The sequence below is a fragment of the Globicephala melas genome, chromosome 8 (assembly GCF_963455315.2).
Source record: "Globicephala melas chromosome 8, mGloMel1.2, whole genome shotgun sequence".
NCBI lineage: Eukaryota > Metazoa > Chordata > Mammalia > Artiodactyla > Delphinidae > Globicephala > Globicephala melas.
In genome coordinates, this window is record NC_083321.1 from 3,116 (window position 1) to 138,063 (window position 134,948).

A 134,948-nucleotide genomic window follows, 5' to 3' on the forward strand; every position below is an offset into this window, starting at 1 on the left:
TAACCCTACCGTAATCCTAACCCTAAACCCTAATCCTTACCCCAAATTATTTTTTTTTTGTATTTTAAAAAATTTTTTTCTGGGGTTGAAACAAATTAGCACAAAACTAAATAAAACAGAAACTAACCTGAGTGCCCCTCAAATATCTACGTCTTAAATACTTGGTACTTCTCTTCTACTGACTGTTATGTAGCCGATAAAAATGTGAGAGCTGAGTCTGTTTTTCTACAGTGAAAAACATGATGTTCCACATGTAAGGAACACCTGGATGAAATGAGAAAGCTACACATTATGCTGGTCGTTTCAGGGAGTGGGAAAGGATGGCATGTGGTAAAATATTATCTTTCCCTTTAATCTTTTTAAATTTCACTTGTTACAAAGAACTTGAATTATAATTGTACTTTTAAAAATTAACAATGGAAATTTGAAAGAAAAAAATATATGTTGTGTGTTTAATTACATTTCATAGAATTATTATCCCTGAATCATAATTCTGTTTTTACACCAGTATAGAGATTATTTCTTAATATTTAGGTGAGAACTATTTCCTTCTCTTTTGAGAATAATTCTGTAAACTCATTTCCAGTAATGGCACTCTTCCCCAAATCAAAGGTTTAACAAGGCAGATGCAAGCAGAATAATCATGAAAACACAAAGCAATACAACAGCAACAAAAAATTTCTAACTTCCAATAACAGCTCAATTTAGAAGAGGGTTTATATCTTCAGAACAAAAGTATTCCTCCTTGACTTTCTAACCAGTCAAAATCTGTGTATTCTACAGAAAATCTGTGATGTTATTCCCATAAAAGTACCCTTTACTGCTTCTGCCTGCATTAGATTTCCTAAGCACTAGTGTTTTAATGTACAGGTTAAAAACAAAATCCTAATGTGGTTTATTTATAATGCGTGTGTTCTTTGTCTTATCCTAGTGTCTAAAGTCTTCTCCATGGCTGGACCCCAAATAATATTCCTTTACGTGCTAAGTGATATCTGGAGAATGGGACAGGTTTAATAAATACCCTAACCCTAAACCATACCCTAACCCTAACCCATATCCTAACCCTAAACCATACCCTAACCCTAACCCATATCCTAACCCGTACCCTAACCTGAACCCTAACCCGTACCCTAACCCACACCCTAACCCTAACCTGTAGCCATACCCTAACCCGTACCCTAAACCTAACCTGTACCCTGACCCTAACCCGTACCCTGACCCTACCCCTAACCCTATCCCCAGAGCTTCTGGTGCCTAAGAATTTATAATGTTAACCGCCTGTTACCTCACCATCAACCAGAGAATTGTGCACCAGCTGATCACATACCCTGTGACACCTCTCCTTAACTTGGCCTTTAAAATTGCTTTGCTGAAATCCTTCAGAGAGTTTGGGGTTTTAGAGCACAAGCCACATGGCCTCCTTGTATTGGCACTTGTACAATTAAGGCTGCACCTTCCTTCACCACACCTGGTGTCAGACTGGATTTACTGCACTCGGGCAAGCGGACCTACATTTTGTTCAGAAACACTGGGGTCTCCCACGCTCCCACTCTCCTTGTGCCCCACTGACTGTCGTCTGCTCCTCCAGAGTCGTGTTGCAGCAAAAATAGAAATGAAGTTTTCCCTGCCCTGGGAACAAGGAAAATAAAGGGAACAGCGAACTGGCTAGAGAAGAAACATAACCTGGCCTGAAAGAGTTCATCACTCCTTGTTTTACTTTGTCACTCATTTGTAGTAACTAGATTTGTACTTTACAAAGCTAATCTCACTCCATGACACTATGTAATTTACCTTTGGCACCCATCATCCCTAACTCTGTGAGAGTTACATCCCCTGCCTCTCACTCCCTAACCTTATCATGTCCAGCACTTACATTCTATACGCCCCTCATAACAAATCACCCCCTATAGTTTTTGCATTTCAGAAACGAGGTCACCGCCGATAAACCAGAGGCAAACGGACGCAATTACCAGACTGCTGGACCCCAATTACCACACGGCCTGATGCCAACTGTGACTGTTTTGAAATAATGCAAAGGAAAGGAGGAATGCAAGACCTTCACTACTTTGATCCTCATCCTATACCCCGGACTGCGAGAGCCCCACATATAAAATCTTCCCTGATTTTCAAGGAGGGGATGTCCAGTTCTTGAGGCTCTAGCCAGCTGTGTCTTCCCTTCTGCCTGGCAGAAGAATAAAGCCATCTCTTTTCCTCCAAAACCCGTCTCCGTATTTCTGTTCAGCCTCGGTGCACAGGGAAGCCGAGATTTCGACAACAGTCTGTGGCCAGTTCCCACACTAATTCCCCTCTACGTCCACAGCCCTGGCCCAAGCCTGAACTTGTGCCTGGTTCCTCCATCAGGCCTGACCAAGCTCCCTGCCCGCACGGTGCGTCTCACATCCCACCCCAACCTGGTCTTTCTGAAGCATAAACGAGACTGACTCTCTCCCGCCTGTAATCCCCCAAATGTTTCCCCACTTTCGCTAGGGTATCTGCCGGAAGAGACATCTGCCAAGGCCCTGAGAGTCCCCGGCATCCCCACTAGGCTGCTGGCTCCTGAGCTCCCTGACAATGAGCACCTCAGCAGGCCGGGAGACACGGCAGGAAACCCCAGAACTGCTCACCTCAGGACCGGGCCGGCACTGCCACGGCCTGATCAGAGACAGCAGAGAAGGGTTCCCCAGCTGGGACACAAACTCTGCACGAGTGGCCTCTCCTTCAGCCATTACATCACCTCGAGTGACTTGAGGGAAGGAAGGACTGAAACACACTTGTTTCTTAAGGAGGATGGTATACGCTCAGTCAGGTCCCTCCAAATTCACATGCTGAATCCCTAACCCCCAGGACCCCAGGACGTGGCTGTATTTGGAGATGGGATTTTTAAAGAGGTGATCAAGGTAAAAATGAGGTCACTAGGGTGGATCCTAATCCAATAGGATTGATGTCCTACAAGAAGAGATTAGGACACAGATAGGCACAGGGGGAGATCATGTGAGGACCTGGGGAGAAGACGGCTGTCTAACCACCAAGGAGAGAGGCCTCAGGAGAAGGCAGCGTGCACACACCTTGATCTCCAACAGCATCCAGGACTGGGAGATAGGTCTGTTATTCAAGCTGCCCTGTCTGTGCTATTTGTTACGGCGGTCCTGAGCAGACTCACACGCAGGGTTAACTCAGGCCTCAGACTGGACAGAGCCCAATCTCCATCCCCTGTACGTGAGTTACAGGAACCCCAGGAACTGAGGAGCGGGTCCCTGAGGGGCGGCACAAGATAGGAGATGCTAGGCATTAACATGGCTGCATTCATGTCAAACGTGCCTGAACTACATTCACACGAGATGCTTTTGTCCTCTATGTACATCGGCACCTTCAGTCTGAACTGCAGATCTTTGGCTTCACCAGCTCCACTGAGAGCATTAGCTGCACCTACTGTGGACCGTCTCCTATAGGATTTCCAGAACCACAAAGCACTGAAGCTTCACAGGACCCAGTGTCTGTGCGCTACCGTCCAGGTGACCGTCACAGCAGGGCCGTGCAGCTGCCCATCAGAACCCATTTCCCTTTTTCCTGTTCACAGCTACCCTACACCTCCCAGCCTTCCCACCCCTTCCAGCTGGGGCATAGTGCCTCCTGTTACCAAGGGGAAAGGGTGGAGGTGGTGAGGGCCTTGGCCAGCCTGCATCCTAGGACGGAGGACATGATGCCCTCCTGGTCACCCCACCCTGCTGGTTGGAGCCCTCACCTGGAAGCAGGGAGGAGAAGCAAGGGGGACAGAGCCTGGGACCCGACACCCACCTGCCCTGGACTCTCACAAGAAAAGGACAGAGACATCTCGAGCTCCAGTCCAGTTTTGGGAGACACTTCGTTCCAGCAAACAAACTTTGCCTTAAAAGTCAAGGTGCTTTACAAACCCCTTCCCAGCTGTCACAGAAAGTCAGCCTTCATCTCATCACACTTTTCTCAAACCCCAGCTCACGCTGAGACCTCCTCTTAGGTGATGGTGCTTCAGAGCATCCCCTTTAAAAGACCCCTGGAGTTCAGCTCTCCCAGCCCTGCCTTCAGTTTAAGGAAGAAGTTTCCTTGACAACCTTGTCAAACCTGCTCAGTTTCCTTGACAACCAAGCTTAGCAATCTCCAAAACTCTTCTCCTTCAAACATTCCTATTATAGGTTTGATGAGCCTAAAGTGACAGTGCTGTCATCATGTGCCAGAGAGTGACTCCTCCAAGCCCGTAGTTATTGGTTACATGATGCTATTGATGATGAAATCCCAGAAGAGCCAGCTTTGCAATATAACCATTTCTGGACTCGGCACTGGGTCCCTTTCCACGGACAGAGTGGAGTGGCTGTTTCCACGGACCCCGTGGTGGAAGAGCTCACCTAATGCAACCAGGACTTCATCCCTTCCAGGTTATTCCAGGGTCCTCACTCTGCCCAGACCACCACGGCCCCACGTGCACCACCTACATGGCTACTGTCTTTGCCAGTCCATACGGGACCTTGGTAATCTCCTAAAAGAGTGTTATTTTATACACAGGTAATGGGTTGAATGCTGGCCCCGAAAGATGTGCCCCCCAAGAACACGTGAACAGGACCATATCTGGGAAAAGCATCTTTCTATATGTAGTTAAGGATCTCGAGGTGAAGTCATCTTGGGTTAGGGTGGCCCTCAATCCAATTGAGAGAGTCCTTATGAGAGACAAAAGAGGAGAAACACAGACATAGAGGAGAAACCACGTGAAGACAGAGGCAGAGACGGGAGGAATGCAGCCGCAAGCCTGGGAATGCCTGGAGACCCCAAAAGCTGGAAAAGGCAGGAAGAACCCTATCCTGGAGCCTCTGGAGAGACTTCCGTCCTGCAACACCTTGATCTCAGATGTCTGGTCTCCAGGACTGGGGGAGGATGAATTCCCGTTATTTTAAACCACCCAGCTTGTGTCATTTTTTATAGAAGCCACAGAACAGTCACACAGACCCTGCTCTGTAGGATCCTGGAAGTGCGGGTCTCATTAAAGGCCGACAGAGGCTGGATTGCAGAACCCATAGAGTCAGCACTGGGCCCCAGAACTCCTAAAGCAGTGGCTGGACACCAGAATGTTCAGGGGTCAGTCGGAAGCCAATCCCTAAGGATGCCGGCTGCACACAGCCTCCCCAGGATTTTTCTTTTTTTTTTTTTTTTTTTTTTTTTGCGGTACGTGGGCCTCTCACTGTTGCAGCCTCTCCCATTGCAGAGCACAGGCTCTGGACACAGAGGTTCAGTGGCCATGGCTCACGGGCCCAGCTGCTTCGCAGCATGTGGGATCCTCCCGGACCGGGTCACGAACCCGTGTCCCCTGCATCGGCAGGCGGACTCTCAACCACTGAGCCACCAGGGAAGCCCCCTCCCCAGGTTTTTACGCCTGTACATATTGGGGATAAGTATTTCCATCCTGATTCAGGACCTCTGATGTCACCGTTCACGTTGCTAATTAAGAACCCACTAGCTACACAGATGAAAACCTTATCAGAACACTTGCTCCAGTGGTAAAGAATTATGACCAACAGAGGTGGGGAATCATCTCCCATGCAACCAGAAGCCCCCCGCTGCAAGGAGCGTCCTCATTGCAGGGCTGGGGGACGGTGCCGAGGCGTCTGTGAGTAAACGTGAGCTGAGCCCCAGGCCAGCTGCTGATGAACTGTTCCCACCTTTCCCAGGTAAAATACCTGAATGTGTGCAAGGACTTGAAAGCCTAGAGAAAGGACCGTGGAGCCACACCAGCCACAGCACGCAGGCTGAGTTGGTGCCTGCAGGCCAGCCGGGATGGTCCTGGCCCCGGGCGTTCTTCTGGAAGCTTTCCATTTCCCTGCCTGACATACCCCTCCTGTCCCGGCCCCCACTGCTTTTCTCCTTCCTCACCTCTTCCCGGGGAGAAATTCCAGCTGCAGGTATGGGTGACACATCCTCTTCTTTAGCAGGTGGCAGCCCAGCAACTCCTGCGGAAAGTCCAGCAGAGCCCCACTCACACTGGGCCACCCACAGAGCCGTGGGCCCTACTCCCTCCCAGCAGCCCAGCCCCGAGACTGCTGACGGGGCAGAGAATATGGCGTCAGTCACAGCTGCAGGGGCTCTTGCTGCCTGGAGCGGTGTTTATATAGACGTCAACCCAGGCACACCTGGGGAGGGCTGGTGGGCCGGGTCAGGCTGCCCAGGTCAGCCAATCCTCGCCCCTCAGGGGCTCATAGCTGCAGAAAACGGGCCTTGCTGCACTGGCCAGGTCCAAGGAACAGGTGTAGGGTCCTCAGGGTCAGGATAGACACGGGGCTGCATCCCTGCTTGTTTTCTAATCATTTTTTATGGTCCATGAGTGGGAGACAACTTCAAGACCCTCTCCTAATGAAAGGAACCCAGGAGTCAGGGAGAGGAGGGGTGGTGGGTGAAAACAGAGGCCTGGTGCCCCAGCTGCAGTGGAAGCCTCTGGAAGACCCGGTGGAGGGAGGCCGCACAGAGTGAAGCCCAGGGTCACAGATCTGTCAGAGGTGCTGTTTGTTAGTTCAGGTCCTGCTCTGAGGTGCTCAGGGTCAGCTCTGAGCAACAGGTGAGCTGGGGGTGCTCTGCAATGAGGGCTACATGCATGGTTCCTGGGTGCCCAGCCTTGCTGGGTGCCTGCCCAGGTGAGCTCCATACCTGGGGAGGGGCCTGACCACGAGGGCCCCGTGGGCTTCTGGGTACCTGCACAGGTGAGCTCCATATCCAGGGAGGGGCCTGACCATGAGAGCCCAGTGGGCTGCTGGGTACCTGCACAGGTGAGCTCCATATCCTGGGAGGGGCCTGACCACGAGAGCCCTGTGGGCTGCTGGGTTCCTGCCCAGGTGAGCTCCGTACCCTGGGAGGGGTCTGGCCACGAGAGCCCCGGGGGCTGCTGGGTACCTGCACAGGTGAGCTCCATATCCAGGGAGGGGCCTGACCATGAGAGCCCCGTGGGCTGCTGGGTTCCTGCCCAGGTGAGCTCCATACCCGGGGAGGGGCCTGGCCACGAGAGCCCTGTGTGCTGGGAGTAGGGCGTGTGTATGAGCGCCCTCTCTGTGCAGCCGGCACAGAGTTGCTTAGCAACTTCCCTGTGGGCAGTGCTGGGATGAAATGAGAACCAGGAGATGCCACAGGCCCCCTGAACCCGTCCATCTAGAGTGATGAGGTGAGTAGGCGGGTGCTGGCCACTGGGCTGCATGAGGGAGGCCCCACGGGTACCTCTTGTGTCTTCCACCTGACACCACAGAGGCCTCCCCAGGACAGAGAGCCTGCCTGGGGCAGGTGGGAGCTCCTGGTGACGCTGCAGGGGACATGAGAGGGACGGACCAGGCAGGAGGGGGTGGGAGCCCAGGCAGAGCCATGGGGCTCGGGGCCGAGGGGGCCTTTCTGGGTCTGAGCTGAGAGTGGACGTGCAGGTGGTGAGTGTGATCCAGGAAAGCTGCCCTGGTGACGTGAGGCTGATCCTGCTTCAGAGTGACAAGGCTTCCGGGTGATCCCAGAACAGGACAGTGAGACGGATCCTGTTAGAAGAAGGTAAGTGAGTCCCCCCAGGAGGAGGCTCTGTGAGCTGGTCCCGGGAGGGGGTGAAGGGAACAGGCGTGGAAGCTGCGGGGAGTGGGCAGTCCCCCTGGGCGGGCGGCGGGTGCAGGCCCCACATCTGTGCTTCCGGCTGCATTACTTGGGTTCTCGGAGCCTCAGCTTCCCGGTCTGCTCGTGGGGTGATGGTAGCATGGACTGACTAGTAATTTGCTCAGAACAGGGTAGGAAGGGGTCTAGTGGAAATTCCACAGAACACCATCAGTATGGGAATCGCAGGCCCTGTTTCCCGCAGGGCTGTCTTCAGGATCAGGAGAGCAAAGCCGAGCAGACTGGCAGCAGAGCCTGGGGACGGGCTCCATTTGGTGGGTCCCCCTGGTTCCCGAATCTCGGAAGGAGCAGCTCCAGCGGGCAGTGGCGGCTTCATCCCACACCTGGGAGCATCCAGACCTCAAGGCCCAGCAGCCCCGAGCCCTGTGTCTGGGCCCCCGGGAGGCAGGCGGGACAGGCCGGCATCCTCCTCGGCCCTCTTCCTGCCCAGAAAATTCGGGGTCCAGGCCGTCATTAGGGAGAAGCAGGGATGGGGGTGTCCCATGTGGGAACAGGACACAGAGCAGCTTGTGCACGTGGACGTGCACGCTGGGAATGGGGGTCGGTGGGACGCGGGCACAGGGAGGGGCAGGTGGTGGGCCTGAGGAAGCAGGGCAGGGCCAGGGGTCCTGGGAGGGGGTGCGAGCTTCGCCTGTGCCGGGGCTCAGACTCCACGGGGCTTCCCTCCCCTGGTCACTGGGCAGGAGGGGCCGAGCAGCGCTGGTGGAGGGACCCCTCGTGTCCCCAGGCCCTGCCAGCATCAGCCCTCCAGGCTCTGGGTCGGGGAGCCTGAGGGGCGCAGGCCCAGCTGTGCCCGCAGGGAGGCCTGGAGGGGTCGGGCAGGAAGCACGGGTGTGGTCTCGCCTGTGCAGAAGCTCCCGAGCCACTGTCCAGTGGGAGCCCTCACCTCGCACGTGGGTTTCAAGTCCACAGCTCAGATCATCTTCTAGCCGCTTGGTTTGTTTTCTAGACACAAAGTCCTAATATCTCCTATGTCCCCTGCCTGTGAAAAGGCACGTCTCACCTGGCACCAGGTGCTGCCTCTGGTCCCCCCTGGCTGGACGCCCAGCAGCCAGTGTCACCACGTCACGACTGTCAGGGGGTGTCAGGCGTGGGGGGACAAGAGCACACGGTCCAGGCCCAAGAGGGGCCGTACCATCCACGGAGCCGGTGCTGTGGCTGTAGGTGTTCCCTCCCCACCCCGCGGGCAGAGACCACCGTCCCCTTACAGACTGTTACCAGGTGAAGTCATGTGGACCCTGCTCGGGCCCCAGCCTGCGAGGCGCTCTGCCCCAGTGGGGAAGGTTTCCTTTTTCCACGTGGGTTCAAGTAGGCAAAGAACAGAACCAAAGCCGAGACCAACACAGCACAGGCTCTACTCAGTGGCCAAAGAATGGAGAAGCGGGAACTGAGTTCACAGATCACCTTCTCGCCCTCCTGGAGAGAGAGGTTTAATTTTAAAGAGTAAAGACAAAGGGAGGAGGAGGGAGGCTAGTGGTGGGATGAAGAGGCCTTCCGGGGAAGGGGCGGGGCTTCTTCCAAGGGGCTGGGGTGCCACCTCCTTTTACCCGTTTCTGGTCCTTCATGTCCAGCCATGGCCGCCGGTGGGTGTGTCACTTAATATGCTGATATAGTAAATTCAACACGTGATGAGACTCGGGGTCTGTTGGAGGTCACATTCGTTGCCAGCCTGGTCCCAGCTGGGTCCATCTGTTTGTTTCTGGCTTCCTTTCTTACCTCTGGACCCCTTCACTTAAATACTTAGGTGAACTGCTGCTGAAGGTGGGGGTGCAGGACAGCCCTGTGAAAGGTGGGTGCACGGGGCTTGAGCAGGGCCTGGAGCAGCTCTGACAACAAGAGGAGGCTGAGATGGGCGGTCAGTCTGACGCCCGCACTGGGACCTGTGGTCGGCATGTGGAGGCGGTCAGCCGGGGGCACGTGTCAGGGAAGGTTCTCGGTGTTCACACAGAAGATGTGAACGTGGGCCCAGATGCACAGCTGCCTGCAGACGCTGCTACAGAAACCGCTGATTCTTTCCTGAGAAAACTGGTGGGCGGTCATTCAGGCAACAGGGCAAACAGCTTGCTCTGGAGGCTCTTGTGGGGAAGTGGGGACTTAGCAACAGGGGCTCAGCCTGCATAACCCCAGAAGCCCTCCCAGGACAGCTCCAGAACCGCTTCTGGAATGGCAAGCAGAAGTGGGTCTTCCACCTACTAGACGTGCAGGAGAGGGCTGTGGTCTGCAGGGCCGCCCTCACCTTCAGGTATCGGCTGGGAGGCTCACAGGACCCGGCACATGCTTGTGACTTGTGTTCTCACAGCTGAGATGGGTCACAGCACGCAGTAGGGATGCCCGGGAGGGAGAGGCCCTGCTCCAGTCACCTCATGACGCTTCATGCCCCCTCCTTCCCTCGAGGGTCTCTAGGATGTCTCTTCCCCCAGCGATGAAGGGCAGAACCATGACAGTTACCACCCCCGTCCCCCCAGGGAAGCTCATTAGCGGCTTGGTACCCGGCTGGGGGCGGTCACGTGGTGTGCTCTGCCCTTACCCCCCAAAATGCCGGTGCCCAGAAGGGGAGCCGGGGTTCAGTATGAACCACATGGTTTGTGCACACAGCACAGGCGCAGGGGGCTGCCCCTAACGGGAGGCGGGAGGGTTTAGATCAGGCCAGGGAGCTGCTCACCAGCTGCATTAGCTTCCCGGGGCAGCTGTGACAAACGACCACAAACGGAGGCTCAGAGCAACAGAAACATGTCCTGAGACCAGACGTCTGAGGTCAAGGTGTCCCAGGGCTGCGCTCCCTCCGGAGACTCCAGGGGAGGGTCCTGCCTGCCTCTTCCAGCTTCTGGGGGCTCCAGGCGTCCCTGGGCTTGTGGCCGCATCCCTCCCATCTCTGCCTCCGTCTTCACATGGTGTCTCCTGTGTGTCTGTGTCTCTCTGCTTGTCTCTTAGAAGGACACTGTCACTGATTTAGGGCCACCCTGATCCAGGATGACCTCATCTTCAGATCCGTAACTAATTATACCTGCAAAGACCCTACTTCCAAATAAGGTTCCATTCTCAGATTCTAGGGGGCATGACGTGGACATAACTTCTGGGGACCCCCCCATTCAACCCACTATAGCACCCAGTTCCCAAATGCCAGCCGACCTTCCTCAGGACAGCATCAGGCTGGTGATGTTCTGTGTTTCCTCACGGAGTTGTCTCTTATTTCTTGTGGTAACAGTGAGGTTGGGTGGGGGCGCTTCTGGCTGACCTCCCGGTCATTCCAGTGACGATGCTGACGTGTCCTTCCCGGGAGGGTGCGAGCATGGCCAGGGCTCCCTGGGAATACTCCACACAGACCGCTCAGTGGTCAGACACCTGCATGGGCTGGACTGGTCCCTGGCACCTTCTACCACATCCATAGCCTGGTGGACTCTGTGCGGGCCTATGACCAGGAGGTGTGGACCGGCAGGATCGGTGGGAGCCCCCCTGCCTGCCATGTGGCCTCCAGCCCACCACAGACCCTCCAGTCCTGCCATGGACACCCCCATCCCATTAGCCCCCAAGAGGCCTTCTGGGAGGGGTGAGAACTTGGCCATGAAGAAGACAGGGCAGGCCCTAACTGCAGCAGGTGGAGGCAAGGACTGGGGGTGCTTGGCTATTTGTCCCCCAAAGACCCAGGATGTGGGCTCTGACTTGATGGGTCCACGTCCACCTGGGCTCACCTGGGGGGTCGTTGCAGGGATAGTGCGTCCTTGGGTGATTTCCAACTCTCCCCACATCCGCCTCTATCCCTGGGCCCCCCGGGCCCATTAATAGTCTTTAAATAGTGTCTCTCATCCATGACGCCTGCGTGGGAGATTTTAATACTGTGTGGGAGTCCAGTGACCAGCGCCCATGTGTCCTGTGTGTCCTGGGAGGGGAGGGAGCCTCGCTCTCACATTCCTGCCCTAGTGCACCTGGGGTCGGGGGCAGCAGACCCAGGCTTTGCTCTGGCAGAAGCTCCCTTTCTGTGAACAGGTCTTCCCCCACTCCCGTTATCCTCCCTGGAGACTCAGGAGGCCACAGCATCGGGGCACCTCCAGCACCAGGACCCCACCCTAGGGAATCTCTCAAGAGCAGGGACCAGGCCTGGAGGCGGAGGGGAGGAGGGAGCCGGCCGCTTCAGGATCCCCGGGGCTAGGATGCCGCCTACACAGGAGGGCCTTGGACTCAGCTTAACTACCACCCAGGGTCTCCCACCCCTCCCCTGGTAGGGGGGCCCTTCAGATTCCAGGGCCCCAAGATCCTCCCCACCGACTTCTGCCCCCAACTGCAAAGTCGGGGACCAAGAGACCCCCTCCCCGGCTTCTTTGTCCTTGGAGGCTCCCAGAATTCCCTGAAGCTGTTATACTCAGGGTTTATTATGGTGAAGGATGCAAGTTAAAATCAGAGAGGACAGGGGGACGAGCAGGGTCCAGCCTCCTCGGCTGTGGCAGCCCAGGGAAGCCCACCTGAGTCCTGAAGTGCAGGGTTTATTGGGGTCTGTCACGTCAATGTGGGGACCGCCATGTGCCTGACCTTGGCCTCCAGCCCCCGGGGGGAATCGGGAAGCCCCACCGTGTATCATGCTGTCAGCACAGACCAGCCTGGAGCGAGGCCCACGGAGCACGGACACTCCCGTCAGACTCAAGGTGACCTCTGGAGCCAGGACAGAGGCCCGGCCTCTCTGTGGGCAGGTGAACCCACACCGCACAGACCCTGGTGCAGTGCCCGTTCCGCGTGGTCAGCTGGGTGCACGCGGGTCAGCCAGTGTCTGTGTGTCTCAGCCTGTAACCACAGACCACGCTGCCCTGCTCTGCTCACAAGAGCGAGGCCAATGGAGGGACAATAGGGGTGGGAACAAAGCCGGGTTATGATCCAGCTGGGTGAGAAAGGGTCCAAGGAGCGAGAACCCGGCTGCCCTTGCCTGGTGAGCCGAGAGCTGACGTCCACCCTGTGGGCAGCCCCTCTCTCCACGTCCCGAGGTAAGGCTGCCTTTCCTGCACCCTGGGGCAGGGTCATGCCTGTGTATACAGCAGGACACACAGCAGTGCACGCAGCAGGCCTGACGCCTGCCCTTGCCATGTACTTGGGGGCTTGCTGAGGGTGGAACATCCCGACAGGACACGGGCCGGCCCCGGGGAGGATGTAGGGGTGAAGCGTTTGGGAGCCTCTGGAGGGGATCCTCACCTGTCTGCACAGGTGGACTGAGGACACAGACCAAGGGTGGGCAGGCAGGGAGCCCAGGAAGGGTCCTGGGTCATCCCTGAGGCTGGAGGAGGGGTGTGGAGCTGGGGGTGACGACGGTGGGGACGACGGGCTGATCGCCGGACAGTGTGGAGAGGGACCATCCAAGGCAGCGGGGAAGGTGAAGACTGTGCCGGATGGAAGGACGGAGAGACCAGCAGGCGGCGCTGTGGGGCGGGATCAGGGCTGCTCCCTGCAGGGCGGCGCCCAAGCCCCACAGGGCTGGAAACCACCCAGTGTCCAGCAGGCGGCGCTGTAGGCGCGGGATCAGGGCTGCTCCCTGCAGGGCGGCGCCTAGCCCCGCGCCGCTGGAAGCCACTGGTGTCCAGGCCAGACCCCCGCCAGGAAGAGAAAGGAAACCCTGTCTACACTGCTGAAAACACCAGTGCGGGACGTTTGCCCTCCTCTTCAGCTGGCGGGGAAACAGGCAAATTGAAGTGGAGGTGGGAAATGTGGGTGCTTGGAGCCTGGAGAGGAGGGTTCCTGAGGGGGTGAGGCCACAGGGTGCAGGAGAGGGACAGGGGGTGGGCAGGGGGACGGGCAGTGAGTGTCCAGCACTGGAGCACGTGCATCCTCGCTTGGGCCGGCCCCCCTCCCCCAAAGGCTGGGTCTATTAACACAGGGGACCCTGGAAGGGGGTTTGCTGTGTGGCTGGTTCACTGAAGCTGGGTGTCTGTGGGCACATGGGGCAGTCTTAAGCCCCTGTGAAGACATTGTTCTCTCCAGGGAAATGAGGTGGACACTCAATCCCTGATCTGTGGATGGTCTAGTCCTCTGGGTGTCTTGTCTCTTCTTGGGGGTCACTGGGGCTTTATCCTCACTCCGTGGGGTACAGGAGGGGAGGGATGCACACGCCCCGGGCTCACTGTGCCTGGGCTCCTGGGGAGGACCTCTCTGGCCCACATGTTCACAGCCCTCAGTCACCCCTGCTCGACACCCACCCTCCAGAGACTCGGTAAGAGGACCTGCCCCGTGAAACGCGGCGCCTGGGTCGGGGGGCTTGTGGGTCCCTTCTCAGATGGCCACACTCAGGTCTCGGGGTGGGGTGGGGTGGCCTGTGGCCACTCGCCGAGGTCACCACGCCACTGCAGCTCCTTTCTGCGGCCTGAGGTGCCCCATGGATGGCTGGGTGAGGGGGGAAGGTCGCCGTGACGGGGGTGTGTGGATCAGGAGTCCTGGGCCCTGAGTCCCTCCCCGAGGAGGAGTGGGGGTCATGCCCAGAGCGGGGGCAGCCGGTGACGGTCCTGGGTGTCAGCAGGCACAGCGCCACGCCCCGCAGGCCGGGTGTGGGATTCCTGTGGCCCCCGCACAGAACAGCAGACAGGGGGCGGGGTTGGGACAGGGGGCACTTCCTCTCAGGCCTGGAGCCCGAGGTCAAGGTGCTGGGGACCCGCTCCTCCACGGGTTCTGAGGTCAGTCAGTCCCAGGCCACTCCCAGCCCCGTCTCCATCTCTGCCGTCACATCGCCTTCTCCCCTGTGTGTCTGTGTCCAAATTCCCCCCATGAGGACCCCCCGCACACAGGTCAACCTGGGCAGCTCTGTGGTGGCCCATCTGCACACAAAGTCCCAATCTGAGGTCCCAGGGAGTCCATCTTCCCGGGGGAAGATGTGGGCGGCGGGGGGGCCTCCAAGGCCGGAATCCAGGAGCCTCACAGAGGAAGAGGTATCCTGACTCAGGGAGGACAGATGGACAGGCAGAGGCGGGAGGGAGGCCAAGTGGGCGGTCACCCCTGTCCTCTGGGGGATGAGGAGTCTCTAGAGGGCCGGGCTGGAGCTGGCGGGCAGGATGCAGAGGTCAGAGGCAGGCGGCCTGGTCTGGGATGTGTGGGGTCACATAGGGCAACCATAACCCAGTCCCAGCCCTAATGCTAACCCTTCAAACCACCAACACCAAGCCAAATCTAATCAAGTCACACAAATACGTCATAAAAAAGAAAAGTACAGCAGTACACCTCACAAATATAAACGCAAGGATCCTCCACAAAATCAGAGCAACACGAAACCAACAGAACATTAAACGGATGATGCCATAAGCAAGTATCTCCACACCGGAAATGCTAGGGTGGCCAACACATTAAACCTAAGCAGTGGGGCTTCCCTGGTGGCGCAGTGGTTGAGAGTCCGCCTGCCGATGCAGGGGACGCGGGTTCGTGCCCCGGTCCGGGAGGATCCCACGTGCCGCGGAGCGGCTGGGCCCGTGAGCCATGGCCGCTGAGCCTGCGCGTCCGGAGCCTGTGCTCCGCAACGGGAGAGGCCACAACAGTGAGAGGCCCGTATACTGCAAAAAAAAAAAAAAAAACTAAGCAATGTATTGAACAACTATAAAGATGTGAAGTAAAAACACATGATCGTATCAATTACTGCAGAAAAAGCTATAATCAAAATCCAGCGCTATTTCATGATACAAACACTCAAGAAAGTAGGAATAAAAGGAATTTTGTTCAATATGAAAAAGAGTAGCATACAAAGCCACAGCAAACACCATGCTCCATGTTAAAAACTGCAAGATTTACTCCTGAAATCAGCAACAAGGCCAGGAAGCTGGCCTCCACCACCGATAATAGTGTACTGGAAGTTCTACCCAGAGTTTTGAGGGAAGAAACCAAAGGCATCCATATGTGAATGGAAAAATTAAAACTGTGCCTATTCACAGAGCATAGGTCACATCATCTTACATATAAAACTACCTATAATCAGCAAAGAAATTATTTGAGCTAATTAAGCAAAGTTATAGAACAAAATATCAATTCATGAAAATCTGTCTTATATGTATACGCTAGCAAAAAATAATCTGAAAAAGAATTTATGAAAACAATTCCATTTTTAATAATGTCAACATCAATATTTAGGAGTATATTTAATCAAGGTACAAGACTTGTTTTATGTATGTAAATTTGTACGTTTGAAATTACTGGAAAGTAAATTACTTTTCAAAACATCATGTACGTCAATAGCACGCCAGAAAAGCAGAGAAAACATCAAACTTCCATATAGAAGCCAAGCTTTACCCAGATCCAGTTCACCCAAAGTCCACATGTCATTTAGAGGCACTGGGGGAAGGTTATATTAGGAGCCACTGTCCTCCGTGTTGTGGACGACCTGGATACGGTAGAAACAGTGGGATTTTGGAATTCCAATTTTCCACTTCATTCCACAAAAAAACTATTAGAACTAATAAATGAATTCAGTAAAGTTGCAAAATCAATACACAGAAATCAGTTGCATTTCTAAACACTAATAATGAACCATCAGAAAGAGAAAGAAGGCAACCCTATTTACACCTGCATCAAAAAGAACAAAATACCTGGGAATAAAGTTAACCAAGGATGTGAAAGACCTGCACACTGAAAACTTTAAGACATTGATGGAGAAATTGAAAAACACACCAATAAATGGAAAGACATTCTGTTCTCAGTGGACGGAAAAATTAATATTGTTAAAATACCCATTCTACCCAAAGCAATGGACACAGTGAATGCAATCCCTCCCAAAATTCCATGGTATTTTCCCCCAAAATAGAGCAACTCCTCCTAGTATCTGTGTGGAAGCACAAAGGACCCCAAATAGCCAAAGCAACCCTGAGAAAAGAGAACAGGCTGGAGGCATCTCCCTCCCTGACTTCACACTATGTTATGAAGCTACAGTCACCAAAACAGCGTGGAATTGGCACAAAAACAGGCACACGGACCAGAGCAACAGAATAGAGAGCCCAGAAATAAACTCACAGGTATGTGGTCAGTTAACTCACAAGAAAGGAGCCAAGAACATGCGCCAGGGAAAGGACAGTCCCCTCAATAAACGGTGCTGGGAAAACCGGACGCCACACGCCAAAGAACAACTCTGCGCCCTGTCTACACCACATACACAAACTGGCTAAAACCCACAATTTTCCACATCAGCTCCTTCCCCTCCTGGGTCCTCTGAAGATGGAGCCCCTCCGCGGTCAGCCACGCACAGGAACCTTCTCCCCACCTTCCCTCACCTCTTCTCCAGCTGCACTGCTTCCTGGCAGGTCCTGAGGGGACCCGGCTCCTGTCAGTGTCGATGTGACCCCACACTATCCCAGAGCTGAAGCCCTGGATGGCCCTGATGAGACCCAGATCCCATCAGCTGTGTACAAACCCAACTCTGAGTGTGGGACACGGGTCAGCAACGTGGGCTACACGCCCCCATGGGCCATCAGGGAAGTGCAGACCATGCACGCTCACAGTTCAGCGAGACCCCACTCCCAGTGGGCAGATCGGCTACACACACTAGCCTTTGGAATTTCAAACTGAAATGCAGTCAAATACCCTGCCGTTGAAAGGATGGAGTTACAATTTACAGCCACTGTTCTCCAGATCCCAAGGAGTACTGAGACCATGCAGGGTTGCAATGAAATGCTATTTTCTTTTATTCATGGGAGCATAGCTGAAGATTTCCCAGTTTTGCAAAATATACCTTAGGGGACTACAAGACGGAACAGAGCTCTGATCACCCATACTTAATTATTCACTGTCAGTTTGTGAAATATCAAGCAAACAGCAAACCAATGCAGAACAGTCTCTCATGGTCGCAGTTCCCTAGGCCCAGAAAAGGAGAGTCCCAATCAATGGCCCGTCAGTCAGAGACGAAACCAAAGGACCAAGCTTGAATCCAAAGGGGAGAAACCCAACCAATGCCCCATCAGACATGGGGCCAAACGACCAAGCCTTGGTCCCAACCAGTGCTCTGCAGTAAGCCGAGCCAAAGCAATAGGGAAGAACACCCTGGTGTCATCACACGTGAGCTCCATTCCCAGAGACGTCTCAACCGCCCAATGCAAGTCCTGATACACACATACACACAGACAACAAATACAACCACACAGACAAGAGATCCGATGAGGCGCGGTCCAAAAATTCCATTCCCACTCCCAGATGGAGGCCTCCAAACAGATTGGCCCGGCTCCTAAAAGACAAACGGGCCCAGAATGGTTCACAACAAGCCCAGGGAGGCTCACTGCTCGCAATGGAATGAACCCAGATGGAACGGGTAGAATTCCCAGGCTGTGCAGGGTGGAGTGAATCAGCCCCAAATGACACGGAGTGTGGACTGGAGAGCTCAGGACATTCCTCATCTCCAGACAGCCTTGGGCCGGGATGGTCAGTGTCTGTCAGGGAGAGTCCCTTCGAGTTCCCTGGAGCAAAATGAGCTCTGGCAGCCGCTGGGGACTCAGGGAAGGGGATGCCCCGGCTGGGGTCCACCCACCATGGATACAGACTCCTGGCTGGCTCGACAGAATTGTTGTCAAACCCAAGTTCATGTGCCCAACACACAGTGAGGACAAACAAACTGAAACGTCAGAGTTTGGAGCAGAGAAAGGTTTACTGCAAAAGCCAAGCAAGAGAACAGGTGGCTCGTGCTCAAAAAACTGGAACTCCCTGATGGTTTGGGGGGAAGAGTTTTTAAAGGCAAAATTTGGGGTGAGGGCTGCAGTGTGTGATTTTCTTCTGATTGGCTGGTGGTGAGGTAACAGGGTGGTGCTCCAGGATTCTTGTGCTCAGCCAGAATTTACCATCCTCCGCTGGTTGGGGGCCTTAGTTCCTGCAGAAGAACTCAGAGACATATTGTTATGTACATCTCTCGAGGAGGAACCAGGACCCTGCCTTATGCTGCTCTATTATTAGCTGACTGCTCCTCCTTTATTTCAGTATTCCCTCCCCTCCCTAGTTAGTAACTGTTTGAATCTGTCCTTTGGAACTCTGGGAATGTCCAGGAGGCTGAAGCCTTTTTCCTACAAACAAGAAACAGGGGACACGGAGAGGCTTTTGTAGCCAGGAGGGCCCCTCCTGCTTGGTTTCAATATTTTTCATCGTAACTTGATGAATACTTATTGATAAAGATATATGTAATTTGAATACAATGATGATGATGTAAAAAAAAAGACTTTTTTTTTAGCTTTATTACGAACAAAAATGTTAGCTCTAAACCATATAAGGTCTAGGCCATTTTCCGATATGATAGTTACCCAGGGGAGGAGTCCTGCTAAGAGAATTTGACTACCGAATGAACTCTCGGTGTTTCTACAAGAAAAGCAGCCGTGTTCAGTCCTGCCTCATTAACAAGTGAATCAGACAGTCTGACGTACTGACTTGTCTGATATCTTCAGTATTTAATAACCTTAGTATTTCTGTCCCAGAACGGAATGTCACATATTTTCATGAGGGCACCTAAGGTCATAGGGCACAAGTAAATGTTCAAGAACTAGAAGAACAGAGCCTTTGCAGGTTGCGGTGATGAGTTCCATAATTTAACAAATGTGATCTTGGTATTTGCACGTCTCTGAAAATTATGAACCAAACACGTTATGAATTGATAGAACCCGGTGGGTTTTTTTTTTTTTTAAGAACATTTTGACTGTAATTTTCCATCAGAACAAGATCCATGACTAGAACGTTAATGAATGCAGAATCTATTTGTCCCTCCCCGTTAGCCAAATGCAACCTGAAGACAGAAGGCTGGGAGCCTCCTGGGGCTCAGGGTGAGATAAAGCCGAGGGGAGCGTGGTCTGAGGACCACGGGGAAGCCTGCAGCACTAGTGCTAGGGGGTGGCTTTTGTTGTGCTGTGTTCTGCTTCCAGATGGGTGACGTTACAGCAGGAGTAGATGCTGGTGATGTTACCGAGTCCAAGCTCGCTCCGCTCACCGCACGACAAGCCAGTAAATCGGAGACGAGGCGCGGAGGCAAGGAGCACGACATCATTCGGAAAGCCTGCAGACGGAGAAGATGGCGGACTCGGTGCCCCCAACCATCTTATGAGGGATCTGGGTGCCACTTTCTTTTATAGGATCAGAGAGGGAGGGGCGGTGAGGAAGTAAAGTCAAAAGGACTATCAGTCTTGCAAAACGGGTGAGGGGATGTGTTACTTTCTTCTTTCTTGCGGCCATTCACAGGTAGGCAGGGTCAGATTGTCTCCCTGTGAGCTGAACAGAGGCACTTTAACATTCAGGCAGAGGGTTCCCTGAGGCAGGCCATTATGTATGATTATAGTAACAAAAGCAACGAAAAGCAAAGGTTAACGTCAAAGAAACAGATCCAACATGGAAACAGAATTGGCTCTTCCCTGTTACACTGAGAACGATGCAGTAGAGATAAAAACATGATACTGCAGAAAGAGATGACAAAGCCTTCATGTGGGGAGAAGTAACCATGCCATTGGTATGCCTGAAGACAGGTCCTCTCTTGCAACAGGAAGAAACACAAACCTGGAAATGAAGGCAGGTTGATAGATTTGGTGATAAGACTATGTGTAGTTTTTTTCTGACCTATTCAGTTTCTGAGGCCCAGAGGGTAAGACAGGAGGGGCAGTGTGACAATAGCCATCTCAAAGTATGAGAGGACACCCATCCTGGGAATCTAGAAGTCGTGGGCAGCACTAAGACCCCACCCAAGGCGAGGTCTTGACATGAGGTCAGCACACCCTGCTGAGTGGGCAAGTGGAGAGGAAGAGGTGGAGTTATCCAGTGTCGGGGGAGAGGTGGGACAGGAAGGGGGTTTGACCGTGAGCGAGGGAATGTTCTTAACCACGGTGCGGTAGATCCAGGCCAGGTGGACTGGATGTGGGTAGGACTGTGACGGTTGGCCAGAGCAGTTCCTGAGTAACTGCTGCGCACCAGAGGCAGCGAGCTGAGGGAAAGGACGTGGCCAGAGGCAGGGGCACCTGAAAAAGAAATTGAGCAGGGAGTGCAGTCATTGGTATTGCAAAGACCAGGGGATAACCTTGACAGTGACTGACTGAAGCGGGTGGAGGGCAACACCACAGGAGGGGAGGAGGCCAGGGGAACGAAGGTCAAGGTGTGGGGTGGGCTAGGTATGTGCATAGCAGAGTCACCAAGAATGGTACCTGGAGGAGTGAGCAGAGCAAGACAGAACTGAGGCTCAAATCCTCAGCAACCATGAGAGATTGTTGGGGATTCCGTAACTGACGGCGCCTGTGAAGGGCTGCAGGAGCAACGTTCAATAGCATGTGATTCCAGGGGCCCGGCGTTTGGGGAAAAAGAAAAAGCGCAATCCAAACATAGTAAAGGGGGGCACCCAGCCCACCTCCAGGTGGGGCAGCCGTTTTGTTGCGGGAGGGGGCGGCAGATCACTCTCAGAGACTGAGACTGTCTTTGCCAATAGTTTATTCAACACAGGTTCACGGCAGGAGTTACGATAACTGCTCAAGCCAGTAGCATACAGGATAATGTCTCTTTACAATAAGGCAATAAAGACATAACATAATCCAAACAAGCGACAGGTTAATTACACTGTTGTCCCACACAAGGGGAGATGACAGGAATAAAGTCCACATTTAGTCGAGGTGTACCTTTTCTGTGAGATTCTCGAGAGAGTCGGCTTAACCAGCCAGGAGCCGGCATCCAGTGCCCTGTTGCTAGGGAGTGACCCTGACACAGCTCACTTCATTCTTAAATCAAAACAACTTTTCTTCCAAAAAAAACTGTTTTTGGTCTTGGTCATAAAACAACTGGTGGATTAAAACAATTTCACTCAAGTCATAAAAAAGTGCATTTGAAATCGTATCAAACCAACACACAGCACTCTGGAGACTGGGAGAAAAGTGCAGAGGAAGGGGAATAAATGCTGAGCGGGCGGTCTCCACTGGGGCCGGAGGGATTCAGAAGGGCAGATATCCAGGCCCTGCCCCCGGAACCCTGCTTCCATGGGTCTGGACTATGTCACAGCCCAGGGACAGCGCCTTTACACATCTCTCCAGGTGGCCCAGCAAGCAGCCAGAGGACCACTAAGTTAAAGAAGATGATGTGGGTCCATCAAAGCATAATCAGAGCAAGGCCTGTCCCACTGACCAGAACCCCCTGGGCCTTTGGGGACGGGGAGGGGCTCAAATTTGCCGAAAGCAGTCTCACTCATGAAGCCACAGTGCTTTGTTACAGACGACCTCATTACGCGCTCTCTCTTACATTCTTGGAGTTGTGAGCAGAAGTAGGTTATATCGCCCGTGGATTTCCTCTCACGTTAGCAAAGGGGACTACAGACTACTTGTTATAAACAGACACTCAGTGGATGAGAGGCTCTGAGTACTCAGAGGACACAGGACAAGGGTCTGTGGTCTGTGACAGACTCAGGGACAGCTGGGGGCAAGTGAGGGGCAGGGTGACAAGCAGAGGCAGGGTAACCAATCCGGACAAGGTTGATCTGGAGGTGTCAGTACTGAATGAGGAGCCCCTGGGGGCCAGGTAGGGCCTGAAACCCTGGATCCTCACAGGGGCCCTGTGGAGAGTGGGCCTGTCCTGCAGGATGCCATTGGCCACCAGGTGGCAGCATGGGACAGGAGAAGAGGGCCCACGGCGTAAAGGCCAGACTGCAGCACTGCTCTAGGGGCCGTCTAGTCATGGGCCCAGGTGTTGCAGCCCCCTTTCTCCATCATAGCACTGGACTGTCTCCCCCAGATCCTAGACTTCCCCAGGCTGGATGACCACAGAAGGAAGCTGAGTCAGACTGCAGCCCCTCCTCACTTCCTGCAAGTGACTGTAATCCCACCAGGTCCCAGAGACGGCCCAGCTCCTCGCCCCTCAGTCACTCTCAGGCCCACCCTCCATCCCCTGGAGGCTGCTGCCCACTTCGGGCCTCCTGTGGCCCTGGGCCCATCTCCTACCGCCCAGATCTGCAGACCCCAGGAAGTCCCCCACCCCTGCCCCAGTGGAGACCTCCAGGCTGTCTCAGGTATCAGAGCCCAGCGCTGGCCCACAAAGCATGCTGAGTGGAGGGGGGATTCCTACCCCAAAAGAAAGGCCTGGGCCTAGCCCAAGAGCCTGCCACTCTCAGCCGCAAGCCAAGCGAGGCCAGAGGCCCTCAGCATCCCCAGCCACACCACCCTTCCTTGCTGACCAGGCTCCCGTCGCCCCCTTACCTCTGTGCACTCACCCCAAACGTTTGCCAAGCACCCCTCACACAGCACCCCAGGCCCCTTGCTGCTCGGCAACCACTGCTGGGCAGGGGGAGAGGACACACCCTCGGCTGCCCCACCGCTGCTCGCACTGGCTGCGTCCTGACGGGCAGGTCGGACCCGCCCCCGGGACAGGTGCCTGTGAGGCGTAAAGCAGGCCCAGGCGGCTCCTGAGGAGCCTGCGCGTCCGCCATGAAGGGGGGCGGCGCCCTCCTTGCTCGGTACCCGTGCTGAGTCTGTGCGCTGACAGGTGCTTCCAGCACATTCGGGGGGCTGGTGTCGGGGGAAATGGGCGGGAACGTGGGAAGCTAGAAATCCAGGCACTGGGCCCCGCAGTGATTGGTGCCCACCTTCCCAGGCACCCCAACCCACCTCCATCACAGAACACAGATGTGGACAATGACCCTGTTGCCCTTGGCGACCCCAGTCCCCAGGCAACCCTACCCCAACCCCAGCCCAGCTCAACCTCTCTCCCAGCCCCTGTGTCACCACCAAGCCCAATGTCACCAACCCAGCCCAGCCCAGGCTGACCCTGACCCCGATCCAAGCTCCAGGTCAGCCAACCTCACACGGAGGGGAAATTCCACTGAGTCAGAGGCTTGGCTTTCCTTCCTCAGTGACGCTAGGGAACCCAGAGCGGAAAGAGGCCGCTGAGGTTAGGGTGACGGGAGGGGTCTGCGGGCAGGTGGAGCTGAGGGATGTTTTGGAGGAAGATCTGGGGCAGGTGAGGGGGACATTGATGGGGAAGGTCTGGAGACCGCTGAGGTTAGAGGTGGGAGGTCTGGGGGTGGAGCTGGAAGGAGTCCTGACCTGGCCTCATCTCATCCCAACACAGGACTGGCCACGGGGGAGGACAACAACGAGTTTTTCATCGACTTCCTGCAAATGCTGCTGGTGGGATCTGCAGAGGAGCTCTGTGAGAGGCCCCTGGGCAAGTACGACGTCAGTACAGATGCCAAGGCAGCGGTAACCAAGCTCAAGTCCTGCACAGATGGCCTGCAGCCCATGCACAAGGCGGAGCTGGTCAAGCTGCTGGTACCGTGGCCAGGGGGGCACCCCACTCCCTAAAGGCCTGCAGCCCTAGCAGGACCCACAGTCCTACTCCTCAGGCCCTCCACCAAATGCCATAGCCCCTCATCACCCACCCAGTGCAGCAACCCCGTACCCCAGCACCCCACAGACAGCCTGACCTGCCTCAGCCAGCAGGGGTGGACATCCCAGACCTCATTGCCTGCAGAGCAGCCCTCAGCCTCCCCCTACATGCACATACATGCATACGCACACGCTCACACCTGACACACACACAAATGCAAACACACATGAGCACACCCCGCTTCCCCAGCTGCTGGAAGGGGACCGGCTGCCATGTCCAGAGCCCACCGTCCCCCCAGAGGCTGGCCTGGGCCTGTTTGCCTGATGGAGCCGTGGCTCTCTAGTTACTCATCACCGGGCACGGGAACCCCAGGCCTCTTGGCCCACACGTGTCTGCCTCCCGGGTGCAAGTGCTGGGCAGTCAGGACGATGCCTAGTGGACCCCAGATGTGGCTCCAAGCAGCCGTAGGACCAGCCGCACAGGCAACCGTGACGACGACACCCCTTCCACGTCCCTGTGCATGAATGTATCCTCAAGCCAGCCAATCAACAAAGCCTCCTGCAGCTCAGCCTCCGCCTCTCGTCTCTCCCCACCCTCAGGCACACAACTACAGGCTCACACATAGGATCATGTGAGCGGAGCACACACGTATAAGTAACCCCACACAGAGGGCAGACCCACCAACAGAAATCCAGGCAGACGCCCTTGTAGGCAGGTGGACAAAGCAAGACAGACAGATAGGCGAGACATGTAGACGCAGGGAGGCATCAGGACACAAGAAGGCCTGCGGAGGCAGAGGTCGGGGGCAGGGGCTCAGAGCGGGGAAGGGCAAAGAGCCCCCGAGAGAGGAAGTGGCCAGGGCTGAGGGAAGAGGCTGGGTGCTGGCGCTCTGCACCTGAAGTTATCATTTTGAGACAATAAATGCGCACATGACACGGGCCCAGGGGATGAGAAGCCGCCCAAGGGAAGGGGCGGAGCCCCAGCCGGAGCCCCAAGAAGGGCATGCTAACGAGGACACGCAGGGTCCGACGGGCGGGCACGGCCAGCGTGATGCAGCAGGGAGAGCGGGGTCAGGGAAAGGGCCCTCAGCAGAGCAGCAGCTTCCGATGCCAACTCCTGCCCCCACCCCAAACCAGGGCAGCCCTACTGCACCCTGGATCCCAGCATCCCCAACAGCCAGAGCCTTCTTGTGCCTCAGTTTCCCCAGCTCAGTCCTTCCCGGGCGCAGGACTGAGGAGGTTCAGCTCTGCCCGAGGACCTTACTCCTCGGCCACTCGGACTCTGGGTCCCATGGCCTCACCGTCCTAGTCCAGGACCTAGTTGTCCCCTTCCTGCCCTCTGCGCCTCTGGCCTGCACCCTGCAACAAGGAGCAAAGACCCGGGTCCCAAGCCAGGCATGGGCGGGGGGGCGGGTTCCACGGGCTGAGGCCATTGTCTCCATCACACGGACAGTGATCTAGAACCCACCACCCCACAGAGCCACATTCTAGAGCTCAGGGGCCGGGCCCCTTCCCCAGTTCTCGAAGCCCCCAGGGGGAGAGGAGAGAGAGGGAGAGGCCTTCCTCGCCATGCTCCTTTTCTGGGACTCCCTGGCACCGAGGCCAGTGCGACGGGATTGCCTCTGAGAAGGCTCGGTCCATAGGTTGCTCTGAGCATTTCTCCTGGACTAAGGAGGTGAGGGCCCCTCCAGAGCAGACCCCTGCTCAGCCCACGGCACAGTCTCACCCCAGAAGTTCCCCACCTTTGCCCACTGCTCCTTGCCCAGTCACGTCCAGGGTCCTCTGAGCCGGAAGCACCTGCGCAGACCCCCTCAGAGCCACTGTGGGGTGGCCCGTGAGCGCTGAAAGAGACATGGGCTTGTCCACGAGGCTCTGAGGCTCCTCCCCTTGCCGGGGGACGGGTTGGTGCGGCAGAATCTCCCACTGCTCTGAAGTCTGGGCCTCAACTCAAGACCCCACTGAGGAGGCTGTGGCCTGCAGTTCTGCCCCTCAGTGGGGGCAGAGGCAGTGATGGGGGTGGAGGGCCCAGGCCTCCTAGCACCTTGTCACCCTTCCATCCGTGGACAGAGCCAGGCATGGCGGAGGAGGTATGGGTGGGCACCTGGAGGCCCCATCGCCCCCGGGGACCCATCATGGCCCTCTACAGCAGCCCCGGACCCAAGTACCTGATTCCACCCACCACAGGTAAGCGCTTGGGAGCCTGGGAGGGGGCAGGAGCCAGGTCTGCAGGGAGCCCGGGGATGGCCAGGGCTCATCCCTGACTCCCAGCCCATCAACCCCTCTGGGGTCAATGGGGGGTCTGGGGGAGAAGGGCAGGGTCTGGCTCCAAGCTGCTCAGAGCCCCTGCCCCACAGGCTTTGTGAAGCACACGCCTGACAAGCTGCGTGCACCGGCCTACAGCTTCCATGGGGCCCCCATGCTCCTGGCAGAGAACTGCTCCCCGGGGCCCCGCTACAGCGTGAACCCCAAGATACTGAGGACTGGCAAGGACATCGGCCCCGCCTACTCCATCCTGGGGCGCTACTGCACTAAGACCACGCTGACCCCCGGCCCTGGTGACGGACTCTGGCCCAGCCCCAGCCCCGCCCCGCCCAACCCTGCTGGTGGCCACTGCAGGCCTGGCAGGGCCAGGGTGTGAGGGGTACAGCCATCCTCACCCTCCTGACCCACCTTTCTCCGCATGAAGGGATACCATCAGGCCTGGAGGTGGAGCTGTGACACCACTGCAGCCTCTGAGACCCTAGTGCCCTACTCTGACCTGGGCCTTCCTTGGCCAAAGTCACCGCACCAGGCCCAAGTCAGACTCGCCCTCCTTCTCAAAGCAGCCCCTGCCTCCCCCCAGCCCCTGCAGCCAGCATTTCCATCGTGGACACCCGTGCACAATCCCGGTCACCACTCACTGGGGCCCAGAGGCCCCAGGCCTGCGACGTCGCAGGTCTTCCTAGAACCGCCCGAGCAGGGCCGGGCACCTGTTTGCATCTGCTGGATGGTCCTCCCCGTCCCAGCACCCACACCATTCCTCCCCCCACCCTCAGGCCACTACTTTCCAGAGAAATCTACCAAGCATGTGTTCGACTCGGCGCCCAGCCACTCCATTTCTGCCCGAACCAAGACCTTCCGAGTGGACAGCACCCCAGGTCCGCCACAGCCCCGATGGCCCATGGCTGACCGGGTCGAGGATCCCGGGCAGGGCGGGTGAAGGGGTCTGGCCTGATGGGGGTGGAGACTCCGGGCACAGGATTCCGTCCAGCCTGAGACTCGGCACTTGTGCCCCCGACAGGCCCCGCTGCCTACATGCTGCCCGTGGTGATGGGGCCCCACACTGTCGGCAAGGCCTCCCAGCCCGCCTTCTCCATCAAGGGCCGCAGCAAGCTGGGCAGCTTCAGCGACGACCTGCACAAGGCAAGGGTCACCCGGCTCGGGCAGAGCACTGCTACCCCTAGAGAGACGGCCCTCGGGCCCCTTCCCCCAGAACCTAGGACCCACCAGCCTGAGCCCCATCCTCCCGAAGCCCCTCAGCTCCTTCATCCTCTTGGAGCCTGCCACACGTCTGTCCCTACCCCCACGGGTTTACATCCCAGAGGTGAGGAGGGGCAGACAGTGGAGGAGGACGAAGAGGCCGAGGCTCGGCACGGAGACCGATGGTGCTGGGGAGAGACGAACACCTCAACACCCAGTGTGTGGGTGCTGCCTGAGTGGGGTGCCGCCTGAGGGGCGAGGAGCAGTGTGAGACATGGTGGCATGCAGGAAGAAGCTGAGAAGAGGAGAAAAATAAGCTGTGACATATTTGGGGGAGGAGGGTTCTGGCTGCAGAAACAGCCAGTGCAAAGGCCCTGAGGTGCTTGTGTACCCGGGAGCTTGGGGAGCCTGGGGAGACTGGCAAGGTGGCATCACAGCACCGCTGACCTCACCAGCCCAAGGCCCTTGAGTCCGCAACTAGGAAGAGTCCTCTCTCACACACACTCATGGAAGGGACAAGTCTGGGGCTGGCACAGACTGGGGTGTCATTGCCACGGCCAGGCTGAAGGGAAGGTGACATCCCACACAGAGAAGGGCCCCACAGCACTAGGGTACTGTCACATGGTGTGGCCATCGTTTGGAGACAGAAGAGTCCCCTGACACACAGTGACTTGGGGCCTGAAACCCAGTGTCTGATGCCAGCCCCTGCCCTCTGGGGTCACACGCCCTGGCAGGCCGAGCCTGTGTGAGCCTCTTTCACCGCCCAGACCCCAGGTCCCGCAGCCTACCGCCAGACCGATGTCCAGGTGACCAAGTTCAAGGCTCCACAGTACACCATGGCTGCCCGAGTGGAGCCCCCGGGGGACAAGACCCACAAGCCAGGACCGGGAGCCCACAGCCCTGAGAAGGTCTGGCAAGAGTACTGCCCCGAGGGGTGGGGTGGGGACGGGTCTGTAAGCCGACAAGGGTCACGGGGGCCAGGCACCATCAGAACACTGCGTTCCAGCACCAGCCTTCCCCAGCCGGCAGGCTCTGGGTCCCCAGTGTCCCCAAACACTGGTGACGGTGAGCGCTGCCGAGTGTCACCACACACCAGGCTCTGAGAGGGGCTTCCTGCTGGTCACCTTGGCCGGCGGTTTAGGGGGTACAGCAGCCCCAGCCCCAGTGAGGGCAGAGCCTGCAGGGTGGGGGCAGGGGTGCCGGCCCCTCACAGCCTCTCCTCTCCCAGGTGACAGTGACCAAGCCCCGCGCCCCGATCGTCACCTTTGGCATCAAGCATTCTGACTACATGACACCCCTGGTCGTGGACGTGGACTAGCCCTGGCCCCGCCCCACCCGTCACGCTAACTAAGCCTCTGCACATCATGTCCCCCCAACAACAGATTCCCTGAGCTGAGGGCTTTGGGCGGCTCCTCTACCAGCTGGGCTGCAGCCGGCCTGGCCCTGCAGGGCAGAGCATGCTTGCTCAGACAGTTGTGACCAGCTGTTTTTTCTATGCTTTCCCATTTGCTAAACGTGTTTCCTGCTGTGCCCAGATATACAATAAATCACGGATTCCGTTAGCGATGGTTTGCCTTGAGGGAGGATTAACATTTTCCAGAAAGGGGCCCCCACGGGCGATCATGCCAGCCCATGTCAGGTCCCACCCTAGCTTCCAGGGCCTGGGGTCTGAGCAGAGAGGAGGGCTCAGGAGCATCAGACGCTGCTATGCCTGCCCTTCTGATTCTGCCTTGAGCGCTGCCCTCCGCACCTTGCTGTATCCTCCAAAGACGGTCACACCTGCATTCGTCCCTTCCCGTGTGGTCCTCTCCCTGTGTGACTGCCTCTCCCCTGCTGAGATGGGGTCTGTGTCCCTCCCCTGGAATCTAGAGCCTGTGACCGTCCTGAATAAAGTGATGCTACGTGACTTCTGAAGCCAGGCCATGCAACATACAAAGAAAACAGCTTCTGCCTGGACGTCCCTCTTCTCTTTGCTCACTGTCACACCAGCCACCGTGTTGTAAGGAAGCTCAACACATGGCAACACAGTGAACCCAGCTGGGCCCCCAGCTCACACCAGCAATGACCTATAGATGTGTGTGAGCCTTCAGCAAGTGGCAGTGCCAGTCTCTTGTCTCCAAACGGAGACCTTAACATCACAGAGACAACTATCTCCGCTCTGCCTGTCTCAAACTCCAGCAGTAACCATGAGACATAAAGTATTACTGCAACTTTAAGTGACTACATTTGAAGGTGATCTGTTAAACATCAAAGATAATTCGGGAAGCATAAGATCTGTGCAGGGAAGGGGGTGTCTGAGCTGTGATGAAGAGGGGCATTTCCAGAGGATGCCCTGGAGTCCAAGGCCAGCCTTGAGGAATGAAGTCTAACCTTCACCCTAGCCCTGGGCAGGCAGCCCTGTCACCCCCGTGGGACTGTGGGCTGCAGCTGCACTAAGCATAGTACAGCTGCTGACCCTCACTCAGCTGTATCCGTGTCAGGCGACTTGTTCTAAACACCTCACCTGCATCCCTTTAATCCTGAAGAGGTAATGCTATCATCTGAGTCACAGAAACTTGCGCAAAGGAAGGTCCAGCAACAGGAAGTGGCAAGCTCACGTCTGCCCGCCTGAGGTGATGAGTGAGGAGGGGAGAAGGGACCCAGGAGAAGGAAAGCAGCAGAGTCCAGACCATTGGTGCCCACGGCCAGTTTATGGAGCAGAGTCAGTTCCAGACCAAGCTATCTGAAGCCCCCAAGGAAATGAAAACACCAAAGGCTTGGGGTTTACTCCATCACGAAGCTTTTTATTCCAAATTTTGATTGCTAATGTGTTGTCCGTGAATTATGGGACAGAACCTGGCAGTTCATCCTCACCTGGCACAGAGGGAGGCTCCAAGTCCTTCTGTCTTATGGTCTCCTGGATCAACCTCGGCAAACCCCACTTACCCACAGGATTAGGTGCTCAGTGTACAGGGCTGAGCAGGGAAGGCCCCACAGGAAACCCTGCCGACACAGCGGCAGCAGGGGTGCCCTGCTCCCTTCAGGAATTCACCTAACACAATGAGAGTAGGAAGCAAGAAAGTAAACCAGAAAGAAACTAGAACCCAGACCCCCAAATAGGTGGAAGGGCTGCAAAGAGCCGTGGAGGTGGAGAGGTGGGGAGGCACAGACGGAGACCTGAGGAGAGAACACAGCAGCCAGTGTGCCACCCTGAAGGCAAACCCTAAATTCCTGGTCTGCCTTGGCAAGACAAGGGGGCACACCACATAAAAGCATCTGCGGGGGGAAGGCTGCCATGGCTGAGCCACGTTCTCAGGAAGCAAGGTTAGCAGGCCCAGACAAGGTGGGGGCCACGGAGCTCAGGTCTCGGTGTATCTGCAGGGCCTGCGGCAACCAGATGGAGACACTGCACAGGCAGCAGCTGTTGAGCTTGGTGACCAGAGGACGAAGCCCCGCGACAAGGTTCAGTGTGAGATGAGAAGCAGGCGAAGCCAAAGCCGCAGCGCACAGGGCGCTGGGGGTCAAGGCAGGACCAGAGACCTGCGAAGGAACGTCCAGGAGGACAGGGCAACAGCCAAGCCCCAGAGACACGGAGACAAGCAAGGCAGTCTCACCGGGGGAGACACAAGCACACACTGGACGAGATGGCGCACTCAGGTCGCAGGTACAGCGGAAGAGAGGGCACCAAGGCAAGCGTGCGAGGTGAAGCCAGCCTGCTGGGCGGAGGACAAGGGGAGGCGCAGCAGCGGCACCAGAGGCGCGGTGCCCGGGGCCAGACACCAGCAACGTAGGGCAGCAGATGCGGCCGGCGCAGGTGACCGCGCGTGGCACGAGCGTGCGGGGAGGCGGACGGTGAGCCAGTAGCCCTCAGGGAGTAAGGGGGGCTGACTAGGAAACCAGAAGGTCGAACAAGGGCAGGGAAGGACACAGCCAGTGACTCGTTTCTTATAAGCGTTTTTTGTGAAGACAAGGATACTGAGGTCTCAGTGGGGTAAGAAGCCACTAGTCTGGCTCGGCCTGTGGTTCAGTTCGAGGTTCGAGTGAGCAGGGGACTGACTGAGTGGGCGCTGAGGGCCCAGGGAGAGATGGGCAAACACCGCAGTGGAAGGGCCAGGCTTGGTGGAAACTGCCCGCTGACCCTCAGAAACTAACCTCTAGGTCCTATGAAGAGTCCTTACTTGGAAGCCTCCTGTCTGTACCCACGAGAGTCCCTCCTCACACCCTGCCTGACTCTGAAATGCCAGATAGACTTGTTTCCAGAGATCTGGTCTCCTGGAAATTGATCTCTGGTGCTCTGGGTAGATCTTGAATCGTGAGAAAGTATCACTTTCTGCACCTGGATACGTGGCCGGGAGATCACCAGAATGTGAGCCCCATGCTTTCAGCGAAGGCTGCAGTTCCCAACTCCATCCACAACCCCTGCCCTTCCCTGAGGGTCGGGCTTCAGCTGTGGGACTGGAAGGCAGGAAGAGGCCTCTCGGCAGGACCCTTGACTTCCACTGGTCCATGGATGCCCAGCAGCTCTGGGCAGGAGCAACTGCCATCTCTGGGTTGAGAACACTCGGCTGAAGGTGACAGCGATGATTTGAGGTTCACCGCCACACCCCCTTCCTATGTCAGCTCCAAGCATCTCAAATACCAGACGTGGCCTTATCCAGACAAGAACAGCGTAGAAGAGCCTGGAGATGTTCAGAAACTCGAGGGCCAGGGGAAGAGCTGCTGTTCACAGGTGACCGTGTCCAGGATTCCCAGCTGCTCTGCTTGGACCTGACTCTGCTGGGGCTTCTAGCACCCAAGGTGGCAGAGGAAGTGGGCCTTGGCTACCCCATGAAGATGGGCCCCTTGCACACATGGGACCAGCTAACACAAGCTCACTGGGTCAGAGCCTCCCAGCCACACAGGAACAAGATTCCTAAGCCACAATCATCGTTTCAAAGGAGTATTTTGTCGTTAAGTTCTCTGGCCCAGGACGCCAGGCAGAGGCGGACCATGCTTGCCCGAGGCACCCGCAGAAGCCAGCTCCCACTGGCTCACGTCCTTGGCCTCGACAGGAGGTAGGAGAGGATGAAGAAGACCACGATCAGGCCCACGGCCATACCACACAGAAGCTTCCGGTTGTCTCGCCCAGACCGTGCCATTGTGGAAAAGCGCTTCACGCTCCCTGTGAGGAGGCCCGTCACACTCGTGAAATCTGTGTCCTGAGGAAGGAATCCCATCATCATCACACAGGGGCGGTGACCCCACAACACACACACATGTGGGGGCTGCACAGCAGGCGGTGGGGAGCAGAGGTGACCGTGACACTCGCAAAACACGGGCCTTACCATGCCGCCCAGGCTCTGGTTCTGGTCTTCCACGTCCCTATCAATGTCCAGGGCCAGCTGGTCAGAACACAGAAGAGGCAGGGTCAGACCAGGACAAACACAGTGGACAGCACCTGACCCCCAGCAAGACCAGCAGAGGTCAGGAGATCCAAATGCCACCTGGGCCGCACACAAGTGAGTGTGCCACAGACGGGACAAGGATGATGGAACTACCTGAAACCCTTCCAGGTTTTCACCCTCCCTCCGATACCCCCTCCAGGATGCTAGGTGGAGGCAAAAGGAGAGGACCACCACTGACCGATTTGAGCCTGGTGACCTTGGAGGCCAGGCTGTCAGCCATCCGCTTGTTCTCCCGGTCTAGAATCTCCTCCACAGCGCCGGGGCTCTGAGCTGCAAGTAAAGACAGAGGTTGAGGGCATGCATCCACCCACGAGCATCCCCTGCACCTCAGCCCTTTGTGGCCTCAGGGCTCTCACTCCAATCCCATCTGGCCCAGTCGGGTGTCCGGAGGTACTGGGCCCTCCTGAGTCTACTGAGCAGGTCCCGCCTTAACCCAGGATCCAACACGTGGACTCCACACACAAGACAGACTGTATAAACAAGTGTGCGTGAGCACACGTCCTGTGTACTCATCCAGGCTGGGATGCGTAGGCACCTCCAAAGGGCTCAGTCCAACCAGCACTTTCTGACATTCTGTGACAGAACCTGTACCATCCCTCCATGGATATCACCAGCGACGTACACAGAACTTGTTCTCAGAGAAAACCAGTGAACTCTGGTAAAGCCTTAGGAAAGCCTTAGTAACAAAGGTTGAGACTGATCCCAAGAGCAGGGCCTAGGTCTGCTCACTTCTGCACCCCACACAGGGCCTTGTATGACACCCAGAGCATGGTGTTTGCTGAGACCTGGCCCACGACAGGGGCTGGGCTTGGTGATTTAAAATTACCATCCTATCGGGTGGGTGACAACTGCCTCCCCCAAAGTTCAGAGTGCATATCTGCCTTGGCCCAGAAACCTCAATGAGACTCATCTAATAGGAGCACAGCCCTAAGAACCACGAATGTGTACAGACCCCAAAATTAGAGGCGTTAGCGTTCTACCAACTCCTTGTATCCATTAATTCCTTAAAGGTCACAACAGCCCAGCGAAACAAGCAACAGCATTCCACTTGGCAAATGAGAAGAGGGGCTCCCAGGGGGCAAGTGGGGCACCCTGAGCCCGAGTCCGTACGCGGCCTGCTTGGGCCCTCTCATCACGCGCAGCCCCCACTCCGAGGGGGCTAGCCTCCGGGACCCGTCGACCAGGCGGCCCGGCCGAGGTCCCGGACAGAACCATCTCGCAGGGGTGGGGACTGCGGGCCTCCGGACCCAGCAGCTTCACGGAGCAGCTGGGCAGGAGCGCCCACAGGGCCCCAGGGACTCCTCCACCGTGCTGCTGGCTGCAGCCCGGCCGCCCTGCCCCGTCGCCGCCCGCCCCGAGGGTCTCCCGGACGAGGCCACCCAGCGGGATGGGGGGCAGGCAAAGGCGGCTCCTGCGGGCAGCGGCGTCGGTGCCGGCGGGCCCCGCCGCCATCCGCCTCGGCTCTCCCGCACTCACCACGAGCCCAGTCCGCCATCCCGTACAGCTCCGACCCGGGGATCCGTCACCGGCTCGGCCACAACCTCCTCTGACGTGGCACACTCGCGGGAAGTGGCTTCCGGTCCCGCCCCTTCCGCATCAGGGCCTCCGACTTCCGGCCGAGGTCCAGGCCGCGGGGGTGCGGCAGTGGGAAGGGAAGGATCTGACGTTTCTTCCACAGCTTGGCTTGGGGATGGGGCGAGCCCTTTGCTTTTGGGACCCCTGGGTGGTTAGTGTCTTTAATGTCAATTAGGGTGCCGACAAACACTCCCGCAGCCATTCCCGCCTAAGGCGGCTTCAGGTCCTAACTGTGAAGAGCTCACGGGCCCTTTCCCAGGCGAGAGAGGCTCCTCGCCGCGACCCCGCCCGGGTCCTGAGGCCCGACCCGGCCCGCCCGGCTGCGGTGCGGCTAAGAAGCGGACTCGGTGCGAAGGCCGGCTCCAGTTACTGCCGGCGGAACAAAGTGGAGATCAGTGCCTAGAAAGTGCCTGGAACCAGCGAGCAGTGCAGAAGTCGCAGGGGTGAAGCACTCCGAAGAAAACAAGAAACCAGGAAGAGGAGTGGGAGCGTAAGGGGAGTGGGGACGGTAGAAGTCAGTGCTTCTTGACTTTGCACCCGGGCACTGACAAGGGGCCTGACACAAAGTAGATACTCAACAAAGCCTTCTTGCCCAGTGGATGGACTATAAGTTACCACCCAACGTAATGGAGCATTTGCTGTGTGTCATTTAGTCCGCCTGACAATCCACTGAAATGGGAACTTTTATCATCTCTGCTTTTCAAGTAGTAAACTGAGTCCAGGCCAGACCAACAGGTGTGCCTGCTTAAACAGCAAGGAAGTCACCGCACATGACCAGGCTTTGCCTTCATCCTGACCTCCCCTCCCCACTCTCCCCTTTCTCTCAGCCACAACAATGACGTTTCTATCTCCCACCACGGCCATTCCCACCTTTGTACTGGTCACTCCTTCTACCTTCCATGACCTCCTTTCAGATCCTTTCCTGGTTCACTTCTTACCAACCGGTCTCAGCAAAAATGGCACTTCTTCAGGTCTCCCTGCAGTCCATCAAGCCCCTTTTCTTATTCGATCACAACACTATGCCTAAAGTCGTCTCGTTTGCCCGTTTTTCTTGGTCTTCACCTCTGGCACATAAGCTGCACGAAGGCAGGGACCTTTGGGTCCTGTTCACCCGCATCCCGGCTCCTCGCATGCAGTAGGCACTCAAACGCCTGGTTAGAAACCAAGTGGTCCCGGGGTTGCAAAATCCTTTCCACCTCGGCTTCCTCCTGGACATCTCATTCGTTCTGTGCATCAAGAGGAGTGTTGGTGTTCGTGTGATGGAAGGGTGGGGGGCTGAGGTCCTCTCCTACAGGGAATTCCGGCCCAAGAAGCGAGGCTCGCCGCTCGGTTCAGGGGCGATTCGGGCCCAGAGGTCGGACGATCACCGAGTCGGATCTTGAAGCCCAAGTTCACTTGGCGGCAAAGCCTTCGGGTCCTAGAGGGGGGCTGTTCCAGGGCTCGCCACTTTAAGGCGCGCGCAGCCCAGACTACGCCGCGCACACCCTGTCCCGGCCTTCCCCACGCGCCTCCCAGGCTCCGCCCCGCGGCGCCGCGCACGCCTCGTCCCGACCTCCCCCGCGCGCCTCCCAGGCCCCGCCCCGCGGCGCCGCGCACGCCTCGTCCCGACCTCCCCCGCGCGCCTCCCAGGCCCCGCCCCGCGGCGCCGCGCACACCCTGTCCCGGCCTCCCCCGCGCGCCTCCCAGGCCCCGCCCCGCGGCGCCGCGCAAGCCCGGTCGTGGCCACCCCAGTGCGCCGAGCCTGGGCGGGGCAGGCAGACAGAGGCCGGGAACCGTGAAGCGAGGTGCTTCCCGCTTTCCCGGCGCCGGGTCCCGGGCCCGCCATGGAGCCCCGGGCGGTTGCGGATGCCGTGGAGACGGGGGAGGAGGACGTAGTTATGGAGGCTCTTCGCGCATACAACCGGGAGGTGAGCGGGACGTTTAGGGAGGAGGTGAGGCCGGGTGGGGTCCGCACGCGTGGCCGGCGGCGGGGGCGTGAGTGGTGAGCGTGGCGAGGGGCTGAGGGTGGAAGGGAACGCGGCGGGGAGGAGCGCCAAGTCTCTGAGGAGTTGCTGTGGGGGCTGGTGTGTGGGGCTGGGGCGCCATCTGTTCCGAGCGGTGCCTGCGGCCTCAGGTCCCTATCCACGGAGCCCGGGTTCTGCTGCGGTGGGCCTGCGCCTTCTGAGCCTCTGGGTCTCTCTGCAGAACTGCCAGAGTTTCACGTTTGATGCTGCCCAACAGGAAGACAGGAAGGTGGGTGCTCAACGAAGGGTAGAGGGGCAGGGACGGGTGGCCCAGGTAGAGGAGCCTGGTGGAACCGCTCTTCTCCCTGCCCACAGAGACTGGCGGAGCTGCTGGTCTCGGTCCTGGAGCAGGGCCTGCCACCTTCCCGCCGCATCATCTGGCTGCAGAGCATCCGCATCTTGTCTAGGGACCGCAGCTGCCTGGACTCATTCACCAGCCGCCGGAGCCTGCAGGCACTTGCCTGCTATGCTGGCATCTCCGCCTCCCAGGGCTCGGTCCCCGAACCCCTGGACATGGATGTTGTGCTTGAGTCCCTTAAGTGCCTGTGCAACCTTGTGTTAAGCAGCCCCGTGGCACAGGTGCTGGCGGCAGAGGCGGGTCTAGTGGTGAGGCTCGCAGAGCGAGTGGGGCTGTACCGCCAGAGCAGCTTCCCGCACGACGTCCAGTTCTTTGACTTGCGCCTCCTCTTCTTGCTAACGGCACTTCGCGCCGATGTGCGCCAGCAGCTGTTTCAGGAGCTGCAGGGAGTGCACCTGCTGACCGAAGCGCTGGAGCTGACGCTGGGAATGACCCCTGGAGAGAGGCCCCCTGAGCTCCTGCCTCCCCAGGAGACTGAGCGAGCCATGGAGATCCTCAAAGTGCTCTTCAACATCACCTTCGACTCCATCAAGAGGGAAGTGGACGAGGTGAGGGCTGATCTTAGCCTGTGGGTGGGGTATGACAACTTGGACGTTTCTTGGACGTGCTGCTTTGCCAGGTACCTTCAAATTTCTCCACGTCAGACCAGGAGGAACTCTTAGCCTGTCAAGAGAAGGCAGGGAGATGCCCATCCGGGACAGGGCCCTCAAGGAAGTTTTCTCAGGGCGGTGGAGAGCATAACTGGCTCTTGCAGCTTGGCAGGAGGGCTGTTTGGTGGGGGGAGGCTGTGAGAGACTCATCACCACGCCTCTGTGAGCATGGACCTAAAGCGCAGAGCAGCTCCAAAGGGATCCGTCAACGTTCTTAGTCAGGAGGGTGCTCTTCAGGTCACGTGGGAGAGGACAGCATCCAGGTGTACAGTAGAGGTGTGTAATTAGCGCGCGTGGGCTTGCGGTGGGCCAGACGGTAGAACCTCAGCTGGCAGCGATGGGGGCGAGCGGGGCTCTCTCTCACAGGAATCTTTCTCTCTTTGGTCAGGAAGACACTGCCCTTTACCGGCACCTGGGGACCCTTCTGCGGCACTGCGTGATGGCTGCTGCTGCTGGAGACCGCACAGAGGAGTTCCACGGGTGAGGGTGGTGCCTGTCGTGCGGGGGGCGTTCTGCTCGCAGGTCTCCCTGGTGGTTCCTAGCTCTAGAGTCTTCTTTCACCTGGGTGAGACGGACGTCAGTGTGTTTCCGGGGAGCTCCGGCATTTACAGTACACAGCTAGGACAAGAGCTGTGAGTCCGGGGACAGGAACGTGCCAGTGGACTTTGGGTAGCGTCACGGACAGTATGATATCTGTAAGGCAGCACGCTTGTTCACGTCCATTGTTGCTAACCTACGCATAGGCAGGTTCTGATTTTTGACTGCGTTGCTTCGACCCAGATGTGCACTAGGTCGGCCGTTCGCAGGGAGTGTTCCCCTCAGCTCTGGTACCTCGTGCTGTTGCTCAGGCCCCCAACGCTGGTTCATATCGTGGCCCCAGCAGGTGGTGGCAAGCGTTGTACCTGGGCTCGGGGATTGGATTTACCAAATGCCCCTTTCATCTGTCCCCAGCCACACGGTGAACCTCCTGGGGAACTTGCCCCTCAAATGTCTGGACGTTCTTCTCACCCTGGAACCCCACGAAGGCTCTTTGGAGTTCCTGGGAGTGAACATGGATGTGATTCGTGTTCTCCTCAGCTTCTTGGAGAAGCGTCTGCACCAGGTGGGCAGGGGGAGCTGCTGTGGCTCTGGTCCAGGCTTTCCCGAGCAGCTGTGGTCGCTGCGTTTTTGTAGTCCACGCTGGGAGGTGGAGATCAGCCCCCAGTGTGATTCAGGTGACGCTCCAGCTCCTCCACGGTCCGGCCACGCAGGAGGCTGGACCCTTCTCCCTGAGAGGTATACGGAAACAAGTTTTCAGAGTCTAGCAAAGGACTCATTTTCTTAGATCTCCTTGTGGGTCTTTGAGTGGCCCTGAGAAGCCCGCCCACCCGTAGTCCCTGCTTGTGACCCTAAACTCAAAGTGTCACTGAGCACAAGCAGCCCTTGGTGACGAGCATCGGCCATGCCTTGGCGTCCCTAAGGGGACCCATAGGGCCTTCAAGCCAGAGGCTCTCTGATTCCTGCGGCTGCACCCCAGGGCATTGGCCAGCCAGTGCTCTAACCAGCCCCCCTGGCGTTCGCAGATGTATCACGCAAGCCAAAGAGATTCTGTAGGGCCCCGGGGAATCCATGTTGCCTGCGTGCCCTGGGAGCTGGTTTGTGTTCTGGCGGTGTGCTAACAGCTTGGGACACTCTGTTTTCCCCACCATTGTGGTGTAAAGGGAGGGAAGTGAGACTCAAAGCAGTTGAGTGATTTGCCTCAAGTTGCAGGGCATGCAAATGGCCCTGAGTTAGGGTCCACGCCTGTCCTTTTCGAAGCTCACACAGACACCCACTGCCCTCTCTTAGCCCCTCAGCTGGGGCCCCTGTGGCGGGGCCTCGTCCCGAACGCCTCCTGCCAGGACCATCTGGTGCATGTGCCTAGCTCCCCTGGCCTCGAGTCAGATGGGCGCAGTCCAATGACAGAGGCTCCTCTGCAGACGCACAGGCTGAAGGAGAGTGTGGCTCCCGTGCTGAGCGTGCTGACGGAGTGTGCCCGCATGCACCGCCCCGCCAGGAAGTTCCTGAAGGCCCAGGTACGGGGCAGAGGGGCCGCGGTCAGGCCCTGGTCAGAGACCCTGGTCGTTCCAGGCCTGGGCTCAGGGACAACTACATCCCCAGGTGCTGCCCCCGTTGCGGGATGTGAGGACCCGGCCCGAGGTGGGGGAGCTGTTGCGGAACAAGCTGGTTCGCCTCATGACGCACCTGGACACCGACGTGAAGAGGGTGGCAGCCGAGTTCCTGTTTGTCCTGTGCTCTGAGAGCGGTGAGTCGGGGGGCCAGCCCCTCGCCTGCCCCTCCCCAGCCACGTTTGCACACTGACCTGTGCCCTGCCCTTCAGTGCCCCGATTCATCAAGTACACAGGCTACGGGAATGCTGCCGGCCTCCTGGCTGCTAGGGGCCTCATGGCAGGGGGCCGGCCTGAGGGCCAGTACTCGGAGGACGAGGACACGGACACAGACGAGTACAAGGAAGCCAAGGCCAGGTGTGTGCCCCCCACATCCTCGGGCTGCCCTCACTCGGCCCCCATTCCTATTCCCACACCCATGTGGGCCCGTAGGGTGGGCAGGACAGGGTGACCAGCAGGTAAAACCTTATAGAATCAGGCTGCTGTTCCCAAGTGACACGTATTCTGACATCAGGGTGTTTTGTTGAGAACACCGGCTGAAGGGGGCCGAGTAGTGCCGGGGACCAGGTGGTCCAGACTGCAGGAGCTGGTTACCTGCTGCTCCAGGAGGGAGGGCTTTTCTGCAGTTGCCTCGCCTTCCCCGCACCCAGGAAAATGGGTTTCTTGCCATTACAAGCCCAAGCAGGAAGATAAGGAACTCCACTCACCCCACACAGCCTTCTTTTGTCCTGCAAAGTCACTGATGCGTTCCCCATGCTCCCTCTCTTGTGAAACAGCATAAACCCAGTAACTGGAAGGGTAGAGGAAAAGCCCCCCAACCCCATGGAGGGCATGACAGAGGAGCAGAAAGAGCATGAGGCCATGAAGCTGGTGAACATGTTTGACAAGCTCTCCAGGTATGTGGCCTGGCAGGAGGGGCCCAGCGCTGGGACAAAGGAGAAGGACCCACGTCCTGTCTTGCGAGCCGCAGGAAGTGGGATCAGAGTGGGGGTTAGGTTCTGGCAGGGCTGCGTTACTAATGTTTGAAATCACCTGTCTTGGAGGAAATTCTCTAGCCAGGGGTTAGGGCTGAGGTCAGTATTAGGTCCATCTTTACAGCTGATGAAAACTGAGGCCCAGAGAAATTAAGGTCTCAGAGCTTAGGTAGCAGTCAGGATTTAGGCCTGACTGAAACAGTTCCCACCCAGGCTTCCCCAGTAAACAGGAGCAGCTTGGTGGAACAGAAGGTCGCAGCCAGGGGTGAGCAGGACCCCTGCCCTTCCCTTCCACGCCTTTTCCCCTCAGGCACAGAGTCATCCAGCCCATGGGGATGAGTCCCCGGGGTCAGCTCACATCCCTGCAGGATGCCATGTGCGAGACCATGGAGGGACAGCTCTCCTCGGACCCTGACTCGGACCCTGACTGAGAACGGCTGCTCTTCCGCTGCCCTTCAGAACTGGTGCTGCTTCCAGAGGAGTCCTGGGGGCCAGGACCTGGGGAAGCCACATCCCTCCCTCCAACTCGGAGACCCTTTTCTCTTTACTCCCACACTTCTATTCGTGATTTGCCTTTGGTCCATTTTCTTCTCTTTAGGGCTGCGAGGGTCTTGTCCTATGAACTCTGGGAACTCAGCCTTGCTTTCCGCAAATGAAGTGGTTTCTTTTATGTGTGCCTGAGGGCAGGGCTTAACTGAAGGCAGAAATGTACACGGGTTTGGGAGGGCGGGGGCTGAGTGAGACACAGCACATCCACAGCTGGCATGCAGGCCCAGAGCTGGTGTTGGGCAAGCACCACATTTCACAGGGGAAAGAACCTGCTGGAACTTTATATGCTAATGCCAGAAACACACAAGGTAGGATCTGCTGTTTTTGTCCCCACTGAGTGCACGGCTGGCAGCCTCTTGCATTCTCGGTCCTGGCTCAGTGCCCAAGTTCTCTGGTTGTGACAGTTGGGTCTCAATCCTTCCCACTGGTTTCAACCATAAATACATGAAGGAAAATGTCTCTCCTGAAACCATAAGTCTAGATTTCTGTCATGCACCACAGAGCTTCACAGAAACATTATTCTGGAATAAAGAGTTCCAGGCAGGGATGTTTGTGTGTGAATACATGTGCAAGATACCAAGTAAAGGCACGTTAAGCAGAAATAGAATCATGTTTTTCTTACAATTCAGCACTTTTCCCAGGTGCGTATGCGTGTCTTGTTCTTTTTTTTTTTTTTTTTGCTGTACGCAGGCCTCTCATTGTTGTGGCCTCTCCCGTTGCGGAGCACAGGCTCCGGACGCGCAGGCTCAGCGGCCATGGCTCACGGGCCCAGCCGCTGCGCGGCATGTGGGATCTTCCCGGACCGGGGCACGAACCCGTGTCCCCTGCATCGGCAGGCGGACTCTCAACCACTGCGCCACCAGGGAAGCCCGCATGTCTTGTTCTTGAAGAGTGAGGCCACCAGGTCTCCTGAGGAGTCTGTCGGTGAGATCTGCTCCAGCCCAGGGGCCCAGTGGGGAAGACAAGATGCCAGGAAGGAGAAAGCACTGGGGGCAGGGTTGGGGCAACCCCAGAAGAGGCCTGTACAGAAGCAGCGAGACCACAGTATGTTCTGCCCAAACAGCGGTGTGGCCTGAGCACAGGTCAGGGAGCTGGGCGAGGTTTCCAAATGAGTACTGCCTTCTGTCTTAGAGGTTAATTCTAGCAGCATTACTGGAAGAAGGCCTGATGGGGGCGAGGAGAAACAGGGAGACAGGAAGCTGCTGGAATGGTCTGGAACAGATGAGTTTCTGGGGGTTGATGTGAAAGGCATCAGGGTCGAGTGAACAGGATGGGATGACCTTCATGAGGGGTGCTGGGTGCTCTGAAAGTCCCGTGGACTTGAGCTGGAAGAGGGCACTATGCCCATCTCCGAGATGAATCAGGGACAAATGTTCTCAGTCCTCGGGTTGTTTCAGTAGAGGAGAGACACGCACACACCCCCAAGCTCCCCTTTCCACGTTCATCTTCCCTTTCAGGAGACAAAAATGAAGGGATGCCCAGTTTCTCTATTAGTTTACTTCATGCCAGAAATGAAGGACAATCTCTAAAAATAAACCTACTAAAGAGGCCACCGCGCTAGAAAACCCTAGTGCATTACCTGGGACCCAGGCCCACACTTGGGGTGTGACTGGGGCTGCTCGACCCAAGTGGACAGATGCTAAACCTGCCCTTCAGATGGAGTCCAGTCTGGGGTTCCAGGTTGTCTGAGTCCAAGAGGTTGACCATCAGAAGAACGCTTGTGGCATTAAGAGCTTCAGCAAAAAGTCAGGCCAGGCAGCTCCTGCACATCTGTGGCTGGGGTGGCCCCGAGTGCACAGACTCATGACCTGGGAAGACACTCCAGGGGCAGCCTCAGGTCGCATGTTCTGGTTCAGCCAAAATTTGTAAGCGTGCCCGAGCTGTTCTTCAGGCAGAGGGCTCATCAGAAGTGGGCAGTGGCTCCCGTGTAGCCCTTTCTGGCGTGAGGAGCAGCCCTCACTCTCCTAATTTGTCCCAACCATCAAGCTGGAGCACAAAGGAGAGAGGAAACTGGTTATCTGAAAACATACCTGGGCACATCTCAGGGCCTGGAATTGAATTATTTCCTAAAACGGAAGCTTTTCTGTCCGCAAATGCTGCTGTTCAACCAAGTTAAGACGATGCCAGCAGGGCTGGGCGAAACTGGGCGGCTAAATGGAGGGCTTCGCTTAAGTAACCAGGCGAGATGTACTCACGTACGCTCACTGTTTGGAAAAGTAATCCAGCTTAGACTTCAGCTCATCCCTTAGTGTTTATTCTTGGACAGCAACTCTTTTAAAATAAGTAAACCCCTAAAATCGTAACTTTACACAAATTTCTGTGGAACTAGAAAATAGCACAGGTCAAATCCTATAGGACTCTAATTCTAAACGTCTATAGAGGCTACTTGACTTTGTCTTGCTGTTATATGGAAGTAGGAAGTCAGCCACCCAAGGCTCCTGTGTAAGCTGCCAGGCGGATCTGACCAAGATCTCTACTCCCCTGTGAGCAAGGCATCTGCTACGGTTCCTCTCGAGGTGTAAAGTGTAAGCATCCGTATTAGCCGGACTCTGCTTCCATTAAGCGACCCAGCAACGTGACTTTAACATTTGATGGTCTTTATTTCCTCCATATAATGAGATGAGAAATGGCACCGTCCTACATCTTATCCCTAAGAGCCAAACTCTGGATTGAAAGGCACTGATGTCTAATATCATGAAAACAATATAACTGCAAAGTCTTATATCTTTAAAAAGCCTCATATTCTTCTTGCTTTGGTTCAAATTGGTAAGAAATCAGGCTGTAGCCAGAGGCTGGGGGCTTTTGCCAGTGGAGGTGAGAGGAAAGGGCTCACTCATGGCCCTGAGTCCTGAAGCAGCCACAGCCAGAAGGTGAGAGGTTTCCCGAGATGGCAAGAATATAACTTACAGCATTCTAGTGAAGTCCACTTCCAGCAGTGTTAAACCTGGCTGTCATCATAAGTAATCCTCTTTGAGACAACTGGACTTAAAATGCTTAATGCTGCCCCCTGTAGAAAAGAACCCCTCACATCAAGGCTACACGTGCTAACTGATTCTCATGGGAAACTGCATCTTCTGTAACCTCACTTGTTTATAGGAGGTTTGACATCTAGAGAGATCAAGGCTCTCTGACTTTCTACGCTCAGCAGATGATACGTCAACTCCTCTCACTCTGATTATCTCCTAAAAGCATCATCCCACACAGGTTCAGAGAACTTCAGAATCACATCTTATCCTGGAGTGCTCCTTCAGTTCAGGGTACAAAGACAGCTGAAGTGTGACGACTGCAGAACGACAGCCCTGTCTGCCTAGACCCTCATCTCCACTCTGCCACTCAGCAGGAACGAAGCATCAGTTTCTTCATCTCTAAACAGAGGTATTAAGAATCACAGCACCCGATTCCTACGCACATAGATGGCGCCAAACAGTGCCTGGTACAGGGTTAACAGCAATATTACCTATTACTGTTACTGTTTTAGCCAAAGAGGGCGCCACTCCAGGTTGACCAGACCCCAGAGTAGAAGAGATGGCCCCTCCCGTGACTCTCAGCAGTCCCTACCTTTCCAGTTTCCCGCTGGATGAGGTCCCGCATCTCCTCCGTCCAGCCCAGAAGCTCCACCAGCCTTTTCACACCGTGAACCACGTCCCCCAGCTGGACCACATCCCTGCCCCGAGGATGCCTAGCCAAGGACCCCACCAAGTCCCGGTTGATGAGCAGTCGGGGCACCGAGCTCCTCACGGCCTCAGACAAGCTGGCGAAAGGTTCCACCTGAAAAATTGCCCAAACGTGAGGAGCACAGTGCCCGCCCTCCCAAGCCCTCGGGACCTTTCTGCCACAGCCCCTGCAGCCTCGGAGGGACAGCACAGACCGACAGTGAGACCTTGGATATGGAGAAAACCCAGCATCCGTTTCATTTCTTCAGTAGCACTCCCACCGCTGGGTCTCGATGCCCTTGTTCCCCCACCCCAGCCTGCCTCTCATCCACGCCCCCTTTCTCTTCCGACATCTCCTGGGTCCTGTGGGTCTCCCTGCTAAAGTTCATGCACACCACCTTACCTGCCCTCCTCATCCACACTCACCAGTGACATGACAGCTCGTCTATCTGGTCTCGCTCCCTGAGAGCAAGGGCCCGGCCCCTCACAGAGGGGCCACCACTGAGGGGGTCCTGACACACACACTGCAACAGGGCCTGGCACACAGCAGGCAGGTTCACTGAAGAAACACACTGCTCTGGGCCTCTGACTGGCTGGGGCCCCAGGCACAGGTCTTTCTGGCCCCTCTGCCCCTTGGTGCCTGCATCCAATCAGGCGCAGCCCATTTCAGGGTCTCATCACGTCCTTTAGAAGTCTCCTGAGCTTCAAATCCGGAGGCATCTCCCAGGCCCCTCAAACACACGTGTGCAGGACTGCACTCAGCATCCCTGATCCAGATTCCCCCTCCCCAGCAAAGGCCCTGACCCCCACGAAGAGACAGACACCTCTCTCTTCGGTCCTCAAAGTGACGCCAGGCTCCGAGTCCAGCCGTTCCCTCTCTGCCGTCTCTCATAGCCCCGCAGTCTGACTGTGCTCAGCCTCCTGGACATCTGCTCACTTCAGTCCCTGTCCCCAAGTCTCTCTGATCCCGAGGATGACCAGCTACATCCCTGGTTTCACTGCCTCTACACAAGGTCGGTCTCTGTGATACGACCTGGGAGACCTGCTCCCGCCTCACGTCTCCCACACCCCTTCCCCTTGCGCACTGTGCCCACCTGCACTCTGGATACCTCCAACGCTGAGCATCCTCCCTGCTCCCCATTCTAGGCCTGGAACACCTCTGCCTCCTCGCATGTTGAATCCACTCATCTTCCAGAGGTGTGGCCCCAGAGCGTCTGTCCCACCAGCCCCACCTCCTCTGCCTCGTCCCGCCAGCCTCCTCCCCACATGTCTGTGCACCACAAGGCCTGCTGACAAACCTCCAGCGAGGTCCCAAGGATGAGCAGCAGGTCTGCCATGGGGAAGTCAGCCAGATGCAGCAGGAACCTGTGGGGCAGCATCTCCCCAAAGAATACGATGTCGGGCTTCACAACGCCAGTGCAGACCGGGCAGCGTGGGACCGTGTCCACCATCACGTCGGCCTGGGGTGACACAGAGAGAAAGGGGGCCCAAGGAAGCTGTCACAACACACTTTAAACGGAAAAGGCAAAACCAGCTTCTTATTGAGAAACTGTCAAGCGTTCCACAGCTGAGACAGTAGTACAGTGAAGCCCCCTGTCTATAATGAACCCAGCTTCAGCAATTACTGACACTCTGCCAGTTTCATATAGCACCCCAGAGTTTGGGGAGTATTTGAAAGCAGATCATGGACACCACACGATATCCAACGCACTGAACACTACGCTCTGCACCTGGGGTGCTTATCAGAGATATGCAGGTGCTGAGGAGACACAGCTGAACTTGGAACAATACAGGGGTCAGGGGCACCAACCCTCCGCACAAATGAAAATCTATACGGAACTTAGAGTTAGTTAACCCCCTGTACAGATGGTTCCTCTGTATCTGTGGTTCAACCAACCATGGATCAAGTAGTCCTGGAGTACACATTTATTGAAAAAATTCCACATATGAGTGGACCCACACAGTTCAAACCCGTGTTCAAAGGTCAACTGTACTGATTATATAGTCCTCAGAAGTACTCTGTAGGCATTTGGCCAACAACAGGCATTATTCAATTTGTCCCTGATTTTAGCTGAAGTGATCCTGACATCATCACCTTAGCCCTGAAGACATTCAGGTCGGCTTCAACTCACTGGCTGGAGTTATGAGTCACAACATTTTCCACAGACTTCCTCCTTGCAGGCCAAGGTGAAGCAGATGTAAGCTATTATTATATCCTGCTACACTTGGATTCATGCTTGGGCTAGACATTAGAGGAGGAAACTAAGGAAAAAGACACCTGGCTTCTAAGATAAACCTTTACAGCTAATGGGATTTGTTTTTGCAGGCAGAACCCAGTAAGGAGCAGCAGAAACAACAGACAAAAGAGATGGGCTGGTCAACGACTTCAGATATTCGCAGATACAGATTAGAAACTATATTATGGGTAAATTTTTAAAAAGACAGGCTTGAAATATCTATTGGAGATAGAAAGCTTACAAAATAATGTCGTGGATTTGAAAAAGAACCAGATAGAACTTCCAGTAATAAAAAGTAGAGTATCGAAAATTAAAGCTCAGTGGAAGGGCTTTATCCTCTATGACAGAACAGAATATTGATAAACTGGAAAGTAGATCAGGAGAACTCAGAATGCAGCACAAAGAGGAGCAGGATGGGTGTAGAAAAGAGCCGCCAAGGGCTGCGGACAGTGTGAACCAGTCTCAGAGGTGTTTCACCCAAGGTCCACACAGAGAGGACACGACATGGTGGGGCAGTCACTGTCTGAAGGGATCATGACTGAAGATTTTTCAGCAAAAATGAAAGATATCAAACCTCAGATTCAGAAAGCTCTACAATTTTTAAGCAGAATAAACAAAAGGAAATCCATACAGAGACAAACCATAGTAAAGTGCAAAACTCCAAAGAGAAAAGTTTTTTAAAATATGCAGAGAATAGATAGCAACAGACTGATTCTAAAGTTGATATGGAAAGCAAAAGACTCAGAATAGCCAACACAATCTGGAAGAAGATGATCGATGAAAGAAAAATATGGTAAGTCAGGCTTCATTAAAATTAAAGACTTCTCCTCTGTGAAAGACAATAAGAGGATGAGACGACAAGTCACAGACGGGGAGAAAATATGCAAAAGACACATCTGATAAAGAACAATAAGAAAATGGGCAACCCAGTTAAAAACTGAGCCCAAGACCTCACCAAAGAAGATATACAGATGGTAAATGAGCATACGAAGCAAGTTCAACATCATATGCCACTAGGAAATTGCCAATCAAACAATGATATTCCACTACACACCTATTAAGAACGGCCAGAATCAGAACACTGACAACACCAAGTGCTTATGAGGATGTGGAGCAACAGGAACTCACATTCACTGCCGCTGGGAATGCAAAATGGGGCAGCCCCTTGGGAAGACACAAACTAAACACAGTCTTACCATAGCATTCAGCAATCACGCTCCTTGGTATTTACCCAGAGGAACTTATGTCCACATAAAAACCTGCACATGGATGTTTATAGCAACTTTATTCATAATTGCCAAAGCAATCAAGATGTCCTTTAGTAGGTGAATGGATAAACAAACTGTGTTACATCCAGCAAATGGAATATTAGCCTAAAAAAAAAAAGTGCTTATCAGGCCATGAAAAGACATGGAGGAACCTTAAATACATAATGCTAAGTGAAAGAAGCCAGTGAGAAAAGGCTGCATATTGTATGATTCCAACTCTATGACATTCTGGAAAGGGCAAAACTATGGAGACAACAAAAAGATCCGTGATTGCCAACCTAAATGTCCATCGACAGAGGAATGGATAAAGAAGATGTAGTACATATACACAATGGAATATTACTCAGCCATAAAAAATAACAAAATAATGCCATTTGCAGCAACATGGATGGACCTAGAGATTACCATACTAAGTGAAGGAAGTCAGACAGAGAAAGACATATATATGATATCACTCATATGTGGAATCTAATTTTTTTTAATGATACAAATGAACTTATTTACAAAACAGAAACAGACTCACAGATTTCAAAAACAAACTTATGGTTACCAAAGGGGAAACGTGGTAGGGAGGGATAAATTAGGAGCCTGGGATTAACATATATACACTACTATAGACCAACAAGGACCTACTGTATAACACAGGAAACTCTACTCAATATTCTGTAATAACCTATACGGGAAAAGAATCTGAAAAAGAATGAATATATGTATATGTATAACTGAATCACTTTGCTGTACACCTGAAACTAACACAACACTGTAAATCAACTACACTCCAATAGAATTTTTTTAAAAATCAGTGGTTGCTAGGGGTTGGGGGCAGGAAGGGAATAGGGTTGACTGATTAGTGGATACAGGGTTTTCCTTTGGGGTGATGAAAATATTTTGGAATTAGATAGAGGTGGCGGTTGCACAACACAGTGAATGTACTAAATACCAACAGACGGTACACTTTAAAATGGTTAATTTTATGCTATGTGAATTTCACCTCAATAAAAAATAAAAGACAGGATCCTGTGCCATGTTGATATTTCAGAATTTCATCTTTATTTAAGATTTTCCACCCTATCTTACTCTACTTTAAAAAACCCATTCTAGGGACTTCCCCAGTGGTCCAGTGGTTAAGAATCCACCTTCCACAAGGATATACAATGGAGAAAAGACAGTCTCTTCAATAAGCGGTGCTGGGAAAACTGGACAGCTCCATGCAAAAGAATGAAATTAGAGCACTCCCTAGCACCATACACAAAGATAAACTCATGGGGCTTCCCTGGTGGCGCAGTGGTTGAGAATCTGCCTGCCAATGCAGGGGACACGGGTTCAAGCCCTGGTCTGGGAGGATCCCATATGCCACGGAGCAACTAGGCCCGTGAGCCGCAACTACTGAGCCTGCGTGTCTGGAGCCTGTGCTCCGCAACAAGAGAGGCCGCTGTAGTGAGAGGCCCGCGCACCGTGATGAAGAGTGACCCCCACTTGCCGCAACTAGAGAAAGCCCTCGCACAGAAACGAAGACCCAACACAGCCAAAAATAAATAATTAATAAACTCCTACCCCAACATCTAAAAAAAAAAAAAACTATTAAAAAAAACCAACTGTATATAAATAAATAAATAAACTCAAAATGGACTAAAGACCTAAATGTAAGACCGGACACTATAAGACTCCTAGAGGGACACATAGGAGGAGCACTCTTGGACATAAACCACAGCAAGATCCTTTCTGACCCACCTCCCAGAGTAATGGAAACAAAAACACAAATAAACAAATGGGACCTAATGAAACTTAAAAGCTTTTGCACAGCAAAGGAAACCATAAACAAGACGAAAAGACAGCCCTCAGAATTGAAGAGAATATTTGCAAATGAATCAACGGACAAAGGATTAATCTCCAAAATATACAAGCAGCTCATGCAACTCAATATCAAAAAAACAAACAACCCAATCCAAAAATGGGCGGAAGACCTAACCTAAATATACATTTCTCCAAAGAAGACATACAGATGGCCAAGAGGCACGTGAAAAGATGCTCAACATCACTAATTATGAGAGAAGTGCAAATCAAAACTACAAGGAGGTATCACCTCACACTAGTCAGAATGGCCATCATGAAAAAATCTACAAACAGGGCTTCCCTGGTGGCGCAGTGGTTGAGAGTCCGCCTGCTGATGCAGGGGACACGGGTTCATGCCTCAGTCCGGGAAGATCCCACATGCCGCGGAGCGGCTGGGCCTGTAAGCCATGGCTGCTGAGCCTGCGCGTCCGGAGCCTGTGCTCCGCAACGGGAGAGGCCACGACAGTGAGAGGCCCGCGTACCGCAAAAAAAAAAAAAAAAAAAAGAAACAAAAAAAACCCATTCTAGGATAAAGATGTGGTGTATATAGATATATACAATGGAATATTACTCAGCCATTTAAAAGACTGAAATAATGCCATTTGCAGCCACATGGATGGACCTAGAGATTATCATACTAAGCAAAGTAAGTCAGAAAGAGAAAGACAAATATCATAGGATATCACTTATACGTGGAATCTAAAATACCACACCAATGAACATATCTACGAAACAGAAACAGACTCACAGAGAAAGAGAACAGACTTGTGGTTGCCAAGGGGTAGGGAGGTGTGGGAGGGATGGATTGGGAGTGTGGGATTAGCAAATGCAAACTATTATATATAGGATGGATAAACTACAAGGGCCTACAGTATAGCCCAGGGAACTATATTCAATATCCTGTGATAAACCATAATGGAAAAGAATGTGAAAAAGAATATATATATGTATAACTGGTCACTCTGCTGTACAGCGGAAATTAAACACAACATTGTGAATCAACTACACTTCAATAAAATTAAAAAAAAAAAATTCTATTCCCAAATATTCCCAGAAGTACACAGAGGTGTAAACATGGGTATCATTACTGTATTATTTTTAATAGTAAAAATCACAAACATCATAATATATCCCACAACAGGTGAATTGCTAAATGGAATGCTCTATAGTTACTAAAAACAGTAAGTAGAGCTGTAGTTATTAACACAAAATATCCATGAAATTTTGCTCAGTGACAAAGCATGCTGCACATTAATCTTAATGACCCCATTAATGAAAAAAAATTGTAACTGTGTGTGGGTGTAAGTACCCAGAAGTGTGCATGTATGTTTGTATATACATATCTTTCTTTTTTTAAGGCCTGGAACATTATACACCAAACTGTTAAAAGTGGGCTACAGGGACTGGATGAAGGCAGATTCATTTTTCCCTATATATTTCTCCATTGCCTTATTTTTTTTTTAATCTGAAAAGATCCTATGGCCCAATAAGTTTATATTTACAGGTACTGGGAGTTAGGACTTGCACATTTTTAAAAAACTGAAGTACAGCTGGTTTACGATATTGTGTTAGTTTCAGGTGTACAGCAAAGGGATTCGGTTATACATGTGTATATATATGTATGTATACCTATTCTTTTTTTATTCTTTTCCCTTATAGGTTATTAAAGCTATTGAATGTATAGTTCCCTATGCTATACCGTAAATCTTTGTTGTTTGTATTGCCTTAATTTTTTACAAGTACATATTAAAAATATTTTCCTAGTATTACTGTTCTGTTGTCCTTCCGACATGATGCTTATGCAACACCGCTTCTCCAGCTTACTCCCAGTGAGAAAGGCAGAAGGGAGAGAACTGTCAGTGTGACAACTCACCCAAAAGTCCTCCCCTGGGAAGGGTCTTCGGCAGACGGTGCAGGTGGCAGAGGCAAAGGATCCATGAGCTTCAACGAGCTTTGAGGCAGGGATGCCAGACGCTGAAATTCAAACCAAAGCTAAGTGCTGCTGCCCCCAGCTTGGGCGGAAGCCCCTTAGTGTAACCTCTGGGCTGAGCAGGCCCTCCAGGAGTCACCGCCCTTGGTGGAAGCCCGACGGCCCCGCCTCTGTCACCTACAAACGACACCCACTGATCAGAATAACCTCAGGGGTGAGGCTCCAACATGGAGCCGAATCACAGTTAAAACAAAGCCTGTGAAAACACAGTAGAAAAAACATTTAAGTCCAGATAAAAGTACACCCAATACTAAGAAAAACATTTTCTATGCTACAGACACCTAGTAAAAGTGAGAAAATATTATAAATACATTTCCAAAAACCTGTAGAAAAACAGACAAAAGGTAACTTATCATGAAGTTTTTGTTATCACCGTCAGCTCTGGAAGACTGTAGGTACACAGACCTGGTCCTAGCTGCAGTGGTTTCCCACTGTCCTCACTGTACATACGCCGAAGCTCACAGCCACACACTCCCGCCTTCCCACAAGGCCTGCCCTGCTGCAACTCCAGGAGAGAGACTGTCCCCATGGGGTATTCACTGCTGCCTATGTGGTTCCAAGCTGTAGAGTCCTTCTAGCAAAGAAACATTTTCCTGGAGTCGAGATAACTCCATTTTTCGAATCACAACACACCCACAGCCTGGCTGAGCTGCCGCTGGCTTGCTGAGAGTTGCCTGTCAGCACCTGTCAGCGTCACTGCACGTAAGAAGAGGCCCTGGCAACTGCTTCTCTAGGGTGCACGGCCAGGGGTCTGTATGACAGTATGACCCATGAATCACTGGTTGTGGCCGCCACCTAGACAGTCAAGAAATCACCACACACTGAGTTTGATGAACTTAAGGAATTATGAGTGATTTCTCTGTGTGACAATATCATGGTTGTGTTTTAAAAGTCTTTATCTTCTAAAGATATCCATTGCTAGATTTATGTATTAAATTTATGATGAGAGGGATCTGCTTCAAAATAGTTGGGGGTGAGAGAGAGGTGGGGTAGGACACAGATTAAACAGGACTAGCCATGATGAGGTGATGAGGACATGAGGATTCATTACATTCTTCTCTTCATTTTTGTGTGCTCGGAAAATCCCATAATGAAAACTTTAAAAAAGAAATCATTAGGGGACTTCACTTGTGGTCCAGTGGTTAAGAATCCGCCTTCCAATGCAGAGGACATGGGTTTGATCCCCGGTCGGGGACCGAATATCCCACATGCCGCAGGGCAACTAAGCCCACGTGCCACGACTAGAGAGCCTGTGTACCGCAACTACTGAGGCCACGTGCTCTGGAGCCCGTGCGCCACAACTAGAGAGAAGCCCACGCACCGCAACAAAGATCCTGTGTGCCACAACTAAGACCTGATGCAGCCAAATAAATAAATAAATAAATATTTTTAAATATATACATATAAAAAGAAAAGAAATCAACGGATCAGAAGCTCCCAATGTCAACTTTAGTTCTATCCCAAACTCACAGCCCAGAAAATGGGTCCACCAATGAGGTCCCAACAGTGATACTTAAACACACAGAGGACATTTTTTGGGGGGACAAAGGCAAAACTTTTTGGCTCAAAATCAGTCACAAGGATGGGGAATAAGCACTGGGCCTCAGCCCTACCCAGAAACAGGCACCTGAGCCTTCCCTGCAGGAGTGAGAAGATGTGAGACAGGACAGAGGTCTCACCTCTCTCAAGCCCATCGATGTTCTGTGTGTAGAGCCGCAGAAGCAGCCCCTTGTCATGGAGCAGGCGCAGGAAGTAGTGAGTGGCATTAGGCCTATAGTTCCCAGGGTACAGCTCCTTGGCAAAAGTGAAAAACGGCTTGGGATCGCGAAAGAAAAATGAGAGCTCAAAAATGGCCTCGGGGTAGGGGATCTTGTACTGCTGGAGGTTGCTGTAGTATCCGGTCCCTGGAGATCTGCAGAGAGAAGCAAGAGGCTCTGAGCCCTTCAGGAGAGAGCCCCAGGCAGCCAGGGAGGTGCATGGGGACTGCACGGCACCTGAAGTCTGGGACGCCGCTGGGTGTGCTGATGCCGGCCCCCACCATGACCACCACCCTCTGGCAGGCTCTGGTTTTAATCAGCTCAGCAATGTCCTGCAGGAGAAACTTCTGACTGTGGCCTCCACTTCCAGAGACACTTGAGGCACCGGCAGAAAAAGATATGGGCCTTCCTCCACCTGCAACACTGACAGGAAAAGGAGAGCAGTCACGTAACCGATGATAATCCAGTTCATGCTAGCAAGAATGAGCCATGTCTCCCCTCCCCAACCCCACCACTGAGAATGACCGCACACTTCCTTCCTGCCCCCCAAACGACCACCTTTCTCACCATGGATAAAATACAAACTCAGAAATCAAGACGTATTTCAGGTTAATAGCAACTGTGCAAATAAGGAAAGTATCATTTCACAATTCCTGTTATCAAAGGCTAGTGCTGAAGGCTCAAGCTAGAGCCAAGGGCATCCCTTTGTGGGGTCTCTGGGGATACTCTCTGCAGAGCCATGCACCCTAACATACCTGGGACGTGACAAATACTCAGTGACATTTAAAGAAAGTTAAACATCTCAGACTTTACACCAAATATTACCAGGATGATAAGTGGGTTCAAGAGACCATTCCAAAAACAAACATTCATATCCTAACAGTGAGCGATTCAAACTGCTGCAGAAACTTCAACGTCCGCAACTACTCAGGAGGCTGCTCATGTTACATGGCAGCCAAACAAGTCACAGAACCCAGGCAAGGCAGTGGGCAGACTGGACCTCGGGGTCTCCCCGCAAAACTCCAGAGACCAGGAGCTGAGACGCTCTCAACAAGTTTAACGGTCAGGGGTGAGGTGCTCTTCCACACACAAAAAGAGCAAGACACACAATAAACAAGTCACAGGCTTCGGAGAGGCATCAGGACTCAGTAAGTGACTCCAAACCCAGGAAAGCACCCGGAAGAAGACGAGGGCAACACAGACAGCACAGAGCCTGGAGCGACACCTGAAAAACGTTCCACTGAAGCAAGTCTGCAGCCACTGGGGGCGCGCAGGCTAGAGACGAGTGCGGGCCTGAAGGCCTTCTGGGTTTACTGATCTGCTCTCGGGGCCCTCATCTGGCAGCTGCCTGAGCGGCACAACTTCATCACCGCCTGGCATCACTCTGGCAGCTCACCCAGAGTTCAAGACGGCCAGCCCCACCACACAGGGCACCTTCCTCACACCCCAAGGGCTGGCAGCTACCACACCCATCCTCCAGGAGAAGGGCCTGATGACCCGCCTCCAGGACATCGCCCTCCACCCTGACAGGAAAAGAGATTAAACCAACTGAAAGGACAGCCCTCCCCAAATGACTGATAAATCTAAAGTGAATACAGACATAAAAACAGGAAACAGTATTTATTTTACTCACTTGTGATACAAGCAAGAAATAGGCACGCTAGAAGCACATCTTTACATACAGGTCAGGACAACCCAGAGCTTACCTTCCAGGAGTGCGACCCTAACTCACTCCCTCGTTTGCTCTGTCTTTGGTTTTTCTCTTGTTCCTGAAAAATCTGCACAGACCCACCTGCTTACACACGGCTGGTGAGGTTTGCCCAGACGCCCTCTGCCAGCCAGAGCACCCTAACATCTTAGCACAACACACCCCGCCCCAGTGATGGCTTCAACCCCGCTACTCCCTCTCACAGACCCCTCCTCTCCTGGTTCTCGTATACACCCCAAACCCAGCTCCTTTGCCTGAAAAGCCCTTTTTCCACCTCAGCGTGTCCAGAGTCTCCCAGAGTCAAGGCCACCTCCTTCATGAAGCCACTGATGAACCCGGTGAGAAGTCACTTCGCCCTCCTCTGAAAGGTGACAGTGCTGGCTCCCCCTCCTCCCTTTAGGGTGCCTGTCACCCCTTCCCTTCCTGCACGCTCACACTCCACTCTGGGGTAAATGACAGTGCAACTCAGGGGCTTGCTGGCCACTCAGTCCATTTGTGATGCCTCTCCTGACACACAAAGCATCATCTTGGTTTTCCAAAGAAAGACCTCAGAAAGGTGTGTGATGAGAAAGAGGAACGTGGCAAGGGGAGGCAGGGCCGAGGGCACCAAAAGGAGAGGCACAGCCCTAGCTCACTGCCTGTCTCACCAAGTCGCTCAAGCACCCTGAGCCTCAGCTGCCGAAGCTAAAAGCAAGGGAGCCAGAGACGATTCCTACAGTCTTTTGAAAAAAATCCATAGCTGTAAACCTCCCAGCAGAAAGTACCGGAAATAGATGCAGCAGGGAAAACAATGCTTCCCCACTCCTCCCCAGGCTCTTGCAGAGAGGCCCCTAGATTCTGAAGAAAGTTCTGCTGCATCAAAGACTTGCATAAAATCACCTGTGAAGGCAGCTCTTCTGAGTGCAAAAGTCAATGAAATCTCCAAAGAGGGTTTTCCGATGAAAACCAGTCAGATGGCGAGGAAGGAAAGAGAAGGTTCTGGCTCCAACCACAGCTTTAAATGCCCCTGCGCACAGCGCCAACAACGTCTCTTCACCTAAGGCCCTCACCCAAACATTTACTGAGCTCCTCCTAAACGCAAATTATTACGAGAAATGCAAAAGGAATGAGAGGGAAGCTGTGATACTGTGATTTATAATAAATATATATTTTGGTCTCTGTCCCAGAACTCTCTGAATTTCCTAAGAGCAACGGGAGCATCTTTCGTTACAATATTTGGCCTTTTGGCCTCAGTTCCTAAAATCCCTTCAGAGCCGTGAAGGTGAAATGGGTGTCTTGTTATTCATAACAAGCCTCTCACAACTACACTGAGTTTATGTTAATGAGGTGACTATTGGAAATCCCCTAAGGATGGGGATATAGTTGCCAGGGGGACCGACCACAATTAGAGGGTTGGAGCCTCCATGAAAACCCAAAAGGAGGGGGTTCAGAGAGCTGCCAGGTTGGTGAACCAGAAAGCTTCCACGGGCCAGGCCCTAAACTCCGCAGGGACAGAAGCTCCTGTACTGGGAACCCTTCCAACCCTTCCAAACCTCGTCCTATATACATGTCTCTCCATCTGGCTGTTCATTCATATCCTTTAATATCCCTTATAATAAACCCGCGATCTAGTAAAACTGGATTCCTGAATTCTGTGAGCCGCTCTAGCAAGGAGGGGGTCGTGGGAACCTCCGATCTGTAGTCAGTTCGTCAGAAGCACAGGTGAACCTGGATTGGCGGCTGAAGTGGTGTCAGTCTTGTGGGACTGAGCCCTTAACCTGTGGAAGCTGGTGCTATCTCCAGGCTGACAGAGTCAGAATTCAGTTAAATTTGACACCCCGTCGGTGTCTGTGGAAAAGCGGAGAGTTGCTTGCTGGTGTTGAAAAAATACCCATGTTGTAGAAGTCATTACCATTGTTGAGTGCCTACTTGCATGCAAGGTATTACTCAGGGTACTTGATGTGTATTTCTCATCTACATCAGTAAAACGTCTGTCGCTGAAAAACACCCGGCAGAATTTTGCCGAATGTCTAGAACATACTGAATGACTTAAAGTATATGCTACATGGAATGAGAGTTACTGGGAGTAGGGGTGCTCTGAGGGGCAAGCATGGGTGCTGCCTGGGAAACGGCAACAAAGGACAATTTCTTATAAGAGCCCTAAAAAGGCACAACTTCCAACTTGCAGACAGCCTGTGCAAACGGACTGCTCCTCGCAGGCACCCTCCAGCCTTCTGCTTGATGGTGGGAGCAGCGGGTGGGGAGAGTGGGAGCAGGGTTTACTGAATGATGGCGGTCTCCTGATCAGCACCTGGTGGCCCGGGTCACTGTTTAGCCATGCCCCACCCACACAACTGCCTGCAGATTCTGAAACTGGAATAAGCTCCATGGAGGCAACAGTTTGTCTGACCCCGGCTCCATCCTAGCATCTAGAACAGTCTGGTAGATAATGAGTCCAATTAAAAGTTTCTTGGATGAAAGAAAGACTCCTCCTTGGTATTTCTTTATGAAACTTCGATATTTTTGGTAGTTGTGTAAGAAGGCATTAAATGAACGTACCATTATTTACGTAAACACTTGCCCATTAGTGGGCATTTAAGTTAGTTTCCTAACTACTCTGATTAGCAACTATGGGCCTTAAGATTTTTCCACTTGTAGGTTCAGTTCCTAGACAAGAACTCAAAATGTGCAATTATTGTGTATGAACCTGTGAAGGGGTATGAACATACGCTGGTGGGAGTATTAACTGCACCACCTTTATGTGGGGCAATAAAATGTAGACGCAGGAGTTCCACTATTAGAAATTTATCCAAAAAGTGAGGTACAAACAAGGTTATTCAACACAGCATTATCTGTAATAACTAAAGATTAGAACCCATTTCAACAAGAGACTCGTTAAAGTATGAAACATCCATATAATGGAATTCTACAGATTAGTATAAAAGGCTCAGAAAACATTTGTTTAGAATGGAAGTAACTCCAAGACATGTTAAGTAAAAAAGAACAGGTACAGAATAGAATCTAACTAAAAAGGGGGCGGGATGTCAAGAATAAACAAGTAATGTTGCTTATACACGCCCAAAATACCCCGGGAAGAAACGAGAAACCAATGCCATGGGTGTCTCCGGAACACCCTTCAGGGCCGCGTGAGCAGGGACTTGCCATTTTCAGGTCCTCCAATCGTCCCGCCGACCACGCAGGGGGAAGCCTGACTCCCCCGCTCCCCGGAGCGGGTCAGTCTCCGCCCTGGGCCCCGCCCGCCACCCCCGCCGCCGCCGTCACCCGGAACAAACCAAGGCCGGCGGGTCCAGGGCCGCGCACCTCCCAGGCCCCAAAGCCTGAGGGCGGGAACAACCGAACAAGCCCACAGCGCCATGTTCCTCCAGAGCCCGCAGCGTCAGGCGCCCAGGGGTCACGTGCGCGCTCCGCCCCCGAGCACGCCCCACCCCCGAAAGTCCCTCCCCTGCAAGGCCTTATCACACCCTCGCCCTCTCTTTCCCCACCTCCAGCGCGCCCCGCCCCTCTCGGTTCACCCTCGCCCCGCCCCAGCGCGTCCTTACCACACCCTCGCGCTCTCTTTCCCCGTCCCCCAGCGCCCCGCTCCCGCAAGCCCTTACCACAGCCTCGCGCTCTCTTTCCCGGCCCCGGCAGCCCAGGTGGAGGTGGACGGAAGGTGGGGCCGGTTTCCTAGTCTGATGATCTCCCTCCTCTGGTACCCGAGACCAAACCAGGAACCTGCATTTCTCTACCCTCGCTCCCAGCTTTTTTCAATTGAGATGGCGATGATAACTAACACTTTGGGAGTGCTTTCTATGGACAGGCATCATATTTATACTTAGTCCTCGAAAGCCACTACTAGGAAGGTAGTATTGTTATCATCCCACTTGAATCGGGAACACTGGGTCACAAAGGCCGAGGCCACACAGCCAGTCGATGGCTGGTTCGACCCAGGCGCCCGTACTCTTCAACGCCAGAGTAGCACGGCCAGCTGCCAGGGGATTCCGGTACAAATCTTGAGGAGAACTCTGCCCGAAGGAAATAGGCACGGTTACCATGACAACCAGGAGCGCCCCACGTCGCGTATGGCGTTCCCGGCCTGCCCCGCGCGACGCGGCGCCGGAAGTGAGTGAGCATTTCTGGCAGCCCTACCCCGCGGCCTGGCCGTCGCCGCAGTACCGCTGTCCAGGCGTCTTCCTCCCGTCATGAAGGACGTACCCGGCTTCTTACAGCAGAGCCAGAGCTCCGGTCCCGGCCAGGCCGCCGTGTGGCACCGTCTGGAGGAGCTCTACACTAAGAAGTGAGCCCCGAGCCAAGGGGACCCGGGCGTTCTGGGATGGGAGAGCGACACGGAGTGGGTACAGGGGAGGCCCGGGACCTTGATGGACTGAGGGCGCTCAGACCCGTGTGGAGAGAGTGGGGACAGGCTAGACCGAGGAGGTGCGCTGAGGACCCCGGAAGGCAGGGCCGACGAGGGAGGGGGTGACATCCCACAAGGACCGAGGAGGAGAGCCATAGGCTGGGTTTTGGGATCTAGGGTTCACTGCCTTCCAGACCGAGGGGCTGTGACTGAGGCTTCGAAACTCCCCTTCCTTCTGGTCTTACGAAAACGGTTCAGGGCTCTGATTTTACCTCTTGATTCCAGTCAAACAAGCAAAACACCCTTTCGGGGTCAGGCTGCCATACATTTTGTATAACAGATACCGGTGTCTTGTACTTAGCTTTGTCATAGTGGCACTGTAGCTACAGTTATGTTTCTCGGCAGTCTGGAGCAGATAAACCAGAGGCCAGTGCAGTTTATTTTTTTTCCCCCTGTTGATTTTGCCTCAGGTTACACGGTGGGGTGCAACCACTTCTCCCCTCTCCCATGGCCCATACTTTTTATTGCATTTCATGTTGGGCTTTGTGCCCCTAGAGAGGTCTCAGTTTTGCTTAGAAACGGTGAATTTCAGAACAATTAAATTATCAGTTGCTGAGCAATAACCTCTTTTTAAATGAATCGAATGAGTTGCTGGCATTGGTTTAGTGATGTTCCATAGAAAAATACACCTCTTGTAATACCTCCCTGTTAACAACCCTAGCTTTTAGCATAGTGCCTCTCACATGGATATTCAGTATGTGTTGGTTTTTTTGTTTTTGTTTTTGTTTTGCGGTACGCGGGCCTCTCACTGCTGTGGCCTCTCCCGCTGCGGAGCACAGGCTCCGGACGCGCAGGCTCAGCGGCCACGGCTCACGGGCCCAGCCGCTCCGCGGCATGTGGGATCTTCCCAGACCGGGTCACGAACCCGTGTCCCCTGCATCGGCAGGCGGACTCTCAACCACTGCACCACCGGGGAAGCCCTCAGTATGTGTTTTGATGATGTTCAGCAGCCTTCTGCTATTAGCAATTTTTGAGAGAAAATTCTTAGTTTTTGGCAAATAGTTGCATGTGTAGCACTTTGTATTTTTCAGAGCATTTTATCTGCACTCTTAGAAATTAGCCTTTGGTTTCAAGTGCGCTATGTCATTGTTCTAGAGGCTTTCTGTATTAGCTCATTCAGTCCTTCATCCCGTTTAAAGATGAGGAAGCTGAAGCTCAGTTTAAGCTCCTTCCCTGAGATACTCAGCTAATAGGTAGAAGAGCCAGGAGTTCAAATTAGGTATGTGTGATTCCAGAGTTCTTGTTTCCAGTCAAGCCTCTCAACGCTTTGAGGTAGTCTGGAAAGGTGTTCTCCATTCATAGCTGAGGAAACTGAGTCTTAGAGAGGTTAAGTGATCTCAGGGTGACATAACCACTGAGTGGCAGAGCCAGGGAAAGAACTCAGCTTTAAAACACATCCGCTTTAGCGTTCTTGTATTACACAGTAGAGACTGGTTAGTATTTGTTATTTGATAGGACCATCAAGGGTGAAGATGTCTGTGACTGACGCTAGGTTATAGGTCTCAAGAGCCCTGTGTTTTTCAGGTTGTGGCATCAGCTGACACTTCAGGTGCTTGACTTTGTGCAGGACCCGTGCTTTGCCCAAGGAGATGGTCTCATTAAGGTAAATGATTTGCCGTGCTAGGTCAGAGTATGTTAATGTGTTCCAGTACTTTCTAAAATACTAGGTGGGCTTTACAATACTGATATCTATAACAGTAAGCCTGTTCAGCCACCACTTTGTGTCAGGTGCCGTTTGTTCTGAGTGCTTTACACATTTACTCATTCACCTGTAACAGCATTGGGAGATAAGTACTACTGCTGTCCTATTTCTGTCCTGTTTTTTTTTTTATGTAGAGGCAGACACCAAGAGATTAAGTGACTTGCCATAGATCACAGCTAATAAGTGACAGAAGAGGATTCAAACACAGACATTCTGGCTCCTTCTAAAATCCCGACCTAAAATGCTCTCTCTTAGCATGCTCCTGAATCTTATTGTTTATAGATTTTTTTATTTTAATTTATTTGGCTGCGCTGGGTTTTAGTTGGGGCATGAGGGATCTTCGTTGCCACGTGTGAGATCTAGTTGCAGCATGCGGGCTCTTAGTTGTGGCATTCGGGATCTAGCTCCCTGACCAGTGTTCAAACCCGGGCCCCCTGCACTGGGGACGCGGAGTCTCAGCCACTGGACCACCAGGGAAGGTGGACAACTGTTATAACTGCCGTCACTCCTCTCCCCTCTCCCCCACTGACGCTGCTTGTTTGCCCGAACGCTTTGTCCTGGGCAGTGTGGAGGATGTGCTTCACTGGGGGACAGGAGGCTTGGAGGGGGAATGCTGCTTAGTATCATGCTGCCTCTGTAATAGAGCACTTCTAGAATTTTGTCAACAGAAAAATACACTCTCTGCCCCAGCCTTTCCCAGATCCCCTGACAAACCCACCCCACCCCAGATTTGTTCACTGGTAGCCTACTCTTTGAAGTCTTTCCTGACATCTCTCCTTGTTGTCTTTCTCTTGGATTCTGGATGAATCAGAGGAACTGATTCATGCATTGGAACTGCAAGCTAGTTCATAATGGTAGTTTGAATTATTTGCCCTGAATACATTACTTTAAATGTGCTCACAGTGAAGCTTACCACTTTGTTATTCCACCGTCTGGGCTTCTAAGATTTTCTTGTGGTTTATATCTACCAGTTTGACATTTTACAAGTTCAAAGGAACTTGTAACCGTCTGTAAGTCTGGAGATTTTGCTGGGCATGCTGTCTTCTGGAATATGTGGGAAAATGATAAATTAGAGCTGTCTTAATATTTGTTCCCTAAGGTTCTGTATCATCGTTATGGATAATTCATAATTGTTCGTCTCTGTTCTTTGGCTTCTTGTCTTTAAATCACTTTCTACTCATAGCAGAATATTTGCAACCTCTCTCATTGGCTGCTCCAGCTATGTGCTTTCTTCTTTGCTTTTTAACTCACAGTGTTGTCACTTATTTGTTTGCAAGTCTCTCTTCTCTACTAGGCCAGAAGCTCCTTAAAAGCTCAGTTTTTGTCTTGTACATTCTCTGTCTGTAGTGCCTAGCAAAGGGTCTGAGTAAGTGCTCAAATGTTTGCTGAATGGCTAAGCTATTTGATAATGGGACGTAATTAGCCTGCCACCTTCTGACCTCTGTCAGGTTAGTGAACCTTTCAGACTGATAGTCTGTTTACTCAGCATACTTTGGAGGACGAATAGAGAAGTTGGTCTTCGGGAGATTCTCACAGGGTAGGGTTCTAATTCCCAAAGCCAGAAAAAAAAAAAAACAATATAGCTTTCTTCAGTAATTGATTGGTGATCATTTATGTGAACTTAATAAGCCCCAATATGGGTCTCCTGTCATTCAGCAAACATTTACGCAATGCCTGCTGCGTGCGGGCATCATGGTAGTGTCTGGAGTTTTGCTTTTGCCGAGTGAAAGACGTCCTGTAATTCCTCTCCATGTTTTGGCTCCACAGCTTTATGAAAACTTCATCAGTGAATTTGAGCACAGGTAAAACTCTTTTGTCAGTTTTTGTTTTTGAAAATGGATACGTTGATATTTGTTGACACTCAAAGATGTGGTTTGTATTTCAGGGTGAATCCTTTGTCCCTGGTAGAAATCATTCTTCATGTAGTTAGACAGATGACTGGTGAGTCTCACTTTGTTTCATAAAGGAATAGATCCTAATAGTAATTTAAATGATCTTGAAGTATAAGTTATTTGAACTTTTGCATTTCAGTAGAAAATGTAAAATTCTAAGTTTTGTATTTTACGGTCTAAACCTAAAGATTATCCCACCTAAAAATGTCCTGGTTGGTCGAAACTAATCTGTAAAGATACTCTGTTGGTGGTTCTTCTGACTTTGTTCTCTCTTTTCTAGATCCTAATGTGGCTCTTACTTTTCTGGAAAAGACTCGTGAGAAGGTAAATGTGAAGTTTGAGCCAGATCTTTTAAAATATGTTTGACTTATAGTTTGTGTCTGTGCTTACTGTTCACAACTCTAGAGACCAGTGTGTCTCTAGTCCTGCAGGTTAAATCAGTGTACAGATACCTTCCTTGTTAGTCTGCTGCCCACAGTTCTGAGGCTCCCTTGTTTCTGATTCTTTAGGTGAAAAGTAGCGATGAGGCAGTGATCCTATGTAAAACCGCAATTGGAGCTCTAAAATTAAATATCGGGGACCTACAAGTTACCAAGGTGAGATTGCCGCAGTACAGATTATGGTTGTTTAAAGTTGTAGGGGGCAAAAATCCTATTTTTCTTCTTTATTTATTTTTAAATAATTTTAAATTACAAGAAAGTTGCAAAAATAGCAAAAGAACTCTCCTCTACCCTTACCTCAGACTCCCATTGTTGACATTTCACCACTTTGCCTTGTTGTTCTGTGTGTATGTGGTTTTTTTTTTTTTCTTTTCAAAACCACTTAAGAATAAGTTGTTGATATGATGCCTGTTGCCCTTAAACAGAGTTCTCCCCTGTGTGACCACAGCACGCCCATCCAGCAGGAGCCCACACAGCCTCCAGTGGTCCACAGCACGTGGGTTCTCGCCATTCACCATTGACCCAGCCCTTTCTGCTTCCTAATTATCATTGTTGAAGATTCCTGTCTGTGTTTATGCCTTTCTTACTTTCATTTTAGTGTAATTTTGGGGATAGGTGTGAATATGGATAGCAGACCAACTTCTGTGGTCAGTGCATCATACAGACACTCCCGACGCGCCATCCCTTCAACACTTGGCATTTTCAGCTGCTCAGCTCTTACTGATCTGTGGAGATGAGATGGTGTCTCACTGAAAGTTTACTTTACGTTTCTTGATTACTGATTACCACTCTGCTCACGTCTCCACTTCTATAAATGGCCCGTTTTATCTTTTCTTTTGCCCATTTTTTTGTGTTGCTTATCTTCTCTTGATTTTTAAGAGTTTTTTACTTAGCCTTGGTCATATTCCCCTATGGGTTGCATGTGCTTTAAATATCTTTTCATAGTCTATAGCTTGTCTTTGTTCTTTTTTCTGTGTTTTGGATGAACTGAAGTTTTCCATTTTAACGTAGTCAAATTAGTCATTTGTGGCTTTTGCTTTTCATCTTGTCATATGTTACTTGAAAAATGTTTCAAGTTACAAAGAAAGGCAATTTCACTTCCTGTGTGTAGGAAACAATTGAAGATGTTGAAGAAATGCTCAATAACCTCCCTGGGGTGACATCCGTTCACAGTCGTTTCTACGACCTCTCCAGTAAATACTATCAAACAATCGGAAACCATGCATCCTACTACAAAGATGCGCTGCGGTTTCTGGGCTGTGTTGACATCAAGGATCTGCCAGGTAACGTGGCCAGAAAGTCCATGTCACACGAGGAACTCACTCACACGTCATAGCAGCTGTGACATGCCTGAGGCAGCCAATCTCAGGAATTATTCAGATGTGTTCATTCCTTTTAGAAGAAAGTCCATGTGGTGGGAAGAGTTGTTTAAGCTTCGTTTCTGCATTGTATTTGTCTTCAGCGTTTAATTCAGGTGAAAATGAGGCTCGCACCTCGTAGCCCCTTTACTGCCCCTTCTCCAGGTCTCTGTGTTCTCTGAGTCAGAGGCCTCTGTGAGAAGGACAGTGATGCGGGTGCCTTAACCCCTCGCAGGATGGAGGGCACGGTGAGATCCCTGAACCTGGGACTCTTGTCGTAAAAACTGAAATGCTGGACCCAGGGGAATAAATTATGGAATTTTCAAGGGTTTGGGGGTGGAAAGAAAAGTGGCCAGTGACTTTTGGGAAAAGTGCAAAAGGAATATGTGTTTAGAAAAGAAATGTAGCCTATTTCAGCATATTTTAGATGTTTTCCACAATATACTGTTGAAGCTAAGGGGACCAGCAACTCCTAAAATTGTTAGTACAGTTTCAATTGCTGCATCTCAAGAAAAATATATTGGAAAAAGCAACTAATGTGTCAAGAGAATAAGGGAACAGAGTTCTAGTCAAAAGAAGCTAAATGTGGTGGCTTGAAGGTAAATAAGAAGTGGTGCTGCTTCCCACGCAGGCGAGGGGATGAGGGGCACACCCGCCAGGCAGCAGACAGGCTGAAAACGTATAGTTCGGTGAAGATAAGCAACGAGTGCCTTTCCCACAAAAGCCATTTATGTGGTTCCAGGTATGATCTAAGTCAATCCAATACTTTACAAGAGATGGCTAATCATAGGGCTTTGTAATATAACCATTGCACAGAACAGTGTCTTTACATTTTATGTGAGACTCCTAAAGCCAAACGGGACTGATTCTCGTGCCTGGCGTGTAACCGGAGCTGTGTTGTTGCCGTAGTGTCTGAGCAGCAAGAGAGAGCTTTCACGCTGGGACTAGCAGGACTTCTTGGCGAGGGAGTTTTCAACTTTGGAGAGCTGGTAAGTGGGCCTGGGGTGCAGATCCCTGAACACAGGGGACACTGTGACTTTTTGTCAGCTGACCGTCTCCGTCCTCACAGCTCATGCACCCCGTGCTAGAGTCACTGAGGAACACTGACCGGCAGTGGCTGATTGACACCCTCTATGCCTTTAACAGCGGCAATGTAGAGCGATTCCAGACTCTGAAGACCGCCTGGGGCCAGCAGGTCAGTCACAGGCGGGGCTGGCGGAGTTCATCCGTGTGTCCGCTGTCTGTTGAGCGCCTTCCCTCTACACGCCACTTTGCTCTCATTGAGCAGGTGGTTCGGTCGCTGATTAGTTGCTGTGGTAACTCGGTTACTGTGGCAGTGCTCAGGGCCACAAGCAGAGAGAGCTTCCCCTGTGTTGGGTGGAGGGGGTGTGACCGAAAGCTTCCCCAAAGAAGGACTGCTCTGTGTGTGACCTTAGGAATGAGTAGGAATTAGCTAGTGACGAGTATGGAAGAGCATATGCCCAGCAGAGGGAGAGGAAGCTTTCCGCATGTTGGCAAAGTGAGACAGGGTGCGTGGGGCTAGAGCCCGTGAGTGACTAGAGAGTGGGGAGATCATGGGGTGGGGAGGGGACAGGAGCAGAGGTGCGGGGAGTGCGGGGAGAGGGGTCTGCATGGGGGAGGGGCCGGGGAGAGGGAAGGAGCCTGTGTTGAGTGGGAGTCAGTGAGGAGAGCACTTAACAAGGATTTGAAGTTTAACAGTAAGGTTATTCTTTTTAAATGAAATTATTAGAAGCAAATAATTACTAAAATGTTAATGGTGATAGGAATTATGGTTGTGTTATAGTCTTTGTACTTTTCTGGAACTTTCCATCTTCTCAAAGTTCAAGGTGAACTTGTAGGACTCACACATAAGGGCACAGAGTAGATAACAATGGGCTGTGAAGAAAGCAGATGCAGCCAGCCTAACGAGGCCTGTGTGTTGGCGTCTCAGGAAGGTGTGCCACTCAGAAAGAAAGACGGCTGGCACGGAGATGTCAGGAAGAGTCGGAACTTGAGAGGTGCTTGCCAGCAGTATCTGTCCAGACAGCAAGAGCTCGTTCAGGGGGAGGGGCTCTTTCTGAAGAGCTTGACTTGTCCATGGCTGTAGCAGAAGTGTCACTGTCAGGGCTGCCCGTGTCGGGGTCTGAGCTACTAAACGTCTGAGTCAAGGAAGCCGCTCTCCACGGTTTGGCTCTGTGCTCAGCAAATAGCCTTTAGACACAACTGCAAGGAGATTGTACAGGTTGTGCAGAAGGTGCATTCTGGTTCTCGTGACAGTGCCACTTTTTGTGACAAATTAGTAACTTGCTCTTTCAGTTTAGAATAAGTCTCCGGAACTCCAGCGGTGTGTCCCTCAGAGGCCCCATTGACACCCAGCTGACTGAGCAGGCAGTGCACCCAGACCCGCTCAGGCGTCGGCTGTGCCCTCCCCGCCTTTCCTCGCGAGGAGCCCTCCTGCAGCACCTGCATACACCCTGTGGCCCTGCCCCCTGGTGTTGGTGACAGCAGCACAAATCCTACCTTGTAAACTCCTTGTCTTGGAAAATCCTTAGGCCTTCAACTAAGCACTCTTCTAATGATTTCCTGAGAAAAGTGAAGTTCAGATCCCTTGAAGCAAATGATGAGCCTCAGTGATCTAAAGTGTTTGGACCTGCCCAGTTTCTTTTTGTTCAGTTGACGGCTGTAGAAAGAATCTCAAAGCCAGGTCAGGTAACTGGTACCCTTTCGCTTTGCAGCCTGATTTAGCAGCCAGCGAGGCCCAGCTTCTGAGGAAAATCCAGTTGCTGTGTCTCATGGAGGTAAGCGAGGCCCCGCCCACTTCCAGGCCCTCGGGGCGCAGCCTGAGCTGGGCTGCTAGCTCTCCTGTCCCGCACCCTCTCCAGCACTTTTCCTCTTCCTCTGCCACCACTTGCTTTTTTAGTTTGTGTTTGGCTCTCAGCTTAGATGACGCCGCCTCCGAGAGGTATTCCCCGACCACCTGCGCTACGGGAGCTGCCACCTCATCGCACTTGCCGTTCTTTGCATGCTCATCCGGTTTCCCACACTAGAATTTAAGCTTCTTGAGAAAAGGGACTTTGTGTTTCTAGTTCCCCATGGAATCCCCAGCTCCAGGTACAGCCCTGGCACATGGCAGCCTCAAGTACTTGTTCAGGAAACGAATAGTGACTCTTGTAGAAAACTACCATAAAGCGTGCTTCACCTTCTTATCTAGGAATTGAAAGCTTAGTGAGATAAGATATATGACTAATATTAAGAAAGTTTTAGTATGTGTGGTACTGATAAGATCTGTATTTTCAGAGCAAGTATTGACAGACATATCCCTTATCAATCAGTTCTCTGACAATCTATTTTTGGAAAAATAGTTAATAAACAAAAATTTTTTTCAGATGACTTTCACACGACCTGCCAATCACAGACAACTCACCTTTGAAGAAATTGCCGAAAGTGCTAAAGTCACCGTGAACGAGGTACAGAGTTCTTAGACTCGGGATGTGCAGCAGCAAAGCTGCTCCTCGGGGGCGGTCAGGACTCCTGTGTGAGATCACAGAAAGAAACTGCTCCTCGTTCCCCTCGTGTTTCACAGCTGGCGGGGTCCGCAGGTACGTGCGTGTTGGCACCAGGGTGTCTTACACGACCCCCTCTCTGCACAGGTGGAGTTGCTGGTGATGAAGGCCCTCTCGGTGGGGCTGGTGAAAGGCAGTATTGACGAGGTGGATAAGCGGGTTCACATGACCTGGGTGCAGCCCCGCGTGTTGGATTTGCAACAGGTGATGTGCTTGAAATACATAGTTCAGCTTTGCGGGTGTTTTGGGTTGTATCTGTGCTGCCTTTGTTTCATTTGGATGGAAGCCATTTAGGAAGAAAGCATTATTAGACAGGAGATTTCGGAGAATGAATTACTGCTCTAGGGACTAAGGGCTTTTCAAAGAACCTAACTGAATGCAAGCTTGAGATTTGAGCCCTGCATTTAAAGCGTATTGTGACAGCAGTGCTGGTTGTGCTGATGATGTCTTTTAATCTTTAATTTGGTGCTCCGATCAAATACTTTCCTGGTTCCGTGATTTGAGCTCATATCCATCTTATTTATATTTGCTGGAAATTTAATCCTGTGGCTTTCCTCTATTCTTGCCTGTTTTCTTTCATGCAAGTTTTTCCTCATGTCCTTCTGATAAGAATTGGCTGGGATAATCCCATCTCACACACCCCGCTTTCCCAGCTCTGATGTCCTTTTTATTAATGCTGCCCGAAAGGATTAGCTGGAAATTTAGGACTGCCCCGTCAGGTGCTGTGATTCCCAAGGGCCTTAACACACGTGTGTCCTGGTTTGCCCTCAGATCAAGGGGATGAAGGACCGCCTGGAGTTCTGGTGCACCGACGTGAAGAGCATGGAGATGCTGGTGGAACACCAGGCCCACGACATCCTCACCTAGTCTCCCCTGCCCTGACCTGTCTGGAGAGGTGTTTCACGGCTGATAAAACTGGCAGCTGAGAAGACCTGCCTTTAATTGGGGGTGGGGGTGGGATTCAGTTTGGAGTAGGGACTGTTGTTCTTGCTGTGAAGACTGTCACAGAGCACTGTCATCGATGGGGGTGCCCAGCCACAGGCAGACGCCTCCTTTGTGGCTGTCACCATAACCTGCAGTGGGGAGGAGCCGCCAGGCTGAGTGATGAGGTAGCAGGAGTGTGGGCCCCCCGCCCCCGGAGTCACAGGGGGTAGCCCTAGTGTGCAGGGGGCCCACTCCAGGGTTGGCCTCCATTACATCACCTGTGTGAACATGTTTTCCAGCGTGGTTTGAGAATGTTTCTATAACTAATGCCTTGCTCTGTCCTTTCCGTGGTTCTGTTTCCTTAGGCTTAGCGTCCAGGTCAAGCCTATGCCTAAAGTGATTAAAAAGCAGGAGATGGAACCTAGGGAGGGCTTGGTGGGGATTTGGCCTTGGTTTTCCTCACCCTCTGCTCTGAGGAAAGGGCATCCCTGCCCACACAGGGCACAGGGCAGAGCCAGAGCAGAGGGCGGTGGGCACGGCAGCCAAGGAAGCGAGTCCTGCCTTTATTGTTGCTCAGAGAGACGTGGTGTCTATTCCTTCTGACAGGTGTCTACCCCATTGCCACCTAGTTGGCAGCTTCTGTGGCCTCAGTGCCCGGGTGCTGACAGGAACCAGCCCGCAGACAGCCAGGTGCTGGGCGTCGGGGCGGGCGGTGCGGGGTGGAGATGCACATACACAAAGAATCACTAAGGAAACGTTAGGAGGAAGGATGGTTTAATCCGATCTTCCAGTCTGTGCCTGGAGCGGTGACCGTGAAGGCTTCATGCTATGGAGCTCTTCTTGTAGCTCTCCAGGTGGTACATGACCCAGCCCGCGGGGATCAGGAAGCCGAGGAACATCACAGAGAGCCCGATGGCCTGCTCCTGCGTTGAGAAAACGCATGAGTCCACTAGGCCCAGGCTGACTGCCTCTGAACCTGGGGCCTAACCAGAGCAGGGTGGAGAGCTAGACAGGCTGCCCTGGACCCTCGGCCCAGCCGTGTTCACGCCGTCTGCCCCAGACAGACTTACCGGGTGTCAGGTGGAGAGACCTGCGAGGTGTGAGCAGTGACCCCTGCGGTCATGAGGGAGGACAGCCTACTGGGCTCCAGTCTGTAGGGGGGGCCTCTCATCACAGCCCCAGCCCTGCCCAAGAGCCTGGCCTGTGCCTGGGCCTTGAACTCCTTCCCACCAGGCATTACGTGCACCCTTCCGGTCACCTGCGGACTGCGTGGCAGGCACGTGTTAAGTTGCTGAGTGGCGATCCCGTTTGAAAGCCTGGGTGGGATTCCCTGTGCGTGTGCGTGCGCGCGCGTACACGTGCACGCGTGTGTTCAGAGGCCGTCCCACCCGCCACCCTGTGTTCTTTCTCAGTGCCTGCACCCTCAGAGCCAGGCTCTGAAGCACTGGCTATACTTCACCTTCATTGTTTCTTCCTGAAGCAGCCTGGACCAGTCGCCCCACCCCTCCCCCAAGTGAATCAGACACCAGGTTGGAGACCAATCCTTCCTTTAGACTTTCACTCGCAGAGGTTTCAGAGCGACGCTTCCAGAACAGGAAACGTGTTCAGTCCTAGTCCTATGACCTTGGGCAGATGACCTTCTAGACCTTGGTTTGTTTATGCTTAAAATAGAGATAGTTGTTGACTCTCCTGGAGCTCCAGGGTCACAGGTTTGCATTTTCACCTGTACTCTCACAGACCCTCAGACCAGCCCACTCTTCCCCTTTAACGGGTTGTAAACGAGATGCACTGAGCGCCCTCCAAGCCCAGCCGTCAGCACCACTGTTTGCCAGACGGCAAGTAGGGGCCTGAGAACAGAGAGCCTCCCACCCCCCAACTGACTCAGCAGGCTGCCTTGGGAGTCTGGCCTGCAGGTGATGGCTGCAGGGACCCCTTTCTTGGACTTGGGACACTGTTCCAGCCAAGGGAATGAGACCTAGCACCAGGATCCCCTCTACATGCAGGCCTGAGAGGACACCCCTCTCCCCTCTGTGTCCTGCCCCAAACCCACCTCATCCTGAGAACATCTCAGGACTGCCCACTCCCCCTGCCCAGGTCAGGCCACCCCCCCCACCCCCGCCCCCCATGCCCCACTGCCTTGGCGGGACCTACCGTTGGAGAAGTGGGTGTTCTGGCCGGCTTGTCAGAGATGTGTGCCTTGGGGACCACCCAGCCCCCCAGGGGTGCTTTCAGCAGCCTGACGGCGGGAGCCAACCTCAGCATGCTTGCGGGGCCGAGCTCCTCCCTAGCCTAGTGAAGTCCCGGTGTGTGCTTGGCGTGGCCTCTGCGCACTTGCTTGTTGGGGCTTTTTATAGCTCAGGGAGGCAGCCTCAGCTGTCCACTCCTGTCACAGGGCTTGGCAGGAGACCTGCTTGGAACTGGGAGAGAAGGGGCCTCAGACCAGCAGCCTCCAGGCCCAATCCCTGCTGTGGCCCCTCTCCACCCGATGCTGGTGCCTGAGCCTGGGAGCCCTTCCCTCATGTTTTCATGTGTTTTCAGGTCATGCAGGCCCTGATCAAACGATGTCTCCTCAGACGTGTCTTGTTTTAGCTGCCGTGTCAGCCCCACAAGGTCGGGGACTGGTGTGTTCACCACGGAGTCTTTGGGGCCTAGATCCGGTTTTCAATGTTGGATGGATGGATGGATGGACGGATGGACAGGTGGGCAGCTAGGAGGCTGAGTGAGCCGGGGCTCTATGCCAGGCATTGGGTTAGACTGGAGGAATGCAGAGTTGAATCAGACATGACAGGAGACTGCGGGATCACACTCCACCGTCAGAATGACTAAGAGGTTATCGGTGAGAGTGATAAAGGCCACATCCCAGAGCGTGCTCCTCGGCTGTCTCCAGACCAGATCAGCGTCGGGGCGAGCCCAGGAGCCAAGCAGCAGCAGGACATAATGACCACGTCAGTCCTAAGCCCCCAGGCTCAGCCACAGTCTCCATCCTCACGAAGGGTGATCACACCCGAGTCGGCCTGCTGGCGAATCGGTGATGTGACTACATTCCGCAAGGAACACCATCTTACCTTGCCCTTCCCTAGAAACCATGCTTGTTCTAAATGCGGGACTCGCTTCTGGGCTCCCAGCCCCACCTTCCAGGGCCCCAGCCTGACCGTCTTCCTGTGACTTGGTTTCCCAGGAAGGAGCCAAGTCCTGGGAGGCCAGAGGTGGGAGTGTGTCCTGAATGTTAATTCAGCCACGCTGGGCCTCGGTGCCAGCCTCAGGCTGTGGGGGGCTCTCCCGCTCCTCTCGAATAATCCCTTCCGCCTGAACCTTTAATTATAGCTTTGGGGTCCAGTTGGGGATAAGGCTGTGGATCAGAGGGTCAGTCACCCGGCCTGCGGTGTTTCTTCTTTCACAGATAAGACCTCCCGCCCCCCTCACGCAGGCCTGGTTCTGAGGCAGGCCTCCTTCTCCACCCATCCCGGCTTGAGTGGGGTGGGCGTGTAGGCGGGGGTTGGGCAGCAGAGTGCCCACTGTGCTCCGGGGTGTCAGCCCCAGTCTAGCAAGCAAGGCCCTGGCCAGCCCAGCGCTGATGGGTGAGGCCTGGGTGAGCACCAGGACCGGGGAGCTGGGGGCCGCCCTCCAGGGGAGAGAGACTTCGCAGGCCTGTGCTCAACCTAGCCACACCAGCTCCAGCCCCTTCACGTCCACCTCCCTCCCACCAACCTTTCCAAGCGCAAACCTGCCCTGCTCGCCTCCCATTCATGCAGCTTCTGGGGCTCCTACCACCCATGGCAGTCCGCTTCAGGCCACACCCCAACCAGGTTTTTAGTCCCCAGAACCAAACTCTCTGCAGATCCCTGCTGCCCGCACCCACACCCAGGCTGCCAGGGGTGGGAAGCCTGGCCCAGCCTCTCCCTCATGCCCACAGCCGTGCTGACCACCCCCCCAACCAGAGTGCAGCCCTGTGTACTGGACCAGCCTTCTCCACTGGGGTCTGCCTTTTCCTGGAAAGAAAACGATGTGCCCCATGGAGAAAGCAGTGGTGGCCAAGTGGCGGTCACATTGAATAAGGTAGTGAAAGGCCCTGGGGGTGCAGGGTGGGGACGAGGGCCCCCTGTAACAGCTGGACAAACTGAGCCATGGAGAGGGAACAGGGCTTGGGGCCAGCCAGGCCTATTCTGGCCTGTCCTGGACAGGTTAGGGTTAGCAAGAGCTCTCCAGGGCTCTGGTGGACAGAAGTGTCCCTCCTTCATCCTCAGCACGTATCTATGGATCCAGCTCTGATCTAGATCTAGACCCTAGACCTGTCCCTGCTGCCCATGGGTGGGGAGAGGCGGGGATGGGGGGTAGACCAGCCACCGTGCACACCCTCCCCTGCAAAGCTGCAAGGCCACCTGGAAGGTCTGGGGTGGACACTGTGGACACATGGCACCGCCCTGTGTCCACACTCGGAACCACAGAAGCTCTTGAAGAAAGGCACTGACCGTGTGGCGCCGCCCTCTGCAGCAGGCATCTTTAGCGTCAAGGACCCAGAAAAAATGCACACAAATGCAAACATTCGCATCTTACTTTTATCGCGTTGGAAACCTACTTTCACCACATAAAACGCAGGTTCTCAAAGTGTGGTCTCTAGACCAGCAGCAGCAGCATCACCTGGGAACTTGTTAGAAATCAGTTAGAAACTCCAGGGTGGTCCCAGTCATCTGTTATAAGACGTTCCCCCACCCGGGGAATTCTGATGCACAGTCAAGTTTGAGAACCATTTTCATGTCATATAAAAACTTTATGCTTCATAACTTCATTCAAAACTAAATGAGCACTTTCCGAAAAATTAAAATCTCATCCAGGTTGCAAAACTCAGCCCCCTCCTTTAATCTAGAAAAACACACTTCCACTAAGTACTTCTTAGGTTTTGCAGAATTTACCGAAACTGAAGCTCATGGGTAGAGACTCTGCGAGGGGCGGGCTGCCCCCTTCCTCCCCCCTCCCTGCTTTGCATGCCCCTCCTCTGAAACTCAGCTTCTACCCTCTTCATACGGGACGGGACGGGACGTGCCCACAGAGAAACATGGAGCCAGTCGGTAGGGCATTTTCACAGTTCTCTCAGTGTGATGGTTAATTTTATGTGTCAGCCTGGCTAGGCCATGATGCCCAGTATTTGATCAAACATTGTTCTGGGTGTATCTGTGACGGTGTTTCTGGGGGAGATTAACATTTGGTGGACTGGGTAAAGCAGGTTGCCCTCCAAAATGAGGGTGAGCCTTGCCCAGTCGGAGGACTGAATAGAACAAAGAGTTGACCCTCCCATGAGTGAGAGGGACTGCTGCCCAACTGCTTAGTCTGGGACATTGGTCTTTTCTTAGCTTCAGACTCAACGGAAACATCAGCTCATGTAGGGTTTCAAGCCTGCCGGCTCTCAGGACGGAGCTAATGGTCGGGTGTCCTGAGTCCAGCTCTCCAGCTGCAGCTCTCAGGACTTCTCAGCCTCCATAACCATGTGAGCCGATCCCTTATAATCAATCTCTACCCATATCTATATCCTGTTAGTTCTGTTTCTCTGGAGAACCCTGACTAATACAACTGTATGCTACACTTGTCACGATCAATGAACCAATATTGATACATCATTATTAAGTAAATAAAGTCCATACTTTATTCATATTTCCTCAGTTTCCCTCTGATGTCCTTTTCCTATTCCAGGACCCTATCCAGGGCCCCACATGACAGTCACTCGTCACATCTCCTTAGGCTCCTCTGGGCTATGATAGTTTCGCAGGCTTTCCTTGTCTTTGGTGACCTGGACGGTTTTGAAGAGAACTGTTCAGGTATGTCATAGGGTACCCCTCTATTGGAACTTGTCTCCTGTTTTTCTCAGGATTCTCTGGGGTTATGGGGTTGGGGAGGACGACCACAGAGGTAAAGCACCCTTCTCATCACATCATGTCAAGGGCACAGACTATCAAGGGCACAGACACATCAGTATGGACTCATGGGTATTTGTCTTATGCCTTGGATTATAATCAATAGTACTTCATTTTGTTGCTCAAATGTTTCCAGACTTGGTGTTGGGAGTTCTTTCTTTTGGCTTCTGTGTCCCCTTGGCATACCCTTTTCATTACTGAGTTTTTTGGGTTTTTTTTTTTTAATTTGTTTTGAACACTTTCTTACTTACTGGCACTGTAAAATGCTCCAGACTCTCCTTGTATATTTTCTGCCCCAGTGCTAGAATAAGCCAAGGAACCCTGGTCCCTTTTATTGGTGAATGGCACTAGAAACCAGGATCCGGGCACCACGTAGATATACAACATTATGCACCTGTCAAAATTCATAGAACTTTACAGCACAAAGAGTGAACATTAATGTCTGCAAACTAAAAATACCACTTGGGATGTCAGGGGATCCAAGGGCTAACACAGTGTATGTCATGAAAGAATCTAACCATATTACATATGTACGAATGAATCTCAGGGAAGGGAGTGGGGGAAAGGTGGTGACTTAAGTAACTTCAGAAATGAGTGGAGTCTGGGACTTCCCTGGTGGTCCAGTGGTTAAGAATCCACCTTCCAATGCAGGTGATGTGGATTCGATCCCTGGTTGGGGAACTAAGATCCCACATGGCGCGTGGCAACTAAGCCCACGTGCCGTAACTGCTGAGCCTGGGTGCCACAACTAGAGAGAAGCTGGCGCGCCGCAGTGAGGAGCCCTCACGCCGCAACCAAGACCAGACACGGCAAACAATAAATAAATACATAATATTTTTTAAAAATGAGTGGAGTCCGTAAGAATAAAGGCAAAAGAAACTGCAAATAAGCACTGTAGTCCAGGTTATAAAGTAGTTTCCCATGGGGGAGTGTGTGTGTGTTTATATATAGTTTTATATAAAATAAGTATACAGGGCTTCCCTGGTGGCGCAGGGGCTGAGAGTCCGCCTGCCGATGCAGGGGACACGGGTTCGTGCCCTGGTCTGGGAAGATCCCACATGCCGCGGAGCGGCTGGGCCCGTGAGCCATGGCCGCTGAGCCTGCGCGTCCGGAGCCTGTGCTCCGCAACGGGAGAGGCCACGGCGGTGAGAGGCCCGCGCACCGCAAAAAAAAAAAAAAAAAGAGAACTCACACTGGAGAGAGAAAAGTGAATGTGCATTTAGGAGAGACAGCCGCGGCCTGTGTGCGAAATCCGTCTGCGCAGCATCTCAGGCTCAACGAGGGGATCAGTGAGGGCCGCCCTGGGTCTTCAGGATGGGGCTGTGGCCAGGGGCCCCGTGATGGCCCAGCGCTGTGCAGGGCCAGATCCTGTCCACAGCTGAGCTCTAAAACAACTGCTTTCGCAGTCTAGGCTGCTGCTTTCCCTGGCAAAGCCCCCTCTGCAGAATCCCAGCGTGTCAGAGGAGCTAAGTCAGGGGCAAGTCGAAGCATCTGGGACCCCACACAGGGCTCACAGGGCTCTGGCAACTGAGGCCAGACGTTGCTCAGGGCTTGTCTCCAGGACCCTAACTCTTCGGAGACCCTGCCCCCTCCTCTGCTTTGCTGGGCGCTGCCCACACTGTGGTCTGGAGGGAGGGTCTCATCCCTGCTCTGGGCCTGGCCCAGGTGGGGCTGCTCCAACACACCAGGCAGGCACACGGCTCCGTCCTCTCAGGCCTCTGTGGGAACAAGAGAGACCTGTTCACGTTCTTTAAAAAGCACAGAGTGCCCCTCCCACCAGGAAGTGTGCTGGCGGTGTGTCCTTCAGGCTCTCCCGTCACCCATCCTGCTCTGTGCCCGGGAGGCTGCCCATGTGGAGGGCAGCAGCAGGAGTTTAGGAGCAGGAAAGAGCGAGGAGGGCGCCCTGGGGGAGGTGTGAGTGCGGATGAACAGAGCCTGCCTCGCCTTCTCCCTGCGCCTTCCTGGGGAGAGGTGGGGACTGTCTGTCTTAAATAGAAACAAAACTCGTAGGTAGAATGGGAACCTCTGTGGACCCTTTCCTCCTGGGGAAGGGGCAGCAGAACAGAGGCTCCCAGGACTCTGGGTTCCCTCCCCAAGGGCAGCTCTCAAGGCTCCTGAAGGAAGCAGGACTGAACACAGGGATGACCTGTGGAGCCTGAAAGGCAGTGATGATGCCGCAGCCCCTGTTCTTGCAGACACACTCTCACAGAAATGCACACTCAGAGACATACTGTGTTCGTTTCCTGTGGCTGCTTAGCCATTACTACAAACTCGGCGGCTGAAAACAACACACATGTATTCTCTTACAGTCGTGGAGGGCAGAAGTCCAAAGTCAGCTTCACTGGGCTGAGGCCCAGGTGATGGCTCAGCCGCTCTCCCTCTGGAGGCCCCAGGGGAGAATGTCTTCCTTCCCAGCTGAATCTCCAGCTTCTAGGGCTGTGTTCCTTGTGCTCCTTGCCTCGTGGCCCCTTCCTCTATCCTCAAAGCCTGCAGCCTAGCCTCTTGCCTCAGTGTCACACTGCCTTCTGCCTGTGTGCCAAAGCGCCCTCTGTCTCCATCCTATGACACTTGTGATGACATTCAATAATAACTATGCAGGATAATCTCCCCATCTCAAGATCCTGAATTTAACCACACCTGCAAAGCCCCTTTTGACGTTTCAGGGAACATTCACAGGTTCCAGGAACTAGGAGCTGATATCTTTGGGGACTGTCGTATAGCCTACCATAGATACGTTTACGCAAACACAGTGTTGGGGTGGCCACACCAGCAGACACAGACATACACACACACCCACATTACACACAGGCAGACGCTGTCAGTAGAAACCCGCGTTCCTGGGGTCCCACGCGGTCACCCATCAGTCACACACATGCCTCACGTCCAAAGCTCTTCCCATCAGCCTGCTTAAGCCAGGTTTGGGAGGCCGCAGAGCACTTCCCTGTCCCATTTTCTCCTGGCTCCCGGGTGACAGCCTTCCTTTCCCCAGTGACACTGTGCATGTCCCTCCTTTGCCCCCTCTACCTAGGAAGCCCTCGCTCACCTCTGCCTTCAGAATTTAACCAATCTTGAGGCCTTAAAGTTTAAGGTCTTGTTCTGAGCCAGCCACCTCCTCCATACAGCCCACCTTGCTCTGCAGTTACCTCTCACAACCATGCCTCGCTGCCACACCCCATGGGTTCTTAGAGAACGTGAACTGAATAAAGGAACAGTAGAAAACCAAAGGTCACTGAGCAGAGCTCTTAAACACCGGTCGTGCGAAGGTGCCACGGTGCCTGAGTTTGGGAGCTTGGTGACTGTCGGACAGACATCTCAGTGTTGGCCAAGCTAGAGCACCTGGGTCTGGGGCATGGACGGGGCCAGACAATGCCCCCAGGCTATGGCTCCAGTCAGGCTAGGGAGGGGTCGCCTCTCTGATCCCCACCTCTGCCCCTGAGTGCTAGACCTCGGGGCCAGACTCTGGAGACCAGCCAGAGGCTCCCGCTCTGGGTGAGTGCGGCTGGCCTCAGCCCTCTGGGTCCTCCACCTCCCCCTGCTGCCTTCCTGGGGCTTCACGCCCCGCCCCGTGTCCTTCACACATCCTTCCTCCGCAGACTCCATCCCCCCAGAGGGCATCTGTGGAGTCTGTCCTCCACCAGGGGCTCAGTCTCTGCCTCTGGTGCAAGGCCCTCAGGCTGGGCCTCACCAAAGGGTCCAGTGAGCACGGATGTCCTGGGCAATTCCGGAACACAGCCTGGACCAGGTGGTGAGTCCAGCTCCCTGCTGAGGCCAACTGCTCCGGGCTCCTGGGTAAGAGAACGGAGGGAAAGGAGGGAAAAGGAGGAAAGGGGAGAGCACAGGCCCTGGTAGACATCTTATCTTGGACGTTTGACCTGGATGCGTGGAAAAGAATGAGCAGAAAGGTAGGTGCGGAGCAGGAAGGCACCCCCTAACTCTGGGGTCAGAGGAGGCCAGTGCCCGCCCAAAGCTTTGGAACGCCTTGGAGCGAAGTCCTCCGTAGGGGTGCTGGGAGGAGAGGACGACCCTCCCGGTAGAGCGCTATCGAGCGTTGGCCTGGAGCCACCTGGATAGATGGGGGCCGCGTCTAAGCCCCTGCCGCTCGTGGGCGCCCGGGGCTGGGGTCCGGAGCGGCGGGGAGGGGCCGGGGTCACCGGGGCACGGCATGCGTGCTAACCCCGTGCGCCCGCCCTCAGCACGGAGGCCCGCGCTGCCGCCGCCCGGGAGGTGCTCCTGGCTGCGCTTGAAGACCTAAGCCAGGAGCGGTTGAAGCGCTTCCGCCACAAGCTGCGGGACGCGCCGCTGCACGGCCGCCGCAAACCGTGGGGGCGGCTGGAGGGCACGGACGCCGTGGACCTCGCGGAGCACCTGATCCATTTCGACGGGCCGGAGCGCGCGCTGGACGCGGCGCGAAAGACCCTGAAGAGGGCGGGCGTGCGTGATGTGGCGACGCTGCTCAAGGAGCAGCGGCTGCGGAGTGAGCGCGGGGTCCCCGCCCTCCGTTCCCTCCCGCCTGGGCAGAGTCCTGGCCACAGGCCCCCATCCTTCCACTTCCCCAGAAAAGCCCCGGAGCTCTTCCGGCCTGGGCGCGCTTCGTCCACAAGTTCGCGGGCCCCAGGGCTCCGATCCTGCGGGTGGCCCCGACCCCTGATTGCGCCCCTCCCCGCACCGCACAGTCGGCGGGGCCTCACAGCAGTCCTCCCTTCCAGGGCTCGGCCTCAGCTCCTAGGCGCTGCTCTCCGCGTCCGTTAGGTCTCTCTCGGCGGGAGGCGCAGGCCCCGAGCTTTCCGGGCCTTGAGCCCTGGGTTTGGAGTACGAGTGTCCTCGAAGTCACTCGGAGGTTCCTGACAGCTGGTCCCAGGGAGGAGCGCGGATGGGAGGGGGACTGTGGCGCAACAGGGGAAACTGAGGTCTGAGCCCGGCGGGGAGGGAAACAGGCCCCTGAGAGTCGGCTGACACAGCCCGCCTCCTCCTCGACCCCCTGTTCCCCTCTCCTCTGTCCGGCCCTTCCCTGCCCCCAAGAGTACAAGAAGAAATACCGAGAGCACGTGCTGCGGCAGCACGCCAAGGTGAAGGAGAGGGACGCTCGCTCCGTGAAGATGAGCGAGCGCTTCACCAAACTGCTCATCGCGCCCGATAGCGCTGCCCTGGAGCACGAGGCTCCGGGGCCCGCGGAAGAGCCGGAGCCGAAGCGCGCTCGGCGATCCGACACCCACACCTTCAACCGCCTGCTCGGCCACGACGGGGAGGGCCAGGGACCGCCGACCGTGGTGCTGCAGGGCCCGGCGGGCATCGGCAAGACCATGGCGGCCAGGAAAATCCTGTACGACTGGGCGGCGGGCAAGGTGTACCACGGCCAGGTGGACTTCGCCTTCTTTGTGTCTTGCCGCGAGATGCTGGAGCGACCGCGCACGTGCAGCCTGGCCGACCTGACCCTGGACCAGTATCCCGACCGCAACGCGCCGGTGCGGCAGATGCTAGCGCAGTCCACGCGGCTGCTGTCCATTCTGGACGGCGTGAACGAATTGCCGGCGCCAGGGCCCGCCGAGGCCGCGCCCTGCACAGACCCCCTTGAGGCCGCGAGCGGCGCGCGGATGCTGGGCGGCCTGCCGAGCAAGGCGCTGCTGCCCACGGCCCGCGTGCTGGTGACCGCGCGCGCCGCCGCCCCCGGGAGGCTGCAGAGCCGCCTGTGCTCCCCGCAGCGCGCCGAGGTGCGCGGCCCCTCCGACAAGGACAAGAAGAAGTACTTCTACAGGTTCTTCCAGGACGAGTGGAGGGCGGAGCGTGCCTGCCGCTGCGCGAAGGAGAATGAGACGCTGTTCTCGCTGTGCTTCGCCGTGTGCTGGACCGTGTGCCCCGTTCTGCGCCAGCTGCTCCAGGTCCTGACCTGTCGCGCACCTCCAAGACCACCACGTCCGTGTACCCGCTTTTCATCGGCAGCGTCCTGAGCTCGGCGCCCGCGGCCGACCGACCCCGCCTGCAGGAAGAGCTGCACAAGCTGTGCCGCCTGGCCTGCGAAGGCGTCCTCGGGGGCAGGGCGCAGGTCTCTGAGAAGGACCTGGAACGACTGGAGCTTTGCGGCTCCAAAGTCCAGGCGCAGTTTCTCAGCAAGAAGATGTGACAGGCGTGCTGGAAACCGAGGTCACCTACCGGTTCCTCGACCAGACCTTCCAGGAATTCTTAGCCGTGCTGTCCTACCTGCTGGAGGACGAAGGGCTCCCCAGACACCTGCTGGCGGCGTAGGGGCACTTCTGCGGGGGCACCCGGAGCTGCGTGGCCACCTCGCGCTCACTACGCGCTTCCTTTTCGGGCTACTGAACACAGAGAGGATGCGCGACATCGAGCACCACTTCAGCTGCGCGGTTTCAGAGCGCGGGAAGCAGGATGTCCTGAGGTGGGTGCAGGATCAGGGCCAGGGCTGCCCTAGGGTGGCACCAGAGGGGACCGAGGGGACCCAAGCGCTCCGGGGCGCTGGGGAGTCAGAGGAGGAGGAGGGCGAAGAGCTCAGCGACCTGCTGGAGCTGCTGTACTGCCGGTACGAGACGCAGGAGGGCGCCCTTGTGCACCAGGCCCTGCGCGGCCTTCCTGAGCTGGCACTGGAGTGAGTGCACTTCAGCAGAATGGACCTGGCCGTCCCGAGCTACTGCGTGCTGTGCTGCCCGGCGGGGCAGGCCCTGCAGCTGGTTAGCTGCAGACTGGCCACTGCCCAGGAGAAGAAAAAGAAGAGCCTGATGAAGTGGCTACAGGGCAGCCTGGGAGGCAGCTCGTGAGTCCCCAGAGCAGGGCGGCCCTCTCCTGCAGGCCCTCTGTGTGCGGCATATGTGCATCTTATGCACTGAAGTGTCCATCTGGGCCTGGGGAGTGTGTCCAGACCTGACACCTGCTCCCGAGAGGAGAGGCACGACTTCAGGCTGGTTTTCCCACCTCCTTGCAAGGCAGCTCCCAGGGTGTCCACACCATGCCCCGCACCTCAGCACCCACATCCGAGGCAACCCTCCCAGCAGCCCCCCACCCACCACGATGCCTTCTCATAAGAAGTCCTGGCGTATACCACGCCCTCTGTGCCCTGAGCCTTTGCTTCTACTGTTCCCTCCACCCAGAATACTGTTCACTGCCTATCCTCAAAGCCTCTCCAAGCCATCCCAGCTGGCCTGAGACCATTTTGGCCTCAGAAATGCCCCACTGACCACCGTATGCCATGACATCTGCCCGTGCCCATCTCCTCCACCAGACCCTCTGCTCCTCCAGGGGCAAAGCTCGTGCCGTTTTTTCTGTGCAGTTAATTCCAACCCAGCACCTGACTCAGGTGCTCAGCATCTGTTGGGAGAATGAATGTCAGGACGTTGACAGGGGCTGGGGCTGCCCACTGCAGGTGCAAGGACAGGCCTACCTGGTGTGTGCAGGTGACATGCCTCCATGGGACTCACATAGACAGCTTCAGTGGGGAGGTACTTGTGGTCACAGTTGAGTGGTTTCACTCTGGGCTTGGGATGAAGAGGGAGGAGGGTCCTGGCCCAGCTTGTGGGTGAGGGCAGAAGCAGCTCCAATACCTCAGGACCATAGGAAGGAGTCCTTTGTGGGAGTGAGGGATTGGAAGGGGCTGGGGCCTTCACCTTCCTTTCTCTCTTAGTAGCTCTCGAACCACCATGAGAAAACTCCTGGGCTCCCCACTGCATCCACTCTGTGAGTGGACCGACCGACAGTGTGGTCTGAACACCCTGATGTGAGTGAACATGCCCCCAGCCCTTCCCCTGGAAGGGATGCAGAGCAGGACACCCTGGGCAGGGACAGAGGTGTGGCCCTGTCTGGGGATGGCTGAGAGGACAGGCTGAGAACCTGTGGCCTCTGGTGTCCCTTGCTGGGGTCGACAGGCTCTGCCCACACAGGACAGAGGAGGGAAGAGGGGATGGGGGCAGGGCTCCAGCACCAGCTTAGGTGCTAGTTAGGACAGAGGGCTTGGCCCCGGTCTGAGTGGGAAGCAGAGTCCAGCTGAGCATCCTGGGGGAGGGGTAAAGCAGGCCAGACCGTATTTCCCTCCCCAAGGAAGGCTGCTCAGTGCTATTGTGAACTGCTGGGCGGCCCCTCTGGATTCTTACAAGCAGATATGGAAGGCGTTCAGGGCGCGGGCTCTGAGGCCTGTCCGCCGTCTGAGCTTCAGTCTCCTCCCCTGGGAAATGGAGCCAGTAGCTTCCACCTCAGAAGGTTGATGCGAGGATTAATGAGGCAGTACTTAGTACATAATCTTTCCAAGGACTGTTCACCACCACCAAGTAAGCAGAAAGTAAGAAAGGCTGTAGGAACTAGTACCGAAGGGGCACGTGGTGAACTAGGCAGCCCCGTGTCAGTGGTGACACAGGGTAACTTACCTTGACATAAACGTCAGGAGGCGAAACAGTGATCAGCTCACTTGGCCCATTAGTTCTGCTGCCCGGCTAAGTGCGTGAAGATGTTCCTCGCAGCATTGTTTATAATGCCCAGCTAACTAAATGAGCTCAGCCCACCTGCACTTGGTGGGTGACTATATGGAGTTAGACATATTAAGAACAAGGTCTCTTATTGGCTCATCCAGAAGCTGGTGGAGAATGCCCTGAGGGAAGAGGGGAGTGCAGTCCAGCAGGGACACACATGGTGACAAAGGGCAGGAGACGCTCTGTGGGGCCCAGGGAGGCAGGTGTGCAGCCAGCACGTCTGCAGACTGAACCTCAGCCCCCAGGGAGTGGGCAGCTTGCACGGCTGGGGACCCATGTACCTCCTGACCACAGGCTGTCCCGCTGCAAACTGCCCGACTTGGTCTGCAGAGACCTCTCTGAGGCCCTGACGGAGCTGGGCCTCTTCCACAGCTGGCTCAGCGAGGCCGGCCTGCATGCGCTGAGTGAGGGCCTGGCCTGACCCCAGTGCCGGCTGCAGACACTCAGGTGAGGGCCGGCCTGGAAGGGACCAAGGGGGAGACGGGGGCTCCCATGGCAGCTCCTGCGGTCAGCACTGCCCGCGAGGGTGCAGCAGCTGGGCCTCCAGGAGGCTCCCAGTATGTGTTTGGCCTGCTCCAGCAGAGCCCAGCGCTGACTACCCTGGACCTCAGTGGCTGCCAGCTGTCGGGGACTATGGCGACCTAATTGTGTGCCGTCCTGCAGCTCCCAGGGTGCCGCCTGCAAAGCCTCAGGTGGGGGCAGCGCCGGGAAAGGTGCGGGAACACAGCCTCTCCACCCTGGCTTGGGGTGGGCGCCAGGGGCTTCCCCCAGACCTCACAGAGGAGTCCCGCCCAGGGCCCTCCCGAGGGACCCTGCTGAAACTCAGCCCCTGGAGACCCACCCCCTAAATCCCTGGCCCCAGCCCTGGGCTTCAACCACTCCGCCAGACCAAATGTCCATCTAGTGTCTGGTGCACATGGCCACAGTCTGGACCGGCACGCTTTCACTCCCCTGGAGGCTCTGGCCCCTAGGCCCTACCCGCTCCCCCAGCCTCTGACAGCCCCCTTAGTGGCTGCCTCCCGTCCCTGTGTGCCTTTGGCCTAACCCAGGTCAACAACTCCCCATCGCTGCCTCCCCGAGCCCTGGCCTCCTTCCCCCACCAGCTCCACTGCCATCCTCTGCACACGGCTACAGTCTAACGTCCGTGGAGCTGAGCGAGCGGTCACTGCAGGAGCGGCGGGCCCTGGGGAGAGCAAAGGCGGGACTGGCCGTCACCCACCCAGCATTGGACAGCGACCCCCAGCCTCACAAAGGGCTCGGCAGTGACCCCTGAGGCCCTGGGGGAGGGCTCTAGTCAGCCCTACAGAGTAGCCCTCCCCACTCCAAGGGCGAGAGGTTGGTGTTCTCTGCTGTGGGCAACTCTTGAGCCTGAGGGGCCCTGGACAGGCAGGTGGGAGACCCAGAGAGACACGGCCCCTTACCTGCTCCTGGACAGCCCCCGAGACCTCCCCACACCCTGGGGACAGGTATGTCTCTGTCCCCCCCACCAGGAGGAGGGGGTCCCCTCCCCTAACCCCACTGCTGCCCCACCCACGTTCCTCTTCTGGGACCTCCAGCCCTCCCATTGCAGGCGCCCCTCAGCAACAAGGGTGACGCTGAGCGCCCCCGGGAATTGAGGACCTACAGTGTGTTGGCCTTTACCTGGTGCAGGATGACCCATTTGCTGATCCTGTGCCCATGCACAGTATGGGCACCCAGAGCCCGCTACTCGGCTCCAGCCATAGGGCATCAAGCAGGGGCTGACCCGTGGCTGAAGGTAGGTGGGTCACCGTCCCTCCTCAGGAATTTGGGTCTCAGCATTAGGAGTGAAGCCATCCCTGAGGCTGTGTGGTCTGAGCCCAGAGGTGTCCACTCGCTGTCTGAGGACTTCAGGAACAGGCCAGAGGAGAGTGGACAGGAGCAGTAGCCCCTGCTCCGGATGGGAGCTGTGATGGCGCATGTGGTGGGCAGCGCCCCCGTGCACTGATGATAAATTCTCCTTGGGATTTGTTTTTGTCGGTTTCTGTTGCCCTTAGCCAGGCATCCTAACAGGTGTTCATACTCTTTCCTTTGGTCCCCCGCCCATCTCAGTGGGACAGGGTTGTAGCCCCCGTTTCCTGGGTGAGCTCAGGGGAACACCCTGATGCAGGAAGCTCCGACGTGAGGCTTGGCCTCCATGGGCAGGGCCAGCGACTGACAGCCCCCGAATCCTGAAGTCTTCTCTGCTCAACCCTGCTGGACTTGGCCAGCTTCTGGGACCCCAGTCAGCCCCTCCACTTCCCCAAATTCCCTTCCATAATCCAGTTATTCATTCCACAGAACAGACCAAAAATCCCTGCCCTCCTGGAGCTGGTATTCTAGGGGGCTGGGGGGATGGAGCCAGTGGTTTCCTCTTACACGTAAGTAGTCTGGGAACATCTGGTTGTGGACGAGGCATTTGAAAACGGAAGGAAGGGAGGGACCAACCCTAAGGATGTCCTGAAGAAAAGGCAGTGGGATGGCAAGTGTAAAGGCCGCAGAGGGGCCTGTCTTGGTTGGCTGCTGCTGTAACAAAATACCATACACCGGGTGGCTTGTCAGCAAGATAAGTTTATTTCTCGTAGCTCTGGAGGCTGGGATGCCCAAGGTTAGGATGCCAGTCAACTTGGTGTCTGGTGAGGAGCCTCTCCCTGCAGATGGCCGTCTTCTGGCTGTGTCCTCACGGGGTAGAGAGAGGGCGAGCTCTCGGGCCTCTTATACGGGCAGAAATGCCGTTCTTGACAGCTCGTGACCTAATTACGTCCCAAAGGCCCCACCTCCAAATACCATCACACTGGGGCTTAGAATTCAACGGATGGGTTTGGGGGGATCACATTCAATCCATAACAAGGAGCGAGCTTGGTGCAGAAGCAGCAAGGAAGCCAGGGTGGCAGCAGCGGGATGGGGGAGGGGCTGAGGGCGGGGAGGCGGCCCTGGGTAGCTTGTCCTGCCGGTGAGGTGGGCACCACTGCAGGCTGTGAGAACTTGCCCACTCCTGGGGTAGATGTGGCTCTGGCTCTGCTGACAAGGGCTGTGGGGCCAGAGCAAGGACTGCACTAACCCAGGAGCACGGCCTGGTGAGAGCGGGCACGCCCTGGAAGGGGGACGCGCCGGTGGATGTAGGTGGGGGGACAGCGGGCCTGAGCAGCGGGATGGGTGAAGTCACCACGGCCTGTGCTGGGCAGGCCACGGCAAGGGCAGGTTTCAGGGACACGTTGAATTCGAGTGTCTCTGGCTGGGCGAGTGGTCAGAGCACAGTCATTCGGGTCAGACCAGGGCCAGAGAGACGAGGTCCAGACAGCCCCAGGGCCTGGAGCCTCCAGCGGGGCAGGGGGCAAGTGGGTAGAGGCTGAGAGACGAGGCTGGGAAGAGCCAGAAAGTGGGGCGGGGACAAAGGAAGGCGGGGCTCCAGGAGGGGGACCTGCCTCACCCCTCCGGGGCGGACGGGGGTTCAGGGAGAGAGGCAGGACCCGGCGGCAAGAGAGGGGACACCTAAGCCGAAACCCCGCCCCTCTCAGTTCCACCCTTGGAGAAGACTCAAGGGAGAGTTGGAGCTGGGCTCCTCGCAGCCTCGCAGGCACGACTGGTCGAGGCAGCCCGCCCCACCCGCGCCCCGCCCGCCCCGGGGGTGGGGACGTTCCATCCGGCCCGCGCTGCGCGCCCTGGGGCGGGGACCGCGGGGCCTTCCGGTGACAAGGCCGCTCCTGGCTACTTCTCCCTCCGGTCCGGCGGCCACCCGCTGGAGCCGAGGGACGCTGCTGGGCTGCGGCGAGCCCCAGGGACGCGGCCGACGGCCCGCCTGCCCCCCAACCCCCAGCTGCTGCCGGCACCCCACCCCGTACCCAGCCGGCCTCCTGGAGGGTGAGGCCCGCCGGCTGAGGCCTCCTCCCTTCCCGCCAGCTGGACGGCTTCGAGGCAGTGCGCCCGGAGAGAGCTGGAAGGGACTGAGGCCCTAAGGTGGGAGGCCGGGGCCTCTGCTGTGTCCCTGGAGATCAGTATTGGGGGCGAGGGTCTCTGAGGGTTGAGGGTGTTTCCTGGGGTGGCTTGAGAGGGGGGTTCTGGACAGTCGGGGCTGCCCAGGTGGGTCACACACGTCCCTCCACCCGTGGGGGCATTAACCAGGTTCCAAGGCAAGCTTCGGGGTTTCCAGAAAAGGGAGGCCCAACCAACGGTGGGGGCCTCTGACTCCCCCTTTTGCAGGCCCCTCCGCTGAGCCAACCTTGCCATGGAGGATGCTGGCGAGGACGCCACCAGATTCACTGCCCATTCTCTGCCCAGTGACCCCCGGCTCTTGGCCACCGTGACCAATGCCTACTTGGGCACACGCGTGTATCATGAGACACTGCATGTGAGCGGAGTGTACAATGGGGCTTGGGGGGATACGCACCGGGCCATTCTGCCCAGTCCCCTCAATGTCCAGCTGGAGGCCCCTGCAGGATCAGGAGAGCAGCTGACCAAGACCTTTGTCCTGGACACTAACACAGGTAGCCACTGCCTGACCTCCCCCTCCCCTCCGCCATTGTTCCAAGTGAGTGGGAGACCCGACAGAGGTTCCATCGAGAGGATGCCGACTCCCAAAGAAAAGGAAGCTCTGAGAGGCCACTTTGTGAGGCCTTCAGCCCGACGGGCCTCCTGGGCTGGCAGGAGCTGGCGGCGCCTGTGCAGCTGTCGCTTCCCAGACAGGGCATCTGGGGCTCGGAGGTGACTCCACTCCCCGCCGGCAGCTTTGGAACTGTCCTCGGCGGCCCTGAGTGGGGTGTGCGAGTTGTCCTGTCTTCCCCTCCCCACCCCCGCCCCGCCAGGCTCCTTTCTGCACACCCTGGAGGGCCCCAGCTTCCGGGCCTCCCAGCGCATCTATGCCCACCGCACGCTGCCTCACGTCCTGGCCTTCAGTGTGTCCATCACCCGCTTGGCCACAGGGAGCTGGCCCATCACCGTGCTGCTGCAGTCAACCTTCTCCCCAGAAAGCCCGGACCTGGACCTGCATCTGGGTCCTGACTTCCAGGGAGCCCGGTGAGGAGGGGGCGGGGGGCCGGCTGGGTAGCCCGAGGAGGGAGCCCGTCCCTGAGACACAGCCATCCTGTTGCAGGTACCTGTACGGCCACACACTCACCCCCGAGCAGCCTGGGGGGGCACAGCAGGAGGTGCACATGCTGTGGACGCCAGTGCCCCCAGCCTTGACCCTTGGGGAAGGGGAGGAGGATGGGACGTGGGAGTTCCTGACGGTGGTGGGTGGCAGCCAGGCCGAAGCCCAGGCCTGCCTCGCCGATGCCCTGCAGCTGCAGGCCAGGCGCACTCTCTACATGGCCCATGCACAGGCCTGGGCCCAGCTCTGGGCAGGCTGTGGCCTGGATGTGGAGGGGCCCCTGCGTCTGCGCCAGGCCCTGCGTGGAGCTCTCTACTACCTGCTCAGTGCCCTGCCCCAGCCCGGGGCCCCAGGATACGTCTGCCACGGCCTCAGCCCAGGCGGCCTCTCCAACGGGAGCCGTGAGGAATGCTACTGGGGCCACGTCTTCTGGGACCAGGTGCGCGCCACCCACCCTTAACGCACACCTGCTGCAGAGCCGGCTGTACACAGAGCTGCTGCCTCTATCCTGCATGGGGTGGGGCTGTGGTTGGGGAGGCCCAGGGACCGTGGCAGACGGAAGGCTTCCTGGAGGGAGTAGTGTCTCGGCTGAAGGCTGTGTAGGCATTTGGTGAAAACGAGTGACGTGATTCAGGCAAGGGGACCAGAAGGTTCAGAGGCCCAGAACTGAGCAGGTGCGGCATCTGTGCAGGGCATCTGTGCAGGGGGCCCTCACCGCTGCAGCGAGAGCGGTTGTAGAGGGGGCTGAGGAGACTTTAACTGGGGAAGGACGTGGGCAGCCGTGGGCTCTGGGAAGACCCCTGTGGCTGCTGAGTGGAGCGAGGGTGGAGCGAGGTGAGGCAGCCAGGACCGGCTGCCGGCTGCGCTTGGGAGGGTCCGGGTTGCTGCTGCACGTCTCCTGGTGCCGGGGAAGCTGCTGCTGTGCGCCCTTCACAGGTGAGGCTCAGAGAGGCCGAGCTGCTCACTCTGGGTCGGCCAGCTAGTGAGCAACAGAGCAGGCACCCCCCCACCCCCACCAGGCTGCCCACACCCAGACTCTGGCCTGAGCCCTGGGCAGACGCAGATGCCCGCTGGGGACCAGGTCTGAGGATCATCTGGGCTGGGGATCGGACTGTGGGGTTGGCAGGCAGAGGGCCCAGGACAGACCCAGATGAGGCAGGAGAGGAGGGAGCTGGGTGTGGCCCGTGGGGAGAGAGGAGTGAGAGCGCCAGGATGAGGGGCCCCTCGGCTGTAGCGCCAGGACGAGGGGGCCCCTCGGCTGTGCTCGCAGGACCTCTGGATGTTCCCCAGTATCCTGATGTTCCACCCGGAGGCCGCCAGGGCTCTCCTGCAGTACCGCATCCGGACGCTCGGTGGAGCCCTGTACAACGCCCAGAACCTAGGCTACCAGGTGAGGGGGACTGAGCACCTACCCTACGGGGCCCCCCCAAGGGCTGACGTCCCATACCACCCCCCAGGTCTTCATCCCTCACCCCAGCCCCCTCTGTGGGTGTGGCTGGAATGTCCTGGATTCTCATAGAGGCTCTGTGGCATCCCCCAGCCTGTACTGTACGTGTGGGAACAGCAGCCTGACCGGGACCCCGCAGGACGTCCCCTCACTGCCCTGCCCCAGGGCAAGTACACAGTGGAAACGGGGCAGAAGCCACCTGGCCCACGATGGGGCCACACAGAGGGCACTCAGAGCCCACAGGCCCCCACGAGGTCACGCGGGACAACTGGTGCCCCCGCCTCTGTCTGCCCTCCATGGCTGAAGGCTGAGAGCGTTGAGAACCGGGGTGGGCTACCCCCGGCCCCCCGAGAGCGGAGTCAAGTCTACTCCAACCCCGCAGGGAGCCAAGTTTGCCTGGGAGAGCGCGGGCTCCGGCCTGGAGGTCTGCCCTGAGGCCATTTATGGGACCCAGGAGATCCACATCAACGGGGCCGTGGTGCTGGCCTTCCAGCTGTACTACCACACCACCCAGGTGAGGTGTCACTGTGCCACCACGTGTGACCTCCTACCTAGCGAGGCCACGCCCTCCACACTGCCATGACTTCCTGTCCGGCCGGTCCGGCGGAGCATCTCAGAGCCAGGCCTTCCCTTCTGGGCACTCAGAAGGGTAGGCGTTGGCAAGAAATGCAGTGACCAGTGGGAACTAGAATCACAGGTGCCACGGCCTCTGATGCACCACCTCCTGCTCTCCAGGACTTGCAGCTGTTCCGAGAGGCTGGGGGCTGGGATGTGGTCAGTGCCGTGGCTGAGTTTTGGTGCAGCCGCGTAGAGTGGAGCCCCGGGGAGGAGAAGTTCCACCTGAAGGGTGAGAGCGTGGCCATGGTGGGAGGAGTGTGGATGACGGGGAAGGGGCGGGGGAGTGGATGGTCACAAGTGGGGAAGCAGGTGGGTGCTTCTCAGTTCAGCAGGTGGTCACCAGCACCTGATGCTGCCAGGCCCACACTGGCGACTGGCATCAGGGGCAGGTCCCTAAGACCCTGCACTGAATACCACCTTGTACTTATGTGCCCAGGAGTCATGCCCCCTGACGAATACCATTCAGGGGTCGACAACTCCGTGTACACCAATGTCCTGGTCCAGAACAGGTCAGATCCAAGAACCCGCCCCACCTCCACCATGCAGGGGGCCAGCCAGGAGTGCAGGGCTGCAGCCCACCTCTCCCCATCTCTACTCCTAGCCTGCGCTTTGCTGCTGCCCTGGCCCAGGACCTGGGTCAGCCCGTCCCCAACCAGTGGCTGGTGGTGGCTGATAAGATCAAGGTGCCCTTTGACCCGAAACTGAACTTCCACCCTGAGTTTGATGGGTACCAGCCTGGTGAGTGGACTTGGAGCTCCTTCAGGGCCCTTCTCCCCTCCCACAGGACCTCGTGTCCGCCCTGGATGCCCCCTTTCCAACAGGGCAGCCCCTGCCCTCCCCACCTCACCCCATCAGCAGCATCTCCCCCCTCCCCCCAGGAGAGGAGGTGAAGCAGGCAGATGTTGTGCTCTTGGGGTACCCCGTCCCCTTCCCCCTGAGTCCTCAAGTTCGCAGGCAAAACCTGGAGATGTATGAGGCTGTGACGTCCCCCCAGGGCCCTGCCATGACCTGGGTAAGGAAACTGCAGGGTGTGGGGTGGTGGTCCCCAGGGCAGCCCCGGCCCTGCCCCACTGGCCTCAGTCTTCCTTCCCCCCGCAGTGGGCCTCACCCCAGCGTGACCTCTGATCTCTGTCCCCAGAGCATGTTTGCAGTGGGCTGGATGGAGCTGAAGGACCCCGGGCGGGCGTGGGACCTCCTGCAGAGGAGCTTCGCCAACGTCACGGAGCCCTTCAAGGTCAGCCTGGCCAGAGCCTCGACCTACACGCCGACCACGCCCACCTCCTGCACTGACTGCTTTGCCCCCTGCAGGTGTGGACGGAGAATGCAGACAGGTCGGGTGCCGTGAACTTCCTGACAGGCATGGGGGGCTTCCTGCAGGCGGTGCTCTTTGGGGTCACGGGATTCAGGTGAGTGCAGTGGCAGGCAGAGGGCAACCACCTGCCGCCACCCCCCTCCTCACAGAACCTTCCCCTCGCCGCAGGATCACTGAGGCCGGTTTGACCTTCGACCCCATGTGTCCAGCGGGGATCTCCAGAGTGTGCGTTTCTGGCATCTCCTACCAGGGGAGCAAGCTTGACTTTTCCTTCTCTGAAGGGTCTGTGACAGTTGAGGTCACTGCCCGAGCAGGGCCCTGGGCCCCCCCGCTGGAGGCTGAGCTGTGGCCATCACAGAATCGGCTCCCCCTGTCCCCAGGTAGGCCGCCACTCCCAGACCCACCCAGGGGTCCAGGGCACGTGACCCCCAAGGTAGCCCCCAGTGTGTGCCCTCACCCCACAATGCTTCCTCTCCCTGCAGGACACAAGGTCTCCTTTCCCTGCTCAGCTGGCCGGATACAGAGGTCACACCTGTAGGAAGCAGGGACAGCAGGTTCTGCCCCGAGAGTTTCCTGGGAAGATTGTTTGAAGACATTAAGCATCTGCGCAGAGCCCACAGGACCCCCTCTGGGGCACCCTTGGGCCCTCCAGCCCCACCGAGTCCCCCCCGCCCCCCGCCCAGTCCTGCCCCCTCCCCCAAAACGACCAGGGCTGTTGGCTTCAGGGATGTTTCTCAGGCCTCCCCCCGGCCACTCCCTCTGCGGGTGCCCCTGCTGGCTGCACCCACCCCTCCTCAACGCCCTCCCAGCCTGCCGCCCCCTCCCACCCTCCTCCACACGGCAGCCAGGCTCACGGGTTCCAAGGAAAGTCTGGACTCTTTGGCCCAAGTTCAAGACTCTGCCTCTAGCCTGAGACCCTCCCCAGCCTAACCCCCCATAGACGGTCAGCTTTCTTGCAGCCTCACACAGCATGTCTGTTCCCGCCCTCCCTCAGCGCCCCTTCCCTAGGACCCCACAGGGTGAGGTGGGAGAAGGGCCAGCGGTTCTGCGAAGACAGAGGCAGATGCCGGCCTTGATGGGGAGCACGGCAGGATGAGGGGCGTGGGGGAGACTCAGTCTCCTGTGGGATTACTTGGGACACCGCATCGCAGCTTCACAAAGGACCCTTCTGTGTCACACGAGGGAGCATCAGGTATGGCTGGGTCCAGGTGCTCCTGGGCTGCTGTGAGCACTCGGCATCCTCAGTCCTTGGGTCCTCTTGCCTCTGGGCCACTTGAGTCAAGTCGGACGGTCTCTGTCACGTGCCTTTCCTCAGCCAGGAAGGCAGGGCGTGGGGTGTGGAGCAAGACCCTGCATTTCCTCTGACCAGCCAGAAGGGCTGGGGCCGGGTGTGCGTGAGTCCCAGGCCATGGCCCTGGGCCCAGCTGTCCTGGGCAGGCGGCCCTCAGCCGAGGCTCTGCCCACTGTCTCTTCCTGGGCTTCAGCCCCTCAGTTGGCACAGCAGACTTGGGTTTCCCCAGGGTGAGGCGAGATGGTGTCTGCCATGGAAATCCTGGCGAGGGCCGAGCCTGCTGCAACAGATCTGCCTGAGGAATGGGCAAGCTTTGTCTGCTGTGAGGAGCTGGCGAGCTCCCTGCTGAACGTGAGGGTTTCGTAAAGGATCAAGTTTCCCTTCCACGCGGCTGGGAAGCACAGTCACTTGCTCGCTAGAGCAAGTAAGCGAGTCCCGTCACCGTCTGCGCCCCTCCTTCATCTGCAGACCGTGCTCTCTGTTCTCAGTGGAGAGTTAGCCCGAGTTCTCCAAGAAGCAGACACCAGGCAGACAAACTGTGATGGACTGAAGCCCCATGAGGGAGAGAGGGAAGGGGGTGGCTGCAGGGAGTGTGGCCGAGCTGCAGACCAGCTCCCTGAGGGCCTGTGGCCTCAGAATGGATCCCGCGACTTGGTGGGGCTCCCCCAGGGGCCCACAGGCTCTCGCTCAACCGGTGGCAGTGCCGCAAAGGCCCAGGCAGGTCTGCTGAAGCACAGCATGGTGGCCAGGGACTGTCCCCATGAAGCAGACATTTGCCTTTGCAGCCCTGGAGCCAGATGTGGGCACAGGCATCAGGTGGGGGTGGTAGGTGGCCCTTCACCCACAGGACTGACGTAGCTTGATACGTGCCGCGTGTGTGTGCCGCGTGTGTGTGCGCGCGCGCACGCACACCTACCTGTGCCTGTGGAGGGGCAACCCTCCAAGGGGCCGTGACGGTGGCAGCATGTGTGTGCTGGCCTGGCTGGTCCGGCCCATGACAGCCAATTGCCTGAACCTGACCAGGGTCCTTCAACCTGCCCAGGACACAGGCTGGAAGGGTTTCTGGTGACCTTCTGTGCCTGGCTTGACCGCGTATTCTCTGTCCTCAGCAACTGGGCAAGGGCTGGACAATGTCTGCTCCCCTCACCAAATGTGGAGACCAGAAGACCATCCCCTGCTTGGAGACATGTACCCGGCTACACACAGGCTGACCCCTGCTCCCAGCCTCTGTGTCCAGCATGGGTTGGTCCCTTCCTGGGCCAAACCTGGAGCTCAGTGTTGGAACGCCGTCTCCATCCTAGTCCGAGCGCTGGCCTTGTCCTTAGTCCAATGTAGGGCCAGTGCCCAGGAAGGGGCACTGCTCCATCTCCACCCCAGGCCCCGGCCAGCACAACTTCTGCCTCAGGGGCTGGCTCAGAGCAGCGCACACTCAGCAGGGGGCTGGGGTACTGCCAGCCTGCGGCCGGGACTCATCTCTGCTGGCACGCTTTAGAGACAGCTGGACCAACTGTTGGCCGTCACAAGAGGGGGGCTACTCTGGGGGCTCCAAGTACAGGAGCTAGACAAGAGACCCACGCCCCCAGCCCAGGCAGGGTGGGCAGGCAAAGGGAGGGAAGGGACCATGGGTGGGGTATTCAGAGCCCTGAGCCACCCTGTGGTTAAGGCCCCTGCAATTAGCCTGCCCTGTCATTGGCCCGGCCACAGCAAGGCCCAGGGGCCTCACCCCCAGCCACACAGGGTGTGCGTGTGTCTTTGGCAGCCCCCACTCTGCCAGGCTCTGCTGGGGCTGCCGGGGGGTTACATAAGGGAGGTAACTGATGCGAGGACGTGCACCCGCACAGAGGCACTGGGAAAACGCCCTCACCCCCCCACGCCTCCCTTTCTGTACAATTGTGTGTGTGCAGAAGGTACTCCTGTGCACCTGTGCGTGATGGACGTGTGCACGGGTGACGGCGTGACCATGTCTGTGTGCCTGTGTGTCTGTGTCCAGCCCCACTGATCCAGGAAGGAGGGAACCCACTGCCGGGACAGATCAGAATTAAAGGGACGCAGGGTCACAAGGACAGAGTGACCCAAAGAAGTAGGTCAACACAGGCCCAGCCCCAGACAGGAACGTGCACGACAAGGACAAGTCTCACTGGTCAGGGACTCCCCTTAGCACGTGTGCACACACGCTGACTCGGGGATGGGCAGGCACGTGGACGCAGAGACACAGCACACACATTCTGAAAGACAGGCCGCTAAACCACAGAGCGGCAGAGATCAAAGCCCGACTTCTCAAACTTCATTCTAAAATACTCAGGCACCTCCACCCAGAAGCCGCAGGCCGCCCAGTGCCTGAGCAAAGGGGACAGTCGGGGCACCAAGCCGACAGGGCAGGGCGTCCACCATGGACGCTGGGGGCAGTCCAGGGGGATTTGGCTGCAGTGGTCCCTAGGGTAGCTCCCCTCAGGAAGATACCCTCCCCCACCCCAGCCAGGAACAGTCCTGGAAAGCACTTTCTGGAGCCAGGCGCTTTTAATTGTGAAACTGAGGCTGAGCCTGGCGGCTGGGGAGGGAGGAGCTGGCCTGGGGGCAGGGGTGGGGGGTGGGGTTAGGGGACTGGGGGCATCGATCGAGGTGAGGGTAAGGCCCTGGGGTCCCTGTGGAGGATCTTCAGGGTCAGTGTTAGGTGCCCAGGCTGGGGCTGGAGGGTGGGCCTCAGGCCCGCAGGCAAGTCAGGGTTCCAGGCGATTAGGATGGAGCCCCTGGGGTTGGGGTCCCTGGATCAGGGCGGTGACAGGGCCCAGCCTGTCAGTCATAGTCTGAGTCGTCGAACTTGGTGCTGAAGAAGGCGGCGGAGCCCTGGGCCAGCCGGGACAGGTGCAGGGCGCCGGTCACCACCAGCACCAGCAGCAGTAGAGGCGGCACCAGAGCCCACACCGTGGCCAGGATGTTGTAGCACTTGGCTTTGGAGCCGAGCCGCCGGGCTGCTTCCAGATCTCCAGTCACCTTCTGGTCTCGGGCCTGCGGGCCAACAGCAGGGCCAGCTCTCTACACCTGCCTGGGGCCTGGGTGGGGCCTGCCACCCAGTCCCAGGCAGCCGCTGGGTCCACACCTTGGAGGACCCGAGCTGGACCCAAAATCTAGATGGAGGGGTGTGGCCTGAGAGGATGTTGCCCGGGCTCCACCCACTCCCTTCACTGTCCCCAGCTGGGCACATGGGCTTGGCCCGCCCAGGGGGCCTTGGGTCATCAGGGGCTCAGCCTAACGTGGGGCTGAAAGGAGACCCTGCATCTTCCCACTCCAGCTATGGACCCAGTGGCCCTCCCAGGCCAGCATCAGCCTCCAAGGACCTCCGAGGGTAGGGAGTTCTCAGAGGTGCTGAGAGCGTTTGATGGAAGAGACGCCCTTGGGTAAGGCCCCATCGACCCTGGGCTCTTCGGGACAAACTAGACCCCCCATTTCGGTTTTATGAACAGCACCCCAGCCTCGGTGGAGAAGCCCTCATGACGGAGGGGCTCCCACCACCGTCAGGCTGACGGATGGCCCCGTGGATACTCCTGCACCCCAACTTGATAAGCAGCCCCCGTGAGATGCTCTTGGGCCCCCTCGAAGCGCCCCAAGGCCCACCTTGATGGAGTAGGCCAGCGCCAGGAAGCCGAGGCAGCACAGGTTCAGGTAGAGGGTGCTGAACACCGACCAGATCAAGTGGTCTCGAGGTGGGGGTAGCGGCGCCCCCAGCGTGAGGGCCGTGTGGGCGGTGCCGTCGGCCTTGTTGGGCGTCGGGGCCCGGGGGTCCTCGCGGGGGTACGAGGTGTCCATGGGTTCCAGCGCCGTCTCCTCGCTCGGACTCCTGCTTCGAGGGTGGGCGCCCCGGCCGCTTATAGTCCCCGCCGCCGCCCGGCTGACCGGCCCTACGCTAAATTTAACGACAAATGACAGCCCGGGGCTGAGCGGTCGCCCCGCCCGCCCCGCCGCCCGCCGCCCCGCCTGCGCGAGCCCACCCCCCCCCAACCCCCGCAGAGTCCCCCTCCCCCCCAGAAAGCCCCGCTCCCCGCGGAGAAACACTGACCCCGTAGAGGCTGGGGGCCGGTGCGGGGCCACCAGAGCCCCTCCTGTCCGGGTAGTCCAGCCGAGGGAGCCCCCTGCAAGGCTGCTGGTGGGGCCATGCGGTGGCTGCGGTCTGCCCCTCAGAGCCCCCGCCCCCGCCGACGAAAGGAGGCGGACGCACCAGCTCAGGGCCATGGTGGGTGGGCCGCTGCCTCGGCTTGAGGGCAGGGCTAGGCGGGGCTCCTCAGGACCAGGGCTGCTGAAACCACAGCCCCTCTGTCCCCAGAACTGCCCGCATCACCTGGTCATCAGTGCCCACCCTGCCGGGTGGAAAAGAACAATGCTCAGGAGAGAACAGCGGGGAAGAGGGAGAGCGGGGGTGGGGGGGCGTGGCCTGTTGGGGGACCAGCTGTGACCTGGACTGTTACTGTGCGGGCGCTACAGTGAGCTCTCCAGGGCCTGCTCTGGGGACTGCCCTCCTCCCTCCCAAGCTGTCAGCTGCTTCTCAGGCTCCTTTGCTGGTTGCTTCTCCTGAATCCAGAGCTAGGGGGCTGGGAGGGCTGGGCTGAGCTTGTGTCCGCACCCCGGTCTCATCTCCCTCCAGAGGGCCCAGCAGCCTGTTGGCTAAAATGCCATCTGTGTGCCCGTCAATCACATTTTATGTCAAAGGGCCAGATTGCCGTGCTCCGCGGAGGAGGGCTCCCAGGGTCTCCAGCCTAGCTCCTCAATAGGAAACCTCAGGCTCTCCCAAACCTTCTGTCTGAGCTGGGACTCCCATAGCAAAGTACCTGGACTAGCGGCTCACAAATAATAGAAATTTATGTCTCACATTTCTGGAGCCTGAAGGTCTGAGATCAGGATGCCAGCGTCGATGGGTGCTGGTGAGACCCGCTTCCTGGTTGCAGAGGGCCGACTTCTCAGGGCTCCTCACTGGTGGAAGGAGCTGCGAAGCTCTGTGGGGTCCCTTTTATAAGAGCACTGACCCTACCATGAGGGGTCCACCCTCATGACCTAACCACCTCCTAATACCGTCACTTTAGAATTTCAGTGGGGGAGGGGGACACAAGTGTTCAGTCCACTGCACCCTCTGCCCGGTCTCTGCGGGCACAGCTGGTGGCCGCTCCACCCGGCCAACTGCTCAGGACAAAAGCATTGGCTTACGCCTGCACCTTCTGCCGCTCACACCGGATCCATTTGGTCCCACCTTCCAGAATGTGCAGAATCTCACCCCCACTGTGACCTCTGAGACCAAGCCACTCTCACCTTCTCCTGGGTTAGCGGGCCCCCCTCCTCGGCGTTCTCACTACTCCAGCCAGAGTGATCCTGTTACAACAGAAAACAAGTTGTGCCCCCTGCGCCCCCCAAGGGCCCCCACCTCACTCCAGATCCAGAGTCACTGCAGTGGCTCACAGGCCCTGCAGGGTTACTCCAGGCCACGCTCCTGGACTCTGAGAAGGACATTGAATAGGGAGCTCTTTGTGTCCAACCCTGAAGAAGGGAGGAAAAGAACAGGATGGGGTGGCAGTAGAAGCTGAGCTGCAGTAAGGCCCAGCAAAGGCCTGAGCTGAGCCCGCAGGAGCTCTGGAGCTTGGAGGACATTTGAGACGTGTCCAAAGCAGGGTGACATTCTGCTCACCGTCAGCTACCAGCTCTGCTAGGCCCAGTGGGTCACGGTGTGATGTGGCCCCTTCTCCAAGAGACCTAGGCCTTGGTCACCGTGACCGTCTTGGGGCAAGAGTGCTGCACTTGGCCATTTACCATAACACTGGGCAAGAGGGGGCCCAGTGTGGAGCATCCCTCCCTCCTCCTGCGGACCAGAGTCAAGTGGCCCTGCCTGTGACCCAGGCGTGGGAAACAAAGGGGCATCCAGAGATCGTAGGTCAACGGTACCTTTTTGTGTCGCCTGAAGGAAGCTTTGGGAGACAGAACTTCTGAACCCACAAAGCCCAGAGCAGCAGGGCTGGAGAACGTGAAGGCACCAGTGGTCCAGGAAGTGAAGAGGCAGAGCTGCCCGGTCCTGCCCTGGGGCCCTGGGCCCATGTACTCTACCCACAGCCACACGGCACCTCCTAACGGCCTTTGACCTGAGGGCTAACTGCGGCCAGGAGGGGTGCCCACCCTCTGCTTGGTGCAGTGGGGTGGTAAGGTGTGGGACGTGACTGGCAGACCTGAGCCTGTGTTCCCATCCCTGGGGATGACATATGACGTGGACTCCTGTGCAGGGTCGGTGCTCCGAGTTCCTGAGGGCTACACGCTGCCCCTCTGGGGACAAGGGTCCAATGAAAGTGACTCGCTTGCAGCTCTGCCCCTCACCCCGGTGTTCAGGCCACTCCTGATTGGGCTGGAGTGCAGGACCCATCCTGTGGCCAGCCGTCTCCCTCACACTAAGCTGACCAATGGAGAACCGGGCTGAGAATTCTTCCTTCCCCATCATCTGGTCCCAGAGGGATCCCCCTGCAGCCCCAGGTGTGAGCAGAGAGACAGGCCTTGGGAAGCAGTGGTGGATGACACAGGGTCAGGACAACCTGCTTGTTTGACCTGGAATGTTGCACGTCCAGCCTTGAATGCATTGCTGCTGGACTAAACTGTCAACTGAAAGACAAACACACAATGCAAGAACTGTGAGGTAAGTTTTATTAACGGTGTTACTGAGGACTATAGCCTGGGAAGCAGCCTCTTGGTGCCTCTGAGAAACTGTAACAGGAAGAACAGACCTGGCACCACCTCCCCCAACACCCATTCTTCGGCCCATGTAGTCCATCACTTTCGTCCCCACACACCAGGAGTTAAACAGTAGAGAAATGTTGTTTGTTCCCAAATAGCCCATTAAGTTCCCTGAAGAACGTTCCCATCCCACGGTCCTGGGTTACTTATGGCCATTACTTGTTGTAGATAAGTTTGCTTTCAGCCTGGAAACCTTGCAAATAAGCAGAGATAAGACTGTAAAGTAAAAATAACTGCTAAGGACTTGAGGATTTGCAGGCGCCTTGTGATCCAGCCTGCGTGAGCAAGCAGAAGAACGAAGCAATGCTGCGCTTCCTTGAAGGCCAGGTGGCTCCAGGAAGTCTGCAATCTGCCTTCACCCTCTAATCTCAGATGGTTCTTTAGGAACCATCTTCTTGGTTTGCTGGCCTCTGATTAAAGTCACTACTTCTTCCCCATCACCTTGTCTCTTGCCTCATCAGCCTGTCGTGTGGGAGCGGCGCGAACTTGGACTCTGCACTCGGTAACAGAACTGCTCCGAAGAGGTAGGGGAGAGGCCAGTGCACGTGTGGTTTTAGCTAGGAAATGCGTGCAGTGAAGCACACAGCTCGGTAAACGGTTCCCGAGAGTCACGAGGATCAGACATCGCAGTTAATGATCTTAGTGCTTTTCTATATGAGAAAATGCAAGAAATTGGGTTCATTAAAATTTCTTCTTGGGACTTCCCTGGCAGTCCAGTGGTTAAGACTTCATCTTCCAATGCAGGGGGTGCGGGTTTGATCCCTGGTCGGGGAGCTGAGATCCCACATGCCTCGGGGCCAAAAACCAAAACAGAAGCAATATTATAACAAATTCAATAAAGACTTTAAAAATGGTCCACATCAAAAAAAAGTCTTAAAAAAGAAAAATTTCGGGCTTCCTTGGTGCGCAGTGGTTGGGAGTCCGCCTGCCAATGCAGGGGACGCGGGTTCGTGCCCCGGTCCGGGAAGATCCCACATGCCACGGAGCGGCTGGGCCCGTGAGCCATGGCTGCTGAGCCTGCACGTCTGGAGCCTGTGCTCCGCAACGGGAGAGGCCACAACAGTGAGAGACTCGCATACTGCAAAAAAAAAAAAAAAAAATTTCCTCTTGCGATTACCCTGCCTAAGGGGCCTGGTTTTCCAAAGCACAGACAGCCTTTTCGTCCTGTTCTTCATCCTGAATTGCCCTCAGGGTGAGCTGTCAGTCAGAGACTCCAGTGGCTAATGGCCTGATCCTTGTAGAACTGGATGGTGGGCAACAGTATTTGTTTTACAATTTGCCCCTCTTGGTCATAAATTTAGCCAAGGTTTGGGAGGCATGTCATGACCATCCGCCCCATGGTGCCCAGAGGGCTCCATGTGCTATTGCTGGACCAGGCCCTGTCAGAGGTGTCCGTGAAGTCTCTGGACCCCCCGTCACTCTAGTCTGTTACAGTCCAGAAAGTGACTCTCCCATGTTACTTCTTCCCATATCTAGAGTTACATTATTACGATCATTGTAACCTCATATAGAACTATATATTTGGTAGACTATTTCAAGTTGCTTAGTTATTATTTTTGTTGGAAGCTCACTTACACATTGGTCAATACAAGAAACAACAATCTTGTAGAACAGGCAGAAGACAAGTGCTATAGCTAGTAGCATTAATAAAATCGTAAGTAAGAAGTTAGGCCAAGAATTTCCATTAGGTGTGGCCGAGTGTACTCCCAGTCGGCTGACAGTTTGCTCTGAACCAATCGCTATCCTTAGGGGTAACGACATATTGGCATTGTTCATAAGACAGCCCAATTTCCTAGTGTCATCAGGCTGATGACCCTTAGTATGATTTAATTGTTCCCAGCACAAGGGGACCCTTAAACTTAAATGACTGTGACCTGGTAAATCTACCCCATAACTGAGGGAGGGTCCCTCCTAATAAGCAAGTGATTATGGTTTTTGACTGAAATTTAGCTCACTGCTCTGATTGAACTCGAGTAACTTTTAAAGAAAATTCATATTTCTGGCCAGGGTCAGAGCAAGTATGATTAATTAGCCAAGTGAGGGGATCCCACCTAGTAATTCGATAGTGGCCTGAACAGAACTATAATTTTTTTCTTCTAGAATAGATCTCCTAAGGACCATTCAGAGCCAGTCAGAGCCGCAGGAGAAATCCACCAAGATAACCAGATGTACTGAATGTAGTTAATTGACCATCAACCCAACAACTGGACTGATTTTAGAACTCTGCATAGGACTGTGCCCATGATAGGAAAACATTCGATTCATATGCAAAAGTTCAAGAAGTTAAGAAAACACTATAAATGATCATATGGGTCAGGTCTGGCATCTTGGGCCAGCTGCCTACTTCTGATGTCATCTTCTTCTTGTCCCCGTGTGGGCATGGTTTCTCTTCTGATTGAGCATTGTTTTTTTTTTGTTGTTGTTGTTGTTTTTACATCTTTATTGGAGTATAATTGCTTTACAATGGTGTGTTAGTTTCTGCTTTATAACAAAGTGAATCAGTTGTACATATACATATGTTCCCATATCTCCTCCCTCTTGCGTCTGCCTCCCTCCCACCCTCCCTATCCCACCCCTCTAGGTGGTCACAAAGCACCGAGCTGATCTCCCTGTGCTACGCGGCTGCTTCCCACTAGCTATCGGTTTTACATTTGGTAGTGTATATATGTCCATGCCACTCTCTCACTTCATCCCAGCTTACCCTTCCCCTCCCCGTATCCTCAAGTCCCTTCTCTAGTAGGTCTGTGTCTTTATTCCTGTCTTACTCCTAGGTTCTTCATGATTATTTTTTCTTAAATTCCATTATGTGTGTCAGCATACGGTATTTGTCTTTCTCTTTCTGACTTACTTCACTCTGTATGACAGACTCTAGGTGAGCATCGTTTTAAGGTGAGTTTGAGATCAGCAGTCCTCTATAGACCAGTCAGTCGGGTGCAAGGGCCCTTTGTAAATGGGAAATATGAATCCAAGAACTAATTCCCTTCAGTCTTGCTGTGTGTGAGCTAGTTAAGAGCACCCAATGAGGGTCCTTCTATCTGGGTTGGAGAGAATCCTTTAAATGATGTCTTTTCCAGTGTGTATAATCTCCTGGTTGCAGGTTATGGGGCATCTGATGTTCATCCAAAGAGAGATTATTGTGATAAGCTTCAGAAACAAGCTTAGAGTGTCCTTTTAACAATTTAATTAAACCTTATGGTAATGCAACACAGTAACAAGGAGCCATCTAGGCAGTGAGTCTCAGGCAGTAAATACAAAACCTCAAAGACAACTAACAACACTAGAACTTAATATCCACTGAAACAAAATTTTTTTCTCTCTAAAATTACCCTCGTTTCTACAAAATATGGCCAAAGTAAGACTAATTTGCTTACAAAATAAGCCTGGTTTCAGTAAACATGACCTGATTATTTACATAAGTGTAATTGATGCTATAGGCTCTTCTAAATTGGCCTTGCTGGAACTTTTTTTTATTTTTTATTTTTTTTATTTTTGGCTGCCTTGGGTCTTCATTGCTGTGCGCAGGCTTTCTCTAGCTGTGGCGAGCAGGGGCTACTCTTCGTTGCGGTGCATGGTGCAAGCCCATGCGGTGCATGGGCTTCTCTCAAGAGAAGCGGTGGCTTCTCTTGTTGCAGAGAACAGGTTCTAGGCGCGCGGGCTTCCGTAGTGTGGCACGCGGGCTCAGTAGTTGTGGCCCACGGGCTTAGTTGCTCTGCAGCATGTGGAATCTTCCCAGACCAAGGATCGAACCCGTGTCCCCTGCACTGGCAGGCGGATTCTTAACCACCGTGCCAGCAGGGACGTCCCTGCTGGAACTTTTTATAAGGAATCTCAGACTGAACTTTAAAAGTCCCCTCAAGGCCATGAAAATCACACCAAACAGTTACCATCAGCTTCTGCCTGTAGTACCTGTAGATTGGGGTAGACTCTTCTCTTCTCAAGGTCCCCCAAGATATCTTGAAATTCCTGCACCTGCCAGGAGGTGGCCTTCCTTATTCACCTGATAAGGCTGCTAGGAACCCCGTAAACAAGGTACCAGGCTGTTTGTCCAAGGGACTTCAGGCTCCATGAAGTTCACCTTAGTCCTTTAAAGCTGTGTGGTCATATCTGATTCTGATTGCATATTGTCCAATATGACATTTCAAAGCCAGGTTAATACAACCAGTGTTCCCAATTGCGTCTTGTTATAAGGAGAACATATTCTTTCTGAACTTATCCAAATAACTATATTGCCATGAAAATAAGAATACTCACTAGAAGTTTCCAAACTCTGGAGGGATCAGGTAGAGAGAAAAGATAAATGATTCAGTTCTGCTTACAAAGGTATAATTTACCAAATCGCCATAAGTCATAGCAACCTTCAGGAGAAGGGTTTCCTTAGATCTGGAAAACAAAGATGAAAAACCAGTAATATTTCAGACAGAAAGTCATAAAAGTTATCATTCAGCCTATGTACTAATTCCTCTTGATCTTGACCTTCTGTTAACAGCTTTATGAAGCCATCAGGTTTTTCGTTAGAATTCTGTCATTTCTTGCCCAGTTCAGTGGTATGACCTGAAAGTTATCGGAAATTTTTTACCTTCAGATTTTGTCCTATGCTTTCCCCTTTTCTCTCTCTCTTTAGAAGAAAATTACTTTCTTTTCCCTTAACAAAATGCATTTCCATTACTTACACTTTCTTTTTCCTTGCATACAAAGATGTTTTCCTCATTAATTTCTAGTAGTTTAATTACATTTTTAATTAGAATCCTTAACCTTTAAAAACCTTAATTTCTAGTGAGAACTAAGAAGTAAGCAATTATGAACTTTTACCTTAGCACTCTGTAAATTGGCAAATTTATAAATATTATTTATAATTTCAAAAGATGTGTGCTTTCTTATAGAATATGCCTCAGTATGGCGCCAAACATATCTACTAATATCTTTAATTTTTCTGTAAAAGGAAGCCTATGTTTTGTAATTAATGTTTCAGTATTTTATCTTATTTGGAAATAATACAGACATTCAATAAATTTTCATCATGTAACTTTATTTAGCAAAACTCTCAAGTTTCAAGTTATCAAAAATCTGGTAAGTAGACATATCATAAAACCTAATTATTCTTAAAAGGTTTATCTGAAAGCTCTTACCCCATTTATATCTCTTTAATTCACTTGTTCCCAACAATTATGTTTAGATGACCCATGAAAACTTCATGAGACATCAGAACAAGTCAGCCATCATCTGAAGCTATTTTTCTTGCTGACAAATTTTGTAACAGAGGTAACATAAACTTATCTGACTTTTAGTAAATCTAGGTACAATAAAAGTAGTATACTTAGTGTTGATGACTCTAAAGACATGTCTGTATTAATTAAATGAAACAGACAAAACTTAATACTGAATATTAATTTACTACTGGATATTTCCCTGATCACATAACATGAGATGCATTTGGGTTAGTTTCTATTATATTTCTGAGAATTTATGTAAGCACTTAACTTCTTTTAAGTCAATTAAATAGAGCTCATTTACAAATTAAATTTGAAAATACCACCTGGAGGTAGAAACATTTATAATGTACATACATTCAGATAGACAGAGATCTCATCATTTTCATTTTAAAACAGTCATGAATCAGGTATTAAAATATAAAACTCACTAGTTTATAAATAACAGTTGAAATAGACTAAGTCTACTTGCTTGAGTTTTTAAAAAGGCTTCTTCCCTTCCCCCTTTTTTCCGTTAGTATCAGGACCTGGAGATGGCCCGGATATGTGTTCCCTGACCTGGTAGAACATTTATATCTCAAAGGCACAGGGAGAAAAATGCAAGCTTCTTCTAGAAGGACTTTTGTTCCCTTAGGGTCAGACTTCTGAAAAGATATTTTATCAAGCCAGCTTTCTCTAACTGCTTACGCGAAGAACAGTTTTGGCATGCTGAAAGAGCTCCATCTTGGCCATTGCAGGGAGAGATTTTTGTTTCCCATTTCATGGTCAGCTGAGATAAAATTGCTGTTAAAAGCTCTGTGTGGGTTGGCGTGCTATCTGTGAGCTTAACTCCTTCAGGTGTTACCACCGAGCCGTTTAGCTCTCTCACGTGTCTTGGTGTCTCTCTCTAGTAGTCTAAAACCTGAGCACCAGATGGCCAATCCTTTTGTGCGCATCTTCAGACGAGTGAGTTGTTTTTGTTTTTTTGCTTAATGAGAGGCTGTCCCTTTGGGACCGCTGCATGGTATGAAGATCCCACTCCACCACTCCTATAACTTTCTCAATTGCCTGAGAAAACAAAGCCATAGCTGGCTGGGAGAAGCTGGGTCCCTTATCTTTGGAGCTGAAAGCTCTCATGTGATATCGTCACTTTCATTCAGACAAACGTTGTTAAAGTAGCCAATTCAAGGAGAGACACAAGGCCATCCTCCTACCTAGTCACCCAGAGTCTAAACCTTTTCAGGGTCTTTCAACTGGGGAATCCAGGTACCCCTTCTTCAACTTAAGTTCAAAGAAAGAGCTACTCCTTATAACGAGGAGTTTAATAACCACCAGATATTGTAAAACTCAGGATTGCCAACCAGGATGGGAGACCTGAGACTCAGGAGAAACTTACCCATTCCTCTGACTCACCAAGGAGGTGGATGGGCACAAGGGGCCCTCGCTAGTACCAAGGCTGCCTATCCTCTTGGAGTTCAGGCAAGGAGAGACGTCTGCTCTGGGTCCCTTCGTGGTCACCCAAACTGTCGACTGAAAGAAAAATGTACAACGAAAGAGCTATGAGTTGAGTTTTATTCAGGGACCTTACTGAGGACTATAGACTGGGAAACAGCCTCCCAGTAGCTCTGAGAAACTACGAGGTAGGGGAGAAGCCAGTGTCACATGGTTTTGGCTGGGAAGTGCAGTGAAGCACACATCTCAGTAAAATTTCCTGCTAGTTACGAGGGTCAGATATCTCAGTTAATGCTTTTAGGGCTTTTCCATGTATGGGAATGACAGGGATAGAGTAGGATAGTTACACAGGTAGTCGTAGAAGTCCCACTAGGGAATTATAGACAGAGAGGGAAACCTAGGGAACGTTGGGAGACCACTGTAGGTTAATGATCACTCAAGAAAGCTATCGGAACTTAATGGAACGAAGCAGTCTTGCTTAACTATAAAACCATAAATAAAAGTATGAGATATGCCCAGGTCATTAAGTGAAAGAATGAGGCCTGCATTCTGCTGGTGGAGTTCGGCAAGATAATGATCCTTAGGACCAAGGACAGGAACTTAAGGGAAAGATGACGTTCCAAAGTAGGAGACCTTCATTATACGGAAACCTGAGATGATGCAACATATTTCAGTATATGTTACCACCCTTCTGCTGATTTGAATGAGCGCTATGACAGTCGTAGTTTGACCTCATGAGGTCAAACACTCTCCTGCCTGATACGAAGGAAGAGCTAGTGACGTCTACTCAAAGAATGAGGAAGAAGGCGGTCTTCCCCCCTCCCCGCTTCCCTTTGGTTATAAAAATGTAGCCTGCTTAATTCTTGGGGCAGAACCCCCTCGCCTGCCCGCCTGTATCCCTCACGAGCGTCCTATATTAATAAGTCCATCACTTTGCCTCTCACTGAATTCCTTCTGTGCTGAGCCTCAGTAAGTCCAGACACCAGGTGGGTGATTCTAATTAAGAGACCGTGGGCTCAAGTCCCAACCTGAGGTGCACAGTTTCAGGAAGATACAAGAAATTGGGTTCATTAAAATTTTTTCCAGAGATTTCTCTACATCCAAGGAGCCTCCTCCTGACCTTTGTCCCGAACTCCTTTCAGGACGCCCTGTTGGTCCGCAAGTGCCGTGGCTGACAACCTGAACCGTGTAGCGTTGAGTGGTGGACATTCTTTGTTTCACAAACAAAGCTCTGTTTTGGTGGGTCTGACACAACCCTCCTACAGCTGGCAGATCTGCCACGAGGTGGCCGGGTGGCCATGTCCAACTTTAGAGACAGGACAGGAAAGGCCGCCTTCCCCAGACGTCTGTCCACACACCCTAGTCCCGGGCCCGGTTGATGTACGTCTGGCACAGCAGCTGCACTTGGACTCCCACGGCTTAGTCTGCCGCGGCCCCGAGTCTCCACCAGCTCCATCTGGGTCTGGGGCCAGACAGGTGAACGAAATGGAGGTTTGGTGGGGGTGACACCCCTGCACCCTTTAGGCTTTGAGGTGGCTTAATTTCTGCTTCACTCCCAGTCTGGGATACAGTAAGTCCCTTACATACGAACGAGTTCTGTGCCAAGAGTGTGTTCATAAGTCCAATTTTTTCTAAGTCCAACAAAGTTAGCCTAGGTACCCAACTAACACAATCAGCAATATAGTACTGTACTGTAGTAGGTTTATAATACTTTTCACACAAATAACATATAAAAAACAAACACAGAAAAGAAAAGATTTTTTTAAAGACTTTAAAAGATTTTTAAACTTACAGTGCAGTCCCTTGAAAAGTACAGTAGTGCAGCACAACAGCTGGCCTGCAGGGGCTGGCATCGAGGGAACAGGCAGGAAGAGTTACTGACTGGAGGAGAGAGAGGTGGTGGGAGACGGTAGAGCTGAAGGGTCGTCAGCAACAGGAGACGGAGGGCGAGCTGCACTTTCACTCACACCTGACGCTGATGGCACAGGCTCTGGTTCCTTGCTGGGTTCAACTCTATCTACCCTCTTGAAGAAAAGATCCAGTGATGTCTGGTAGCTCTTTTTTTCTTATCATAGGTGACATGGTAGCACTGGATTATATTCTGAACGGCTACTGAAACCTTCATGTACTGTTCTATATTCAGGTCCTGTGCCTCAAAAACTAACAGTGCCTCCTCAAATACAGAAAATCCCCTTGCCATTTCCTGCGCTGTGAATCTCTTCCGTTCTTCAGTTACTTCTTCCTCTTCTTGTCTCTCTTAGTCCTTTCTCTGGGCCTCCAATTCCATCAGGTCTTTGTTAGTCAGCTCCTCGTGATGCACAGCAACAGTACCGTATGGTACAGTACGCAAAAGCACCACCACTTGGAGAGGATGCACGCACATGACAATGTACGCCAGACACGTGACCTAACTTACGTGACTGCATATGCGAACACACCTTCGCATCATTTTAAGTTCGCAACTTGAAGATTCTTATGTAGGTGACTTAGTTATTGGTTTTGATTTTCCTCCCTGCTGGGGTGGGCACTGGGGAGCAATTCCAGTGTCCCCACCAGCCAGCCCCATGACCGTGGCTCCTACCCAGAAGCCACTGATCCCATGTGAGGATGTGCCGAGCACCCCTTGCTTCCATTCCCATCCCACCCCAAGGGTGGGAAATGCCCGGACGGGGTCGGGCCCCACTCAGAGTTTGATTAGGGCCTGGAGCCCCCTGATTCCTTAGCCCCGCGTGCCCTGCGTGAAAGGGCAGCCAAGCGATACTTTGCCTGTTGAGTTATTGTGATTTATATTAAGAAACATGTATTCGACCTTCTTCCTGTTTCTTGCAAAGAACTCCTAAAACTCTTACAATTTCCTAAGTGATGAGAGTGACAAAGGCATCCTCGTGTGTAATGAGGTGACTTTTGGACCCCACCTGAGGATGAGCACTTCTCAGGGGAACCAACCATGGGTTTAGACTGTTGGAATTCTCAGTCCCAGTCTCCAGGCCTCCAGGGAGAGGAGAGGGGCTGGAGGTTGGGTCGGTCGCTAACGATCTATGATTTACTCAATATGCCTGTGCAATGAAGTCTCCAAAACCCCCAGAAGGACAGCGTTCCAAGCGCTTCCAGGGTGGTGAGCACATGGAGATGCCTGCAGAGGGCAGGGCAGCTCTGTGCCCCGTCCCCCATAACTGCCCTGTGTGTCTCTTCCCTCTGGCTGTTCCTGAGTCATATTCTTTATGATAAATAAGTAAAATGTTCCTCTGAGTTCTGCGAGCTTCTGTGGCAAATCAGTTGAACCCAAGGAGGGCCTCGTGGGCCCCTCTGGTTTACAGCCGGGGTCAGAAGCCCAGGTGATAACCTGGTGTCTGAAGTGGCCGGGGGGCTGTCCTGTGGAGCTGAGACCCTAGCCTGTGGGATCTGGAGCTGTGTCTGGGCAAACAGTGTCAGAATTCAATTGAACTGAGTACAATTCTCAGACACCTTGCAGGAAGCCCCCTCCCCCTCCACACACGCCCACATTGAAATCGGGTCCAGGAACCTATTAAATACCAAAAAATTCAACGGTGAAAATTCGAAGATCTAATTGGCTTTACTGAGTGATTCACGAATGGGGCAGCATCCCATCCAACAAGTGGAAAGGAGCTGCAGTGGGCTTGCCAACTACAAATCGGCACTCGCCGTCTGCCTCTACGAGGATTAAATCATGAGCCACTGAAGCTGCTGACTTCCATTCAACACCCCCCGAAAGGAGTTCAGGGTGGAGACCAGGAACGAGGCCCTCTGTGCCCTGGGAAAAACTGGCAGGACAGGTCTTCAGAGAGTTAGATACTTTCAGGAGATTTTAGGAGCCCTATTCTTGCATCTCCTCATATCTAGAAAAGCACTAAAATCCTTCAAGGTGACTCTGTTCCTCGTGACCAGCAGCAAGCCTCTGCCAGAATGCGGGCTTGACTGCACGCCGCCCCCACCAGCCCTTCACTAAAGTCACATATAACGCTGACCTTCCCCGCCCCCCCCCCCGACCCCTTCACTAAAGTCGCATATAACGCTGACCTTCCCGCTACCTCTTTGGAGCAGTTTCTCAGAGCTGTCTGGGATGCTGTCTCCCGGGCTGCAGTCCTCATTTTGCCCCAAATAAAACTTCACTCGCAACTCTTCACAGTGTGCATTTTTTTCCATCGACAGGCTACGAAAATGGAAAAGATTTTAAAGGCAAGACAAGGAAGTCATAAACAAAAAAAAGTCTTAGATAATTTAGATTTCAGGCTTAAATAATTCACCTATGGGGGGAGGGAAAGGATCTTATTGGGGTTTCCTCCTAATACTGGCCAGGAAATTCCAGGTTGACTGGCTAAAGGTTACTCTCCCGGGGAAGGTTGAAACTGCAATTAGGTTGGGTGTTAAGTCTTGGTTGGCTGGTGTGGGGCTTAGCACATATGACTCCATTTGGGGCCTGTTGTTTCTTTTTAACAGTCCCCCCTTTTGCTCAGACTCTCAGCTTAGCTGGGAGATGTCATCAACATTTAAGGCATTAGCACTACCCCCAGCTACCGCTCTGAAGATCCTTCCTGTGATGTTCACAGGTCACAACTTCAGATTCCAAATTTTTAAGAAACAGGTGAACTTTGAACTGTGTCTGGAGGCACATTTCTGGTTTTCCAAAGATTTGTAAGATAAGGACACTTGTTTTTAATTCCTCAAAGAACTGGGTTGCAACTTAAATGACACCATAGGTTGATCCACTCATAAATCCTTTTACAAGGGCTTCCCTGGTGGCGCAGCGGTTGGGAGTCCGCCTGCCGATGCAGGGGACACAGGTTCGTGCCCCGGTCCGGGAAGATCCCACATGCCGCGGAGCGGCTGGGCCCGTGAGCCATGGCCGCTGGGCCTGCGCGTCCGGAGCCTGTGCTCCGCAACGGGAGAGGCCACAACAGTGAGAGGCCCGCGTACCGCAAAAAAAAAAAGAAAAAAAAATCCTTTCCCAAGAGCTTTAGGAGGTTTTTCCCTTCCTCTTGGTAGATTTAGCTTAGGGGAGGAGGCCTAAAAAATTTCTATCAGGCTTTGAACATCAGCTTCCAATATAGCCAAATTTCTGATCCTAGTGTGAAGTTAAATTCACATTTTATGGCAAGACAAGAAAATCTTAAACATAAAAAACTTTCTCTGCCCTTTGGCCTCCTCTCTCCCTGCACTGCGCATCGTGTATCGACATTACGCATCAACCAACCTCCCCCAGCGGCAGAAATATTGGTTCAACCATAAAGAGCAATATTCACCCGTCAGCAAGGCAGCTCCTTAAAGATAACACCGCTTCCTGACCTGGTAAGGGGCCACGCTGTCGCTTAGCTCTGGATCGTGTAACTGTCGATAACACGTCATTTAACGTACAGCGCTCTTGTCTCAAAAAACTTATGTAACTGTGCCTGGACTTCTAATGGGCAGAACAGTTCTCTGTACTTTCTGAGACGTTCTTCCCAGGATATAAGCCTCAAATTTGGCTCAAATAAGACTTTCCATTTCTTTCTTAGTTTGATTAATTTTTCATCAGCACTAGAGTATCCTTTTAAATATCTTGTCAGGTCTCAGCCAGGACAAACAGTAAATATTCCTGGCAATATCAAACAACTCCGTGGACCCAAGAGGCATCCTCAGAGAAGGTGTACAGGTTACCACCTCCCCAAGATCCAGAGTCACCCTCAAAGACAGCCAGAAAAAGAGCTGACAACATGCATGTCCCAGGCAGGCAGAAAGCCAAGCCCCCCTCCTAGGACACAAAGTGAGACGAGCAAGAAGACAACGGCAGTCCTTGGGGGAGAAAGATCCGTAATCTGTAGGTCTGGTTTGGAAAGGAAGCAACACCATGACATTTTGTTTTCCTCTCTCGACCGGGCAATAAAGACAAAGACATGGGAGAGCTGACTCTGCTAAGAACCCTCACCTTTCTCTGGCTTCCGTCAGCTTTCCCAGGATCCCCTGTGCAGGCTCCAGTTTTGCATTAATTTTAATTTTAGTTTCCTTGGCTGTTTAAGGGAATAGTGTAGCAGTTTACCCGAGACCCGTCAGAGTCCCATCAGTTCTGGGAGGGGCCCAGATGGGGCCTCCTTTGGGGATAGATAGGAGGGCATTCGAGTTGATGTTGAAAAATCCCCTTTGAGGACAATCTCTTTTCCATTGCCACAGTTGACTACAACTGACACATCATTCCCTGGGCCCCTAGGTGTCTGGTCTTGGAGCTGTAGTAGCTGTAATGTTAATGCTTTGGTGGACTTTTGATTATGACCTGTGTCTTTAAATTTTCATTAGCTTTTTGCAAATAATTTTTTAAGGAAGGTATTTTGGAATTTTGAAGGCTTTTGGAAGCTTCCACATACCAATAAAAACAGGTATCCCATTTGCTCTGTTTGATTTGGGAAACTTTGCTTTCAAGTACACCTCTTAAATGATTTTATCTAATTGGAATAGTCCTTATAAACGCCCATTGTGACTCTGGGTTGTTTCAGTAAGACTTTTCCCATTTTTGTGATATCTACAGCTTCTGGGACAACAGTTCTTAGATATACAATAAACGGTTGTGCCGGCAGGTGGCAAGTTCCTTTCTTCTAGCTAAGCCTTGGGTTCTCTCTGAGCCAAACTAAAACCTCAAAGGGATGTTTCTCTGGGATGCAGATTGTGTGTGGTTCATGGTGCATCTCGCTGCTCGGAAATTTTCTTGACGTTGGTGGGTGACCTGGAGTCAATATAACCTGTTCCACGACCAACCGACCCTAACATGGGAGTCCTTGGGTTAGGGGACAAGTGGTCGAACAGCTCTTAAATGCTCCACCTGCACTGCCAATGTTTGCACCTTTTTTTTTAACTTGCAAATTTCGCATTCGCTGTTAGCCTTTGCTTAAGATTTTACTCGCCCGAGGACCTGCACTGGACCCAGTCCAGCTTAAATTGGACCTAGTTCACTTCGAAACCCCGTTCAGTTTTTAAATCAGACCCAGTCTGACTCCAGCTGGTAAACACCAACAGTTCCTACTGTGGAGTCTGAGGACTCGTGGAGGATTGTACCAGCAGAACTCCACACATGAGGACCGCAGCCTGGGGGCTCCACGTGGATGGGAAACTGCACTGCCACTTACAGTTCCCAAGTAGACGTAGACGCAGATTCAAGGGAACTGTGGAACCTGTGGCTTGGGGGATCACTCCCAGTGAGAGTTCACAGCGAGGCTGCAGGGGCACACACGGGGATGGGGGGGAGCTATGTCTCCACCACCCCAAGAAGTTCTCCTTCCCAGTCTCATTAGAGAAGTTACATCCTTCACACTTCGGATTCAGACCTCGAGTCTGGTCCAGAAAAGAAAAAGGTACTGAAAGGGCACTGACCACTGGTGGGGTGAGTGGCCAGCAAAGGGGACAGAGCAGAGGGAGGGTGAGCCCTGGGGCCTCCCGGAGAGGCTGAGAGTCCGTGAGGAAGCAGATCGAGGCCCCAGGAGGGGACGGGGGCCCACCGGGCACTGTCCTGCTTGGGCTCCGGGGAACGGGCAGGGGTGGGTCCCCATGTGGGTGAACGGGCCCTGGGGGACGAGCAGGGGAGGGCCTGAGTCACAGCACCTGGCTGTCACCTGGCCCAGCTCCAGGACCCCTCACCATCTCTTCTCCCCCAGTCTAGGGACCGGAAGATGGTGGGCGATATCACTGGGGCCCAGAGCTATGCCTCCACCGCCAAGTGCCTGAGCATCAGTGCCCTGGCCCTGGGCATCTTTCTGATCGTTGGATTGGTGTTTGCTTACCTGAAAGCCTACCAGATGGCTTTACAGATGGCGAATAATAGAGGCTACTAGCCGCTGGACATGGAGGCAACCCAGTTCCTCCGCCATCCACGGCCGGCCCTGCACCTGGGGCTGTGGGCCTGCCCCCTCCCCCCACCCCTTTATACAGCAATTTATGGAGACAGAGCTGTCGACAGCTGAATTCAATAAAGTGCACTCATCTGTGAAGGTGCTGTGATGTCCCCTGCGAGGGGACACTGCTGTGAGTCCCCGGTTGCCTCGGGGAAGCACAGAGCACTCAGCTGTGGGCTGACAGCAGAAGCCCAGAGCAGAGCTGGTGACCCCGCCCCGGTCGACAGAAACCCCCAGAGGAAGGACCACTCCCTCCCACGCAAACGTGGCTGCCCTGCTGGGTGGAAGTGTTTCACAGACACTGGGGACCCTGGGGCATTGGGTGTGAGCCTGGGCTGTACATGGGGATGTGGGGACCCGCTTCAGCCCAATACAGGGAGGGGCACCCCAGGCAGGTATTCCTGTCTCTGAGCCCCAGAGGGAGTGGGCGCAGGGGACGCACCCTACCGGCTGGCCCACCGCCCCCTGCACAGTATCCCAGGTGCGCTGTGCATCACCCAGGAGAGGCTAGAGGAGTCCAGGCGGCCACAGGCTGGTGCTGGGGCAGTGACCCTTCTCCACAGGCCCCTTGGGGATCCAGGCTCTTCTGGGCTCCCTCACGGGGCTGAGGTCCAGTTCTGTCCGGCTCTCATTGAATTCAGCACTCTTCACAGTGGATTTCCTTCCATCCTGGCACCTAGGACTCTAGACCCCAAACCCTCACAAGGCCCTACCTCGGGGGCTATGTAGGTTGGGGTCCTCCCTGGAGGACGGTGACTCAGACGAGGTTGCCCGCTCTCTCTTGGGTCCCACATGTGAGCGCGGGAGGCTCGGCCCCAGGGAAGCTGGTTCCCGGAGGAGGGGAGGCTGGAGGACCTGCCTCTCTGAGTCCAGGAAGGACACTCCCCCAGGCAGGGGGTGGGGGGACAGACGTATGACCCCAAACCCCCAAACCCCCGACCCCGGCTGGCTGACTAGGCACGTCCCACACCCCCCTGTCGGGTGGACAGCAGTCGCGAAGGGTGGGTGGCACTGACTGTAACCCCGTCAATCTTCACGGATTTGGGGTGAGGATCCTGCTAGGTGGCAGGCCAGCTTTGCCTGGAGTCTGGCCTGGAGGAAGTCTGCCCTTAGGATTCCTGAAGATGCCCCGCCCAGGTCTGGTCCCGAGGGAGTGAGGGCAGAGCAGGACAGACGCGCTCGGGGTGGGGGTGGGGGGAACGATCATCTCTCCTGGCCTCGCCCCTGGCTCCCTTCCTGAGCGCTGCTGGTCCGGGAAGCTTCCACCTGCCCAGCCCACCCAGCAGGGGTCTGAGTCGCTTGGGCAGCGCCCCCTGCCGGACTCCAGGGCTTTACTGGCTGCGGGCCCCTCCTCACCTTGGCGTCAGTCCTTCCCAATCCAGAGGGGCAGGTCTGCCAGCCTCCCCTCCTCCCGCACTTCCTTGGGGCTGTCCCCTCCCTGCTCACGTGTGACAGACCCCCGGGGAGAGGGGCTCCCTCATGGCCACCCTGAGACCCCAGCCCCTTGGCCATCTCCTGGAGTCGGGACTGCAGCTGGGGACAGATAAAGGGGCGTGGGTGCGGGTCGGGAGGGGATCCACAGCTGGGGTCGGGTGTCAGGGTACGAAGGGGAGGCTAGGGCCACCCCACCTCACACCGCACCTGCCCAGCTGGTTGTGGGCAGGGTCTGCCCTGGGGCACCCCAAGTGCCCACACATCTAGAGGCCTGACAGAACCAGGGATGGGGGCTGATTTCCGGGGCAGGGCAGGGGTTTCTCCTCCTCCTGGGGGCTGTCTCTGCAGCGGTGGCCCGCGCACTCTTGTAGCCTTCCTGAGCTGACGGGGTCCTTGGGGCCATGGACCAGGAACAGCAAAGTGGAGACACATGTCAAAGGGTCTGCAAGGGAGCAGGGGAGCCACTGCGGACCTGGAATTTGCACACGTCCTGGCCGTCCTGGGACCACTTGGAACCTGTTGTCTTTACTCCCTGGAAGCCTCAGTTTAGCAGCCCATCAGCTGCTGACATGTGACCCACTGCCTGCTGGCACCGATCCCGCTTCGTAAACAAGCCCTGTAACTTCTCTGGAATGTCTTTGTTGTGTTTAGAACCCCCAGCGCTTGTACTTTCCTCGCAGCACGTCTGACTTGCTACTTGAATCTGCACTTCTCCGATTGCAAATCCTAAAACTCCAAATAAACTCTTTTCTTATTTGCGGGCTTCGTTTGTTTTGTTTTGTATTTTGTCAACAGGGTCAAGGGTGTTCTGGACCTGGCATGACCCTTCCCCAGAGGAAGGCACCACCCCAAACCCCTGTCCAATTGCTGCTGCCCCAGCTCAAGGCCAAAAACAGGCAAAGCCTTAGGACTTGGCAGGTCCCACTCAGAGCAGCAGAGCAGATGGGACGGGGGGGAGGGGCTCAGTCTCAGGGGCAGGCTGGGACTCTCAACAGGGCCCCCTCCCCAGGTCAAAACACAGCACCCGGGCTTCCCTGGTGGCGCAGTGGTTGAGAGTCCGCCTGCCGATGCAGGGGACACGGGTTCGTGCCCCGGTCCGGGAGGATCCCACGTGCCGCGGAGCAGCTGGGCCCGTGAGCCATGGCCGCTGAGCCTGCGCATCCGGAGCCTGTGCTCCGCAATAGGAGAGGCCACAACAGTGAGAGGCCCAAGTACCGCAAAAACAAAACAAAACAAAACAAAAACACACAACACCCTCACATACAAATGCTTTATTTCATTCAGCTGTGGACAGATGCGTGTATAAACTGCAGTGAAAAGGGGTGACTGCCTCCGGCTGCCGGCAGCTACTAGTTGCCTCTATAATCCTGCATGAGCTGGGAAACCGCTTGAAAAATCATCACGGAGCCAGTGGCGAAAACAACGATGAAGACGGTGATGAGAAGGATGCCCAGGACCAGGGCGCAGATGTTCAGGCACTTGGCGGTGGAGGCATAGCTCTGGGCCCCAATGACATCGCCCACCATCTTCCGGTCCCTAGACTGGGGGAGAAGAGACGGTGAGGGGTCCTGGAGCTGGGCCAGGTGACAGCCAGGTGCTGTGACTCAGGCCCTCCCCTGCTCGTCCCCCAGGGCCCGTTCACCCACATGGGGACCCACCCCTGCCCGTTCCCCGGAGCCCAAGCAGGACAGTGCCCGGTGGGCCCCCCTCCCCTCCTGGGGCCTCGATCTGCTTCCTCACGGACTCTCAGCCTCTCCGGGAGGCCCCAGGGCTCACCCTCCCTCTGCTCTGTCCCCTTTGCTGGCCACTCACCCCACCAGTGGTCAGTGCCCTTTCAGTACCTTTTTCTTTTCTGGACCAGACTCGAGGTCTGAATCCGAAGTGTGAAGGATGTAACTTCTCTAATGAGGCTGGGAAGGAGAACTTCCTGGGATGGTGGAGACATAGCCCCCCATCCCCGTGTGTGCCCCTGCAGCCTCGCTGTGAACTCTCACTGGGAGTGATCCCCCAAGCCACACACACACAGAACAATACACACAAGGGCTCTCCACACCCCACATGCCAGCCAGGCAGGGGGGGGGCCTCTCCAGGCTCACACACACTTCCTTGGAGAACCCCCCAGGCGCCCACCCACCTTCACGGAGTAGGCGAATGCCACGAAGCCCAGGCAGCACCAGTTCATGAAGATCGTGTTGAACAGGGACCAGACGATGTGGTCGGGCACCGAGGTCTCGCTGCGGATGTTGATCACCGTGGTCGTCACGGGGGCCTGGCTCTGGGGAGCCCCCAGCATGGCCACCTCGTGCTCCTCCTTGAGCATCTCATAGTTCGGGGGGATCCCGCTGTGGGCACCATTGAAGAACGGTTGGGATGTGTGGTTCATGGTGGACATGAGGCAGCTGTGATCCAGGTGCCTGGACAATCTCAGGGGTCCTCCCTTTCCCCAGTAGTTTCGATTTCACTTAAGTTTCCTTTTCCTGGAAGTTGGGGAATTGGGGATGGGCTGGTCCTAGGAGGCGGGATGAGAACCTCCGAGTGTCAGGTTACACCAGCGTTGAGTGGGAGGAAGGCTGAGGGCTTGGAGGGAGCTTCCCGTCCCAGAGGCTGGAAGGGGCAGAAGACTTTCCTTCTACCTTCCCAGGTTCTTGGTTGAGACCCCACTGTAATAAAAAGACAGTTTAACAGAAGAAAAACAAATAAAAGTTTAATAACATGTATACCTCCTGTATACATGGGAGAGACCCAGGAAAACTGAGTGACTCCCCGAAATGCTAAAGCCACCACCTTAAATGCTACCTCCAGCTAAAGACAGAAGGTGTTGCGGGGTGGGGAAGAGAGGCCCCTCTGGGAGGTGACAAGGAAAAGCACATAAACAATGGTAAGGTTTCCTGCGGAGCTTCTCCATCCACAAGAGTCTCTAGAAATGTGGCCGTCCCCCTCATCCCCACACAGGAGGAGACACACTTGCATGGAGGTTTCCCTTGTACGTGTAAATGTCTTTCGAAAGGCTGACTTCTCCCAGGTGTCCTATTGCTTAAAAATAAGCAGCTTAAAGTAATCAATATGGCAAAGAGGCACATTTGGGGTAATGAGTTCTGCTTCCCTTCACACCCGAGCCAGGCCCTGTCTCAGCCACCCCACCTCCCTACTTAGGGGTGTGGTCGGGCCCCGGGACGCTTCCCCAGCCCGGGGGTCTCAGGCCCAAGCCTGCTGCAGCCCCGCTGTCCTCACGCAGGGCCCCTCCCAGAGCCTCACTCAGCCTCCACACCACAGCCCCCAGAGCGAGCCCTGGCCCACGGCCCACCCCTCACTGCACCGCCCTCCCCTCGGAAATGCACTGGCCTTCCTGGCCCTGAGTCCCTGCTCCAGGCTGGTCTGGGTCCTTCCTGGTTGCAGGTCAGCAGCCAGCAGCCTGGGTGGCCTGCCCCAAAGGAGCCTCCCATGATCTCCCAAGGGCTCCCGGGTGTGGGGACACTGGGCTCCGCGTGACCTGAGGAGGCAGCTGTGGTGGGAGACCCCAGGGTCCAGAGCATCTGGTGGCAGCTAGGAGCCCAGGGCCTGCATATTTGCTCAGCCCTGTCGTTCCTTCCTCCCTCCCGCCGCCCCCCCCCCACATTTGATATACCGACCAAGGAGCTTAAGGGGCAGCATGGAGGGGCCTCGGGAAGGGTCAGTGCCTCCACCGCCCAGAGCCTTCCTGAATTACACGCTTTCCTCTTACTGACTCTGTCCACCCCACAGCAAGGTGGTGACATCGGAGCAGAGAACGGTGTGTGTCTTGCGGTGAGGCCGTTCCGGTGTCTCAGGGGCAACGAGCGCTGTGCTGTTTCCCCGTCACAAAGAAGTAACGCACATAGTAGGCCTGGCCCCTGACCCGCCTCTCCCGCAGCCCCCCTCCATGCCGATGTCCATCTGGCTCCCCCCAGCCCCTCCTGCTCTGCCGTCTGAGAGCCCCCCACCCAGGGCAGGGTGGCTGCCTTTTCTCCAGGAGCTTCCAAGTCCCCTGTGCCCTCCCCTTGTCAGGCTGGGGGAATGAACTTGGTGGCCGCCCTCCTGCTGCCCCACCTGGGGGTCCTCCCTGCCAGCTCCCACTCCTACAACAGCCTCCAGGGTGGCTCTGCTCCAGCGCTTCACAGTGGCCACCAGGCCCGGGAACGTGGAGGGTTCCAGTGGAGAAAAGATGTATGCATAAGTCTCATATCAGCTGTCCTTGAAAGCTTGGTGAGAAAAAAAGAATTTTTTGTTAAGATATAAAATATTTCATCAATAATATCGTTCATGGGGCTTCCCTGGTGGCACAGTGGTGAAGAATCCGCCTGCCAATGCAGGGGACACGGGTTCGAGCCCTGGTCCGGGAAGATCCCACATGCCGCGGAGCAACTAAGCCCCCGCGTGCCACAACTACTGAGCCCGCACGCCACTACTGAAGCCTGTGCATCTAGTCCACAATAAGAGAAGCCACCGCAGTGAGAAGCCCGCCCGCCGCAACGAAGAGTAGCCCCCGCTCCCCGCAACTAGAGAAAGTCCACGCGCCACAATGAGGACCCAACGCAGCCAAAAATAAATAAATAAATTTATTTATTTATTTAAAAAAATAATACCTTTCATTAATGATATGTTGTTATAATATTTTCTATATTTAGGTTCAAAGAAAACAGATCCTTAACATAAACCTCACCTGTTCTTTTTCTCTCTTAACGTGGCTACTGGAATAGTTTAAAGTGGGTTGGCAGCTCACACTCTACTATGCGCATGCCCTGGTGATCTGTAGGCAAAAGAAAAGAGGGTCTGACCCCTTCTACTTGCAACAGTAGGCCCCAGAAGGGACATGTCATCTTGTGGAGGCGCCCCTCCACCAGCTCCCCAAGTCTGAGGTCCTTTCTCAGGCGGGGCAGGGTCTCTCGGAGTCTGTGCTGGGTCCCTGCGCAGCAGGCGAGGTGGTGGAGGCAGGAGGGGATGGTACAGCTGGCCGATCCCCTTGGAAGGTGCCATTCCTCTGCAAAGTTTTAGGGGTTTTACACAACTTTTCCTAATGAATTTCCAAGGACCAATAATCAGAGCGACCAGAACAACCTGTAACAGCTAGGGTCACCTAGCTTTCTAACTACACAGGGAAACGAGATCCAGCTGTGAACCTGCTCAGATTAACACGGTATAAAACCAGATATTGAACTTGTCTAGGATGTAGAAAGACATCGCTTCCTTTTGTTAAGCCTCTGGAGTTGCATGAATTAACATTCTAAGGAAAAAGCAAGTCTCTACAGGGCCTCTTGCTGGCCAAAATGGAGTCGAGAATCAACAGAGTTCTGCTTCACAGGGAAATCAGGAGCACGGAGCATCCGCCGTGGCCACAGGCACTCTGACACGCTGTCCTTGAGGAGGTCCCCTCTCTTGGAGGCGTGAGGGCCAGCCCCTCGGGGTGGTGCTGATGCTGCAGCGCCCCGTCGCAGCTGGTACACGGCGGAGCGACAGCGGGCAGGGAGCCCGCGCTCACAGACCAGCTGCCCCGGGACCGCAGACAATCAGCACAGACGCGAGAGCAGCCGGAGGCAGGGCGGGCGGGGCCGCCGTCTTCCGGGAGTTTCGGGGGAGGCTCTGGCCCCTCACACCCTCACTCCCAGTGCGCGGAGCGCGGAGCCGCACCCCGCCACCCCTCCCCCACCAAGTCCCGCAGCACCTGGGACGCGGGCGCAGGTGCGGGGTCACTCGCGGGCATCACGCGGACTCCGCACATCCCTGTGGCGGTCACGAAGCCCGCGATGGGAGCTTCACCCTGGGCCCCGGGGGTGAGGGGGACCCGCCGCTGACGGCCGCCAGCCCACGTCAGGTGGCAGCAGAAGCAGGAACAGAGCTTTCTTGGCCGCCGTTAAGATCCCAGATCACTCGTCGTCAGAGCACCGTGCAGCTCGCCCCGACCGCCGCGGCGCAGCGCCGTAAACGCGCCTCGGGCCCGGGCCCGGAGGCCGCAACGAAAAGCTATGTTCCCGAGGCGGGAGAGATCCAACCCACGTGGAGAAGCGTGATGTGAATTTCCTGTGTCAGCCCGGCCGGGGCGCAGGGCCCAAACGCCGGGTCAGAGGTTATCCTGGCGTGTCTCGGGGGTCTTCCTGGATGAGCTTCACTTTGAAAGGTGCGCCGAGTAAAGCAGACCCCCTCCACAGTGTGGGCCGTCTGTCCAACCCCTCCGAGGGCCGAGTAGGAGAGGGCAGAAGAGGGGAGAAGCTCCTTCCGACTGGGCCCTGGCCTCAGCCTGGCAGCCCCGCGGCTGCCCTGGTCCCCCTCCTTATGACAAGTCTCATCTAAGTGTACGGGGGTCTGTTTCTCCAGGGAACCCCGACTAATACAAGCAGCGAGGAAAGGGAGGGTCAGCTGGCTCCCTGTGATATTTGGAAGGCGGACCAAGAACCTAGAACCCTGTAGCCCTAGAACCCCCGCTGCTGGCTGCCAAAGGCCCATCGCATGCTGTTCACTGTTGGCTGCGTGTTCTGGCCTCTGGGCTCAGAGAGAAGGGCTGGCGGGTGGGCAGGAATGAACGGAAATAGAGGAAGTCCAGGGCAGGGACTTGGGGGGTTAGAAGAGCGATAGCTTCTCCACCAGAAGCAGTGAAAGATAAAATCACAAAGCTCTCGAGTTATACTCCAGTCAGGGCGCAGCTTGTCCACGTCAGCCCGACACGCCCGGGTACCTGCCTCGCGCGGGGGGGGAAGGTGGGCGGGAGGGGTAGGGGGTGAAAATGCAGAGAAAAGCAGCAGAAACGAGAACTGTGGGGAAAGGAGCTCCGGGCATGACTTTGACATCTGAACCTGACTGAAATTAAGTCCAAGTTTTAAAAGTCGATTACACATATGAAAGACGGATACTGTCCCCCAAAAAATCATCGGCCTGGACCCGAAGAGACTGTGCTGGCTCGAGACTTAAAATAACCCTGGGACCCCGACTCTCTGTGGGCGAGAAGGGGATGGGAAAGATTTGGGGTCTCCAGTGCCCACCTCAGCACCCAAAGGCCATGGAGAACGGCAGGTGGTGTGCCCCCGCCGGTCTAGTCCAGGAGTGCATCCACCCTGGGCCGGGGTCCTCAGCACAGCCACCCAGAGGACTTCGGACCCCACGTCCGTGTCCACCGCCTTTCTGCTGCTCGGTTGACACTGCGGGTTTGGGGGTCAGTGATCTGGCCTTTTAGCCGTGCTGCTTGCCAGGAGGCATGGCTAGGCCTCCTTCGCATCACTTTTGACCTTCGTGGGGCTGGAGGAGACTTTGGGATGGTCCCCCTGGGGGAGAGTGTATTTCGCACACAGGAAGGAGCGCCCCCAGGTCTTCCTGACCAGGTGTGAATGTGGGGTTCCTTAGTGCCGCCCAGTCCAGGCGTAGCCAGGGTGTGAGTCCCCGAGTGGCCTTCCTGTGCCTCCAAGCTGGAGGTGGCACCTCCCCTGGTCGCTGCCTGACCGCGGGAAGCAGCGGCCCCGCGCCCCTCCTGGGGGTGTGGTCAGATCAGGACTCAGGGATTTGGGGTTGTCTGTTGCAGCCTGTCCCAAGCAATGCGTCCTTCCAGGCGGCCGCCTGCAAGCCCCCAGCTCATCCCCCACCCACGGGAGACCCTAGCCTTTTGCCTTCACATGTTTCCCAGGCCTTTTCCTGGCAGAATTTTGATGACTTCAGAAACACAGTTACTAACAAGTGCACTGCTCCCAGCGTTTCCATTTGCTGGTGCCTGATGTGTTCGGTCTGTGTTGTTAGGTGCATATACTTTTAACCTTTCCTTATTGTGAAATTTCACAAATACACAGCAAAATGCATGAAACATGAACGTTCTGCCTAGCAAATTGCTAAAATGCAAATGCCTACAAAACTACCGAGTCACAAGCAGCGCACTGCTGCTACCCTGCCGGTACCCGCCATGCCTGCCCCAGGAAGGCCACTACTCTCTGGGTCATTATGCTGTGTACATTCTTGCTTTTCATATGCGGTTTAACCCCCAAGTGTGGGCTAAACTGAACATGATTGAGTGGAGGTTGAATCTGAACACCATGGTTTACTTCTGCCTGTTTTGAACTCATGTAAATGAAACGATGCTGTCTTCTTTGGTGCCCGTAGTCCTTCACTCAACATTACATTCTTGAGCCGCGCCGAGGTTGCAGCTGTAGTCCATTTATTCTGATCTGTGTTGTGTCCATTGTATAACAGCTTGTCTGCTCTCCTGTCCATGGGCAGTGTCGCTTGCCGTTTGTGGCTACGAGGGACAATGCTGCTGTTGAGAGTGCCCCTGACCCCAAGGGTAGCCACTCTGGGGGTTGTGTAATGCTGTCTCTTTGTGATTTCAATTAGATTGTAGCAGTTAACTATTGCCACAATAAGGTTGCATAATGACAAACCCCCAAACCTCAGTGGTATATACCCGTAAGCATTTGCTTTTGCCCAAGAGCCTAGGAGCTTCGGCCGACCTGGACCGCCTCGGGTGGCCTTGGCCAGGCTCCTCATTTTCTGCTGTCAGCTGTGGGTTGAGGGGACAATGCCAGCTCTCCTATGGGAGCCCTCACCTTTCGGGATGTCAGGCTGGGCTTGTTCTTAGGGCCACGGCAGGGTCCCCACAGAGAGCAGAGGTGTGTGAGGGGCTCTGGAGTCCGGTCTGGGAACTGGTCGTGTCACTTCCTCCATTCATTAACCAGACAAGTGTTGAAGGCTGTTTGCAAAAATGGCCACAGTGGCTCCCAGCCCTGCATCCAGGACCCTCGTTGGGGTGAGCGGGGTGGGCTGGAGACTAGGGGCCACTTCTGCGATCCACCCACCGAAGAAGTTTGACACCTTTCGTTATGCCAGATGGCCATTTGCTGGCTAAAGAAATACAACCAGTGTTTGGATATGAACTTTGCATCCCGCAACTTCGCCAGACTCTCTTACTAATTCCAGTAATGTCTCTACTTTGGCTGGTGTTTACGGTTTTATGATTTCATCCGATAGTGTGGATACTCAACACTCCTTTCCTATTATCTTACTTGTTACTAATAAATTATGACATTGCTCTGAGACCCTTAGGTGCTTCTACCTGCCCAACGACACAAGGCCCTTACCTCCCTCCTGATGATGCCGCTGTTGCCACGCTCTTTCATTTTTCATTTTCTGACAAATCAAGATGTTGTCATTGTTTGGTGCAACTACTACCCTACTGACACTGACCACACGCAGGTTTTGCAGCTTCTCACCCCTTCCTGCATGCCCAGTCCATCCAGGTCGTTCTCTTCAGCGTGAAGAGCTCCCTTTAGTGGGGGCTTACTGGTGGCCAAAGCCCATCAGTTGTTGTTTTCCAAAAAAAAATCTTTATTTCACCTCATTCTTGAAGAGTGTTTTCACTCGGTAAAGAATTTTAGGTCAGCGCTGAAGATACAAATCCACTGTGTCCCGCTTCTGCAGTTACTGCGAAGTCAGCTACCAATGAGCTGTTACTCCTTATTAGGAAATCTGCGTTTCTATCAGGCTGTTTATGATTTCGTTTACACCTTTTGTTTGCTACAGATTTACTGTGATGTGTAGAGGTGTGGATTCATTTTTATTTATTCTGGTAGAGACTTCTTGGGTTGCTTACACCTGCGGGTTAATGTCTTCCAACAGTTTTAGAAAATTCTCATCCATTGTATTTTCAGATATTGATTTTCCCCCATCTTCCACATCCTCTCCTTCTGGAACTCCAATTAAACATAGATTAAAGCTTTTCACCGTCCTCAGTATCTCTTCCTGCTGTCTGTGGTTCCCTCCACTGTCTGAATGGTTTCTTCTCATCCATCTTCTCCAAGTGAGGTCCTTGAGCAGCAGCGTTGGCCTCACCTGGGAGCAGTATTCTGAGAGATCCAGGACTCACTGCGTGTTCTCTCCAGGTGTGCTCCACATGTTGTAAACCGCCCACTGAGTTCTTAATTTCTGTTACCGTATCTTGCAGTACTATGATTTCTAATTAATTCCTTTTCAGATCTGCAATATCACTTTTTATGGCTTCCCATGCCTGCTAAAATGTTTAAGTTTACCTTTCACCTCCAGGAGCTTAGCAAGCGCAGCTAGTTCATTATCTGGAGATTCCAGTATCCAGAGTTTCCGTCGTCTGTGTCTCCTGCCGATCCCCGAGCAAGTTTTCTTGTCTCTTGGGGTGCCTATTTATCTTTCGGTTCTGGGTTCAGAGCTAATTTCAGGCCTGAGATGGTGTCTCACCCCAGAGAGGATCCTGATGATTCTGGCAAGGAATCACCCAAATCCGATTTCAGGGACTTCCCTAGTGGTCCAGTGGTTAAGACTTCACCTTCCAATGCAGGGGGTGTGGGCTGGATCCCTGGCCAAGGAGCTAAGATCCCACATGCCTTGGGGCCAAAAAAAAAAAAACAAAACAAAACAGAAACAATATTGCAACCAATTCAATAAAGACTTTAAAAATGGTCCACATCAAAAAAAAAAAGAAAAAGAAATCCAATTTCGGAGACTGAGATTTCTCCATATTTCTGGGTCTTTTCTTAAATTGTATCCCTTTTTGGATCTCTGTCTTTTAATTCACATAATAATTCTTCTGTTAGGACTTATTTCTGTCATATTTTTCATATTTGCTATTTGCTCTACTTTTCTGTTTCTTTTTTCATTTCTGTTGATTGTCATTTGGTGGATTTTTTTTTCTTCTTATAACTTTTTTTTTTTCCTGCGGTACGCGGGCCTCTCACTGTTGTGGCCTCTCCCATTGCGGAGCACAGGCTCCGGACGTGCAGGCTCAGCGGCCATTGCTCATGGGCCCAGCTGCTCCGCGGCATGTGGGATCTTCCCGGACCGGGGCACGAACCCACGTCCCCTGCATCGGCAGGCGGACTCTCAACCACTGCGCCGCCAGGGAAGCCCTCTTCTTATAACTTTGCCCAGAGCTGTGGCGGACATGAACGTTCTGGCCGTGTCTGCTGGCTTCTGTCCACTCCCAGCACTGAGCACCCGGGCCCCTGACACCTTTGCCCTTTGGTGGCCCTTCCTGTGGCCCTTTATCTTCCCTCCTGTCATGTTGGCGCCACCCAGAATTTTAGGTGGGGTTTGTATGGCTGCACATCCTGCACTTTTTTAAAAACTTTATTTATTTATTTGTTTGTTTGTTTGTTTGTTTTTTGGGGCTGCGTTGGGTCTTCGTTGCTGCACGCGGGCTTTCTCTAGTTGCAGCGAGCAGGGGCTACTCTTCGTTGCGGTGTGTGGGCTTCTCATTGCAGTGGCTTCTCTTGCTGCAGAGCACGGGCTCTGGGCGTGCAGGCTTCAGTAGTTGTGGCTTGCGGGCTCTAGAGCGCAGGCTCAGTAGTTGTGGCGCACGGGCTTAGTTGCTCCGCAGCATGTGCGATCTTCCCAGACTAAGGCTCGAACCTGTGTCCCCTGCATTGGCAGGAGGATTCTTAACCACTGTGCCACCAGGGAAGCCCACATCCTGCACTTTTGCCCTTTGTTCCTGCCTTTTCATTGGTGATGGTTTGTTCCTAAAATAAGAAAAGGCTTCACAAAGGCATTTGGCCTCCTCGCTTCCTTTATGACTCATGGATTTTCCTGGGTGTGTTTTTCCTCTTTTTCAGTTCCTGCTCCAAAAATGTTATCAGTGTAGGTGTTTGGGAGGGGCACATGCTGAGGCTTTCTGGAAATATCTTTATTATATTCTTACATTTGAATAACCATTTGGCTGGATATTAAATTCAGTTCTTTAAAATATCACCCTGTATCTTCTTATATGATTTGCTCAGAAATCTGGTATCAATATGATTCTTGTTCCCAGGTAGGCGGTCTGTTCTTTCTCTGTGGAACTTTCCTTTCTGGAAACTTTCCTCTGATACTCTTAAATTTCACTGTAGCATATCTAAGTGTGGGCTATTTCTCATCTTGCCTCTTTGTGGGCTGAAGCCCTTCATCTTTCTTCAGTTCTGGGAAGTTTAGCTTCGTTGTTTCGTCAAGAATATTTCCTCTCATTTCCTTTCCTCTTCTGTCCCAGGACGTGGGGACTTCTTCCCCGACACGGCTCAGCTCCCTTGTCATCCCACTATGTGCCTCTCCATCACCTCCCAGGACCGCTGTAGCTTAATGTCCCACACACTAAGCTGCCCTTCGGGGGGTCCACCCCTGTTTACAGTTATGCTCATCATAAGAGTGGTAAGTCTGCACCAAGCACTGTTCTAAATGCTTCACATATATTAATAGATTTAAACCTCATAACAACCGGATCAGATAAGTGCTGTTATTTTCCTCATTTTAGAAAAGAAGAAATGGAGGCACAGAGACATTAGGTAAACTGCCCAATGTCACACAGCTGGACAGTAGCAGAGCAGGCTTTGGCACCGAGGCAGGCTGGCTCCAGGCTGCAGCCACAATGCTACCTTCCTTATCCCACCTCTTTATTACTTATTTCAACAAGCCTAACATTGACTTTTTCCTGGCTTTGTAGTTTCAAGAAATTTCAGACATATGGAAAAATTGCAAGACTTTACAGAGAGAGCTTCTGTACCTCCTCAGCCAGGTTCCCTGTGGTACCATGATCAAAACCAGGAGGTTAACATTGGTACGATGCTATTGACTAAACTGAAGACCTCATTCAAGTGTCACCAGGTTTTTGCCTAACATCCTTTTTCTGTTCCATGATCCCACGTTGCATTGAGCCGTTATTTCTCCCAGCCTCCTCCAGCCTATAATAGTCTTCACTCTTGCCTTTTGCCCTGAAACGTTTGAAGAGTGTCGTGAGTTATTGTGTAGAATATTCCTCAGTTTGTGTTTGTGTGCTGTTTGGAATGAGGCGCTAATAACAAAAATTCAACAAAGTAAACTTGAGATCTAATTGGCTTTATTAAGTGATTCATGAATCAGGCAGCGTCACATCCAGCAATAGAAAGAAACTCCATTATAGCTGCAGAGAGAAAAGGTTTTTAAAGGTAGGAAGGGAGAAGAAAAAAGGAAATTATTAGCAAAGAACGCATTATTTTAGGCAAGGTTGCCCCCCTAAGGGGAATGGAAGGGGTCTATCAGCCTATTTCCTCCTAGGACCGACCAGGAAATTGCAAATTGACTGGTTAAAAATTACTCTCCTGGGGAAGGTTGAAACTGCAATTAGGTTGGGTGTTAAGTCTTGGTTGGCTGGTGTGGGGCTTAGCACAAATGACTCCATTTGGGGCCTGTTGTTTCTTTTTAACAGTCCCCCCTTCTGCTCAGACTCTCAGCTTCACTGGGAGATGTAACTAAAATTTAAACACCACCCCCAGCTACCGCTCTGAAGTTCTTGCAGTGTTTGTGGCTCCTTCATGTCATATTCACAGGTCCTGACGGTTTTTGCTCAGTCTCTGTGATATTCACAGGTCACAATTTCAGATTCACAGTTTTTAAGTCAATAATGCTCTTTGTTCTTTTTTTGACAGTCCAGTCTTAGGAAGATCATTTGCTCCGTGGTCAGCAGCTGTGAACGTGTATGTAAAGCCTTTGAGAGGACGTGGAACACCAGGGAGATACTATGGTTATTATAAGCAGGAATATTTCCAGTGTCTGCAGGGCACTTTGGAGCTTGGTCCCTAAGACCCAAACGAATCAAAATCACATAAATCAAAGACCCATGGAAGAAGTCACCTTTTTAAGCCACGCGGTTTGCTCAGTGATCTTATGTAACTGAGTTTCAACCTCCCCAGGAGTGTGAACCTGGGTGGGCGGGTGGTGATGGCCATGCACAGACACCTCCTGCCTCAGCTCGAAGATACTCAGGGGCTGTCCTATTACCAAGAACAACACTGCCCAGACTCTAAGGATGCCTGTTGGGCAGCTCTTGACCTAACAGCAGATTCTGCAATGTCTTCAAGCATTAAGGAGAGATTTCTGATCATATCCTCATTTACATTTACTCCTAACCAGGGAGGTACGAATCCTGACTCATGAAGTCCTCCTGGTAGGTCCTTCCTAACTACAATGTGAATCCAGGGGAGTCACCAATGAGGGGTCTTTGCTTGTGGAAAGCTAAGGGCACGGTTACATAACCTAAGAGGCATTACCTGGCTGTGTGCCAGCCATCTGGACAACCAAAGGCCCAAGAAGAATGATAACCGTCACAGACAGAGATAAACCCAGACCATTCCCGTTAGGGCACATTGTTCATGGATTTGTTCACAGGAATTGCTGGCTGTGTTTACCCGTTTAAGCCAGGGGTCAGCCAGATTTTTAGCACATATGGTAAGAAATCTCCTAGTCTGAAATAAGGAGTCATTCTGAATATCTTGCAAACATGAGTGCTGCTGGAAAGATCTCTTAGTTGGTGGGGGCAGCCCTGATCTAGATAATCATGAGAAGGTGAGGATGCAGACGTGCTAAGATTTATTTAGGTATTTGTGTCTAACTGGGCAGGTACAGTTATAACTGGAGAATGGTTAAAAACAAGGCACAGGTGTTCTGGCATAAGGTAACAGAGAAGAACAAACCTGACTCCGTGTCAGATCTATTCCTTTAGCTCTAACCTTTGTGCTCTGTCGCCTGTTCTTAGTCATGCTGGCTCTGCATCCTGTCTCCTCAAACACTAAGTGAATGTTGCCTTGGGAACTCCCTGGTGGTCCAGTGGTTAGAACTCTGCGCCCTCACTGCCGAGGGCATGGGTTCAATCCCTGGTTGGGGAACTAAGATCCCTCAAGACAAGCAGCATGGCCAAAAAAATTTTTTTTAATTTTTTTTAATTAAAAAAATAAAAGAATGTTGCCTGTAGCCTGAAATATACATAATATTTGAGGCTTGGGCCTCCCCAAGGCTCTGCCTCCCAGGTTTGCACTTTAAAGGCACAACAATTTTTCATTCATATAGAGATAAAAAGTTGCCGAATAGAGAATAACACTTGTCTTGTTGGAGGGTTACAGAAACATTGTGACCAGACCTACACAGTGCTGCAAGAGCAAAGAATTTTCACATCCCCTCCAAGGTCTGGAAGAAGTTTGCAACAGCCAAGCACACTCCCTCCCCTTTTAGTATAAAAGAAAACCGAATTCTAACTCAGGGAAGGTGGTCCTTTGGGACATGAGTCCGCCGTCTTCTCCATCTGCTGGCTTTCCAAATAGTCACTATTCCTTGTCCCAACACCTCATGTCTTGATGTGTTGGTCTGTCATGTGGTAAGCAGTATGATACTGGACTCGGTAACAGTAAGAGTTGAAGTCAATAGAGATTTCTAAGGAGTCAATTGTAGTTTGCGGTGACATTTGGAATAGAAGAGAAACTGGCCTCAGGGAGGACCAGGGGTCTCCAGCATCATAGGTGGGTCAGAATCTTTGATGACGGAGCCAGCCGTCTAAAAGGCCACCCCCTTAGCAAAGCCCGGGAGATACAGATGAGGGTGACACCTGTAGCTATAACCGAGTCCAAGCTCACACAACAGGCCAGTGAGTTGAGAGACAAGGTGTTGGGGAAGAATAGCGACTTTATTCAGAAGCGAGCAATCCGAGAAGATGGCAAACTAATATCCGAAAGAACCATCTTAATTCAGGCTTCTTTCATGCCAGGGAAGGGGGAAGCGTGCAGAGGTGAGGTCAGGAAGCAGGAGAGGCTGCAGTCCAAGGTCTTTGTTCTTGGTCAGTTGACTCCGGTTGACATTAAGCTGGTCTTGTCATGATGTTCCTTCAGAGAAAGATAAGACATGTTTAATTTTTCTTGTTCATATTTCCTTCTCACCATGGGGTTTTCTTGAAAGGGGGCTGTCACATACACCCCAAGCTGTGGGCAGAATTCCTTTAGTGACTAACGTGTGTATGTGCACGGCTGAGCAGAGGCTTATGTCTCAGAAGTTAAAGCAGCAGAGGAGGGGATGTCCAGATTCCACAAACAAGAGGCGGGCAAGGGCTTAGCTCCTGAAGAGCAAAGAATTCTGTCAGACTGTCGTGCACATCCCTTGAGGAGAAGCTATGACTCTGTTTTATCCTGAACGATTGTCATTACTTTTCTCATTTAATTGCTTTTCCTCTGCTTCTGCATTCCCTCACTTCCTTAATTAGTAACTGCCTGTCCCTGCTCTTTGGAACTCAGGGAGGGCCTGGGAGACCAAAGCCTTTTTCTACAAACAAGAAACAGGAGGACACAGAGGGGTTTTTGTACTTGGAAGGGCCCCACAGGACCCTGCTTAGTTTCAACCCCCCCTTTTCTTTGATACTCCTCCATCCTGAGGGAAACAAGGGGTGGGACAAGAAAAGGAGTAAAGTTTTGGATAGAGAGGTCCATTATAAAGTCTGCAGAGGAATTCGGTTTAAGGGGGACTTGGTTTCAATGCCAGAGTAAAGGAAAGAATAAGAAAGCGTTTTGCGTTTTAATTAGAAACCTTGATCCAGCGTCTTGGGTGGCAGCCGCCGCTTCTCCTTGTCTGTTTGATCCTGAGGTCCCCAGTGTCTGCACAGGACCAGATGTCAGGTGGGACCTTCTTTAGCTGTGAGATGTGTACCCAAGGCTCAGTACCTTCTAATTTTGCAGCAGTGTCAGTGGTCAGGAGCACTTAGTAAGGTCACTTCCACCAACATCGAAGGCTGTCTTCCTCTGGTGAAGTTTCCAGAAGACCCAGTCATGAGGCTCCAGACTGACCAACAGGATTCTTTGAATTGGGACTGGGAAAGTTTCTTTAAAGTGTTGATGAGAAGCTTGAGCATAAGACAGTGGAGACTTACAGTAGCTGATCGCACTAGCGTGGGACAAGGGATCAGCAGGAGGTCAGATACCAATAGACATCTGTCTCCCGGTGACTCTCTCCTGTGGAGTGAGTTTGTTTCCCAAAGGGGGTCCTATGAACAGCCAGTGAGCCCTTAGGCCCGCGGAGTCCAGTAGGTTTGACAAATTTAGACATTTGAGGATCCCTTTAGCTCTCTCAGCTTTGCCTGATGATTGAGGGTGAGAGGGACAGTGATAATGATGCCAAAAACCTGGCCTCTGTGCACCAGTGCTGAATTGAACCTCAAAGACAGAGTTCTGGGTGAAGTAGAAGAGAATAGCTGTATTGCTTTGCCAGGTAGAGGGACACAGTGGGCTCATGCCCTCAGAACTGTTTTCCAGCCGGGGAGGATTTGGTGAGGAGTTTTATAGCAATGGTTCAAGGGCAGGGCTGCTGATAAGGATCAGGGTGTGTGCAGGGCCTGCGCTCCTTTAATCTGGCCTTGGGTGGTCTCCTGAAGAGCTTTAAAGGCAATCAGAGTCCAGCAGATTCAGGAAAAGTGCTTTACCTCCCTCTCAACTGCCTAATTTACACTGGAGACCAGGAAGCGAGCTAAGAGATACACTGCAGAACAGCCTTTCTGCACCAACATCCTGCTGCCGGCCTTCCTCTGTACCCCAGACCCCACCCCTCTCCTTGGCTCAGGAAGTTATCAAAGCCACAATTTTCTGGCTGCCCTTTGGGTCTCATGTTTTTATGGGGCTCCTGTATGCACAAAATTTGTTTTTCTGCTGCTAAGTTGTTTTATGTCAATTTAATTATTACACAAGCCGAAGACCCTAGAAGGGAAGAAGGGAAAGTCTCCCACTAGACACAACAAAGCAGCCTTTTTTGACTGTCAAAGAAAAGCCTAGACTGTGAGCTCCTGCTGCCAGGAAACTGCAAACTCAGGCGGGGTCCGGCGTCTGGAATCCATCCCGCCTTCCTGACTGCCAGCGTCCAGCCCCGGGGCCACAGCCTCGCCCAGAGGAGGCGGGAAGTCACGTGACCTGTTTATCAGAAACTGCAACACAGAACTGATTTGTTTTTTGTTTTTTCTGTTTTTGCAGTACGGGCCTCTCACTGCTGTGGCCTCTCCCGTTGCGGAGCACAGGCTCCGGACGCGCAGGCCCAGCGGCCATGGCTCACGGGCCCAGCCGCTCCGTGGCACGTGGGATCTTCCCGGACCAGGGCACGAACCCGAGTCCCGTGCATCAGCAGGCGGCTCTCAACCACTGCGCCACGAAGGAAGCCCAACTGATTTGTTTGAGATTGTTTTCCTTCCTAGTACTTGAGCTTGTTTGGACTTGAACTTAAGAATTTTAGTTCAATTTCTTTGAGGCTAATATTACTTCGGGAAAGGGTTAATTCTTGTACCGTAATTTCTCCTGGAATACTGGATATTGGGAAAAGATTTATACTCAAATTTGGGCTGTCACAGCGTCAGAGCCTCTCTGCTGCCGTTGACCTGAAAGTAGAATTTCTGCTGCACTTAACGGGGTTAAGGGTAATCTGGGGTGGGAAGTAGGTGCAATGGGAACCGGGGCCAGAACACAACGTGGAGTTAATCCGATGTAGGGTATTAAGGAGGCAAAAGCCCCCGGCCCCCAGCAGCCCCAGGAGGGTTCCCACAGGGCTGCTGTGTGCAGGGAGGCCTGGCCCCCACCCTTATGGGTGAGGCTTCTGAGCAGGGG

At 54.2% G+C, this 134,948-nt stretch overlaps 10 protein-coding genes across 24 annotated transcripts; 5 read left to right on the plus strand and 5 right to left on the minus strand.

Annotated features, from left to right (window-relative positions):
• Positions 1-25,981: 25,981 nt before the first annotated feature.
• On the plus strand, positions 25,982-28,683 carry CIMAP1A (ciliary microtubule associated protein 1A). Of its 2 annotated transcripts, XM_030850816.2 has the most exons (6): positions 25,982-26,090; positions 26,261-26,461; positions 26,942-27,043; positions 27,187-27,308; positions 28,133-28,273; positions 28,594-28,683. In XM_030850816.2, exons 1-6 carry the CDS (start codon positions 25,982-25,984, stop codon positions 28,681-28,683), a joined length of 765 nt encoding a protein of 254 aa, XP_030706676.1. The 2 variants fall into 2 exon arrangements, with proteins under 2 accessions (XP_030706676.1, XP_060160349.1); XM_060304366.1 differs by lacking the exon at positions 28,133-28,273.
• Positions 28,684-30,137: 1,454 nt separating this feature from the next.
• Positions 30,138-35,895, minus strand: BET1L (Bet1 golgi vesicular membrane trafficking protein like). 2 transcript variants are annotated; one of them, XM_070046044.1, is made up of 4 exons: positions 35,234-35,895; positions 32,967-33,058; positions 32,669-32,725; positions 30,138-32,542 (listed from the first exon to the last, which is right to left on the minus strand). In XM_070046044.1, the coding sequence occupies exons 1-4, from the start codon at positions 35,262-35,264 to the stop codon at positions 32,375-32,377; spliced, it is 348 nt and encodes a 115-aa protein (XP_069902145.1). In that variant the 5' UTR covers positions 35,265-35,895; the 3' UTR covers positions 30,138-32,374. The 2 variants fall into 2 exon arrangements, with proteins under 2 accessions (XP_069902145.1, XP_030706675.1); XM_030850815.3 differs by having other exon boundaries at positions 34,265-35,888.
• A 158-nt stretch (positions 35,896-36,053) lies between these two features.
• Positions 36,054-41,669, plus strand: RIC8A (RIC8 guanine nucleotide exchange factor A). Of its 3 annotated transcripts, none has more exons than XM_060302658.2 (10): positions 36,054-36,270; positions 36,477-36,595; positions 36,682-37,272; positions 37,763-37,854; positions 38,326-38,476; positions 39,333-39,428; positions 39,514-39,658; positions 39,734-39,878; positions 40,298-40,417; positions 40,806-41,666. In XM_060302658.2, the coding sequence occupies exons 3-10, from the start codon at positions 36,880-36,882 to the stop codon at positions 40,924-40,926; spliced, it is 1,263 nt and encodes a 420-aa protein (XP_060158641.1). In that variant the 5' UTR covers positions 36,054-36,270; positions 36,477-36,595; positions 36,682-36,879; the 3' UTR covers positions 40,927-41,666. The 3 variants fall into 3 exon arrangements, with proteins under 3 accessions (XP_060158641.1, XP_030706767.1, XP_030706765.1); XM_030850907.3 differs by having other exon boundaries at positions 36,062-36,270; positions 36,548-36,595; positions 37,093-37,272; positions 40,806-41,669; XM_030850905.3 differs by having other exon boundaries at positions 36,062-36,270; positions 36,548-36,595; positions 40,806-41,668.
• Positions 41,303-59,418, minus strand: SIRT3 (sirtuin 3). 7 transcript variants are annotated; one of them, XR_009564690.2, is made up of 7 exons: positions 58,763-58,889; positions 54,020-54,205; positions 53,705-53,937; positions 51,909-52,009; positions 45,996-46,157; positions 42,624-44,812; positions 41,303-42,494 (listed from the first exon to the last, which is right to left on the minus strand). XR_009564690.2 is itself a non-coding variant. In XM_030850899.2 (7 exons), the coding sequence occupies exons 1-7, from the start codon at positions 58,843-58,845 to the stop codon at positions 43,001-43,003; spliced, it is 1,005 nt and encodes a 334-aa protein (XP_030706759.1). In that variant the 5' UTR covers positions 58,846-58,889; the 3' UTR covers positions 42,522-43,000. The 7 variants fall into 7 exon arrangements, 6 of the variants coding, with proteins under 6 accessions (XP_030706759.1, XP_060158643.1, XP_030706763.1 ...); XM_030850899.2 differs by lacking the exon at positions 41,303-42,494 and having other exon boundaries at positions 42,522-43,030; positions 44,603-44,812; XM_060302660.1 differs by lacking the exon at positions 41,303-42,494 and having other exon boundaries at positions 42,522-44,409; positions 44,603-44,812.
• Positions 59,419-59,581: 163 nt separating this feature from the next.
• Positions 59,582-70,106, plus strand: PSMD13 (proteasome 26S subunit, non-ATPase 13). 2 transcript variants are annotated; one of them, XM_030850896.2, is made up of 13 exons: positions 59,582-59,766; positions 61,411-61,489; positions 63,356-63,390; positions 63,474-63,529; positions 63,761-63,804; positions 63,990-64,076; positions 65,032-65,203; positions 66,188-66,267; positions 66,348-66,473; positions 68,014-68,076; positions 68,665-68,745; positions 68,929-69,045; positions 69,613-70,106. In XM_030850896.2, exons 1-13 carry the CDS (start codon positions 59,672-59,674, stop codon positions 69,706-69,708), a joined length of 1,131 nt encoding a protein of 376 aa, XP_030706756.1. In that variant the 5' UTR covers positions 59,582-59,671; the 3' UTR covers positions 69,709-70,106. The 2 variants fall into 2 exon arrangements, 1 of the variants encoding a protein (XP_030706756.1); XR_009564691.1 differs by lacking the exon at positions 68,929-69,045 and having other exon boundaries at positions 68,665-68,877.
• A 385-nt stretch (positions 70,107-70,491) lies between these two features.
• LOC132597643 (cytochrome c oxidase subunit 8B, mitochondrial-like) lies at positions 70,492-72,027 on the minus strand. The gene is made up of 2 exons (XM_060302663.1): positions 71,917-72,027; positions 70,492-70,688 (listed from the first exon to the last, which is right to left on the minus strand). Exons 1-2 carry the CDS (start codon positions 72,025-72,027, stop codon positions 70,587-70,589), a joined length of 213 nt encoding a protein of 70 aa, XP_060158646.1. The 3' UTR covers positions 70,492-70,586.
• Positions 72,028-72,583: 556 nt separating this feature from the next.
• Positions 72,584-85,409, plus strand: NLRP6 (NLR family pyrin domain containing 6). The gene is given in 13 exon segments (XM_060303759.1): positions 72,584-72,601; positions 77,479-77,585; positions 79,109-79,160; positions 79,265-79,416; positions 79,865-80,145; positions 80,691-81,542; positions 81,545-81,781; positions 81,784-81,882; positions 81,885-82,434; positions 83,302-83,391; positions 84,431-84,583; positions 84,800-84,849; positions 85,186-85,409. Coding segments are annotated over 13 exon segments (2,865 nt in total).
• An 8-nt stretch (positions 85,410-85,417) lies between these two features.
• Positions 85,418-96,460, plus strand: PGGHG (protein-glucosylgalactosylhydroxylysine glucosidase). 3 transcript variants are annotated; one of them, XM_060302666.2, is made up of 13 exons: positions 85,418-88,617; positions 88,936-89,146; positions 89,223-89,658; positions 90,490-90,609; positions 91,049-91,180; positions 91,402-91,513; positions 91,721-91,793; positions 91,886-92,022; positions 92,163-92,296; positions 92,423-92,518; positions 92,593-92,690; positions 92,765-92,976; positions 93,079-96,460. In XM_060302666.2, exons 1-13 carry the CDS (start codon positions 88,359-88,361, stop codon positions 93,132-93,134), a joined length of 2,076 nt encoding a protein of 691 aa, XP_060158649.1. In that variant the 5' UTR covers positions 85,418-88,358; the 3' UTR covers positions 93,135-96,460. The 3 variants fall into 3 exon arrangements, 2 of the variants coding, with proteins under 2 accessions (XP_060158649.1, XP_060158648.1); XM_060302665.1 differs by lacking the exon at positions 85,418-88,617 and having other exon boundaries at positions 88,850-89,146; XR_009564692.1 differs by lacking the exon at positions 85,418-88,617 and having other exon boundaries at positions 89,016-89,658; positions 93,079-93,788; positions 94,117-96,460.
• Positions 96,180-98,843, minus strand: IFITM5 (interferon induced transmembrane protein 5). Of its 2 annotated transcripts, XM_070046045.1 has the most exons (4): positions 98,749-98,843; positions 97,942-98,239; positions 97,500-97,788; positions 96,180-96,893 (listed from the first exon to the last, which is right to left on the minus strand). In XM_070046045.1, exons 2-4 carry the CDS (start codon positions 98,112-98,114, stop codon positions 96,681-96,683), a joined length of 675 nt encoding a protein of 224 aa, XP_069902146.1. In that variant the 5' UTR covers positions 98,115-98,239; positions 98,749-98,843; the 3' UTR covers positions 96,180-96,680. The 2 variants fall into 2 exon arrangements, with proteins under 2 accessions (XP_069902146.1, XP_030706833.1); XM_030850973.3 differs by lacking the exon at positions 98,749-98,843 and having other exon boundaries at positions 97,942-98,409.
• Positions 98,844-117,845: 19,002 nt separating this feature from the next.
• Positions 117,846-119,062, minus strand: LOC115849530 (interferon-induced transmembrane protein 3-like). The gene is made up of 2 exons (XM_030850871.2): positions 118,724-119,062; positions 117,846-118,130 (listed from the first exon to the last, which is right to left on the minus strand). The coding sequence occupies exons 1-2, from the start codon at positions 118,979-118,981 to the stop codon at positions 117,939-117,941; spliced, it is 450 nt and encodes a 149-aa protein (XP_030706731.1). The 5' UTR covers positions 118,982-119,062; the 3' UTR covers positions 117,846-117,938.
• Positions 119,063-134,948: the final 15,886 nt, after the last annotated feature.

Excerpts from the sequence above, each read along its gene's own strand:
- CIMAP1A (XM_030850816.2), top strand. The coding sequence starts at position 25,982 with ATGGCGGAGGAGGTATGGGTGGGCACCTGGAGGCCCCATCGCCCCCGG. Across the intron at positions 26,462-26,941 it reads CACGCTGACCCCCGGCCCTG|GCCACTACTTTCCAGAGAAA; the intron begins GTGACGGACTCT and ends CCCCACCCTCAG. Across the intron at positions 27,309-28,132 it reads TCAGCGACGACCTGCACAAG|ACCCCAGGTCCCGCAGCCTA; the intron begins GCAAGGGTCACC and ends TTCACCGCCCAG.
- BET1L (XM_070046044.1), bottom strand. The coding sequence starts at position 35,264 with ATGGAAGGTAGAAGGAGTGACCAGTACAAAG. Across the intron at positions 33,059-35,233 it reads AAGGAGTGACCAGTACAAAG|CTCAGAGCCCCGGCGCTGTG; the intron begins GTGGGAATGGCC and ends CTTTACTTGCAG. Across the intron at positions 32,726-32,966 it reads AGGTCACCAGGCTCAAATCG|CTGGCCCTGGACATTGATAG; the intron begins GTCAGTGGTGGT and ends TGTTCTGACCAG.
- RIC8A (XM_030850905.3), top strand. The coding sequence starts at position 36,187 with ATGGAGCCCCGGGCGGTTGCGGATGCCGTGGAGACGGGGGAGGAGGAC. Across the intron at positions 38,477-39,332 it reads TGGAGAAGCGTCTGCACCAG|ACGCACAGGCTGAAGGAGAG; the intron begins GTGGGCAGGGGG and ends GCTCCTCTGCAG. Across the intron at positions 39,429-39,513 it reads GGAAGTTCCTGAAGGCCCAG|GTGCTGCCCCCGTTGCGGGA; the intron begins GTACGGGGCAGA and ends CTACATCCCCAG.
- SIRT3 (XM_030850897.2), bottom strand. The coding sequence starts at position 58,845 with ATGGCGCTGTGGGCTTGTTCGGTTGTTCCCGCCCTCAGGCTTTGGGGC. Across the intron at positions 52,010-53,704 it reads CATCGATGGGCTTGAGAGAG|CGTCTGGCATCCCTGCCTCA; the intron begins GTGAGACCTCTG and ends TTTGAATTTCAG. Across the intron at positions 46,158-51,908 it reads TCCCAGGGGAGGACTTTTGG|GCCGACGTGATGGTGGACAC; the intron begins GTGAGTTGTCAC and ends GTGTCACCCCAG.
- PSMD13 (XM_030850896.2), top strand. The coding sequence starts at position 59,672 with ATGAAGGACGTACCCGGCTTCTTACAGCAGAGCCAGAGCTCCGGTCCC. Across the intron at positions 63,530-63,760 it reads TGTAGTTAGACAGATGACTG|ATCCTAATGTGGCTCTTACT; the intron begins GTGAGTCTCACT and ends TCTCTTTTCTAG. Across the intron at positions 64,077-65,031 it reads GGGACCTACAAGTTACCAAG|GAAACAATTGAAGATGTTGA; the intron begins GTGAGATTGCCG and ends TCCTGTGTGTAG.
- LOC132597643 (XM_060302663.1), bottom strand. The coding sequence starts at position 72,027 with ATGCTGAGGTTGGCTCCCGCCGTCAGGCTGCTGAAAGCACCCCTGGGG. Across the intron at positions 70,689-71,916 it reads GAACACCCACTTCTCCAACG|GAGCAGGCCATCGGGCTCTC; the intron begins GTAGGTCCCGCC and ends TTCTCAACGCAG.
- PGGHG (XM_060302666.2), top strand. The coding sequence starts at position 88,359 with ATGGAGGATGCTGGCGAGGACGCCACCAGATTCACTGCCCATTCTCTG. Across the intron at positions 91,514-91,720 it reads GGAGAAGTTCCACCTGAAGG|GAGTCATGCCCCCTGACGAA; the intron begins GTGAGAGCGTGG and ends TTATGTGCCCAG. Across the intron at positions 92,977-93,078 it reads TCGGCTCCCCCTGTCCCCAG|GACACAAGGTCTCCTTTCCC; the intron begins GTAGGCCGCCAC and ends CTCTCCCTGCAG.
- IFITM5 (XM_070046045.1), bottom strand. The coding sequence starts at position 98,114 with ATGGCCCTGAGCTGGTGCGTCCGCCTCCTTTCGTCGGCGGGGGCGGGG. Across the intron at positions 97,789-97,941 it reads CGGCCCCCAGCCTCTACGGG|CGTAGGGCCGGTCAGCCGGG; the intron begins GTCAGTGTTTCT and ends CGTTAAATTTAG. Across the intron at positions 96,894-97,499 it reads CGCTGGCCTACTCCATCAAG|GCCCGAGACCAGAAGGTGAC; the intron begins GTGGGCCTTGGG and ends GTTGGCCCGCAG.
- LOC115849530 (XM_030850871.2), bottom strand. The coding sequence starts at position 118,981 with ATGTCCACCATGAACCACACATCCCAACCGTTCTTCAATGGTGCCCAC. Across the intron at positions 118,131-118,723 it reads CATTCGCCTACTCCGTGAAG|TCTAGGGACCGGAAGATGGT; the intron begins GTGGGTGGGCGC and ends CTTCTCCCCCAG.